Genomic DNA, 116,521 nt, shown 5'->3' on the forward strand with positions numbered 1-116,521 from the left:
TGGTTCAGTGCCCATCCAACAGAGCAAAGGAAATCCATCTCAACAGAGGGGCCAAGATCCCTGGAAAAGGAGGTAGAAGTAACCTAATATGGTCTGGGTTCGAGTCCCAGCTCTGCCACAGAGGGACCTCTTGCACACATAATCTCTTAGAGCCTAGATTTTGTCATCCAGAAATAAGCAACTTCTCCGTCAGGCTGTGAGATATTTAAAAGATGCACTCTGTCTTAATACTTCCCAGTGCCTTGCACAGAGTAGAGGCTCAACAAATGTTTGCTGAGTTAATGTTTATGATATTAGGAAACCACCTATACTATTTAAGAAATTATTTAAAAAATGGGGAGGTGATGGTATGATCCCTTGGAGGGGGGGGCAGGAGAGGGTGCCAATTGTCCTCTCGTGTGGGCCACGGCAAAGCTGCCTTGCCTAGGAACGGGGATTCAGAGTCTTGACTCCTCTCTGCTGGAGTTTGGCCTGGGTCTGCTGATGGCCATTCCCATACTTTAGGGAAGGAGCTGATGCCCCTGATTCTCCCAACACACACACACACACACACACACACACACACACACACACACCGCCAGGCCCTGCATTCCTGGGGGGAGCCACAGGAACACCAGAAATCAAGAGGATAAATCTAGAATCTCAGGGTTCCCAAGGCCAGGGCTGAGCAGCTTCTGACATTCCCACCCCAGCTCCCAGCTGCCCAGTAAGTCCCAACAGCCAGGCAAGCATGACCCGTTTTACATTTTCAATGCAAGAAAAACCTAAGTTCACAGACAGGAACCTCCTTACAGGTTGTGGTACATGTCTGGGGCTGGCTCTCCACTGGGTTTTCCCAGAGTCGAGAAGAGAACTCTACCTGCCAATCCTGGTCCCAACTCCCAAGACTTTTATCTCATCAGCAGCTGGGCCTACCTACTAGACAGGAATTCAGACATTTCCCTTAAATGTAGTGCCTGCTGGCTAAGAAGTCCACAGTCTCACCGCCCCCCAACCCTATGCTAACCTGATGGGATCCCAGGCACCAGACCTGCCTATAGAAGGGGCCCAAACAAAGTGAGAGAGCCCTGGTTCCAAAAGTCATCACAGAATCTAGATGAACTCAAATAAATGATAACAGCATGGTAGTATTTTGAGCCCCATAAATAGACCAAATGGCTTCTCAGACTCTGCAAAGAGCACACATCCACACACAGACTCACATCACACCCCTGCCTGCCAGTCTTGTGGGTTTCTGGTCCAGTCAATTTTAGGTGGTCTCCTGCCTTCTGAATTTAGAACCCCAAGTCAGGGGAAAGTTGGATTTCTGCTCCAGTGGCACAGAACTTCAGGTGAGGCCCAGCTCCCAAGTTGCCCATTTCAGCTTTCCCCTTACAGATGGGGAAACTGAGACCTGGAGATTTGCAAAAGGTAACAACCTGCTAATTAGAGGTGACACGATCAGAGAACACAAGCCTCTGAATCGACACCGACTTGTTCCAACATCCCTTGGGGCGAATCAAGAACTTCATTTAGAAAGACCTTGAGTGGAGGGGCCCCCGTGAGCCTGCCTGCGGTTGCTCCTCAAAACACAGATCCCAGATTCCCTGAACGAAGAGGGGAGGACGGTTTCGATTTCACCAGGGCTTCTGGCGAGCCAGGTGCTCCAGGCTGGGTTAAGTTAGGAACCGCCTGAAGATACTCCTTTAGAAGTTGCAGGAATCTTCGGGAAGCATAGAGCCCTTCAGTGCCTTGGAAGCCCTGGCACCTCTTGCAAACGGTCCACACTCTACTTCTCCCATCCCACGCATTCCAGAAGCATCCCAGTCCCTAAGCTAGCGCGAAATTTTGTTCCAGCAAAACCCTCCGCCATTGAGTTCGCAAGGCGTTTCCTAAAATAGTGAATCAACTCAAATTGATATAGTTTCTCACACAGCACAGAAGTCCAATTAGGATAAATTTGTAAAACAAACTACAGGGGCTCGGCACGATTTGTTCCATGCTAGTTCCTGAGGGGAATAGGTGTGCGGGCGCCAGAGAGGATGAGAAAACTATTGGCTGTGTCCCTGTGTGTACACCGACTGAAGTGGGCAAGTAAATTGTTCTTGTTCTAACTCCCATGCTTTGCAAAAATCTTTTCTCATCTGAGCCCCGAGTTTAACGACAAGAAGGAGGCAAGGCGCGCTGAAAGGAGGGCCTGTGCTTGGGCCCTACGGTAGGGAGGACCCGGTCCCACACAGCTTGGAATAGGATAAACAGAGTTCTCTTCCAGCCCTGGAGCCCTCATGGACGCCGCCTGAGCTGGACGCCAGGAGACATCCGCTTCTTATACTACCATAGGGACACGGTTCCAGGAAAGCCACTGTTTACTTGCTAGCGGGTTCCTTGCCTCGTTCTTTGCTCCGTGATACTTATCACACGTCTAATGTGTGCCATCACCGTATTAGGGGCTGGAGCGGCTCCTGACATTTTGGCTCAGGGTAGGAACACCGGCTGCACACCGCGTGCTGATCCCTCAATTTAAAAGCTAAAAAGGTCCAGTGCCTCCTAACAGTTTGGTGGTGCCTTGAATCACAAAACACCTTCCTGAGACAGCGCCAGACACCACACCCGTTCCCCCTTCCCACTCCCACAGAGACTCTAAGTCCCGGAATCTCCCGGGGTGCAAGGGGCTCCAGATGACCTCCGGGCTCTCGAGAACCAGTCCGGCTCCTGGTTCAGGAGGATGTCGGGGGCCTATGCCGGCACGTACTCCCTCTCCCTCTCCCGGGCCTCCTCTTCCTTAGCCGCTGCTTCCGCTATCCACACAGTCCTTGGGGAGGCAGCCGGGTAAGCGCTGGGGTCAGGGAAGGGGTAGGACAGGGGAGTGCCAGCGCGGGGCTGTAGCCCTGGCGCCACCACCCCGCGTATAGGGGGCGCTCCCCGGCCTGCTTACCCTGGTTGCGAATAGCCGGCTGGCTCTCGAGGCAGCTGGGCAGGTAGGGCGCATTGGGGAACATCCTGGCCTGGCTGGAGGACGCCTGGCTGGGCGGAGGAGGACCGAAGGGTCCGTAGCGACAGGCTCCAGCTGTGCCGGTGAACTGGCCGGAGAAATGCACGGTGAAGGCGCTCAAGCACTGCTCCTCATGCGGCTCCGCGCCGCCCCAGCTCGGCTCTTGTTTGATGAAGGAGTGAGGCGGCGGCGGCGGCGGGGGTGGCGGCGGCGCCGGCGGCGGCGCGGGTCCGCCCAAGGAACCGTAAGCCGAGGCGCCCGGGGGTGCAAAATCCAGCACTGGCGCCCACTGCGCGGCGCCGCTCACGGGCAGGGCGCAGCCACCCCCGCCACCCAGCGAGGGTACCGCTGGCAGCAGTGCATTCAGGTCCCGCACGTCAGAGCCCATTTGCTGCGGCTCAGCCCCGGACGCCCCGCCGCTCCTTCGGCCTTGCAGATGCTGGGCACTGGACTCGGCCGCTCCTAACTTGCCCCAGATGCCACCCGGGCCCCGGAGCCCCGGCTGTTCGGGCTGCGGAAAGCACCCTGGCCCGGAGCGGAGCGAGTGAGAAGACGCCGGCTCCGGGGCACACGTGGAAGCCGGTTCCTGCGGCAGAAGGAAGTCCAGGATCGCGGCAAGGAGGCAGCGGGGCCCCGGCTCCTGGGCTGCCGTCCCGGCTCTGGGTGGGTGGGTGACTGAATGAGTGGGAGGGAGGGCGGGAAAGGGGGAGCGGACTGGCGGTCGGGTTGCGGAGAGCCCCCGGGTGTGGGCGCTGCCTTGAACTCCTTACCCCAGCTGCCTGGCTGCCCCCAGCTTCCCAAAGCTCAAATAAGAGGGGCCGGCGGCGGGGGAGGAGGAGGAGCCAGGAGCCTCGGCAGTTCCATTCACACCGCAGCCCAAGCCTGGCCGGGCGGCGCGCGCGGCTCGGCGGGGGCGCCCTCGCGGCGGGGGTGGGGGCGGGCCTGAGGGAGCCTACCTCTAGGAAACACCCTCCTCTCCTACCCGCCACGCGCTCCCAGCTGGCCTGTGGGACACAGCCCTCCCCCCACCTCCCCTTCTCGGCCTTCTCAAGTGTGGGCGCCTCTGGGAGAGCCTCTCCAGGTGAGCAGTGAATGTCCCCACTACATCCATTTGTGATGGGGGGGGGGGGGCGGGATGGGGTTGTTAATGTGACAGGGCGGGCTCAAGGGAGGGGCAGGTGAGCTCCCAGACGGCGGGAACTTCAGGAAAGCACGGAATACTTTCCCGGGCTTCAGAGAGGCGAATTCCTTCGTTCTGCGCCCGCAAGCCCGGCTCTTGCTTCGTTTCTAGAGCCTCCGGGCAGGAGTGGTGGCCGTAATCTCAGGTTCACTGGGGGTGGGGGTGACACCTTGTGGGTTCCAGAGGCCAGACTCAAGGTGAACGTGGGTGACTTGGGGGGCGGGGTGCATCAGCTGTGATAAACGGCATGTTTCGATCGTTTGGTAGTTGGTTAACTTGGTGACATTTGCGCCCAGAGGAGGGCAGTTGCTGCCTGCCTAAAAATCGGTGCCAGCGGCACTTAATCTTCCTTTCCAGTGAACAGCGACTAGTCTGGGAAGGAAGAATACCCTTAGGGAAACACCCAGAGCCTGCACATATTCTGACTGGATAATCTCAGAGCCCGTTTTGGAGGGTGAGGGTTGGGAAGGATTCGAAGACAAGCACGCGGGGAGAGGTTGGAGCCTAGAGTTAATCCCACCTAGCTCGGCCTCTGCTCACGGTCAAGAGTACCATTCTGGATAAGCAGTAACTGATAAGAAGGCGCAAACAGGCTAGGAGGACCACGAAGGAAAGCACACAGTGGCCCACAGTCGGTGGCAGCGTTCGCGTAGTTTGGAGCTCTGAGATCCGGGCATCGCCGCAACAGACTCCTCCCTCCAACTAGTCACTCTTTGGGAGCCCCGCGCCTCAGGGCAGGTGTTTGGGGTTTGGTTTCGTTTTTTTTTTTTTTTTTTTTTTTGGTTCTTCCAGAACAGTCAGGATTTAAGGGGATGCAGACCCTACTCAAGGAGAAGCGCTGGGAACCCGGGTTGGAGTGCGTTTCGGGGCACGTGGAAAAGCCCGGGAGAGGCAGGGGGTAGCGGCGACGGCGCAACCTGGAACCGCCTGGAGCGCGGGCGGGCAGCGGCCGGTTGCCGCCAGGCCTCTTATTCCAGGCTGGCCGCGGATGGGGCCCGCAGCTCTAGCGAAGCGACAACCAAGGTAGCCGCAGTTTTACAAAGAAACAGAACGTTTTAAAAAGCTTTGACTTACTCTCCATTTCTTGCTCTTTGCTTTTAATCTGCACTGAGTCAAACGAAGGAAGTGGGAGTTGCGTTAGCACGCTCAGGGCCCACACGCCAAACAAAATTCCCTCCTCTTGGGGTCGCTAGTCCTAGAGGCACAGGAGACGGTGAGGGCAAAGGTCGGGCACAGGCGCTACCGGGTTGTTCCCCAGGCCACCTACGAGGTCCTGCACCCCTCTCTGCGGCTACTTTGGTGCTTGACTGTGCTTGTTTCCACTCAGAAGCTTTATATATTTTTAAAGAAATGGAAAGGCTCTGGAGACCATCTCTTCCTCCCCCTACACTCTGTGGATTGTCCACCAGGCTCCCACAAGTGCCATCTCTAAACCTGCAGCCGGGCTGAAGGCTAGGCAGAGGGCAAGGACGTTTGGTCCTTTTGGTGCAGAAAGGCCACGTGAGACGAAACTTCTCAGGCCATTTGCCCTTAGAATGCCCCAGACCCCTGTCTCACACTTCCCACTTTTATTTCTATTGGAAGGAATTTTTCTCAATTAGAACTCACTCGGGCGCCACGAGGGAAGGAAAGCCCTTTATGAAAAGTCAGGGATTTTCATTTGCAAACGAAAAGATCCAGGTTGTTTCTCTTTCACCCAACATTGCAAAGTTTTTTGGTGGGTATTTGGGGGGAGGTGGTTTGAACGGGAGATTTTGTGGTTTTGAATGCCAGATAGGGCAGAAGTGCTTAATTCCCTGCCTTTATGTTTTACAGAAGAAGTTCACCGGTGGGGTGGGGTGGAGGGGAAAGGGGGGGGCCGAGAAAATTTAGGACTCCTCTCTCCACCGCCATTTGTTGTCTGAGAATCCTAGAGGGAGAGAGGAACAGTAGTGCGATCCCCGCTTCAATCCTGGGGTGCCTCCTCACCCCGATTTAGTAGTCCGAAGGAGTGGGAGGAGTTCCCTGCAACCCGCGGGGTCAAGAAGTAAGTGCTGTGCGTCCGGAGCTGCTCGAAGTCGGAGGGCCTCACCCCAGAGGGCCTCACTCGAATGCCCCCTGCCCATCCCCACGCCCGGAAGCCCTGGAGCGCCTGAGCCACCTCGGGGGAACTAGCCAACTGAGGTCCCACTTCCTCCGTTGGGTAACGTTCTCTGCGGGAGCTCGGCGGTTAACCGGGCAGCCGCGCCCGCTACGCTGGCCTCTGCATCCTGAGCCTGCCGGAGGGAGAGACAGTCTAGCCGGGAGGAAGGTCCACTCTGTAGCCCGCCCCCGCATGTAGGCGCTGTCCTGCACCTCCGGAGCTTGAGGCCCAAGGAAATGAGGGCTGCGTAGACCTGGCCGCGCACTTCTCTCATCCACGTTCCCACTGAACGTCAGCGCTGAGACCTGTGGCACAGAGGAGCTGGTCTGAATCACCGTTTGGCAGAGATGGAAGTTCAACTCCCCGTCTACAGAGAAGTAAACTGAGGCCCAGGCAGCGGAGGAAAGGCAGCTGTGGAGCTCAGTGGTTAAGAGCAAGGAACTGGTGGTCGGAGAACGGAACCTCAGGTCCACCAGGTAACAGCTGTGTAACCCTGGATGAGTTCCATAGCCTCTCTGAGGCTTAGTTTTCTTATTGATCAAAGGGGATAGTGGAATCCTAGCGTCCACCTCATGGGGTCATAAGGATTAGACAGGAGGATAGTGTTGGTTTATGCGTCCAATAAACGTTACAATTTTGTCACTATTCTTGTTTAAGGATGCGTAGCAAGATAGTGGCAAAGCCGAGCTGAAACCCAGGTCTCTCAACGTCTAGCTCGGGGCTTTACCCCCACGACCCCTCTGCCTCCCTAGAGCAAATGGAATGAGGAGTAAAGAAAGGAGGGGGAGAGAGAAGCTGACAATCCATATGGCTTTGGTACGTTAGTAAAACGCATCCTGGCCTGGAAAGTGCTTAATTATTGCAAGATCAAAAAAATCGTTGCTGAGTGGGAGGGGGTACTGAGGACCTCTAAACCCCCCACTTTGACCTCGGCTCTGACCAAGAGCCGGGCCCGGTGGAGCAGCCGCGGCCCCAGGGGGCAGCGCATACTCCCAGGCTGCGCTCCGGGCGTCACCCCGCGGCCGCCGACAACTGAATAAACACACCGAAGCACTGCGATCTGTCAAGGGCTGGGGCCACAGACGCCGAAGAGGAGTGGCTCGACCGCCAGCCGCCCCGAGGAACTGGCGCTGGGTTAGCACCTCGCGCAGGAGCTAGAGCCGGGAGCTCCGAGCGCAGGACGGGCAGCCTACCGGCTGCTCCTCTCCACCCTGAAGACTCCAACTCTTCGGTATCTGCTTACCCCCGGCCTCCCGTCAGGCGCTTAAGCCCGTTTCCAGTCCGGTGCTGGCGGTAGAAACCCCAGCTTCATTTCTTTAAATTAAAAAAAAAAAAAAAAAGTCAAGGAGGGACTTCTGTCGGAGTCCACCTTCCCCTTGCCCTCCACCCTGGTTTCCTCTGCTCCTTTGAAAAAATAACCCGATGTTTTTGAACAACCACTCGTCTACAGTTCAGACTCCGTTCTTTGACCCAGTTTGGCGTTCAGGACCGGCGAGAACCACCACCTGGGCCTTGCAAAAATATCCCCTCTCCCCCAGCGTGCAGTTCTTGGAATCGCCAGAGTTACCCGTCTGTTCTGATGCCACCGCGAGATGATGGTCCCCAAGCTCCCAGAGTCCCCATTGGAAGGATTCCGCAGCGCTGCCTCTATTATTATACCGTAAATCTTTTTAAATTCTGGAACTAATTATATAGAGGATATGTCTCAATTTGTTCTGCATTAATGCCACAGTGGGGATGGAGGCCGAGCCGTGGCCAGAGCAGATACGTAGGCCCATGAAATTGATGAACTGAGAGTTGCTCGCAGTCCTCAGCGCACCATCTGGAATTCTAGTCTGAGGTTACAATTAGAACTCCTGACCCCAGATTCAACTTTGCAAACAACAAGGGGAAAAAATGGGGAAAAGAAAAAAAAAAAAAAAAAACCCAACTTATTCTGCACCTGTAAAAAAAAAAAATCTCCACACAATCTTAAAATCTTCCCAGCTTAGAAGATTCTTTCCAAGTATTCTTTTGTGTTTTTTTAACCTATAAAAGATAATGGAATATATTTTATAGACTGGATTTTATCTTATCCCTTTCCCTCTCCTGGCTGCACTCAGTTTAATAGTTGTCAGGGCTTTTTTTCCCCCCGTGTTTTTCCTAAGTGTTGGATTTAATTATATGGGACCAAAATATATACCTCAGTAAATTAGCTTGCTAAATATTCTGTCATTTTGTGATTCTGCCTTTGAGAAGCAGCTTAATTACAGAAATCTATCTGGATCTAGGAACTTGACTTGCTCCAGCTAAACTGTAATCAGAGATTTTATTTGTGTTTAATTTTATTTGTGTTCTAAATCGGTTAGGCCAATTTCTTCCTTCTTTCTTTAGTAACATGCTGCTTTATTTTCCTCTCGCTTTGACCCTCTGAAGAAAATGAAGGACCAGGCAGTACTGGGGAATCTGTTAAATTTATTAGCATAAATGCTTAGACAAAATGAGATATAAATCATTCAGATGTATTAAGCCATAAAGTATCCCAATGAAGTCAGTGCCTCACAAGGGTCCTGGTGTATAAATGTTCATATAAAACAAAGTATCAGTATTATCTTTCAAACTGAATATATGCCGTAAAAATATCCAAATGTTGAGTAAGGAATATGGGGGCAATGGCAGGGCAGGAAGGGTATGTTCTTCAGAGCAGCCTGTTAGCACTGTGGTAGCTCGAAAAGTGAGGCAGAAAGGAAAAAATCTCCACAGTCTGCATTAGGAATACTCAGTAGACAATTTTTGAAGAAAGGTATGCAGGATAGATTCGAAGAGAAGACAAGAAATAAGGAAAGAAGAGATGAATAGAGAGCAAAACATTGCTATCTGTAGAATGCTCCCCCCCCCCACAAAGGTCAATTTAGCTTTAAAAAAAAATCTACTCAGAAAAGGCACTGACTCTTCATACAGATAACGGATGAGCCATTAGTGAAGAGCCACCTGGGCCTTCGTCTGTGAACCCGGATATGTAGCTGGTCGGCAGGAGAAGGATGTGTATTCACTAGAGATGGACTGGGAGAAGAGGGGTGGAGGGGTGAGGAAGGGGAGTTGTCAGAATTCCTAGCAGACGTTTACCAAGACAAAAAAATCTGACAATGTTTAAGGAGCAATGGCTTGCAAAGCTCATAATCACAGCTCTCTGTAAATCTTGGCAAACCAAGGGTTTCTTTGCCTTTTAGAAATGATTGTTCCAAAGCTCTCTCTCTCTCTCTCTCTCTCTCTCTCTCTCTCTCTCTTTAATCAAGGAGTTTACCAGAGAAAGGGAATAGTCCCCCTTTTTTCAGCAGGGACATCTCAGCTTTTGCGTGCTATCAGTTCATTCACTATGGGGTAAACTATTTACTGACACTTCCGTTGTGCCAAGCATTGTGGCAGGGACCGGAAAGACAGGAGTAAGAGGACAGGCTCTACTCTGCTCACACAGAGGTTACATTCCAGTAGGGATGACAGAAAAATTACACGCAAACAAGGCAGATACTTTCAGATAGGGATAACTGCTACGAAGGAACGAGGAGATTTTCTAGACTAGAGGACTAAAAGTAAGACGGGGACGGGAACAAATATACTCCCGCTTCTTCCCATCTTTTACCTGCACTGCCCTATCTTAATGTGTTTGTTAGCATCCTACCTTACTGTCGAGGGGCAAGAAGGGCTTGAAGGATTTGGAATGTTTGCTCTGGACAGATCTCTGCCTATCAGGGGGCTGAATTTACGGAATCAGGAGGGTGGCAGTTTCTATAGGGCTGGATTAAAATCACCACCACCAGCTGAGTGTGAAAGTTACCTGTGCAACACTCCATTTTCTCCTCTTCAAGATAAAAACAACAGCACCTATTCAAGTTGAGAGAACTGGATGAGGAAAGTCATGTAAATTTCCTAGTTCATGGAGAGCACTCTATAAATGGTGACTGTTACCCTGTTACCTGTATTCATATAGACTCTGTTTTCCTTTGCTTCTAATTAGTTGATAAGTTCTACACTTAGTATCAATATTGGTGTGAGTTAAGAAAATCTGCACTGTTGTTGGATCAGGGAGAAGGGCAGGAAGAGAAGCCCTTTGCCAACAAGTCTGACCTTAAGCAAAGTGGTTGCCACCTTAAAGTGAACCGAAATCATTCTGTCCTACAGCCAGGCCTGAAACAGGAAATATATGGCTTCTGCTTCAAAATCAAGCTTAGATTCTTTCCTTTCAGTACATAAGGCTATATAGGTCAGCATCAGCTTGAAAAGTTTAGGATTGTACTGTTCCTTACAGCCACATTTCAGATATGCAGTGTGGTCCAGAATAAAGAATCCTGGGCTAGGTATAAAATTACCTTGGCTTGGGGTGCCTGGGTGGCTCCATTGGTTGAACATCTGACTCTTGATTTCCTCTCAGGTCATGATCCCAGGGTCGTGGGATTGAGCCCTATGTAGGGCTCCATGCTGAGTGTGGAACCTGCTTAGGATTCTCTTTCTTTCCTTCTGCCTCTCTCTCAAATTAAAAACAAACACCTGGGCTCAAATCCTGTTTCTGCCAATAACCCAATGGCCATGGCCTTGGGGAAATAGCTTAAGCTCTTGATTTTTTCAATATCCTTATCTGTAAAATGAGGATGATCGTAAGAATGAAATAAAGCAAACAGTGATTTAAAAACTGCAAAATGCTAAGCAACACACACACAGAAACATCGAGACCACTTGTAACATGGGAACTAACCAGGGCAAGAAATGCTACAGGGTGCTGGAGAGTATATCACTTTCTCTCCTGTTTCTCTGTTTGTAAAGTGGGCATAGTACCTTTCTCACAGGACTGTTGCAAGAATTAAATGAGACATATGTAACTACCTGGCATAGAGTGCTTGCTATCTAAATGCTGCTGTTACTATTATTGTTATCTTTCTCTGGCCATTCTCCTTGCTCCCAGAGCTGAGCTTTACATTTTCACACTGATAGTTTTTTTACCGTGGCAGTATGAAATAGTATAAAGAGCAGGGCTTAGAGATCAGATGGCTCTGATCATCTCTTTATTCTTTGTTGTCCCTGAGGCTTAAGGTTCATAACTGTAAAAATGGAGCTAATGATACATTCATTTCACAGAGCTGTTTTGAGAACAGATTAACACAACGCTTGTCAAGTGCCTGCATGGTGCTTGGCATGTAGTCAGAAATCAATAAATGGTAGTTCTTAAATTTTCAGTTTGTTTAATCAGAGAATATTAATTTACTTCAAAAAACAGATCAGCCGGGGCGCCTGGGTGGCGCAGTTGGTTAAGCGTCCGACTTCAGCCAGGTCACGATCTCGCGGTCCGTGAGTTCGAGCCCCGCGTCGGGCTCTGGGCTGATGGCTCGGAGCCTGGAGCCTGTTTCCGATTCTGTGTCTCCCTCTCTCTCTGCCCCTTCCCCGTTCATGCTCTGTCTCTCTCTGTCCCAAAAATAAATAAAAAAACGTTGAAAAAAAAAATTAAAAAAAAAAAAACAGATCAGCCACCAAGAACTTGAATTACAGCATGATTCTGAGCACACACAGAAAAAAAGTCCCATCTTCTTTTAAATTCACCTGTACCACATTGAAATCTCACTCCACATAGGAAAGACTTTGCAGTCAAGGCATTGGCAATGACTTTCCTTTTTGACTATGAGTCCTTTAGGTAATAAGTTAGAATCCCATTTATTTTCTCTGAGTTTCTTTGCAGAATATCCAGCATATATCAAGAACTTTAGTGATCTCATGTTTTTCAAAATAAGCAGAAAACTGTTTCCAGCCAATGAAGAGAAAAAAAAAATGGTTTGACTCTCTTCCTGGAGTTGCCACATAGCTTTTATTAATAGCTCTGTAAACAGGCTTGAACATAGTATCAGCTGGCCGCTTAAGATATTACAAAAGTTTATGAGAAGTTGCTTAGGAAAAACAAGATAGAGTCATTAGAAATCTGATACTGGTCAATAGTGCCTTTATTCCAAGTCTCCATAAATCACACACAAATGAAACTTCTATTGTGATCACTGTTCCAGATCTAAAGGATCTCCCTCTCCCTTTTAGTAGAAATTAAATACATTTAAGAAAGCCCAAGATTTTTTTCTCTCCCGATACAGTGGCTCATTACAAAATTTCCTAAGAGGTAATAAATATTCAACTCTAATCAACAGTTGTGACACACAATGAATGATAAACACATAACTTTGATTCTCTATTTAAGGCATATGTTTATCTTTAATTATCCCCAACCTGAGAATGGAATAACTGTTGTTCTCTGTTATGTTTATTATTTATTTCTAGAGTGACACCACATTTTTATCTTACCCCAAACAGTCTCAGGTTAAGCTGTTGTCCAGCTTAATCATTAATTGCTCTCTTTTTACTTCCCAAAGTGTCCTGGTTGGTAAGGACTCCACTTGCTTAAAATTTTATTTTATAAAAAAGATTCAAGAAAGCAATCAGAACAAAAGTGAAAGACAAGAGTTAATTGTGGCTAGTGAGAACAAAAAGTTGGATTAATATTAGAAATCAAAGGATGAAGATAATTACTGTAATTGAGCATAAAACTTAGTTCTGAGCTTCCCAACAGTCAAGTCAAAAAAGGAAAATAAAACTAGTTACACATCTCCCATTATGAAATAGTAAGAAGAAACCCAGTTTTTTCAGAAAAGATAAAATTTTCTAGTACTAAACTCTGACAGAAACTTAGCTTACTGGCCTTTCTCTAAGGGTCATCAGATAATGGTTAGTGACTTCAACAATAACGTTTCAAAAGATGCAGAGACGTTCTCTGGTGGCTTCTCATTTCAATCCAATGGTGCAGTAACAAAATTATAGTTCTTTAAAAAATCAAACAAAACAAAAAAACCCAAGCTTTTTCTAAAAAGAAAGAGGCAGTAATGTAATTCCTTTTTATAGTTTTCTGAGTCTGACCTGATTCAAACTAACCTAATGCATTAATTTTCAGAAACTGCCAACTGATAATTAAAGAAAAAAAAAACACCTTTGGTTCATTAATCATCAAATAAATTTCAATGTGAACCAAAACACTGCTAGGAACCTGACCCTTGTTCTCTTTGTGATCTGATTTGGGGAGAGCCCTAGGGCAGTAGTAGCTCTTAACTGGGGTGATTTCCTACCTCCCCCTGGGCGGGGCATCTGGCAAAGTCTGGAGACACTGTGATTGTCTCAACTTGGTGGAGGTAGGAAGGCGGGTGCTACTGGCATCTAGAGGCCAGGGGTGCTGCTAAACACTCTAAACAGTCCCCCCTACCACAAAGAATTATCGTGCCTAAAATGTCAGCAGTGCTGAGGTTGAGGAAGCCTGCTTGAGAAGAGACCATCATTTCTAGCTGGGGTAAAAAGAACCTTCATGGAGGAGGGGCCCTTGAGCTAGGTTCTCCCACCCCACTCCAGTGGAGCTGGAGGGTGCCTCTCCCCAGCCTCAATAAATGGTGGGAACAAAAACAGGCAGGTGAAAAAAGGCAAGGCATGTTGTAGGGATGCCTTCCACAAAGGCAACTGTGGGTTAACTAATTTAGCCAGAAAAGAGGGAGAATCTATGTGAAGCAATAAGAGAGGAAGCCAGATAGTACACGTGAATTTAGGGCAAAGAGTTTCTGTTCTGATGTTATGCTCCAAGATCCCTAAACATTGCTAGTGTTATTGTGGTTTTTTTTAAACCACACAAATCAAAAGCAGCATAAACTTTTATGTTCACAAAGATCATCTTTGGAATACCGACGTGTGCTGTGTATATATATGGATAAGTACATGTTTTTTTCTACTCCCCTACATCATTTTTCACCACTTACATAGTAGGGATTCCTTCGAACTCCGTTTTATATCACATTAAATTAAAAAAAAAATTAGTGCCTACTTAAAAATACAACCTACCAAGGCACAGAAAATTCTGAACCACTGCTGTAATTAATAGAACATTGTAGGAATCACCATCAAGAAATATTATTCTGACCTAGTTCTCCATGTCACGCTGCAGACTGCCCTTTTCTTGAATCATGGAATGCTTTGTGAGAAAGGACTGCAAAGCTGGGTCCCTCGGTATTAGCCATCTCACCGCTCAAAGTTCAGCCAGAAGTGGGACAAAACCCTCTTCACCACGTTGACATGTTTACTTCTGGGGGAGGAAAATATTACTGTTGCCCAATTCGGTTTTCCATTCCATTCACTTGCCTGGGAACATATGTTTTATTCTTTCCTTTGATGATTTACAAATAAATTAGCATGATCCACTAAGGTCTGCCGACATATATGCGTTACTGGAGAAATCTGAGATGTTGAAAAATGACTGTAATTTATTGTATCCCAATACTTTCTTCTTACAGACCAAATAAATAGCATCAGTTAGTTTATATACCTGACATATTTATTGCAGTAGTCCCGCGAGCACTTCCCATAGTCATGTGTTCTCACACATTGTTTTCACGAATTGTGTTTTGAAAGAAGTCTAGGGAAATTCAGGCCAGAGAAACAAGATGTTATCTTTTGGAAAGGATGAGCCCACTCTTGGAAGAGGATAATCCATTCAGAGCTTTCGAAAGCCGATGTCCTCCAGTGGGTGTGATAAATCCACAGGATCTGAATGCAGGATTTTGCACTAGGACCTTGAAATCAGCAGGAACAATTTAGTTGTGCTCCAGATAAACACAGTGTGTCGTCGTTGTTGTTGTTGTTATTATTATTATTATTATTAGATAAACACGAACATCTGTTAGGCCAATTTTGCCCTATTTCCTTAAGGCAATTGCATTCACTGAACACAGTTCTAGTTATGTCTATCTTAACTGGATCTGAGATGAATGCAAAATGCCAAAGCTGCTCCTTGATCATCTATCTCTGTGTTTGAAATACAGATATAAAAAATAGAAAAATTCACCTGTCATCTCAGATGGGTCACGTGCTTGGAGACCCCCATGGAGACTAGAGTTCCCTCCTGAATTCCATCAATAGAACCATTTTCAAAAGACAAGTATATTTGAGATAGCTGGGCTTCTTCACTTTTAAATAAATGTTGGACATACTTTAAGTAATTTGGGGGAGGTGCAGCAGCAAGAGGGTTCTAAATATTTTCTAAGAAATTCTCGATCATCTCCTTTTCCTAATTCAATATGCTACCTTCCCAGGTAACATTCACTTCACACAGGATATGTAAGGTAATTTTTCTCTGGGTTGAAACAGCAGGGGTGCCTGGCTGAGTGTCTGACTTCAGCCTCAGGTCATGATCTCATGGTTTGTGGGTTCGAGCCCCGCATCAGGCTGTGTGCTGACAGCTTGGAGCCTGGAGCCTGCTTCACATTTTGTGTGTCCCTCTCTCTCTGCCCCTCTCCCACTTGTGCTCTGTCTCTATCTCAAAAATAAATAAAAATTTTTTTGGTTAAAAAAAAAAAGAAACAGCAGTTTGCAGCAGGTTACAGCTGCAAGGCACTTTAAAGAGCATCTAGCCCTCATTTTTCAGATAAAACATTATATGACTTGCCCCAGATTGCCCTGCTAGTTAGTGGCAGAGCTCTCCCTAAGTCAGGCCCATGGGAGGCAAGATCCATCCTTCTGTCACAGCATTCATTGTTCACACTTATGGAGTACATATCGCAGTCCCAATAATCAAACAGGAGGCACCCAGTCCTTGCTCTCAACTTGTTCTGTCTGGCTGTGCTGTAGGACTTGGTCACTATTGAAGCAGGGTGTGGAAGCTCCACTGTAAGAAATAACCTTGTTACAACCCTCCCTCGTACCAGGTCCAAGAATTCTCTTCAGTTCTCCCCTGTGGTAATCAGGGAGACTAAAGGCCACTTCATTAAGTTTTAGAGAGAGGGCCTATGGTGGGCCTGTAAATAATTACCTAATCACAATATTGTTAAAATTAAGAAAGCGTCATTATAACTTATGGAGGACCTGACATCCAGGGATATCTCACAGACTGACAACCATCTTTTTTGTTTGAATTAGTAAATGATGCCTTGCAGACGTTTAGCAACAAGGATGCCCCAAGGGGGAGCTCTTCTGGTTTGGAACTGAATTGAAGCGAGTGGCTCATCAAACCCAAAGCACCACAAGCCTTTCCAAACTGCATTTAGTAGCATAATCAAAGGAAGATAACCAGAAAGCCACAAAGAAACCGTTAATCCTCTCCACCCTGTATTTTTTGTTGCCTGTTTAAGGCTGATGAAATCCTGACAGCATGGCGGGGTCGGGGGGGGGGGGGGGGGGAGTGTTACACAACGTGCAAGCATCACAGACATTTATCAAAGATCAAGTTCCAAGATGTAAAACAAAATAAAACAAAGATTTTCTCCTAATTTGACTCCCAAAGGACTCAAAAAGCATTTCAAACGTGTCCAGTAAGGCATTAAAAATAATTATCCCATAGAGTAATTTCTCCCTTGGTTGTTTTAATATATTTTTGTCTACAAACAAGTGAAGTTTTCTAAAATGCTCCCTTGGCTTACTTTGAAAGGTCTCTAGAACAAAAGTACTTTGGGTGACCCCAGGATACCTGGCAACAGTAACCAAGGATGTGGATGAGGCTGAGAAAGATAAAAACAGACGATGCACTTTTCGATGTCAGACCTAAAATATTGTATACTTAAAACAGAATAAAATGTTGGAAGCCTAGAAACAAAGAATAATCCCATCAGGAAAATTAGTGAGCTTATTTAAGAGAATGTTAAGTAAAATTTCTCAAAGTGTGCTATAAAATCACTCTTATGCTACCCAGATGGCCCTGTGGGGTGACTTCTTTATGTAATTAGAATTGGCTTTCCTCCCCTTTTCCTCCTTCTTGCCTCCTCCTTCTCCTTCTCTTCTTTTCGTAATAATAGTTATTATTATTATTGGCCATCATTTACTGAGTGGCTGGTCTCTCTCATACATTCTCTCTACTTCTCATAACAACCATTTTAATTAATGGTTATGATCCCCATTTCTGAGATGAGGAAATAGATGCTGAGAGGTTGGAACTGCCCGCTGTTAACCACTGAGGATGTAATGCAGCCAGAACAACAGTCAATGCTCTGTGTGGTGTAGCATCCGAATTCTGGAAGGAAGTGAAGTAGATAAACTTCGGGGATCCACTTCTGCAGAAGCCCTTGGCCTAGCTTATTCTCAGATTCATACTTAGGGTCCAGCCCAATTATGACAAGATCCACAGACCCAATTAAAATTAAATTGCTTTTGTCACAGAAACTGTTTCCAACCACACGGTGTCCACTAAAGTCTACCCACCCGCTTCCTGTTTGTATCAAATTCTGGCATGCCCTGCTTCATACAATGGCTGTGTCCCTGAAATTAAATTTTTTTTTTTTTGTTAAATAGTGAATAACAGTATCACTGCACTGTAGGGGAGTTATAGAAAGAACTTACTATTTCAAGGAATCCCAAGGCAATTTTTTTCCCTTTCTAAATGATTCCCCCCTCTCTTTCTCTGCCTCTCTTCAGACCTGAATTTTCATGTGCAGGATTGAATCGAGAGGAGCAATGGCATGTATGAGTACACCAAAATTGTGTTTAAATAAAGCAGGAGGAAACTCTATTGAAGGGTCCACTTAGGCTTCCAACAAGGTGGCTCACAAAAGATCTCAGGGCTAGCCCTTTTCTGATGGTCACAGGAAGAGGAAAATGCACCTTTGTAAACCCAGAGCTCACATGTACTATAGATGTTCACCTGTGCATGCACACACATGCACACACAACCGTTCCTGACATTTACTGAGCTGAGCCTTCTCAATTTTTCTTCTTACAAAGACAGCTTCTGTTTACATGTGTCTCCCCTCCTCACTCCCACTTGCACAAACAATCCTGAAGTTGTGAGCTAAAGGGATATTACCAATTTAAAAAGGAAAATGGCTTCATAGGGGCAAATTGGCACCTTCCGGTTATATGAAAAGACAAGACTCCATTACAGTTGACTTTCTGGAACTTCTCATACAGTTGGTAGGAGAGACGGGTTAAATATCCCAGGGAGGGAGTCCCAGACTCAAAAGTTGAGACAGCTCTGGCTGGTTGAGTGCCTTAGGAAGACAGCTGTGGGTCCTCAGTCAGGTATTTGGGACCACCACTCTTCTCAGAAATGCATCTTGGTTCCAGTTTCCCCTTTATCTCTGGCAGTGAGCACTGTGATAATGAACTGAAGACTGTGGGTAGAACTTGGAGCCAGCTGCTGAAGGATGCCCCACCCTGCTGGGGTCCAACCCAGAAAGCAAGAGCAGCTCTCTTGGCCTAAGCCATGCTTCAAAGGCTGGGCATGAAACTTCTTCATTTGGTTCAGTTTTTCGTTATTATTGTTTTGTTTTGTTTTGTTTTGTTTTGTTTTGTTTTGTTTGCAGCCTTTCAGGATTCACAAATGAAGCTTTAAAGCTTATGAGGGTGGCATTCCTGCCATTTGGGTCATTTGGCTTCCTTGAAGAGTGGACAGGTCTGGGCAGGCTAGCAGTGGCACAAGGATAGGAATAACAATAAATAATAATGGCTACCTTTTATTGGGTGTTTGTTGAATGACTGGCACTATGCTACATATTTTCTTAGATTATTTCATTTTATCCCTACAGAAACTCTGAGGAAAAGTCATATAAACATCCCCATTGTATATATGAGGCATAGAAAGCTTGTCATTTGTCCAAAGTCCCACAGATAGAAAATGCCAGACTCCCTCCAAACTCTGCCAGTATTTCCCATTAGCCAAATCCTACTGGAAGTGGAAGGCAAGAAAGCCCATCATGGCAATCTATACAGGTCAGCCTCTGGTGGCCCAGAGCAAGGTGAAGAAAGGTGGACATGGACTCAGAGGGGGCTTGTAGGCCTGAGAATGACCTTATCCCAACCTTCACTTGATTCCTATTTGGCCGACTATATAATGATAGATTAGAAATAATTCTCTCTTCAAATTTTGAAGACATTGCTCTTTGCCTTTCAGCTTCTAGCATTGCTTTTGGGAAATCCAAAGCCATTCTGGTTTCTGAGCCCATATATAAATTAGCTTTGTCTTCCTGAAAGTTTCTAGGATCTTCAGGAGTCCCCTAAAATGTCCAATTCAACTCCCAATTGATCTATTAAATAAATTATCCCAACAGCTATTTTGAAAAACAATTTACAGAGACAGGAAAAGGAATTACTTATCCATTTTTGGAGAAATCACTTTTCCCTTAAGCAACATTTAGAGGCCAGTCTAATAGAGGTATTGAATTTTGAATTTTGTTTAAAATACATCTTCCGGGGAAAATCATGTCAGAGATGGGGAGGAAAAAAATCACGATAGTGGGAGTATCCAAAATTATAGTATTTCTACTCAACATCTAAAAATGTCTGTTATCCTATCCTCACATGAAATCGCTTTTGAGTAAGATCAACCTAGGTTACCACTAAACAGCGTGTGTCTTTTCAATAGCCTGGGGCCGCAGACTCTTCAAAAAGCAGATTTAAAAAACATTTCTCTTAGAAAAATGGTAAGATTTGGTGCACGGTGCGCCTGGGTGGCTCAGTCAGTTGAGTGTCCAACTTCAGCTTAGGTCATGATCTCGCAGTTCGTGAATCTGAGCCCCTCATTGGGCTCACTGCTGTCAGCACAGACCCCATTTTGTCCCCCTTTCCCTCCACCCCTCGCCCCCCAAAAAATAAATTTGAAAGAAAAAGACAAATGATAAGCTTTATTTTTAATAAGCTTACTATTTTACATGAGATATCATAACTGGGAGATTACCCTGTTGTAGAAACCAGAATCCAATAAGTTACCCCAGCACAGAACAATGTAGGTGACAGAAATTCTTTTGTAGGTTGTCGTCTCCCAATGGAGCCAAAGTGGCTTGGCCCGAGATTATTTCCATGGTCTGTTGGACACCAAAGATGAGGCTGGCTCTTGGCCACGAGCTAGGCTGCCCAGTCAATAAGACCTGCTTTCAACAACCCAAGGCTGCACTGACTTCTGATTTTTTTTTTTTTAACAATAGAAATGAAACTGCCACAGGGAAGAGAGAGAACAATGGTGTTTTGACAAATGGAACAAAGATCTAGCTTGACTGACAATTCAGGTCAGAAAGAAAAAGAAGGCACAGGAAGACTGGTGTGGGTCCTCCTTCTTGCCAAGAAGCAAGCACTCTGTGGGAGGTTTCCACCGACATGACGAACTGGCTCAGCAGTGGCCATTTGGGTTGAGCAATTGTGTTGGATGTTTTCTGGCAAAAGCGTGCTTTTTCTAGGACTTCAAATATAATTAGAGTAAAAACTGCGCAATCAACACGTACAGCCAGAGTATCTTTGAAACCTAAGGAAGGAAGAACCAGTGAGAACTTGTGAGATTCCCTGAAAAATGTTATTGTCCTGTTTCTTTGGAGATCTGCTGGAATAGGTCAGATGGAGTTCTGGCCTGTGGATGGGGCTTGGCTAAGAAACCTCTAGCTGCCCTTTCGAGACTTGTAATCCTCTAAAAATGGAAATTAGGAAGCATTCATTCATGACCTTGAAAAAAATGTTTATGAAAGTATATTATAATGTATCAGTGAAACGAGCTGGGAAAAGGGTTTATGTGAAAGTTCATGTGAGAAATGCAGCTATTAGCACGCATGCCATTCCCCACCTTGACCCCAGCAGGAATGTGTAAATTGTAACATATGGAATGTAAGCGTCTGTTGAGATGTTTCATAAATCTGCCTGGCAATGAGCATCACGAGGCCCTGCGTGAGAACGGGCCCCAGAAAGGGAGAGACGGTGAATGTCACATCTAACTCTAGGCTGCTAATCAGCCCAGAATCTGACAATCAGAAATGTGCAGACAATGTTCTTTAATAATATCGGTTACTTTCTGACAAAGTGAGCTTTTTTTTTATGGGACCCGGCCTAGGAATAGGAAATACATTCATCCATTCACTCAAGAAATGTTTATCAAGAGCCTGTAACATGGCAGGCAATGTGCTGGGCACCACAAGTACAGTGGGAACCAGAGAGAGAGACTCTGCCTTGCTGCCTTACAACCTGAGGTATGTAGAAAAACAGATGTTAAACAAGTAATAACAAAAATAATTTTATAATTACAATTTGGATAACTGCTAGAAAGGAAAACAATAGCTTATGCCAATAGTACACCCCCTTGTCCAAACTTTCTATGTGGATTATCCCATTTAATCCTCATATATCCTCCTGTGGTAGATGCTTTTATTTGCCCCGTTTTATTTATGTTTATTTATTTTTGAGAGTGAGAGAGACAGAATGCGAGTGGGGGAGGCGCAGAGAGAGAGAGAGAGAGAGAGAGAGAGAGAGACAGAATCTGAAGCGGGCTCCAGGCTCTGAGCTGTCAGCACAGAGCCCAATGTGGGGCTCGAACTCATGGACAGTGAGATCATGACCTCAGCTGAAAGTTGGATACCCAACCGACTGAGCCACCCAGGTACCCCTAGCCCTATTTTAAAGATGAAGAAATAGGGGCACCTGGGTGGCTCAAACTGTTGGGCGTCTGACTTTTGGTTTCTGCTCAGGTCATGATCTCACGGTTTGTCAAATGGAGCCCTGCATCAGGCTCCCTTCTGATAGTGCGGAGCCTGCTTGAGATTCTCTCTCTCTCTCTCTCTCTCTCTCTCTCTCTCTGCTCCTCCACCACTTGTGTGCATGCACACGTGCATGCTCTCTCTCTCAAAATAAATAAACATCAAAAACATAAAGATAAAGAAATAAAGTCATGAAGGTCTGCACATCTTGCTCAAGGCCACACAGCTAATGAGTGGTGGGCTCAGAATATAGTGTCAGTCAGCGTGAGTCCAGACCCCCAGTTCCTGACTCTATGCCATTTTTTTTTTATGACCTTTTAATGAGGAAAGAGCACTGATTTAGATTTGCAGGTTAAAGAAAATGTCTCTCAGGATATGATTTTAGGCCAAGCCCAAAGTAAGTAGGAATTAATTGGTTAGAAGAAGTATTTCAAAATTGGTGAAATAGCACGTCAAAAGGTCCTGCAGCAGAAGGAGTTGGCTTTGGAGGCAGACGTAACTGGGGTGTGGGGGGGGGGGGGGGTGAAGGCAAGACTGGAAAGTAGGCAAGGGTCAGAGCAGGTGGGACCTTATAAATCCTGCTAAGAGTCTTGAGCTAAATCCTGGTTAGCGTGGAGCTCCTGAAAGACCACACTTTGTCTGGGCCTCAGTGGAGTTACTCCAGGCACAACTGCTACAGCTAGGAGAGGAGATGCGTTCTTCCCATGGAAGATAGAGGCTGCTGCTGAGCTAGGAACTCAACCCTCCTTCCCACTGTCTCCTACAGAAGAAAGAGGATTCTACATAGTTCTGTTCTTATCAGCTCTCTGTCCTCTGCTGTAGTTAGAAGATGGCGATGTTCAGAAGAGACTGATGCTATGTGCTGAATGTTTATGTCCCCCTCCCCGAATTCATATGTTGAAATCCTGATCCTCAATGTGATGGTATTAGGAGCTGGGGCCTTTGGGAGGTAACCAGGTCATGAGGGCAGAGTTCTCGCAGATGGGATTAGTGCCCTCATAAGAAGAGACAGAGGGGGCACCCAGGTGGCTCAGTCAGTTAAGCATCTGACTTCGGCTCAGGTCATGATCTCACAGCTTGTGAGTTCAAGCTCCACGTTGGGCTCTGTTCTGACAGCTCAGAGCCTGGAGCCTGCTTCAGATTCCGTGTCTCCCTCTTTTTGCCCCTCCCTGCTCACGCTCTGTCTCTCTCTCTAAAAAATAAAATATTTTTAAAAATTTAAAAAAAGAAAGGGAAGAGACAGAGAACTAGCTCCCTGTGAGAATACAACGAGGCGTTGGCCATTTGCAAGCAGGAAGAGGGCTCTCCCAGAATATGACCGTGCTGGCACCCTGATCTTACACTTCCATCCTCCAGAAATGTGAGAAATTTCTGTTGTTTATAAGCCACCCAGTGTATGGTAATCAGTGATAGCAGCCCAAACTGACTAAGACAACTGGAAAACGTGGGCACTTCAGTGGCTCAGTCTATCAAGCTAACCAAGAATCTGACCAAGCTGACCAAGAGTCTGTCAACCTAAACTCTTGGTTTAGGCTCAGGTCACGATCTCACGGTTCCGGAGTTTAAGCCCCGCGTTGGGTTCTGTGCTGGCAGCACAGAGCCTACTTAGGATTCTCTCTCTCTTCCTCTCTCTGTGCCTCTCCCCTGTTTGTACACTCTCCCTCCCTCAAAACAAATAAACATTAAAATTTTTTTTTAAAAAGACAACTGGCAAATCAAGAATTCATTCAGCACTACCTAATATTAACCTCAGGCACCACCATTAATTTTGGCATTGTCCAAACCACAGGAATTAAGATTAAGAAAACTATCCCCCCCGCTCCAAATTTCCAAGTTAAAAATGGCAGCATTTCCTTATACTCCTGAGACAGACACTCTATTATTCTGGGGTGTTTCTTGAAATCAATTCTTTCATTTATTCATTCATCAAAGGTTTGTGTACCTATTGTGTGGCAGACATGAAGGATAGGAAAGCAAGTAAGACTCAAGCCCCCGTGGGAGGCAGAATAATGCATCCTCAAAATGTTCTGGAACCTGTGAACATATTCCCTTATGTGGCTGAAGAGTGTTTTGCAGATGTGTATAAGTTGAGGACCTTGAGTGGGGAGATCATCCTGGATTAGGCAGGTGGCCCCATATAACCAGAAGAGTCCATTTAAGAGTGAAAGAGGGAGACAGGAGGGTCAGAGTCAGAGAAGCAGTTGTAAGGACTGAGGGAGAGTAAGCGATGCATTTCCTGGGTTGGGGCCACAAGCCAAGGAACAAGGGCAACCTCTGGAAGCTGGAAAAGGCGAGGATTGGATCCTCCACTGGAGCCACCAGAAAGGGATGGAGCCCTCCCAGCCTACCTTGGTTTTTAGCCCACTAAGACCCCCTTGGGATTTCTCATCTTCATAACCATAAGATAACAAGTTTGTATTGTTTCAGACCACTAAATTTGTGATCATTTTTATACCAACAGTAGGAAACAAATGCACTCCCCGTTCCAGCCAGAACCTGGACCAGGACAGACATTTTAATCCCTCAGTTTCCCACTAGTGCCCAGATGCAGCCTCGAAGTCTCCCAACTCAGCAGTCCAGGTGGGGGACTCACTTACATCCTGCGGGGTGGATGCAACTCACTTCCCATCCTGCGGGGTCTGTGCAACCACTTACCCCTGAGTGTGACCCCACCAGCATTGCTGTATACCCAAATATTAATTATGTGCGTATTTCTTAATAATTCTTCTAGATTGGGGTTTCTAAATTGGTTCTGCCCCCTGATTGCTGTGTCTCCTCGGGCAAATTACCTACATTCGTTCCCGGGCTTCAATTTCATTACCTTTAAGATAATAATATCTACGTCCAGGATTGTGAAGCCTAGGTGACTTTGGTATTAAAGCATTAAAAATCATAACCTGGCACACAGGATGTGCTCAACAAATTTTAACAGTGGTCATGATGACTTCTATGATTATTCCCTACAGTGCTTAACATGAGGCTTAAAAGTCCTTTGGGGGCATGCCGTCTACAGTGTGGGACACACACTGGACGGGCAAGAGTGGGTGTCAGTGAACAAGGGCTAATCGGGGGGAGATTGAATTAGGGTATGAGGGTCAAAATGGAATGAAGTGGGTGGGCTTGACAGATACGGCAGAAGTAAAACCACCAGACCGGTTGGTGAGTGGCATTTGGGGGTGGAGATGTGCCAGGAACGACAAAGTCAGAAGCCTTATGATGGTGTGCTAATACGGCATGAAATGAATCCTTATTTTGCTTTTGTGCTCTCCTGCTCCCTGGTTTTTTCCTACTGCGGTCCTCTTTCCTGTCTTCCCATAATAAAGAAACATCATACAAATTAAAAAAAAAAAAAAAAAAGAGCAAAAGGAGGCACCAGGTATAAAAATGCAAACTATTTGGCAACATGTAGCAAAATAAGAGACTTCTTGTACCTGAATTTGGGCTTTTTCTTGCCACTATGTGGAGGAGGCATCATAGTTGGGAGGAAAGAGGGAGTATAAGGCAAAAGAGGAAGAAAAAATAAATAGAATTAAAATGTAGGAATTGATTTTTAGAAAAATAATGAGTAGCATAAGAAAGTGTTTTTTTATTTTTAATGCCTGTAATGAGTTTGGGCTGGAGGTGTAGGCAGCAGGTAGCAGAGAAACCAAGCCCTCTGTGCCTGTGCAGGGTATGGATGGGGACAGGGACTGACCGATGGGGAAGAGGGAAATGTTTTGGAGACAGAGGAGAGCTGGTTTCCAGGTCCCACTTTGCCACCAATGAGCATTTGAGCACGGAGTTTACCCGCAAGGATTCCACGAGGTAACTCTTGTGTTCGTGGGATCTATAAAGTTCCAGGGAGCTGAAGGGAAGGGTACAGTCTTCAGAGGAGCCCATCTTGCTGGCATGTGAGTTGCCGCTAATATCTCATGGGCCTCACCAGCTGGAGGGTAGCTAAAGAGGACCACCTTCTCCCCAAAGGATGTACATGCCCTTCTGCCTCTGTCCTCCCAAAGTGACTCCTATGAAAGCTGGAATGTGTCTGAGCTGGCCCGCCAGGAATTGCTGAATGGTGGAGTTTATTTCTGCATGAAACAAAACACCTATTTTTTTCCCCCTTCTGCCTGGGTCCATGATTTGGCTGTATTTAGCAGAAGAAAGGCAGGGAAAAGGCACACGTTGAAATTGTAGCAAGCATTTGAGCAGATTGAATTTAATTTTGGATACAAATGTCCAGGAAAAGTCTCCCTTGGCTCCCGCTCGTGGTTCACTGAGGCGTAAGGTGATGCTCCATTGAAAGGCCTGCTGATCTCAGCCAGTGCCAGCTGATAATGACAAAGTGCAGGAGGAGGGGGAGGTAGGCAGAGCCCAAGGAGGGATGTTCTTCCCCAGGATGCTTCCAAAGACTCTGCCCAGCTCCACCGTGCATGGTGGGACAGAGGGCAAGAACCTGAGAGCTGCTCGAGTCCCAGCTTGGCGATAAACATGCTGCATAGCCTTTCCCCACAGCTTAGGTTTGATTTTCCTGGTCCATGAAATAAAGGGACTGGAATAGATGAGCTATAAGATCTTTTCTTCCTGATGTTTTAGGATTCTGACATTTGGAGCATCTATAGTTGCTGGAAAGGAATGCCAGCCAAGTGTGTAGGTTAAAATTTGGCACAACTATTTGGGAGGGCACTAGCTTCCAAATGTTTTAATGTACATGCCCTTGGCCGGGTGTCAATTCTTGGGGTGTATCCTGTGGAAATACTAGCATAAGTATGCAAGCATGGATGTTTATAACTGCAAAACATAAAAAACAACTTTTGTGTCCACTAGTAGGGAAGTGGCTAAATAAATCTACGATACAACCACAATAAAGAATGCACGTCCATATGTACTAAAAAAGAAAAATATCCCAAATATAACTTTAAATGAAAAAAATTAAATTGCTGAGTAAAAATTATATATAGTGTGATTACATTTTTCTGAAATGAAATCCAGGTATGTGTAATGTATATTATATTTAGTTATATATTTATATGCATATGCCTAGAGAAAAAGTTCCACACCAAAAGTAATGTGGCTTCCTGTGGGGCTGCACGGTTCAGTATAGTAGCCACGTGTAACTACTAAGTTCAAAATGTAGCTGGTGTAACTAGGAACTGGATTTTAAAATTTTATTTAATTTTGGGATGCCTGGGTGGCTCAGTCAGTTAAGCTTCCGACTCTTGATTTTGGCTCAGGTCACGATCTCACGGTTCATGAGTTCGAACCCTGCATTGGGCTCTGTGCTGGCAGCATGGAGCCTGCTTGGGATTCTCTCTCCTCTCTCTCTAACCCTCTCCCGCTCCCTCCCTCTCTCTCTCTCTCTCTCTCTCTCTCTCAAAAATACATAAATAAACTTTAAAAATAAAGTTTAATTTAATTTTAACTAATTCATATTTAATTTAAAAACGGGTACTTCAAATGTATGTTTTGTGAAATCTAAATACAGATCAAGTATTTTCAATGAAAACTTAGCATCCAAATTGAGATGTAAGTGAAAAGTACACACCAGATTTAGAAGACTTAGTACCAAAAGTAGTAAATATCTCCATAATAATTGTATATTTTATGAATAATTTGTTAATGTTGATTATATGTTGAAGTAGTAATATTTGGGATACATTATTTTAAATAAAGTATATCATTGAAATTAATTACACCTGTTCCTTTTTACTTTTTTAATGTGGCTACTAGAAAACTTTAAATTACATATATGGCTCACATTATATTTCTACTGATTACTGCTGCTTTGGGGAGTGGAATAGCAGAGAAGCTAGACTAACTTTTTAATTTATATACTTTCATATTGTTTCATATTGTTACAGTATTGTTACAGCTTTGCCATCACGTTATTATAAAGTGGAACTCTCATTGTGGTATCTCTGTGATTTTCCAGCATCTTCTGATTGCTTGACCCTTTTCTGGATGACTGCTATCCTCAGCAAGGATACCTCTGCCTGACAACCATCTCAGCTGTGTTGGAAAAGGGTTGTTTCTCAGAGAGTAGGAGTTAAGCCCAAGAGAGGGGAAAAAAAGAGAAATAATCCTTAAAGAAATCTCCCCTGTTCTCTCCTGCTCCCTCCTTCTCCTGTATCAAGATTCCCCAAAGCTTTAGGGGATCTTTAGTCCTAGGCTGAACTTCCTACCTCACTAAATGACAAGGCCAGGATGTTAATGTTCCCCACACAGACACGTCTGCATTATACATAAAGATGTCTGTGTTACACATAAACACATTATGGCTGTAACAATATCACTTTCAAAGGAGCACTAATCCGCTGAAGTCATCGAGTCAGAAAACATTTGTTTCTCCATGTCTTGTGTCTGAGCTGTGTGTGAGAGAGAATAGTAGGAAGGAGGGAAGGAGGAAGGATGGAGGGAAGGACAAAAAGAGACAGAGTGCACTTTATAAAACCCTTCTTTGCAGAGGCAGCTTTTCAAACTGTGCCTCTGGTTTCTTATTTGTTTGCTCTGGTGTCACTTCCCTTATACAATTTTCCTTTTCTTTTTTTTTTTTTAATCTTTATTTATTTTTGAGAGAGAGACAGAGCATGAGCAGGGGAGGAACAGAGAGAGGGAGACATAGAATCTGAAACAGGCTCCAGGCTCTGAGCTGTTAGCACAGAGCCCGACGCGAGGCTCAGACTCATGAACTGTGAGATCATGACCTGAGCTGAAGTTGGCCCCTTAACCAACTGAGCCACCCAGGCGCTCCTGATTATAATCTTTTCTACACATACTGATAGATACACAGATGACCCTAGTCATAATTTTGGGTATGACATTGTTGGGTTTGAATGGATGTCATAGGGTGATGGTGGAGAAAAACTCAGCTGTGGTTCTCAAGGTCCAGGAAATAGCTCCATGCTCCCCCAAAACCCCAATTACCCATATCTCCCTAGATCATGTCTCCCTAGATCATATTCACCTGTTTCTATTTGTCTTCCTTGCTAGGCACCTCTGTCCCCAGTACTTAGCACAGAGTCTTACAAAGAGTAGGCTTTTAATAAAAGTTTGTTGGTTGAATGAATGGAAGAATGAATGAAGAAATAAACAGCCCTACTCGTCAAGGGTCAGTCTTATCTAAAACATTAATGAAATTAGAGTTTCATCTCAAAAATGGACTTTTAAAATTGTCCATCTTGTTTACACTGTGTTTATTAAATACCTATTATGGGCTAAAAGCTTGCTAAACAAAGCCATATTTTACCCCCCCCCACACACATACACACAAGGTCCCTGCCCTTACGAAGTTTACAGTCTGGGGAGAGAGGGAAGGCAGAGGTCAGGCGTAAATACACAAAATTAAAAATTACAAATGGTAATAAGTGTTCCCAAAGATATGATCAGGGATGATGACAGAAAATAAGGGAAGGGGCTATGCCAATTCAGCCAAGCCAACTTTTCTCTTCTCTGAAAAAGTGACATTTAAGCCAAAGCACTGAGGATTGGGAGTCAACTATTGAATAAACAAGTGAGGGTTGGGAGGGGTACAGAAGACAGGAAGAGTCTTCCACACACCCAGGAGCAGCACTTGCTGCTTCTGTGACTTGCCATCCAAATGTGCTCTGTAATTCGAACGTGACTTGATTCATGTGGGTGTTAGGGCCCATACTAATTTGCATGCCTGGCTAGGTGTGGGAGTCTGTTGGGACCCACATGCTCAGAGTGTAAAGAGGCTGATTTCCCTTATTAGAAGGGCCATGTGATTGTAAGGGGGGGTATCCTGGCAGTGGGCTGAGGAGTGGTTGGCATTAGGCTGGTAATTTCATTCCCTTGTTTTCAAGGTTGTCTCATACTTCTTTAACGTTAGCTTCTGCTTTTCAGATCTCTCACTAATCAAGTTTTATTTTATTTATTAAAAAAATTTTTAATGTTTATTTATTTTTGAGAGAGAGAGAGAGACAGAGAGACAGAGCATGAGTGGGAGAGAGGGAGACACAGAATCTGAAGCAGGCTCCAGGCTCTGAGTTGTCAGCACAGAGCCTGATGCGGGGTTTGAACCCATGAGCTGTAAGATCATGACCTGAGCCGAAGTCAGACGCTTAACCAACTGAGCTTCCCAGGTGCTCCAAGTTTTATTTTAAATATGTATATTCCTGTTGTCAGTAGTTAAATTGGATTCATAAGAAAGAGAATTCTTACTTTTCACCTTATACTCTTTATCCCTTTTGACTACTTTAAGATATGAGTTTTTATAACTTATAAAACTAGTAATACATACAATTGTAAGCTGTATATACAGTTCTGTTTAACATGTAGCCCTATGACTATGGATGGGAACTAGTTTTCTTCTGATTACTAATGCAATATAAGCTCGATGAATTTAGATTTGGAAAACTCAGAAAAAAATAAAAAATAAAGTAAAATTCTCCATAACTTCATCATGTAAAGATTACCACTGATAATGTCTTGTTATATTCTTTCCCAATGCCTTTTTAGAAATAGGATCAAATTCTACTTGTTAATTTCTAAAGCTGGCTTTTAAAAACTCAATATATGTAGAAACCTTTCCATGACAATAAATGCTGAGCTTTTGTATGGATATATTGTAATTTAAGTTAATGGACATTTAGGTTGCAATTTTTACCACACAATTAACTTTTAATCTAAATTTTTATGAAATTTTATGTGTCTGTCACCATCCAGAGGTTTTGCCTGATTCCTCACTATTCAGCAAACAAAAGTGATTCTTACTTGGCAATCAAAAAATAGGATTTTCTTTGCAAGTACATAATTAAGTACTTCAGGTAAGTTCCAATGAGTGCAAACTAGATGTTTGAAAATCTAGATCAAATTCAGGACTGTTTCCTAACCAAATCAAATTCAGGACTGTTTCCTAACATCGCTAAGCAATTTAAACTGCAAGTTTCACCCTTTCAAAATTCCCTTCAAGTTTCCCTAAAAATGTCCTTTCTTAAAATATCAACTTATCAGAAGGTTGGTGGTGAGGGGTAGGGAGCCATGCCCCTGAAGTATCTAATGCTTTAAGACTAGCTCATGTCTGTTGCTTGGAGGTGGTGGGGTGAGGCAGGGGGATGAGTACTCCCCCAGAGTCCATTGCTCTCATCACAGCTATTACCCTGTGACCAACATGTCAGGCAGGTGAGGAGGGCAGGACAAGAGGCAAAGTTCCACATGCCTAGGAATCAGAAGTGTGTAGGTTGGAAGGATTCTAGTCGTTGGAAGCCCCCACATGGCAGGACTTGAAAAAGAGAACCTCAACCAGTCTCTCCAGCAAAACAGAACATCAGCCAGGGCTGGGATCTTGCAAGATCTTCATGCAAGATCAGCCTGTCTCAAGCCAGGGAATACACAACGATCCGCCCCACCTTCAAACCTGATGTTCCCCTTAGTTACAATCCTGTGATTTCCAAAAGACTATTTTCTGTTTCTTTTCAGCTATAGCAACCTGCTCTCTTAAATAGCTTCTTTATCTAGTGGGGCAATTACAGTCTGTGACTAACAGCTGTGGTTCATAAACATGAGTTTCACTGTTTGGGTCAGTAGTTCTTAGCCTTTTCCGAACGGCAACTCCCCCAGCCGATCTTGGCATTAAGAGAAGCACCTCTCCCTCAGCACTCTGATGGGTACTCAATAGTGCAGTTTACTGGTGGAGGGTTCTGTTTTCCCATTATAAAGGAGGTGACATTTTTATTAAGTTGCAAGTCCTGGCATCTAATACCAAACATATTTCTGGATGTTGGTTTTATTAGTGGTTTTAACTTTCCCCATTGAGTTTTTCTTTGTATTCCAAATAGCCATGTCTTTCTTTTAGAAAAAAAGGTCCTTTCAAAAAGTAGTTCTTCACTGTAAAACTTGAAGGAGAAAATCTGCAAGATCTAAGGCTTGATGGTGAGTTCTTAGACCTGACACCAAAAGCACATTCCATAAAAGAAAATAAAAAGATAAATCATACTTCTAAAGAATTAAAAGCTTTTGCTGTGTGAAAGACTATGTAAAGAGGAGGAGAAGACAAGCTTCAGACTAGGAGAAAATATTATTTGCAAACCACACATCTGACTAAGGATTTGTATCAAGAATATATAAAGAACTCTCAAATTTCAACAGGAAAAACAAACAACCTAATTAGAAAATGGACAACAGAAGAGCCATAGCATCAAAGAGGGTATACAGGCAGCAAATGAGCACATGAAAAGTTGTTCACCATCACTAGCCATTAACGAAATTCATTTGACCATGATGAGATACTACTACACATCTATTAAGGTAGCTAAAGTAAAAAAAATAACGACAATGCCAATGCCAAATGCTGACAGGGAATCAGAGAAATTGGGTCTCTCATACATGCCTGGTGGGAATGTAAAATGGTACATTGACTCTGGAGAATAGGTTGGCAGTTTCTTAAAAAAACTAAACATAGGGGCGCCTGGCTGGCTGAGTCAGTGGAGCATGTGACTCTTGATCTCGGGGTCATGAGTTTGAGCCCCACATTGGGTGTAGAGATTACTTATATAAATAAAAACTTAAAAAACCTAAACATAGACTTTCCATATGACCCAGCAAATTATCCCTGGGCAGTTATCAGAGAGAAATGAAAAAAACCTGAACACAAATATTCATGGCAGCTTTATTGGCGATAGCCAAAATGTGCAAAATGCTAAAACATCCATCAATAAATAAACTATGGTCCGCCATACCATGGAATCAAACTCAACAACAACAAAAAAGCCAACTATTGATATATGCAACAACCTGGAAGGACCTCGAGGGCATTATGCTGAGTGAAAAAAGCAAATCTCCAAAGGTCACAAATTGTATGATTCCATTTATATCACATTTGTGAAATTATAGATATGGAATTCTAGAGATGAGCAGGAGGTGGGAAGGAGGAAGCTTAGTGTGGCTATAAAGGGTAGTATGAGGGTGATCTTTGTAGTGGTGGAATGGTTCTGTATCTATATTGCAGTGGTGCTCACACAAAACAACACATGCAATAAAATCACACACACACACACACACACACACACACACATACTGTACCAATGTCGATTTCCTGGCTTTCATATTGTACTATAGTTAAATAAGATGTAACTACAGAGGGAAATGGGTAAGGGTATCCAGGACCATTCTGTGCTATCTTTGCAACTTTCTGACTCTGGAATTGTTTCAAAATAAAAATTTTTCTTTAAAGAAATTCATGCTTATTGTAGAAAATTTAGAAGGTGTAGGAAAAAATATGAAGAATACGGTTTTAAAATTCATACCCTTTTGATATATGTATTTGTTTTAGAATGTTTATTGCTTAATTTTTGATTTGAGATAAAAGTCACTTAACATAAAATGTCATTTTAACTTTTTTAAGTGTACGATTCAATGGTGGTTTTGGTTTATTCACCATATTGTGCAACCATCACCATTGCACAATGCCAAACATTTCCATGAGCCAAAAGGAAACTCCATATCCATCAGGCCCTTTTCCCTCCCCTGCAATAACTAATCTACTTTTCACATCCTGTATGATTTTACATTTACAAAGTGTGCCTATATGTGGAATCATACAACATATGGTCCTTTGTGACTGGCTTCTTTCACTTAGCATAATATTTTCAAGGTTCATCCATGTAGTAGCCTGTAGAAGTACTCCATTGCCTTCTGTGGTTGAATGATATTCCACTGTATGGATATATTTAATTTTTATTTTTGATAAAATTTTTCTTTGTTCCTTTACTTCAGGATCTGTTTTAGATAGTTTAGTGAACTCTCTCCAGCCTGGACTGCTGACCTGTGACCTCCCATTATTCAAACCAAGGCTGACACATGTGGGCATCTGGAGCTTCGTTCCCTCACTTCTCAGCCTCACCTCCTAAAATAAAGATGCTCTATCAGGTAAGTTGTTAACTGGGACTCACAAGGTCTATGCAGGGGAGGATGTCCTTGTGGCCCATCAGAGATGATAAGCCAAGTCAAATGAATGGTGTCAGGGCGGGAGGGATGGGAGACAGCCAGCCTGTCTATGAACAGCAGAACAACTTTAGTAGCTCCTGGTCACAGGCTCCACCCACCTCTCTAGAACAAGGAGCAGTAAGTATTTTTCCCAAAGCAATATTTTTCTAGCCTGTTTTGGAAAAACAAACGTGTTGCCAGAGTGTCCCAGCTCTTCACATTGTGCTCCTGAGTCTAGAGCTGCCTGTCCTACAGTGTTGCGGTCACCTGCTCGCTATTAAGCATTCTTTCCTTCTGCCACTGGTGTCAGAACTGGGCTGAGTTGACTGTGCCCATAGTACATTGGTGTCTTAATGAATGTGAAGCCTATTTACTGAGCCCTTTCAATGCGTAGGCCCTGGACTGAGCCCCTTTTTAAAATTTTTTCAATGTTTATTATTTTTGAAAGACCGAGCGTGAGTGGGGGAGGGGCAGAGAGAGAGGGAGACACAAAATCCGAAGCAGGCTCCAGGCTCTGAGCTGTCAGCACAGAGCCCAACATGGGGCTCGAACTCACAAACCATGACATCATGACCTGAGCCAAAGTTGGATGCTTCACCAACTGAGCCACCCAGATGCCCCTGAACTGAGCCGTTTACATTTATCATCTTGGTTTAGTCTCACAGCAATTCCATCAGCCAGGAGCTGTTCTTATTCCCATGGTAAGATTCAGACAGGGGCTTAAAGAGTTTTAGGGTCCAGTCCAAGATCATCTCACCACTGAGTGGCTTGGCTAGGATGCAACAGTGACCTATTAATCATCCAAGTGTGCTGAGAGCATAGATCCTGGAGCCAGTTCAAATCCTTGCTCCTTGTTCATTAGCTATTTGGATTTGCCTCCATTTCCCTATCTGTAAAATGGGACTAATAATACCTACCTCATAGTGTTGTAAAAATTAACTACATGAATCTGTGTACAGTCTGAGAGCTATGTGCCATGTGAGTGATCACTGTTGTCATAGTCGTTGTTAACATTACAGTGACTCTTAAAAATAGGAGAGTGAGGCAGGAAACAAACAGATGACCCAAATAGACACCATTTCGTGTTGCTTCATGAGATTTCTCCTGGCCAAGTAACACAAGATGTGCTGCCTCCAGACTGCTGCTCCCAAACCCAGGGGCTTTCAGCAACCAGCAAAGTGAAGCCAGCCATTTGCAAAGCCAAATTCTTTAGGTCAGCGATGAGTCTATTAACAGGAAAGGGGACTAAGTGGGGATAACTCTTTCTTATGAAAGCCAGCAATGGATTTCCTTTGAAAAAGTATATTATATGGCCACCGAGAACCTTGCCTTTTGTATATATTTGCTTAGGAGCATCCAGTGCTTGAATTTTGTGTATCTCTATTATCACAACACACCATGGATTATCAGTGCTACAGGAAATACAGCCATTAGTGCCTTTAAATCTAACCAGATTAGAGAACCAATTCCAGAAACTCTACAACCGATACAGAAAACTCATCTTTGAGATTTGGTTCTTCTAGAGGCACCTGGGTGGCTTAGTTGGTTAAGCATCTGACTCTTAATTTCAGCTCGGGTCATGATCTCACAGTTCGTGAGTTCGAGCCTCACATTGGGCTGTGTGCTGACAATGCAGAGGCTGCTTGGGATTCTCTCTCCCTCTCTCCTTCTCTCTGCCCCTCCCCGACTTGTGTGCTCTCTCTTCTCTCTCTGTCTCTGTCTCTGTCTCTCTGTCTCTCTCCCTCTCTCTCCCAAAACAAATAAGTAAATACTTTTTTAAAAGATTTTTAAATATAGATAGAGCAGCTCTAGATGTCTATAGGTTCAAAAGGATAACATGAGACATTACCTGCCTCACAGTGGGTTAGTTGCAAAGATTAAGAGCCCTGGTGTTGGTTGAGCCTTTCCTAACTCCTCTAAATTGGCGGTTATCAAGCAAATGATGGTTTCAGTCAGGGTCCAAATTGGGTTCAATCTGAAATGCCAGTCAACGGCCCTGTGAAGGACTTCTTTTTGAGAGGCCCTAACTTGGCTGAAGGAAGATAGGCCAGGCTTAGCTGAATCAGATGGGCCTCACTGAACTCAGGGAGCTACAAAGAAAGGGCTTTTCGGGCAAGCTTCAGACGAGGGTCTTACATACAGTAAGAATGTCCTGCTGACATAGGGCCATGTGCCATCTTTATAGCACTGAGTCCCTCCCTGCACAAACTCCAGGCTCCCATGGCCTTCAGGAAGCACAGGGTTTACAGCTGATCTCCTTTAGGAAAGAGAGGCTCTTACAAACAATGCCTGGTTTTTGTGGGAGTGGGGAGGCAAATATACACTAAGGACTGGTGTCCAAGAGAAGTGCTCTTAGAATTCTCAGGATCTTTTTTTTTTTTTTTTCATCTCTATTAAGAACGATATGTCTTTAAGATTTTGGAAACTTGTCTTTATGTGGTTTTTATCCGTATTCCCATTCCATGTACTAGTAGAAGATACTAATTGAACTCTTTTATCTTATGATGAGGAAGCTGAGGCCCAGTGTCAGACAGCCATACAGTAATGAAGGCCCAGAACCCAAGACTGCTGACCTCAGTCCAGTTTTCAACCCTCAGAGCCACACTGCTGAAAGATGATTCTAAAAAGTCCTTCTACGTAGTTTGTTCCTCCTCTCTGCCAAGGCTGGTGGGTGCCCTCCTGGCAGATAATTTTATCCACACACTGTTCAGAGTGCTCTGTAGCATGTTCCACCACAAACTAGAGCTTCTGCCCAGATGGGGAGGGAGTAACTCAAGGTCGGTATGAGAACCGAAGTGATTAAAAGCCTCAACAGAGCAATCCTGCTGATTCAGAATGACTAGAGAATGGTCTTTCTGATTATCTAATGTTTCCACTCATGTTTGTTCAATGAATGAATATATGGGATGTTGAAATATAAAACCAGCAATGCTACTGAATTTAATTCGATCTTTCTTCCCTTCGTGTGTCAAGGTCATCATGATGCGTATGGGTTTACTGTTCTGGAGAATTCAACCAATAGAGAACAGGGTTGGCCATTTTAGGTAATTTTAGGTAACTTGCTGACCCTGTTGTACAAGGTGAGGGTGACCAAGCTGGTTCTTCTCTCTCTCTTTTAAAAAGTGAATCCTCGGGGGGTGCCTGGGTGGCTCAGTTGGTTAAGCCTCCGACTTCGACTCGGGTCATAATCTCACGGTTTGTGAGTTCGAGCCCCGCATCCGGCTCTGTGCTGACAGCTCAGAGCCTGGAGGCTGCTTCGGATTCTGTGTCTCCTCTCTGCCCCTCCCCCACTTGTGCTCTGTCTCCCTCTGTCTCTCAGTAATAAATAAACGTTAAAAAAAAATTTTTTTTTAAAAGTGAATCCTCAGACTAACTTGGATGTAAATTAAAAATAAAACAAACAAAAAAGACATAGAGGTCTCAAAAGAAAAATATGTAAATAAAATAAAATATCCCCAAAGATTTAAAAAAAAGTGAATCCTTGGAGCACCAGGGTGGCTCAGTTGGTTAAGTGCCCAACTCTTGATTTCAACTCAGGTCATGCTCTCATGGTTCATGGGATTGAGCCTCAAGTTGGGCACTGTGCTGACAGTGAGAATCCTGCTTAGGATTCTCTCTCTCCCTTTCTCTCTGCCCCTCCCTTGATCACACTCTCGTGCTCTCTCTCTCTCTCTTAAAAAAGTGAATCCTCATATCAGTCCACTTATCTTGAACTTATCCTTTTCTTCATAATAACATCTTAAGGAATGTACACACACACACACACACACACACACACACACACACGCCTAGTATCTGAGCCTTTAGTTGATTGGACCATAGTTAGCCAGTTGTTAGGACCATCACACAGAGGATTACGTCTTAAACTTTCCCCCTGAATTCTCTATTAACAAGACGGGAGACATGCCATGGGTCATGCGATTCTTTTTACTCCGTTTAGGAACATGAACCTTGAAGCCAAGAGGCAGAAACCAGCCCACTGACACAACTGGTGACTACACATAGAGCCACTTGGTGATGGCTTCAAGAAAATGATGTCAGTTTTTAAAAATAATTTTTTAAAATTCCAATGACCAGTTAGTTACAGCTTAAATTTTTACATGTTTTTTGAGCAAGCAATGAATTAAGCACAAGGAAGAGTAAGCAAAGAGATATGTTCAGTAAATTAAATAATAGAGGCTTTTACTGACACCATTCTTTTAACTTACTGCTTTTCAAGTTAAGCTAAATGTTTTAAACTTTTTAAAATAATTTTTACACAAATCGAGATTTTATCTACATTCAGGTAGATTCTCCTGGCTTATGTCCAAAAGACTTGGTCCTTTTGAAAGTAGGGTTCTTTGCTTTTCTTCAAGTACTTATTAGCACCTTTTGCTTGTCAGGAATTATGGCAAGTATTGAGGCTGCAAAGGAGTAAGACACAGCCCCTGTCCTATGGGGACTGACATGGAAACTAAATGCTTAAACTAGGGGTGCCTGGGTGGCTCCGTTGGTTAAGCGTCCGACTTTGGCTCAGGTCATGATCTTAAGGTTTGTGGGTTTGAGCCTCACGTTGGGCTCTGTGTTGACAGCAAGGAGACTGCTTAGGATTCTCTCTCTCTCTCTCTCTCTCTCTCTCTCTCTCTCTCTCTCTCTCCCTCCCTGTCCCTCCCCTGTTCACACACTTGTTCTCTCTCTCAAAATAAATAAACAAACTTAAAAAAAAACAATGACAGGAGAAAGTAGCATCATTCTCTACATGAACGTTGGGCTCTGTGCTGACAGCCTGGAGCCTGCTTCAGATTCTGTGTCTCCCTCTTTCTCGGCCCCTCCTCCACTCACACTCTGCCTGTCTCTCTCTCTCTCTCAAAAATAGATAAACATTAAAAAAAATTAAATGCTGAAACATTTTCTCACTGTCACATCATTTTCCTTCTTCTTCTTCAATCTACGCTTTATAATCTTCCTTACACGTCCTACGGTTTCTCTACAGGGTTTATACATACTTTCTCTACTTGGTTCTCTTTGGGATGTACATGTCATTCAATTTGACCAACTTTGGTTAACCAATTTAACCAAAAATGCTGCTGTGCATTTTTTCTTTCTTTAACTTTTTTTTTCCTCCTGGAGTCTTTCTTTGGCCCTAGCTAGCAATCTGAAATATTGAGGAGCTAAACTGAGAAGGGTCTGCTTGTCTCAGGTGTCCCACACAGGTCTCACTGGTAAGGGTTTTATTATATCTTTCTTTCCCAAGTTTGTTCTAGGCTACTTATCCCTAAATTGTCTTCTTTCATATTAATGAACCATCATTCTTATCCACAAAGCATTATTCATAATAGTTAAGAAAAAAAAACCCAGAAGTAACCTGTATCTTTATCTGTAGGGAGGTAGTTAAATAAACTATGGCATATCCATGCAATAGAGCCCACTTCATGCTTTAAAAAGAATGAGAGGTCCCTAAAACTGTGGAACACATAAAAAGCAGAGGTTAAAATGGTGGTTGTTGGAGGCTGGGGCTTGGAGGAAAGGGGGAGATGTTGGTCAAAGTGTACATAAGTTTATGTGGGATGAGTGAGTTCTGGAGATCTAATGGACAGCATGGTGACTATAGTTAATACTGTATTGCATCTTGAAATTGGTAAGAGTGGATGTCACCACATGCAAAAAATGGTAACCATATGAGATGATTGATATGTTAATCATGTTTGATTGTGGTCATCATTTCACAATGTACACATAAACCAAAACAACATGTTGAACACCTCACATATATGCAATTTTTATTTGTCAAGCATAGCTCAATAAAACTGGGTGGAGGGGGAAATGAGAGGTCTGTATGACCAGGTATCTGTGATACATTGTAACATTTTTAAAAAGCAAGTTATAGAACAATATGGGTTGTATGACCCATTTAAAAATACATATGTGAAACTGTATAAAGTGTATCTGAATGCCCGCATATGTACACACACATACACACACACACACACACACACACACACACACACAGTATTTGAATGAGAAAATTCTAGGAGATAAACAGATGTAACAGTGGGGAGTCTAGCAAGCGAAGTAGGTGAGGAACAGATGAAGGAGGGATGCACTTTTTAATAATGCACTTTTGTATTCATTCTTTTAACAATGAATAGATATAGTTGTTATAAGTAAATAAATAAAAAGAAGAATATAGCATTTTCCTAGGTATTTCAAAACTATGTATTCTTCTAGGCTTGCACAGCTGGTTTAGTTTTCATTTACTTTGATCATACACTTACCTCCTCTCTTATAGCTGGAGGGCATTAAGTCTCCCAGACTGACAAGTGTGTCCCCACCTTCCCCTCTGCTGCCTCTCCAGATTCCTCATCCCTCGGGATAATGCAAAGTATGTTTATTTCAGACTCATTGTCTGAACTGTACATTGTTCCTGGAAATCTTGGTCACGTGATAGATGAACTTGTCCTGGAAAATCTATCCTCCGGTCCCTGAAAGGAAGCCAGAGTGGTATTGTTCTCATCTCACAGATCAAGAAACTGAGGCACGGAAAGTTGATGGGGGCTACGGGCTACCTAGGCCACATGAGAAGTTAAAAGTAATGGGATGTTGTGGAAAAGGTGTTGGGTTCAAAGCCTGGAGTCCCAAGTTAAAGTTCTTGACATATTACATTTTATTTAAGCAAAATTTTGACTCCCTAAGCCCCAGTTTTCTTGTCGGTGAAATGATTATAATACCTGCCTCCCAGAGTAGTATTATTACATGAGAGTATTTAATTTTTTTTTTTTTGCATATTGTAAAGCACCATATGTATCATAGAAAGACCAACCACAGGAAATTAGTTATGAGTAAGTCAGACCACTGTGGTTGCATATACAACTAGGCTTTTGTTTGTTTGATTTTCTTACATTCGAAACACAAATTTAAAAATGTCTTTCAAGAATCTTAGAAATCTCGTTCCTTTAAACTCAAGCTTTATTTTTTCCCCACCCCAAATATTTCTCCTCATGCCTTTTAAAAGAGGCACAAAAGTATCAGTTCCACAAGGAAGGCAACAATGCTCTGCTAGAATGCCATACCAAATTGGATAGAAGTCTAAAAGCAGATTAAAGTTGTTTCAAATGCTTCAAAGAGGAGGAAAAACCTAATCCCCCAAGCCTTCTTTAAATCCATATTCCTTAATATCAGAAAATTTCCCAAGTCTTTTAAAAGGCCCAAATATCATTTTACAGTTTGGAGTAGTAATGGAAAACACTTCCCCATTTTTAAGAACATTCTTCCTTCCCTAAAAAAGGGCTCAGTAAAGCTGGGTCCCCCTTGTGAAGGAACTGGGCCCAAGCAGATGACGAGTTACCTCCCTTAGCAGGGAGTGGGGCAGCCATCCCCAGGGCCCTGAGCCTGGAGCTGAGGGCTAATTACTACCTGGAGAATTCCTTCAAGAAGCAGTGTCAGGCATTTCCCTGTTATTTCTGGGCGAGATCTGCGTGTCTGTCATTGTGTGGAAGAACGCCCAGTCCCTCCACTATGTAACACTGAAGGAAAGAAAGTTTCCAAATGAGAAGAAAAACAAGGCTTGTTATGACAGAAGCAAGTAGGACCATTCTCACTGCTTTAGAAAGCTTCTTCTTGGGGCGCCTGGGTGGCTCAGTCGGTTAAGTGTCTGACTTCGGCTCAGGTCGTGATCTTGCGGTCCGTGAGTTCAAGCCCCGCGTCAGGCTCTGTGCTGACTGCTCAGAGCCTGGAGCCTGTTTTGGATTCTGTGTCTCCCTCTCTCTCTGACCCTCCCCCATTCATGCTCTGTCTCTCTCTGTCTCAAAAATAAATAAACGTTAAAAAAAAGAAAAAGAAAACTTCTTCTTAAGCTGTCTTCACCTGCCCAGAGAGGCCAGCTCTTTTCCTGAAACACTTTTCCACCAGGAAAAGAATCATCTTCACTTGCTGACCTATGGAAACAATTCTAAGAGCCCCAATTATAACAATGAATATTGATTGAGATTAACTAGGCATCAAACACTTTGCCAAAGGTTTTACATGCTGTATCTCATTCAATCCACTCAATAGCCTTGAGACAGGTAACGATTATTAGCCCCATTCTACAGATGACAAAGTTGAGGTCTAAAAGGCTAATGCAGCAGCCAAGTGACAAATAGCTACTTAAGTGATTGAGCAGGTGCACAAGCCTAGATCTTTCTGACTCTGAAGTCTATGCTAAAACAACAATGCACTGCCTAAATACAGCTCCCAGGCAAGTATGGAGAGGGCCCATATTGAACACTTCTATTCTACGTTCTAGCTGAAATTTTACTACAATTAACAATAGCAGCCTGTGTCCCTGGTAAGCGTGCTGAGTGATTTACATGCCTGGTCTCATTTAATGCTTTCCAGCAGGTTTAAGTGGAATAAATAGGCTACCCTGACGCTAGAAATACTTTCTGCCTCTTCTTCAGAATTTTCTTTTCTCCTTTTCTCCTTTTTCCCTCTCTTTCTCTCTCTCTCTTCATCTCTGAGATGTCGAGTGCATTCTGGTTGCATTTTGACCTTGCCTCCATCCTGGCCTAAATTGCAGACCTTGTCATGAAGAAGATAGTGAAGGGAAACATCTTTTCAGGTATCTTCTACTTTAGTGTGTGTGTGTGTGGGGGGGGGGGGTGCGGGGGTGGGGGGGTGGGTTACAAGCGTCCCTCTCTGCTCTCCGTCTTCAGGACACCTCCCTGTGGACGGTGCCAGAACGGTGACCTCAGACCACAGCCTGAACACTGATTACAAGTAATCCAGCTCCCGAGGTGATAGAGTGTCCTTTCTTAAAAAAGGAGATAAAAATAGCTAAGAAACAACACTTTCCTTAGTTCTCTGAAAGGTTGGCATCCTTCCAGGATAGACTTATGTACTTTTTGTACTTGGAGGAAAAAAAGAGATGGGATTTGATCCAAGAATGGTCCTACAAACGAGAGAAATATGGAGCGAGCAGCTGGAACTGGGCAGCCAAGTGGTACCACCAGCTGCAGGCCCATTAATTAACATTCCCTGGTATGTAGCATCTCCAGTGACCTTGATCCTTGTTGAATTCACAGAGATAATTTTTACAGAGCCTCTACTTTTCTCGCTGCAGTGTATTTATCCAAGGAGTACCTTGCATATTTCCCCCCATATCTCCCAGCAGTAAATTTATTCTAATTGCAAAGAGATATAGCAAAAGCCTTATTGAACACTTGGCAGTTTATAGAGATTTATTTCTGAGGCTTAAGGGGGGGGTTTTAGAGTGTGTGACTAGAGCAGGATTGAGGGGAGCTAGGGAAAGGAGCCCAAGAGAAAATGTAGATTTAATGGATCTATAAAATGACCCCTCTAGATAAATGCTTCTTCCAAAGATGCTTAAACAGCCTGACCCAAACCGGGGTCTGTGACAGCCAGTCTGACATGAGGTGTCTGAAGCATCGCATATTTCTCTATGGGTTTTCAGGTTTCCTTATGAAATTTGTTATTCCCCAGGCAGAGGTGGGAGAGGGGTGAATCTGTTTTCCAGAGGGAAGAAGTATATTTAACTAAAAATTTCCAAGTACTAGAGACTATGAAAAGAGGTAAAAATAAACTTCCAGCACCTGCCCTTAAAACCGCTCTGCTTGTGTCTGTCTAAGCTGCATTCCGAATTTTAAACATAGGATCCTAGAAGGCAAATCACGAGAGCCTAGCAGGGGTTCTGTACTAGAAAGGACAGCCTTCGGAAACTTCCGGCCCGTAATGAGACGGGCGGACACTCTATCCTCTAATGGGGCCTTATGCTCACAACAGACTTTGCATGCACACACGACTGAACTTTTCCACGAAACCCTTCTAGGCTTTTGATCCCACGAGTGGCATTCATCTTTTTTTGCAGCTGTTTTGCAAGTTTTGCTGAGGATGAATTTTAGGACTTTCAACTGTTAGATTTGTTATATTATAAATCTACTCACTGTACTAAAATGAAGACATTTGTTCTGGAGGAAGAGGCAAGACAGGAAAGGGTACAAAGTAGACACTAGTGAGGAAGAGGGCTGGAAAGTCAGTGACTGGACACTTTAGCCAGAGTCTAAATGAGGAGTGGGTCAGAGGTTTATGATGTCCCCTGCATGTTTGCTTTTTTTTCTTTTTTTCCTTCAGGAATTGGCATAAGGAGACCTTAGGAACATCTTTTTTAAGTTTCTGGTTGTCAAGTTTAACACACAGGGGAAAAAAGCCATTTAACAAGTTGTTTTAAAGTTAATACCCAGAAGCACCTGGGTGGCTCAGTCAGTTAAGGATCCAACTTTGACTCAGGTCATGATCTCGTGGTTCATGGATTCAAGCCCTGATTCGGGCTCTGTGCTGACAGCTCAGAGCCTAGAGCCTGCTTCGGATTCTGTGTCTCCCTCTCTATCTGCCCCTCCCCCGCTCACACTCTGTCTCTCTCTCTCTCTCTCTCTCAAAAATAAATAAACATTAAAAATTTTAAAAAATAAAGTTAACACCCAAGTCAAGATGTATATACTATTGCTAATTTTCCCCCATAACCCCTCTCATGCTCTTAGAGATAACCACTATTGTGGCACTCATGGGGACCACTTCTTTGCTTTTTTAAGCAAAACACCAAGTGTGCATCTATATAGAATATAGTTTACTTTTATATCTTGGAAATTTATATAAATGGAATTAATGTATTGTTCTTTTGTATCTGGCTTCTTTTGCTCCATTATGTTTGTAAGAGCACCTTGTGTTGTATGGAGCTCTAGTGCATATTCATCATGGCATGATCATTGTGACAGAATATTTTTTATTTACTGAACTGTTACATGTATTGCTGATGGACAATGGGGTTATTTCCACTCTGGGGACATTGCTAACAAAGCTGCTGGGAGGGTTCATGTGCGTGTTTTCAGGCACACTTGAGAATTTGCTCGGCCTGCCTGGCTAATGTCAAAACAATCCAAGCTTGAATCGAGATTAGTCCTAGGTTTAATGGCAAAATGGACAGAATTTGTCATTTGTTCATTCATTCCATAAGCATGAACTAAAAACTTCTATTGACGGAATAGCAATAGATAGCAATAGCAATAGATGACACAGGCTACCTCTCCTCCCTTCTCTGCTCAGAGCAGACGTTACTGGTTCACCGGGGTGTTCTTTCCTATTGAGTCTGAAGTGGCTTCAGAATCATTTGCAACGTGGTCCTCAAGGCAGCCACTGTTAAGGATCAGAGATGGGGGTGTGATGGTTAATTTTTTTGTCTCAACCCAGCTATGTGGTCAAACATTATTCCAGATGTTTCTGTGAAGGTTTTTTTTTTTTTTTTGGTTGAGATTATCTTTTTAGTTGAGATTTACTCAGTCAGTAGACTTTGTTTAGTCTTTTTATTCAGCAGACTTTGAGTGAAGTAGATTACCCTCCATAATGTAGGTGGGCCTCATCCAATCAGTTGAAGGCCTTATAGAAAGAAGACTGATTTCTCCTGAGGAAGAAGGAATTCTGCCAGAAGGCTGCCTTTGGATTCAAACTGCTCCTCTTCCCTGGGTCTCCCACCAATGGGTTACCCCTGCAGGTTTTGGACTTGTTATTCTCTGCAATCAAGTGAGCCAATTCCTTAAAAATATAAAAATCTCTCTACGTCTCCCTCTCCCTCTGTCTCTCCCTCCCTCCCTCCCTCCTATTGGTTCTGTTTCTCTGAAGAACCCTGACTAATACAGGTGGCATGGTATTGACATAGGATGGTCTGATGGGAAAGGAACAGAAAGCCTTTCAAACTAATTTAAGTAAAAGGGATTTACTGTTGATAGAATAGAACCCCTTAGAATTAAGCATCAGGGAATACTTTTATTTTATTTATTTATTTATTTATTATTTATTTATTTATTTTTTTTAATATATGAAATTTATTGTCAAATTGGTTTCCATACAACACCCAGTGCTCATCCTAAAAGGTGCCCTCCTCAGTACCCATCACCCACCCTCCCCTCCCTCCCACCCCCCATCAACCCTCAGTTTGTTCTCAGTTTTTAACAGTCTCTTATGCTTTGGCTCTCTCCCACTCTAACCTCTTTTTTTTTTTTTTTTCCTTCCCCTCCCCCATGGGTTTCTGTTACGTTTCTCAGGATCCACATAAGAGTGAAACCATATGGTATCTGTCTTTCTCTGTATGGCTTATTTCACTTAGCATCACACTCTCCAGTTCCATCCACGTTGCTACAAAAGGCCATATTTCATTCTTTCTCATTGCCACGTAGTATTCCATTGTGTATATAAACCACAATTTCTTTATCCATTCATCAGTTGATGGACATTTAGGCTCTTTCCATAATTTGGCTATTGTTGAGAGTGCTGCTATAACCATTGGGGTACAAGTGCCCCTATGCATCAGTACTCCTGTATCCCTTGGGTAAATTCCTAGCAGTGCTATTGCTGGGTCATAGGGTAGGTCTATTTTTAATTTTCTGAGGAACCTCCACACTGCTCTCCAGAGCGGCTGCACCAATTTGCATTCCCACCAACAGTGCAAGAGGGTTCCCGTTTCTCCACATCCTCTCCAGCATCTATAGTCTCCTGATTTGTTCATTTTGGCCACTCTGACTGGCGTGAGGTGATATCTGAGTGTGGTTTTGATTTGTATTTCAGGGAATACTTTTAATATTTAGGATTATCCTCCTCAATATCAAATAATTATTGCACTATTTTTATCTGAGATATTTTCCAAAATAAAAATGTGAGTGTAGGGGCACCTGACTGGCTCAGTCAGTAAAACATGTAACTCTTGATCTCAGGGTCATGAGATCAGGCCCCACATTGGGTGCAGAGATTACTTAAATAAATAAAACTTAAAAAAAAAAAAAACATGGTGAGTGTATATACAGTTTCTCCCCAGTCTCTGAGTGTCATCAGATGCTCTCAGCCAATGAGATCTAGAGTAAAGAAACCATTCTGACTTTTCTCAGCCAGTGAGCATTAATTAGTACTGTGGCTGCTTCCAGCCAATAAGCTGAACTCTTTACTACACTACCAGAGTTAGATGTGTCCTGTGATGTATACTGTTTTTTCTGCCCTGGCCTCCCTTTGTGCCATCACTTTTGTATTCTGGCAAACAAATTTGACCCAGGATGGCTGACCCAAAGAGTCTAGGTAATAATACGGGACCTACTGCAAAGGAATAAAAAGGAGAGTGTTGTGTTAGATGTTAGAATACAGGTTTTCCAGAGGCTGTAGACCCCCAAGTCATTGGATAAAGAAGCAGAGAGTTTAGCTCAGCACATAAATAGGGATATAGATAGGAGTCCTTTGACTCATGACAGGTCAGTGAAGCTCGGAAGGATGGACCAACAAATACACGAATAGGAGCGGGGAGAAATTATGGAAGAGAGGATGATGGAAGACTGATGGCCAGCTGCAAAGCCTGTGTCATATCTCTATGGGGACTGTGCCACATGGGCCTCTTCAGGCTGCTGCTAAACAGAAAGGGTGACGGCCAGACCTCGGCTCTGTGTCTGTGACTGTGCTGTCTGTGCTCTCTGCTTCTCCTCCTTCTCTGCCAGCTTCCCTACCATTCTCCTCTCTGGGGATCAGCCCCCTCTGTAAGGCTCTCGGCTCCCACTGCTCCATCACTTACGCTTGGTTTGGCTTTGGGTGACTGTAGCAGGTGTTGTTGATGTACTGCCCAGGTTCTCTGGCCCATCCTGGCCCTGTTCACGGGCAGTAGTGGTAGACCATCTTTCATGATCTGGCAGCTCCCCGCCTCAAGCATCCACATCTCTATGCTCCTCAAAGAGTTGTTTTCTTGTACCAGGAAGCTTGCTGGGCTGCAGGAATGTGCAACCCCAAACAGTAGACATCAGGAGTCACTGCAGAAATGCCCCAGCCTTCTGGTTCTCCAGTGGGGCAGTTCTGAGGTGTGTCCCTCACAGTTTCTCAGGGCATCTCAAGCAGGATTAAACCACAATTTCCCATGGTCACAACCTGCTTGTTAATACACCTTATATGGGCTTTTCTCCCTTCTCTGCCTCACTTTCCCCACCCTCATTTGTACTTCCTTGAATAACCTCCCAGATAAACTTCCTGCACCAAAGTTTTTGTGTCAAGGTTGAATTTTGGAGGTCAGAGTTTTATGAGACCTTCCAGTGCCAAACTTTCTGACTCCTAGCCCTAACTCTTATTTTGTTGTTGTTGTTGTTTGTTTTTTTAAAGCAAGCTTCATGCCCAGCATGGAGCCAAACACAGGACTTGATTAATTACCTTGAGGGCAAGACCTGAACTGCGATCAAGAGTTGGACACTTAGGGGTGTCTGGGGAGCTCAGTCAGTTGCGGGTCCAACTCTTGATTTTGGCTCAGGTCATGGTATCTCAGTTCTTGGAATCTAGCCCCTCGTCAGGCTCTGCACTGACAGTATGGAGCCTGCTGGAGATTCTCTCTCTCCCTCTCTCTCTGCCCTTCCCCCACTCTCTCCCTTTCTCAAAATAATAAATAAACTTAAAAGAAAAGTCAGATGCTTAGCTAACTGAGCCACCCAGGCACCCCTCTTATACTCTTTAGTTCAAAATTTTGTAAGCAAATCTGACTTGTCCAGATCAAGGGCGACACATGTGTTCCTGGTTCGCTTAGCTATGGGGTAGGTGGGGAGGCAGTGAGCTTAGTGTTATTTAGGACATGAATGACATTTCTTGCACATTGACTTATCCATGCCGCGTGTTGTGCTGGACAATGGGACACAGAGAACAAAACCCAATCTCTGTCCTTAAAGAGTTCTAGTTGGGAAGTAGACTTATAAATAATACTTATATCACCAAATGGTAAGTTCTATAACAGTGGTGGGGGGGGGGAAGAGTAACAAGTGTTATGGAAGTAAAATAATTACGGGTTGGGGCATTGAAGGATGGGTTGAAGGTCATCAGGAGAAAGGGTTTAGAGAGGATGTCCTGGGTAGAGGGCAGGGTATGGAGCAATGAGAACACAGACTGCTCCCTGGCTGCTAGACAGTGTCTTACCTTAGCAGCTTCTCTTTGTGTTTTGTTTTCTTCCTGAGAGGAATGATGAGGCTTCATGGGACAACCCCAGATGCTCTGAGTTTAAGCCTTCTTTTATTTTCCACATCAACGGGGAAGGTTGAAGTTTTGAAATCAGGGAACATATCACTTTACAGTAGAGGGAGAAAAGTATTAGAGGATGGTGGAAAATGGAAAATTGGAGCACAGAGCCAGTGATAAGCAGTTCGTTTTATATGGTTCATGGTAACTGTTCCTGGAGTCATCAGGAGTAATATTTATAATCAGATAAGTTGATGCTTTCTTAAAAATTTTTTATGTTTATTTATGTTTGATAGAGACAGAATGTGAGTTGGGGAGGGGCAGAAAGAGAGGGAGACAGAATCTGAAGCAGGCTCCAGGCTCTGAGCTGTCAGCACGGAGCCTGACGCGAGGCTCAAACCCATAAACTGTGAAATTGTGACCTAAGCCGAAGTTGGACACTTAACCAACTGAGCCACCCAGGCGCCCCTATAATCAGATAAGTTGATGCTTTGGATGAGTGTCTATGTCTCTCCTGCTTCTGGAAAGCCAAATTACCTGTCTTCTGCAGACCTGTAAGAGACTGTCTTCACATGGAAGAGACCTGACAGTGAGGATGACATTGAAAATATTTAACCACCATATTGTAGATGCTAAACCAGTCACAAGACACAGTTCCATAGACATCGGGATGGTTGGACAAAGTGTGTGCAGGCTGAACCCCAGCTCTATCTTGGGGACCATCAAACCTGACATTTGTTTGGCAGAAGAGGTTAAAGGGCTTACCCTAAACCATGTGCTGACAGGGCTAGGAGTGGGACCCAGATCTCCTGCATTTACCCTCCAACCCTCTCCACTGCAGCCCCTGACCTCAAGGCCTAGGGGAGACAGGTGGAGGCCCTACTGGTTTATCCTAGACTTGACTCATACCCATGGCTGTCCATGGGCAGGATGTCTGATTCTCTAGAGATCCCAAGTGGAAAAAGCTTTTGTACCTCCACTCTGAGAATTACAGCTCTTACACTGTTTATGCTAGTGTTGAAAATTCTTTATCCACTGGTAAATGAACATCTACCATTTATGTAATTGAAAGCATAATTTATTTGCAAATAAAATATGTTACATAACATATGGCAAAGGATGCAGGGAAATAGCTTTTTTTAAAAATATTTATTTGTTTTTGAGAGAGAGAGAGAGCACAAGCAGGGGAGAGGCAGAAAGAGAAGGGGACAGACAGAGGATCCGAAGCGGGTTTTGTGCTGATAGCAGAGAACCCAATGCAGGGCTCAAACCCATGAACGACGAGATCATGACTTGAGCTGAAGTCAGACACGACTGACTGAGCCACCCAGGCACCCCTGGGAAATAGTATTTTTTAAAATTGCCTATCAGACTTGTTATGATGAGCACCAGGCGCTGTATGTAAGCGGTGAATCATGGGAATCTACCCCCAAAACCAAGAGCACGCTGTACACACTGTATGATAGCCAACTTGACAATAAATTATATTAAAAATAAATAAATAATAAATAAACATTGCCTATCAGATGTGCAATATGTCACTATTATTTTCCTTAAATCCACCTAATTCTGACTCCAAGTCCCCATCCTGCCAGACTTGTGAGAAAGGTAACTATCCACCTGCCTCTTTCCAATCCATGGACTTGTACAGAAGTCCAGGGGTCTTATGCAACACCAGGGCTCGGCCTTATCATTATTATTCATTTGTTAAACAAATATTTATTGAACACATACCATGTGCCAAGCCTGACTTGGGGCTGATAAAGTAGTGATGTACAAAAGAGATTAAATCCTTGCCCTCTCTGTTCCAGGCTGAGTAGTACTCTGTTGCTCACCTGGGGCCCAGGAGGCACTCATTGGCCATGCTGGGATTGGGCCTTGCTCATGTAGCCTCTCCCCACTGGATGCTGCCTATCTAGACACTGCCAGGAAGCAGGGAGAAGACACCCATCTTAGATGATTCTGCACTTTTTCCTGAAGGGGACCTCTTCTCCTAGACTCATCACTTCTCAAAGGCATCCTCCCTGAGCCCTCCCTCTCCAGACCACCCTTCATGGTGCTTCAAGGCACAAACATTTTTTTTTAAGATAATAAATGTTACATTTATTTCTTGTTATAATACACATGTATCAGAATACTCAGAACAAAATTTACCATTTTAACCATTTTTTGTGTTCTATGGCTCTCCTGCTTAGTACCAAGGTGCATTTTACCCGAAGAGGCTGCATCCAATTTTGAGCTCGGCTCAAATTTTCCAGGCAAAGCATTGCAAAGCCTGGAAGTCAGTTTGAATGAAGGGAAAGGGAACCAATGTAATATTTCAGGCAACCAACCTGACATATAAACATCCCAACTGTCAAACCAAGCTACGGTGCTGACTTGTCCATGCTGAACTTTATACCACATTCTCACTATGTACATTTGGCCAACAACATGTGTGTGTGTGTGTGTGTGTGTGTGTGTGTGTGTGTGTGTGTGACTGTGTGTGCACATGCATGTGTCCCACAGCTGGGTCTCGAAAGACTCTTGAAGGACTCAGTGGTTTGGTCTAATACCAGATCACTTTCCATTCAGATTCCTGCTGCCTCTTCCTGATCTCCTGAGTAGGAGATCAACCTCCACAGCACTTCAAACTAATGCCCACTGTCAGCTGAGAAAGTCCATGATAAACCCATGCTGGGTAAAGTATTTTCTGATCAACTCCTAAGGATCATTTGGGGATATCGACATTGTAACTGGGGACACTGAAAACTAAAAGGCTCCCAAGACACAGAAGAATGGATCCATAAGGATGGAATTTCATTCATTGTGACAGGACAAGATTTTTGGATGGAAGAATAGTTTTGTGTTTCACTCTCTTATAAGGATAACCTTGTGATTTTCATATGTTTATCCAGCATTAAAAAGGGAGGGGTGTTTTGCAGTGCTCTTCCTTGGCAATTTCATCTTCTGCAAATGGTATAAGCCATGGACTCTGATTTCCAATTTCTCCCTGAGTTCTGTTTTCATAAATCCAACTTCCATCAGGATATACTCATGGAATCTCAAATTCAATATGTATACTACCAAAATGCCTCTTCCTGGTGTTTCTAGTTCTATTAATGGGGTTTTTCCTCCCTGTCCTTTGTGTTTACAATCTTCAAATGATCTCTGGGTCTTTCCTTTCCTTGCTTCCCATATCTAGGTAATTAGAATATTATACAGATGTGATCTCCATAAGATCTCTCAATGTATTCTTTTCCATCTCCTCCTCTATCAGCCTCCTCATCCTGGATCTCCTGAGGTTTTACCTGGACTATTGCAGTAACTTTGAAGTTGGTTTCTTCACATTGGTGTCTGGTCACTCCTGTGATGGTCTAGATTAATCTTCCTAGTTATGTTTTCAATCATATTACTAGATGGTGAGGACTGCATTTTATTCCTTTTTATATCCCAGTACCTTTACATAGTAGGTGCCCAATTAAGGCTGGATTGAATTTATGTTGTTTCCAGTGGCTTTCAATTCCCTCTATTTAACCGAAGGGATTATCATTTAACTAAGCTAACTGCTTCTCTGCAAATATTCACTATACTCTAATACCCACACTTTTGGTACTTTCTTTTCCATTTGGAATGTACATCTATTAAAATTCTGGTCATTCTTCTTTATCTTTTAAAAAAAATTTTTTAATGTGTATTTATTTTTGAGAGAGACAGAGACAGAATGCAAGTGGGTTAGGAGCAGAGAGAGAGACACAGAATCCGAAGCAAGGTCTAGGCTCTGAGCTTTCCGCACAGAGCCCGATGTGGGGCTTGAACTCACAAGCTGTGAGATCATGACCTGAGCCGAAGTCGGACGCTCAACTGACTGAACCACCCAGGCACCCTTCTTCATCTTTTTTATATCAAAAAAATTTTAATGAGAAGCATATATTACTTTTTAATATAAAAAGCCCTCAACATTTTAAATTTAGTATGTTTGAAATATTTCATAATAAAATGTATTTGAATCCTCCCCATCTAGACTATTATTTAGGCATTTAAAATTGTAGTTATGGGGTTTATTATTGTTTTCTTTTTTAAGTTTATTTATTTATTTTTAATTGTTTTGATGTTTATTTTTGAGAGAGAGAGAGAGAGAGCATGTGGGGGGTGGGGGGGAGGCAGAGAGAGAGGGAGACACAGAATCTGAAGCAGGCTCCAGGCTCTGAGCTGTCAGCACAGAGCCTGAAGCAGAGCTCAAACCCATGAACTGTGAGATCATGACCTGAGCTGAAGTTGGACACTCAACCGACTGAGACACCCAGCACCCCAGTTTATTTATTTATTTTGAGAGAAAGCAAGCATGAATGGGAGACGGACAGAGAGAGAATCAAAAGCAGGCTCCACGCACTGTCAGTGTGGAGCCTGATGTGGGGCTTGATCTCATGAGCTGAAATCAAGAGTCTACACTTAATTGACTAAACCACTCTGGTACCCCTATATGCTACTATTTTTTACATTTTTCTTGCATTTGAGATTTTCATAATAAAAATTTTAAAGATATTTACCAAGTATGTATAAGAAAATAATAATATTTATAATTTCAGGTGGAAAAAAGAAGCATGTAGTAATTGTTAGTGATGGTCACTGATAGTTCCCATTCTCCTTCCTAAGCACTTCCTTGGAGTTATGTGTGGTCCTTTGTGCTTCACTCTCTTATAAGGATAATCTTGTGATTTTCACATGTTTATCCAGCATTAAAAAGGGAGGGGTGTTTTGCAGCGCTTGCTGCAAGCAAGCGTGACTTGCTTTGGTCAAGTAAGTATGATGGGAATAATGTGTATAACTTCTAGATGGAAGCCCTGAACAGCCACAGTATGACTCATCATATTTATTTTCCCCTGTTACAGGTTCTGACAATGTGCCAGATGGTCAAAACTCCATTAGCCTGAGTAAGTATGACATGGAGCAGAGGCTCTGCTGACCTAAGATGGATGTGTAACATAAGTGGGAAAGAAACTTTTGTTCCTCTAAGCCACTGATGTTTGGGGGTTGTTTATTGCTGCAGCATAAGCTAGCCAATTCTGACTGATACAAAGCAGGAGGTAGCTTCAGGCATTGTAGATAACCAGGTACTCTGAAGGCCTTATAACCACAAAAGAACTGAATCATTTTTTTTAATGTCTATTTATTTTTGAGAGAAAGGAACAGAGTGCGAGCGGGGGAGGGGCAGAGAGAGAGAGAGACACAGAATCTGAAGCAGGGTCCAGGCCCTGAGCTGTCAGCACAGAGCCGGACATGGGGCTCAAACCCACGAACTGTGAGATCATGACCTGAGTTGAAGTTGATCACTCAACTGCCTGAGCTACCCAAGCACCCCAGAATTGAATCATTTTTTAAATGCATTGCTGGGCATGTCGGTAGTGAGGGAATTGTCTAAGGACAGCTCTTCTCCCAAAAAATGCTTTGAAACCAGAACTCGGAGTCAGAGTGCTAGGAAAATAAGAAATTTGGGTTGCTCTGAGAGCCAGTGCAAATTAGTAGCAGTGTTAGAAGCTCTAAAGCATCACAAGATGGGGAAGCCAAGAATCTGAGACTTCTCCATTAGGCCAGGACACCCCAAAAGGGGCAGAAGGTCTCAGGTTGGTATTTTCCCACTACCCACCCCAAAAAAGCAGAAACAAATCCTCACAATAGGAAGGCCATTAAGATGCATGTTTGAGTTCAAATCTGAGATCACCAAGCCCAGAAGGAGGTAGTCCACTGAGAGAGAGAGAGTTGGCAGAAAAACAAACATCCAGTCTGACCCCAAGAACTTCAACTACTGGAATTCTCAGATATAGGATATATTTTTTAATTTACAAAAATGGCCAAAGCAATGATTTAAGTGTTAAGCACCACTGCAAAAATGTTTTTAATTTTAACTTATTTACTTGTCATAACAGTTCTATTAAGCAAGTATTACTATTATCATCCCCATTTTACTTTATTTTTTTAAAGAATAATACTTATTTTGTTAGGTTTATTTATTTATCTATTTATTTATTTATGTATTTATGTATTTATTTTTGAGAGAGACACAAAGAGAGCACAGGGGAGGGGCAGAGAGAGAGGGTGACAGAGGATGCGAAATGGGCTCTGTGCTGACAGCAGAGGGCCCTATATGGGGCTCAAACTCCCGAGCTGTGAGATCATAACCTGAGCCAAAGTCAGGTGCTTAAGGAACTGAGCCACCCAGGCACCCTAGTCACCCCCATTTTATAAATGAAAAAGCTGAGGCACAGAGAGATTAAGTAAATTGTCCCAGGTCAACATTTCTTAAGTGGTAATGCTACGATTTGAATTTAGGTAGTTTGATTCTAGAGTCTGCAGTCTTCACCACTACGTTTTGCTGCCTTTCTAAAGTAGAATTGGAGCATACGAAGAATTTAAAGAAATAAGGGGTAGGGGGAGGGGAATACCAAAGATAAGCAAGCAACAAAGGACCCTCAGGGATGACCAGGTAGATTTGAAGAAGAATAAAAGAACCCGTAGAAATGAAAATAAAATGGTTGAAAGTAAACATTTGATGAACATGTTAAATGTCTGAAGAGGTAATTAGTGAATTGAAGAACTGTCTGCAGAAAATATCCAGAAGGTGGCATGGGAAAGAAGGGAATGGAAAGTATGAACGGGAAGGTTAAAGATATGGAAGATAAAATGGGAATGTCTAATACATGTTTAATTGGAGTTTTGGAAGAAGAGGATAGAGAAAATGGAAGGCCTAATATGTGAAGTAATAGTAGCTGAGAATTTTTCAGAACTGATGAAAAGACCTAAATCCACAGATATAGGAAATAGCATATCCCTAGCATGATAAATTAAGAAGAAGTTTATGTCTTAAACATGTTTGTAGGGAAACTGGAGAACACCAAAGACAATGAGAAAATCTCCAAAGCGGCTTGGGAGAAAAGAAACAATCACCTACAAAGGACTGACCCAGACTGTTAGTGGACTTACCAATAACAACAGTAAATGCAAGGAGACAGTGGAATAATATATTTAAAGTGTTGAACGGAAATAACTGTCCACTGTATATCCAGAAAAGCTAAGGTTCATGAATGAGAATAAAATGAAGACATTTTCAGATGAACAAAATCTAGCAGAACTTTACTAAAAGAACTCACCTCATACCCATCCTTTAAGATTCATCTCAAATGTTATTTGTTGCCTTGGTGGTATAGCAGTGAGCACAGCAGCTGCCTTTCAAATGTTATTTCTTCCATGGAGCTCTGGCCTAATTCCCCTCTTTTGAATTTTAGTAGCATTTTATTTGATCCTTTCTCATGACGCTTATCAAATTCACAGATGGAGATTATACGTGCCTTTTCTTAAGAGCTCCCCCCACTGCCCCCACCACTGCTCTTACCCTCTCTCGTTAAAGGCCCCTGGAACACTTTGGTGTCTAACTCACCTTAACTTTTTGCATAGTTCCTATCATAATACATGCATGTAATAGGTGTTTAATAAGTATTTGTTGAGGCCTACTGGTCAGTCTTTTCCAGTGTTTCATAAACTACCAGTTTACAAAGGTGTTCCCTTCCAAGGGGGTGTTATGGCCAAACCCTCTTCAAAAATGCTGCATAGAGGACCATATCTCCCTCCTGGAGATCCATGGTTTAATTTGTTTTACTCACCAGTTCCTCAAATCATTTGATTATAGAACAATTTCTTCTACTCTTTACTCCATGAATATTGTGAGAGACTGGTGTTTTTAAGAATACATTTATGGGGGGCGCCTGGGTGGCTCAGTCGGTTAAGCGGCCGACTTCAGCTCAGGTCATGATCTCGCGGTCTGTGAGTTCGAGCCCCACGTCGGGCTCTGTGCTGACAGCTCAGAGCCTGGAGCCTGTTTCAGATTCTGTGTCTCCCTCTCTCTGTGACCCTCCCCCGTTCATGCTCTGTCTCTCTCTGTCTCAAAAATAAATAAACGTTAAAAAAAAAAATTTTTTTAAAAAAAAGAATACATTTATGGGGCGCCTGGGTGGCTCAGTCGGTTAGGCGTCCGACTTCAGCTCAGGTCACGATCTCGCAGTCCGTGAGTTCGAGCCCCGCGTCGGGCTCTGGGCTGATGGCTCAGAGCCTGGAGCCTGCTTCCGATTCTGTGTCTCCCTCTCTCTCTGCCCCTCCCCCGTTCATGCTCTGTCTCTCTCTGTCTCAAAAATAAATAAAACGTTAAAAACAAAATTAAAAAAAAAAAAAAAAGAGCACATTTACTACAGAAGACAATGACTTATTTGAGTGTCCAAGCCAGAGAGTCAACATTTTGGATCCTAGCTCTATTAACAACTAACCACCTAATTAGGTTTTTAAAAAATATTTTATTTATTTTTGAGAGCTCAAGTGGGGAAGGGACAGTGAGAGGGGAACAGAGGATCTGAAGGGGGCTCTGTGTTGACAGCAGCAAGCCCAATGTGGGGCTCAGACTCACAAATCATGAGACTCACAAATCATCTGACTTGAGCCAGAGTTAGATGATCAACTGACTAAGCCACCCAGGTGCCCACCACATAATTAGTTTTAAGTCATGTGTCCCCTGGCTCCTTATTTGTGACACATCATAAGCAGGTGGCCCCTTCAAACTCTCAAGTTCCATGAATTAAAGGGCATTGTGTCTTCCAGTCAATCAGTCAGTCATTCTACACATATTAAATTCCTCCTGAGTGGCAGTGTGCAAAATACTGTGCATATAATGGTGAGTAGATTGGCATGCTTTCTTTTGCTACCAGTGGAGAATGATTTCCTAGAGCAATTGGAACATTGTTCTTTGACTTCCAGAGTCAAATTTCTTCTTGTTAAAAATTGAGCATTTACCATCTCATTTATTATGTGTATCAGGTTGTGGAATGAATGTTTATTTTTTTTTTTTTTTTATTTTTTATTTTTTTATTTATTTATTTATTTTTTTTTTTTTATTTTTTTATTTTTTTTATTATTTTTTTTTTATTTATTTATTTATTTTTTTTTATTTTTTTATTTTTTTATTTTTTAATATATGAAATTTACTGTCAAATTGGTTTCCATACAACACCCAGTGCTCATCCCAAAAGGTGCCCTCCTCAATACCCATCACCCACCCTGCCCTCCCTCCCACCCCCCATCAACCCTCAGTTTGTTCTCAGTTTTTAACAGTCTCTTATGCTTTGGCTCTCTCCCACTCTAACCTCTTTTTTTTTTTTTTTTCCCTTCCCCTCCCCCATGGGTTTCTGTTAAGTTTCTCAGGATCCACATAAGAGTGAAACCATATGGTATCTGTCTTTCTCTGTATGGCTTATTTCACTTAGCATCACACTCTCCAGTTCCATCCACGTTGCTACAAAAGGCCATATTTCATTTTTTCTCATTGCCATGTAGTATTCCATTGTGTATATAAACCACAATTTCTTTATCCATTCATCAGTTGATGGACATTTAGGCTCTTTCCATAATTTGGCTATTGTTGAGAGTGCTGCTATAAACATTGGGGTACAAGTGCCTCTATGCATCAGTACTCCTGTATCCCTTGGATAAATTCCTAGCAGTGCTATTGCTGGGTCATAGGGTAGGTCTATTTTTAATTTTCTGAGGAACCTCCACACTGCTTTCCAGAGCGGCTGCACCAATTTGCATTCCCACCAACAGTGCAAGAGGGTTCCCGTCTCTCCACATCCTCTCCAGCATCTATAGTCTCCTGATTTCTTCATTTTGGCCACTCTGACTGGCGTGAGGTGGTATCTGAGTGTGGTTTTGATTTGTATTTCCCTGATGAGGAGCGACGTTGAACATCTTTTCATGTGCCTGTTGGCCATCCGGATGTCTTCTTTAGAGAAGTGTCTATTCATGTTTTCTGCCCATTTCATCACTGGGTTATTTGTTTTTCGGGTGTGGAGTTTGATGAGCTCTTTATAGATTTTGGATACTAGCCCTTTGTCCGATGTGTCATTTGCAAATATCTTTTCCCATTCCGTTGGTTGCCTTTTAGTTTTGTTGGTTGTTTCCTTTGCTGTGCAGAAGCTTTTTATCTTCATAAGGTCCCAGTAATTCACTTTTGCTTTTAATTCCCTTGCCTTTGGGGATGTGCCGAGTAAGAGATTGCTACGGCTGAGGTCAGAGAGGTCTTTTCCTGCTTTCTCCTCTAAGGTTTTGATGGTTTCCTGTCTCACATTCAGGTCCTTTATCCATTTTGAGTTTATTTTTGTGAATGGTGTGAGAAAGTGGTCTAGTTTCAACCTTCTGCATGTTGCTGTCCAGTTCTCCCAGCACCATTTGTTAAAGAGACTGTCTTTTTTCCATTGGATGTTCTTTCCTGCTTTGTCAAAAATGAGTTGGCCATACGTTTGTGGGTCTAGTTCTGGGGTTTCTATTCGATTCCATTGGTCTATGTGTCTGTTTTTATGCCAATACCATGCTGTCTTGATGATGACAGCTTTGTAGTAGAGGCTAAAGTCTGGGATTGTGATGCCTCCTGCTTTGGTCTTCTTCTTCAAAATTACTTTGGCTATTCGGGGCCTTTTGTGGTTCCATATGAATTTTAGGATTGCTTGTTCTAGTTTCAAGAAGAATGCTGGTGCAATTTTGATTGGGATTGCATTGAATGTGTAGATAGCTTTGGGTAGTATTGACATTTTGACAATATTTATTCTTCCAATCCATGAGCAGGGAATGTCTTTCCATTTCTTTATATCTTCTTCAATTACCTGCATAAGCTTTCTATAGTTTTCAGCATACAGATCTTTTACATCTTTGGTTAGATTTATTCCTAGGTATTTTATGCTTCTTCTTGCAATTGTGAATGGGATCAGTTTCTTTATTTGTCTTTCTGTTGCTTCATTGTTAGTGTATAAGAATGCAACTGATTTCTGTACATTGATTTTGTATCCTGCAACTTTGCTGAATTCATGTATCAGTTCTAGCAGACTTTTGGTGGAGTCTATCGGATTTTCCATGTATAATATCATGTCATCTGCAAAAAGCGAAAGCTTGACTTCATCTTTGCCAATTTTGATGCCTTTGATTTCCTTTTGTTGTCTGATTGCTGATGCTAGAACTTCCAGCACTATATTAAACAACAGCGGTGAGAGTGGGCATCCCTGTCGTGTTCCTGATCTCAGGGAAAAAGCTCTCAGTTTTTCCCCATTGAGGATGATGTTAGCTGTGGGCTTTTCATAAATGGCTTTTATGATCTTTAAGTATGTTCCTTCTATCCCGACTTTCTCAAGGGTTTTTATTAGGAAAGGGTGCTGGATTTTGTCAAAGGCCTTTTCTGCATCGATTGACAGGATCATATGGTTCTTCTCTTTTTTTTTTGTTAATGTGATGTATCACGTTGATCGATTTGCGAATGTTGAACCAGCCCTGCATCCCAGGAATGAATCCCACTTGATCATGGTGAATAATTCTTTTTATATGCTGTTGAATTCGATTTGCTAGTATCTTATTGAGAATTTTTGCATCCATATTCATCAGGGATATTGGCCTGTAGTTCTCTTTTTTTACTGGGTCTCTGTCTGGTTTAGGAATCAAAGTAATACTGGCTTCATAGAATGAGTCTGGAAGTTTTCCTTCCCTTTCTATTTCTTGGAATAGCTTGAGAAGGATAGGTATTATCTCTGCTTTAAACGTCTGGTAGAACTCCCCTGGGAAGCCATCTGGTCCTGGACTCTTATTTGTTGGGAGATTTTTGATAACCGATTCAATTTCTTCACTGGTTATGGGTCTGTTCAAGCTTTCTATTTCCTCCTGATTGAGTTTTGGAAGAGTGTGGGTGTTTAGGAATTTGTCCATTTCTTCAAGGTTGTCCAATTTGTTGGCATATAATTTTTCATAGTATTCCCTGATAATTGTTTGTATCTCTGAGGGATTGGTTGTAATAATTCCATTTTCATTCATGATTTTATCTATTTGGGTCATCTCCCTTTTCTTTTTGAGAAGCCTTGCTAGAGGTTTGTCAATTTTGTTTATTTTTTCAAAAAACCAACTCTTGGTTTCGTTGATCTGCTCTACCGTTTTTTTAGATTCTATATTGTTTATTTCTGCTCTGATCTTTATGATTTCTCTTCTTCTGCTGGGTTTAGGCTGCCTTTGCTGTTCTGCTTCTATTTCCTTTAGGTGTGCTGTTAGATTTTGTATTTGGGATTTTTCTTGTTTCTTGAGATAGGCCTGGATTGCAATGTATTTTCCTCTCAGGACTGCCTTCGCTGCGTCCCAAAGAGTTTGGATTGTTGTATTTTCATTTTCGTTTGTTTCCATATATTTTTTAATTTCTTCTCTAATTGCCTGGTTGACCCACTCATTCGTTAGTAGGGTGTTCTTTAACCTCCATGCTTTTGGAGGTTTTCCAGACTTTTTCCTGTGGTTGATTTCAAGCTTCATAGCATTGTGGTCTGAAAGTATGCATGGTATAATTTCAATTCTTGTAAACTTATGAAGGGCTGTTTTGTGACCCAGTATATGATCTATCTTGGAGAATGTTCCATGTGCACTCGAGAAGAAAGTATATTCTGTTGCTTTGGGATGCAGAGTTCTAAATATATCTGTCAAGTCCATCTGATCCAATGTATCATTCAGGGCCCTTGTTTCTTTATTGACTGTGTGTCTAGATGATCTATCCATTTCTGTAAGTGGGGTGTTAAAGTCCCCTGCAATGACCACATTCTTATCAATAAGGTTGCTTATGTTTATGAGTAACTGATTTATATATCTGGGGGCTCCGGTATTTGGCGCATAGACGTTTATAATTGTTAGCTCTTCCTGATGGATAGACCCTGTAATTATTATATAATGCCCTTCTTCATCTCTTGTTACAGCCTTTAATTTAAAGTCTAGTTTGTCTGATATAAGTATGGCTACTCCAGCTTTCTTTTGGCTTCCAGTAGCATGATAAATAGTTCTCCATCCCCTCACTCTCAATCTAAAGGTGTCCTCAGATCTCAAATGAGTCTCTTGTAGACAGCAAATAGATGGGTCTTGTTTTTTTATCCATTCTGATACCCTATGTCTTTTGGTTGGCGCATTTAATCCATTTACATTCAGTGTTATTATAGAAAGATACGGGTTTAGAGTCATTGTGATGTCTGTATGTTTTATGCTTGTAGTGATGCCTCTGGTACTTTGTCTCACAGGATCCCCCTTAGGATCTCTTGTAGGGCTGGTTTCGTGGTGACAAATTCCTTCAGTTTTTGTTTGTTTGGGAAGACCTTTATCTCTCCTTCTATTCTAAATGACAGACTTGCTGGATAAAGGATTCTCGGCTGCATATTTTTTCTGTTTAGCACACTGAAGATATCGTGCCAAGCCTTTCTGGCCTGCCAAGTTTCAAAGGAGAGATCAGTCACGAGTCTTATAGGTCTCCCTTTATATGTGAGGGCACGTTTATCCCTTGCTGCTTTCAGAATTTTCTCTTTATCCTTGTATTTTGCCAGTTTCACTATGATATGTCGTGCAGAAGATCGATTCAAGTTACGTCTGAAGGGAGTTCTCTGTGCCTCTTGGATTTCAATGCCTTTTTCCTTCCCCAGTTCAGGGAAGTTCTCAGCTATAATTTCTTCAAGTACCCCTTCAGCACCTTTCCCTCTCTCTTCCTCCTCTGGGATACCAATTATGCGTATATTATTTCTTTTTAGTGTATCACTTAGTTCTCTAATTTTCCCCTCATACTCCTGGATTTTTTTATCTCTCTTTCTTTCAGCTTCCTCTTTCTCCATAACTTTATCTTCTAGTTCACCTATTCTCTCCTCTGCCTCTTCAATCCGAGCCGTGGTGGTTTCCATTTTGTTTTGCATTTCGTTTAAAGCGTTTTTCAGCTCCTCGTGACTGTTCCTTAGTCCCTTGATCTCTGTAGCAAGAGATTCTCTGCTGTCCTGTATACTGTTTTCAAGCCCAGCGATTAATTTTATGACTATTATTCTAAATTCACTTTCTGTTATATTATTTAAATCCTTTTTGATCAGTTCATTAGCTGTTGTTATTTCCTGGAGATTCTTCTGAGGGGAATTCTTCCGTTTGGTCATTTTGGATAGTCCCTGGAGCGGTGAGGACCTGCAGGGCACTTCCCCTGTGCTGTGGTGTACAACTGGAGTTGGTGGGCAGGGCCGCAGTCCGACCTGATGTCTGCCCCCAGCCCACCGCTGGGGCCACAGTCAGACTGGTGAGTGCCTTCTCTTCCCCTCTCCTAGGGGCGGGATTCACTGTGGGGTGGCGTGGCCTGTCTGGGCTACTTGCACACTGCCAGGCTTGTGGTGCTGGGGATCTGGTGTATTAGCTGGGGTGGGTAGGCAAGGTGCACGGGGGCAGGAGGGGCAGGCTTAGCTCGCTTCTCCTTAGGTGATCCACTTCAGGAGGGGCCCTGTGGCAGCGGGAGGGAGTCAGATCCGCTGCCGGAGGTTTGGCTCCGCAGAAGCACAGAGTTGGGTGTTTGCGCGGAGCGAGCAAGTTCCCTGGCAGGAACTGGTTCTCTTTGGGATTTTGGCTGGGGGATGGGCGGGGGAGATGGCGCTGGCGAGCGCCTTTGTTCCCCGCCAAGCTGAGCTCTGCCGTCCGTCCGGGGGCTCAGCAGCTCTCCCTCCCTTTGTCCTCCAGCCTTCCCGCTTTCTGAGCAGAGCTGTTAACTTCTGACCTCCCAGACGCTAAGTCGCGCTTGCTGTCAGAACACAGTCCGTCCGGCCCCTCCGCTTTTGCCAGCCCGACTCAGGGGCTCCGCTTGGCCGGCGAGCCGCCCCTCCGCCCCGGCTCCCTCCCGCCAGTCCGTGGAGCGCGCACCGCCTCGCCGCCCTTCCTACCCTCTTCCGTGGGCCTCTCGTCTGCGCTTGGCTCCGGAGACTCCGTTCTGCTAATCCTCTGGCGGTTTTCTGGGTTCTTTAGGCAGGTGTAGGTGGAATCTAAGTGATTAGCAGGACGCGCGGTGAGCCCAGCGTCCTCCTACGCCGCCATCTTCCGGAACTCCAAGAAGGGCACTTGTTATGATGAGCATTGGGTATTGTATGTAAGCGATGAATCACTAAATTCTTCTCCTGAAATTCTACTATACGTTAACACTATGTTAACTTTCAATCTTGCTCTTGCCAATATGAATCACCCAGGGTTGGCCTGGAAAATTGCTAGACCACAGCCAGCCACAAAGACCTTTTAGAGAGCAGCTTCTCACGCTGTGTATGCAGGACTCCCAGCCGGGGTTTGCAGGCGGCCCCAGGGCCCTGTGTGTGGGAGGGGAGGCGCGCAGCTGTGGACGCAGTGCTGGGAGAGTTCTTGAAAGCGGCTGGTAGGAACCCACCTGACACACAGGAGTTTCCACGGGGCTGGACTAGGAGGGCCTGATCAATGAGGTGCCTGACCAAAGGTGGGAAACTGAAGGTTGTTGTGGGCCCCCGCAGGGGGGCGGCAGGCCTGGAGGCTCCTGACCTCCGACAGCCCTGTAAAGCCTTGGATGGTGTAACCTTTGCTCGGAATGAATGTTTAGAATCTAGGGGCGCCTGGGTGGCTTGGTCGGTTAAGCGTCCGACTTCAGCTCAGGTCATGATCTCACGGTCTGTGAGTTCGAGCCCCGCGTCGGGCTCTGTGTTGACAGCCCAGAGCCTGGAGCCTGTTTCAGATTCTGTGTCTCCCTCTCTCTCTGCTCCTCCCCTGTTCATGCTCTGTCTCTCTCTGTCTCAAAAATAAATGTTAAAAAAAATTTTTTTTAGAATCTAAATTTATGGTCTATCTAGACTTATGATTCTATTTTGCCCAAGAGCTACATTGTAAGAATCAAAAATTTAACATCATCGGGGTGCTTGGGTGGGTCAGTCAGTTGAACATCGCTCAGGTCATGATCTCATGGTTCGTGGGTTTGAGCCCCGCATCGGGCTCACTGCTGTCAGCGTGTAGCCCGCTTTGGATCCTCTGCCCCGGCCCCTCCCCGGTTATCTCTGCCCCTCCCTTGAGCACTCTCTCTCTTTCTCTCTCTCTCAAAAATAAATAAACTTAAAAAAAATTCAACATGATCACTTAAGTGATCTTTACATTTTCATCTGTAACTCTAAGTTTGCATCTTTAACTGTCTTTGTAAAAGTACAATCCTCTGTAGTTTAAAAGGGAAATTCTAGGGGCACCTGGGTGGCTCCGACTTCAGCTCAGGTCATGATCTCACGGTCCGTGAGTTCGAGCCCCGCATCAGGCTCTGTGCTGACAGCTCGGAGCCTGGAGCCTGCTTCGGATTCTGTGTCTCCCTCTCTCTCTGCACCTCCCCTGCTCATGCTCTGTCTCTCTCTGTCTCAAAACTAAATAAAAACATTTAAAAAATAAATAAATAAAAATAAAAGGGAAATTCTAGTGATATGGCAGCTACTGAACACTATTTTGTTCTAAGCATTCACATGTATTATCTCATTTAATCCTTACAACAACCACAAGACCCAAGTGCTAGTACTATTCCCATCTTACAGAGGTTCAATAACTTGCTCATAGTCATACAGCTGGTGAAGGTGGATTTTGACCCAATGCAATATGGATCTTGAGTCTGTGCTCTGAACTCTAATATTAAACTACCACTGTTCTTCAGATATTGTCCAGAAGGTTTTCTGCTGGAAATTTAAGGGTTAGCATCTCTGAAAGGCTGAACAATCATGTGAGATTTTTAAATGTCTAACTCCAGCCAGGTAGTATCGTGAAGAGGTAATGAAAAATTAAAAGCTTTTTCTTTCTTGGCTAGGCACTAATCTTTGTGGTTATGAATATATCCATGTGCCAGAGAATTGCACTTTAGATAATAAGTTAACATAAAATTGTTGGTACAGTTCAAACCTGACAGCTCTGTGTGTCTGATGTGTTCTCTGAAAGTAACTTTAAAGATAAGACTTTACTCTCAAATCTGAAATAGGTTCTTTAAACATTTCCAACACCATATGGTATTTATGGAATTGTTTCAATTATATGGAGAAAAACTATAGTGCTAGGAGTAGAGGAATACTTTAATCATAAAATATTGTATTGTCAGAAAAGAAGCAAAATATAATCAAAGAAATGTGAACCAAGCACTGTCAGTGAGAATTCTTGGCATTTAATTTTAGAAGCCATCTTGCATGGAAATGAATAAAATATAAACACAGTACTTTATCTAGGATATGGCAAGAAACTTCAAGATTGTAATGTGCATTAAGATAACATTCCAAACGTATCCTTTCAAGTTTTCAGCCAAGAATTTGTTTTTACAATTTCTTTGCAGTTGGTAAATGGCTAGACTCTACTTGAGATATCAGTTTTCATGCTTATGGTCTCAATCCCATTGTGTGTAACTATTAACTTACTGTATGACCTTGACAAACTCACTCTCTCTCCTCCACCCCAACCCAGATGAAGGAGGTGGATCTCTTAGGCCCCTTCTGATTTTAAAATTCTGTGGCTCTAGCCTATGGATTATGACATAAACAACATAAAAAGTGCTTGCTAAAGGGATTGGATTTTAAAAATTTGGGCTCCTTAAGCATCTTTAAGTGATCAACCTTAGAGCCAGTTATAAAGAGAATATAAACCATGGCAGCCAGTGCCTATCAGTGATTTACTTGGTTCTTGTGCTGGTTAGCAGCTACTGTGCTCGTTTCAAAACACCATGCACCTTCTGTGGTTCATAGAGACAGTCTGTTCATGTGCTTCCTTGGCTCCTCAACATGAATGGGGTCTGAGAGAGTCTGGGCAAAAGAAGAAATGATCACAACTGCCATGGTCCATGAGATGACCTTTAACACTCTCCTAGGCTGCAGGAAGGTGTGGACCCTGTGGTACACTGCCAAGATTCTCCCTCGAGACTGAGCTGCTTACCCCCCTAGCTACTTTGAGTGTTGACAAAGCTGCTGACAGTTCTTTAGCTCAGACCCTCTCAGGAGATAGCCTTTGGATGAAGAGAGCTGCTTTGCCCAAAGCCACCCCACTTCGGGCCAACCTACATCTAAAGACTGCAGATTCCATGAAGAGGCTGGTTAATGGCGAACCCTCTGCCCCAGTGAGGTCCAACTCTTAAGGAGCCATGTCAGAGCCTGAGCTCCCACAGTGTGGGCTGAGGTCTTTATTGCAACATCGGGGGCACGATAGTGCAGCTTCTCCTGTGGCCCACAGATGTCGCCCCTGAGCACTCTTCAGTTAACTTCCTGCCCCAGATATCTCTTTCTCAGAGTCCACTTCTGGGGATCCAGACCTGCCACAGAAACTTATGGACCTGAGTTCAAACTGGGGCTCTGCTTATTTAAACGCTGTGTCCTGGGGTAAATTTCCTTTTTAGTAAAATGGACATAATAATAACTATTTCACAGCATTGCTTATTCTAAGGAAATGAGGAAATGCACAAATGAGTCTAAAGCACATAGGAAATGATTAGTACCAATAATTAAACATTTATTGAGCCCTTATATGTCATGGTATGTACTTCACCACCACAAACTCCATGAGAATAATATCCCTATTTTACAAATGAGAAAACTGAGGTACAAAAATGTTAAACAATGTCTCCAACATCACACAGCTAATAAAACAGTCAAGAATTCAAGTCCAGGCAGCTGGACTGTAGAACCAGCACTCATAGATAAAACCCTACAGCTTCCCATTGCTAAACGAAAAATTTTAAAGTATTTGGGTGATGACAAATAAAAACCCAATAATGTCACCTGATTCCAGAGGAACTTTAAAGCAAAGCAAATGTAAAAGAAAAATTTTACAAATAATTTTGGTATCCCTATTGTTTATATTTTTGTGTTGCTATAGATTATGCTTATTTATGCTTCAGATCAGCCCTTTTTCATCAGGAGAGTAAATGAAACAGTTGGAAGGTAGGGGCTCCTACCCTGTGATGTGATGGTAGTTGATCTGTGAGATCATTTATTTTTGTTGTTTGTTTCTATTTTAATGAAATGTGAACTGAATTTCTGTTTTACTGAAAATATACTAAATACAAGGTGAAAAAATAAATAAAGCAATGACATGTTTCACTATTAGGTAGTAATTTTGTATACTAATAGGGTTTTGGTTATATCATATTACCTAGGATTTTAATTATCTCCCTCCCTCTGTCATTGGGAAGTACATTGTAATGGGGGAGGGGGCACTCTGGCAAAGGCCTCTGCCATGCCCTTCCTGACCCCTCATTTACAGTCTACCCTTGTGTTCACTTCAGACTAGTCTGTTATTATCCAATGGAAGGCCTTTGTTTCACATTTCACTTCTAACTTAAACACATTTATGCCATAATTTTTATCTTAGGGGATAATGTGTTAACAATGCTTGTTTGGACCCCTGTTATACTTTTAAGGTCAGGGATGTCTGTTTTACTCTTTAAGGCACAATCTGTTAAAGATTTTATGATTTGCAAACAAAGTGGTTTTTCATCTTCTGCTTTTAGATAACTAAGGTATAAGAGAGATCCTTCTACACCAGATACATTAAACATCTAAATAATTTATAGCTCCAGGTATGTTTGCCAGACTAGCATAACTGAATAAAGTCAACAGATTAAATGTTCCCTTGGCAATCAGTAAGGGTATGAGATACAGCACCTGGGCTGCACCATTGGGTCTCGTTATTAAATCACAAGCAAGAGCTCAGAATCCCAGGGTCCCAGGTGACAGGTAGGAGCTGACTTTGGAGGATGGAGTCATCGCAGTCATTAACCATGACTTAGGAAGAGGGACTCTCTTAGAACAATTGAGATAGAGAAAGAGAAGGAGGGAGGGAGGGAGGAGGAGGAAAGACAGACAAAGAGAGGGGTGTTGGGGAGAGACTATATGTTTCAGTGAGGAATATTCTAGTTATTTATATGTCACTAAATTGGGAATTCATCAACATAATAGTGTGTATTTGTGCAATCTCAGAGAAAAAGTTAAAAAGAGTTAGGGAATATTTTGTATATGTAACCACTATCACTATCAAGGTCAGAACAAGAACTTGCTAGAAAAATAGACAATATTTCCCTCTTTCTAATTTTTTAGAAAGGTTTTGACCAGCACCTGGTCAAACGTCTCTTTGCCTAGAGAAGGGACGTTTGGTCTACAGAGCTGATGGCAGCAAGAGAAACATCAGAGCACAGGATCCGGGGAGTTACATGTAATCTCCAGTCTAATTCTTGAGGGTTTTAAGTGTCAGAGACCAGTCATCTCATCTTTAACAAAGGGAATTTATTAACCAAAATATATTTTTAAATTTGCACATCTAAGGATGGGAGAGTTCAGATGATCTGTGAAAAGTTGGGGTGAGGGAGTAGCAAGCTACATTTAGTCAGTAGAAATCCTATTTTTATTTTTATTTTATTTTATTTTTTTTTTAATTTTTCTTTTTTTAACGTTTATTTTATTTTTGAGACAGAGAGAGACAGAGCATGAACGGGGAAGGGGCAGAGAGAGAGGGAGACACAGAATCGGAAGCAGGCTCCAGGCTCCGAGCCATCAGCCCAGAGCCCGACGCGGGGCTCGAACTCACGGACCATGAGATCATGACCTGAGCCGAAGTCGGACGCTTAACCGACTGAGCCACCCAGGCGCCCCTAGAAATCCTATTTTTAGATCATATTCATTGCACCCAGTGGACAAAAAGGGTCCCATTCAAAAATAAATATATAAATACCTCTCTCCTCTCTAAATGTCTCATGGGAATTGTATGTGCTATAAGGAAAATATGAAAGGCAGAACTGTGCTTATACTTTTTTTTTAATGTTTATTTACTTTTGAGAGATAGCATGAGAGTGAGGTAGGGGCAGAGGGAGAGGAAAGAGAGGATCCAAAGTGGGCTCTGTGCTGACAGCAGCAAGCCGATGCAGGGCTGGAACCCACAAACCGTGAGATTGTGACCTGAGTTGAAGTCAGACACTTAACTGACTGAGGGACCCAGGTGCCCCTATGCTTATACTTCTTAACTATTGTCAGCACAGCTTATCTGGAGATGAATGGGATAAGAAAAAGAAAAAAACAAACATTCCAGGTGTATTATATACTGTTGGCTTTAGTAATCACTAGACCTCTGGTTCTATGATAGCTCCTTTGGGGTGGTGTAAGAATTGGAAGGAGAGGGGAGAAGGGTGTGTGTGTGTGTGTGTGTGTGTGTGTGTGTGTATGATGATTTAGAGCTCCTAACCTACAAAATATCTGAATTTAAGGTAAAACCATTAAATCAGGTTCATTGCTGAATCCTCACAGGGCACACTAACCTTTTCATTTTCATTTAGGAAGAAAGGGTGGAAGAGAAGCTTCCCATGCCTGGTATATAAATATGGCCTTGAAAATGTCCACAGACGTGTTATTGTCTTGTTGAGTCTGCAGCCAGGAAGGCAGAAATCTCTGCAGCAAAGCAGGTGTGAACGTCCCCCTATTTCAGAGGCAGCTCTCTTTGAAGCTGGAAAATCAAGGACGCTGGTACCTTCAAGGAAACAAGGATATAATTATCACAACCCCCAACTGGCCGGTGACCTTCCATTCCTCAGGCCACCCTACTCCCTTCACTGGCCCCGGCCCAGGTCCTCACAGACTCAGAGCTCTGTGTCCCAGACCGCTAAGACCGAGGAACAACCCCCTCACGCACCCTTTGAAAGCATTCTTAATCTCTCTCTACTGCACTGCTCTTTCAGACATAAATCCGCCAGCCCAGGGGGCCTCTGAACCCCCCACGGAGGGAGGCCCATTCAGGCCCAGTGGAGTCTGAACAGCTTAGGGGTAGAATTTATGCTTCCTCTCACCTGTGCCATCTGTCTGTGGCCCCTACTCTAGTCTGCTTTTGAAGGTTTGAACATGACCCCCCAGCTTTTTGCCAAGTCTGCCATCATCACCTCAGTCACAGAAGCAGACTTCTCAAGGCCACTGGAAGCTAATAACAGTGACTCTCAACTTCATTATTATACTTGAAATGTTGAAAGCAGAAGCCTAATAAAATGAGCTCAGAAAAAACAAACCAAGCTATAAATTATCATGTGAAAAGAGTGGCTGAAGAACTCATCTCCTCGGAATACCTAAGGACTGTTTCTCAGCTACAGCAACAATCTGGTATTTGGTTTCCTTCCCTTCACTGTGCAAAAGCCTTGGCTGTGTTCTCTTAGCACAGATTCTTTTCTGCTTCTATGAGTCGACTGTCCAGAATCAGGAGTTACACAACACTCCCCACCCAACTCCTTCACACACACACACACACACACACACACACACACACTCCCTACCCAGCCTTGGCCCACTGAATTGTAATAATTCTTTTTGACCATAAGGAATTTATCCTACATAATCACCAATCAGTACTCATTGCAATTATTTATTTTAAGATAAGAGTAAAAGTTCACTTCCTTAACTTCATAAAGACTATTTATGCTAAATTGATGTATTTAATGAAAAAACACCAGAAGCATTATTCCCTGTAAAATTAGAAGCAACTTAGGGATGCCCCTATCACTGTTACTATTATACAATGTTTTGGAAATTCTAGGCCTTTTCAGGGGATATTTAGCAATATCTGGAACCATTTTGTCATCACAACTTTGGGAACTGGAGTGCTATTGGCATCTGGTGGGTAGAGGGGAGGAATGCTGCTAAATATTCTGCAAGGCCCAGGAAAGCCCCCACAACAGAGAATTCTCCAGCCCAAAGTGTCAATAGTGCTGAGGGTAAAGGACCTTGCTCTATACAATGCAACAAAACGTGAAACATAAATCAGAGAAAAAAGTTTAAAAAAATAACTAATTTTTATTATCATTAATTGCAAAGAACATGTATCACCTAGAAAAGCAAACCAAAAATACTGAACTATGCATGATTAAAGTTCATAAAATAGTAAATAATGCAGCTGGCTAAAAATTTTTTCAATTCTGTGAAAGACTTAAGAGTCTTTCATTTTCCTACAGGTTTATTTATCTATTCTACAAAAATTTCCTGAGAACAAAAGTGTTGGTTTTATAAAAGAACACTTAAGAGATATAAGATGACTTTTACACTTTAAAACATGGAAGAGACTAAGAAATTTCAAAAACCAAGTCTATTAACGCTGTAAGACAATATTATAGGAAACCCAAGTAGACATATCTTCCCAAACTATAAGCTAGACTGGAGACTTTTTAAAAAAGATTTATTTAAAGTATGAAAACATTATTTGGGGGTAGTAAACACACACACACACACACACACACACACACACACACACAAATACTCCTTTTAGCAGATAAAAACTTCCTCAGTATTTTTTAATGAGGGTAGTACTCTAATGCATCATTGGAAATCTAAATAGTCCATCACAATACATAATTACGGTCCAGTAGATGAAGCTTCTTGAGGGGACAGCCCATATCTTATTCATCTTTCTATCTCCATAATTGACACATACCAAGAACCCAATGTTTATGAATTAATGAAATAAATAAAAACATTAACAGTGAGAGATGGTCTTTGAACTCACTATTCAAAAAGTTAACATAGAGCTACTGCAATTGTAATTAAGGATCTAAGAACCCACATCTGAAAGGCTGAATGAATGCTCAAGATTTTAATAGGAACTTTTTGCCCATGTTGCAATTATAAAAAAATACAGGCTAAAAATAGGATGAGTGAAGTGGAATCAACCAGCAATGTTTTACTAAGAACAGTAAACTCCATTTTTAAATGTTGAAGACTTGAAAGAACCTATTAATATCTATATGCACATAACCTAAGTCTCAGTGATTTCCTTGATCTTTTGTTCATTTTCATGACAAGCCTTCAGAACTTGAGAGGAAGGGAGGGAGGAGAGAAATAAAGGAAGGCCAGGTGGAAAGTCACAATCAGGAAATAATCAAAAGCTTTTGCTTTATCCCTTCCATCCAATCTCACAGGCTCTCCTGAGAACCTTTCCTCCTGAATGTTTAATAACATTAATTCCACAGTTTCAAAGGATTGAAAACCCAACAATCCAGTTTAATATAAGGTCATCCAAAATGCTCTATTGAGATAGATTCAGGGTCCAGGAAGCCTCAGACAAGTTCACCAGAGAACATATTCCAGTATGTTCTCTTGTTCTGTTTGATATAAACTTCAAAGGTTAGGGATGAGAAAAATCACAGTTACTATTCAGTGAGCACTTGCTATGTGCCAGACATCTTCCTAAAGAACTTTTCATACATCTTCCTGGCCAACCCTCACTACAGCCCTCCAGATGAGAAGACTGATGTAGTGGAGGTAAGACAAGAGGGCCAGGCCACCCATAAACTGGCAAAGTCAGCTGCACCTGCCAGCCCCCAAATCTAGACTTATAAGTACCACACTGCAGGTATCTCCAGAACATGATATTTCTCTCAATTGCCCATTTTTCATGGATTAGTCATAAAATTTTCAGGTAAGCAAGCATTAGTGGGAAAGTATTAGCACACAAAGGGAGACAGGGAACAGTCTTTGTCTAGCACACAAAGGGAGTACATGAAACAGTCTTTGTCTAGAGGACATGCTATCTTCTTGGAGAGACATGATAGGGAGCAGGCAGTGAATAATACTAACTGTAGAGAATGCTAACGGACAGTTCAAACACGGGTCAGAGTGGATGGTATAGCCAATAAACATGCGGATGACCGAGAAGCGGAAAAAGAAAACACCAGATGGCATTGTTAGGGAAAGTCTTATTGAAGCCCTGAGGATGTGATAGGACTCTCCCAGGATTTGGACAGGTTGCTCAGGTCACTTTCTGCCCTGATAATAATAATAGTGTCTACCTTCTAGGGTCATTGTGAGGACTGAACAGGTTCATATATGTCACCTGTACAGCACGGGGCCTGGCATGTGCAAGTGTAATGTGAGGGATTGCTGTCTATCATTCCTTCCCCATATTCACCATTGTAGATTGAGGACTCACAATAGAGGGGGGCATAGAGGGAATGGGGGGAGGGTATCTCACAGTCATATCTTCTCTTAATCACATGAATTATAAATGCATCTTTTGGAAAGTGCTCAGCTCCTGAATATCTTCCCTGTGTCCAGAATAGTACAGAGAAAGCCATCATGTTTGCTATAAAGACTGTACCTTGAGGGGCACTTGGGTGGCTCAGTTGGTTGAGTGTCTGACTCTTGATTTTTGCTCAGGTCATGATCCCAGGGTTGTAGGATTGAGCCCTGAATCAGGCTCTCCGATGAGGTTGGAGCCTGCTTGGGAGTCTCTCTCTCTCTGTCTCTTTCTCTCTGCCCCTCCCCCTGCTCTCTCTCTCTCTCTTAAAAAAAAAAAAAAAAAAAAGACTGTACCTTTATAACAGCTTTGGATTTCAGTATCCCTGCCTGGCCTTCCCCCTCACCGTCAGTGGAATTCTGGGCTGATGTCTAAGTGAGCAAGTTCCTTTCTGAAATTCTAACAATTATAAGTGCTGGCTCAGGGCCTCCACCATGCTTTCCATGTGATGCACATATTTCAGTGTTATTTGTGCATTATTGTAAGAACAATGAAGACAAGGAATAAAAAGAAGATGAAAGAGAAGGAAAGAAATAAAGCAAGAGAAATTATTTCCTTGTACTTGACTGTCCTTTTCTAGCATCTCAAGGCTTTCTGCCATTACTCAAATTAGAAAAAGGCCAAGGGAAGAAACATTTATTGAAATCAGCTGCAAGCCCAGCACAGTCCTGTGTATTTCACAGACTCCAAAAGGTTAAGCCTCTTGCTTGTACTCACTCAACTATGAAGTGGGAGATTCTGGCTCTAGATCAGGTCCACATTTAATTCATGGAGCAGCTGTATAGGCAGACTCTGTCCTAGGAACTAGGTATACTACAGTGAAGAAAATGGACAAAAATCCCTGCTCTTGTGGATCTTAAAGTCTGGTGGGGAGACGTGATAAACCAGGTAAGTAAGTAAAATATAAAGTGTTTTAGAGGCGCCTTGGTGGCTCAATCGGTTAAGCGTCTGACTTCGGCTCAGGCCATAATCTCACGGTTCATGAGTTCGAGCCCCGTGTCAGGCTCTGCGCTGACAATTCAGAGCCTGGAGCCTGCTTTGGATTCTGGGTCTCCCTCCCCTGCTCATCTCTCTCTCTCTCTCTCAAAAATAAATAAACATTAACAAAATTATTTAAAAATGTATAAAGTGTTTTAGACAGTAATAAGCATTAAGGAGGAAAAAATAAAATGGGAGAGGGGGTAGGTTGGGACGGGGAGAGGGCAATTTCAGAAATGATGGTGAGGGAAGGTCACAACTGAGCAAAGATAGGAAGAAAGTAATAACGCCACCAGATACACTTGTGTGTATCTGGGGCAAGAATCTTCCTGACACAGGGAAGAGCCAGAGCAGAGGCTTTGAGGCGGGTGTGTGCTTGTCATGGTATTGGAAGAACAGCCAGGAGCCCAGTGTGACAGAAGTGGGGTGAATGAGGAGGAGAGCAGGAGGGAAAGCTGGCAAGTAAGGGGGCTGGAGCACCTATGTCTCAGAACCCTTAGTAAGGACTCTTTTTAGGGGGATGGGCTGCAGCTGGCAGGTGTGGACATGATTTGACTTATACACCTGAATAGCTTTGTCTTCCTGCTGTGTTGAAAATAGCCTGAAGGGACAAGGATAGAACAATGAAGAGGATATTGTAATAATCAGGTAGGAGGTAAAGGTTAAGACCAAGGGATAGCAACAAGGGTAGTTAAAAAGGGTCAAATTGACTTGGATATATTTGGAAGGTACAGCCAATAGGATTTCTTAGCAAATTGGGCAGGCATGAGAAGAAAAACGAGGCAAAACAAACAAAAAACCAGGAGACAAGAGGGACCCCAATGTCTTTGGCTCCAGTAAGTGAAAATGGAATTATCTCTACCTGAGATGGGCATGTTCAAGATGCCTGTTCAACATCCAGGAGTGAAGAAATCTAGGCTGCAGGTAGAAATCGGTCTCAAAAATAGGTCTCAAAGCCCATGCTCTAGCTAATATCTTATGAACATGGCATTTGGGAACTTGTATCTATTTTGTATGGGGGTGGGAGGAATAGATTTCCAGAAGTAACAAGAATGAAAAACCAAATTAGACAATCTCAAAACCTAGTTTAAGGTATAGCTTTCAAACTCCTGATCCTCCCAAACTTTATCTGATTATCTGGGGCCTTCTCCTACCCTAACTTCTCCCCACTCCCACCTCAAACAAAACCTATCTATGCCCAGGTTGGTTCTGGCATGATAACAACAGGGCCACCACTCCCAATGGAAATGAATGTACCTTTTCACAGCAAACTTTACAGAGACAGTTGTTCTCTGCTTGTTGACACTTTCTTACGGCCACCGTGAACTCGTGTACCATTTCACTCATCAGTTCTTTGGGCTACTAGCTGCCTGGACCTCTTGGCCATTTCAGAATTTTTCTAGGTTGGCAAAGGAGGAAGATTGCAGGTCAACCTAATCATTCAAACAACTCTGCAAGGCATCAGGAGATTCATCAGGGCCCTTGTCACTTGAGTTTTCTTATCCAGGTTATAAATTAGGGTCACTGTGATTTTTTAAGACAGCACATAAAAGGGAGAGGTAATTGATCATTGTAGGAATAAAAGACTGAGCTAGACCTAAGAGCAGATGTCTTTTGTCATGGATGTATGTGCTCATATCCGTACTATTCATTGCTTAGGAGGTGGATATGAGATTTGGATTTAACAAATTTATTGATCTACACAGCACAGGTTAAGTGCTCTTGCTTATGTTAATCTCATTTACTCCTCACATCAGCCCTGAGAAGTGGTATTGTATTATTTTGCAGTGGGAGAAAATGAGGCTCAGAGAGCATGAGCCACCTGCCCAAGCCCATGCCACCTGTGAGTGGCCAGAGCCAGTTTTGCAACCCAGGTCTTTATGGCTCTTACTCCCACGCCATATTTTTGCCTCATAATCTGAACAAATAATGAAAGATTTAAGACAAAACAGATAATCTCTAAGCCTAATGTTAGCCAAAGATGACGTATCTTCTCTTTAGAAAGGAAATATCCATGTGGGAGAAATTTCACCTTCGAATGTAGAGATTACACGCTTAGTTGCCAGGAGAAAGTGGGTAAACACTTTATTCAATGCCTCAAAGATGTGATAACAGAGGCGAGAATTTTCCTTTTCTCATTTGCTTAAGAGACTGTCAAAATTCACAACCATAAGATGCACACACACAAAATGTGTGTGTGTGACTGTGTGTGTGCATGAGACAGAAGGGGAGGGGAGAACACCAATCATTACTGTGGTACAGACTGTCCCCAACTATGATCGTTGGATTTATGATTTCTCAAATTTACGATGGTGGGAAAACCATATGCATTCAGTAGAAACTATACTATACTTCAGATTCTTAATTTGGATCTTTTCCTGGGCTAGTGATGTGCATCCGATCCTGTCTTGTGATGCTGAGCAGGGCAGTGAACCACAGCTCCCAGTCAGCCACACAATCATGAGGGGTCAACAACAGATACGCTCACAACCATTCAGTACCCACACAGCCATTCTGTTTTTCACTTTCAGTATAGTATTTAATAAATTACATGATATTCAACAATTCATTATAGAATAGGCTTTGTGCTAGATGATTTTCCCCAGCAGTAGGCTAAGGTAAGTGTTTTGAGCACATTTAAGGTGAGCTAGGCTAAGCTATGATGTTCCATAGGTTAGGTGTATTAAATGCATTTCCAACTTACCATATTCTTGACTTAGGGTGGGTTTATCGGGACATAATGCTATCAGAAGTCAAGGAAGGTCTATATTCTGTTAAGTGCTTTCTATATGTGATTGCTCTTAATCCGTGCCTCAGTCCTTTGAGGCATTATCTCCTTATGTTACAGAAGAACAAACTGAGAATCTTTCAGGTTAAGGTTTGTGTACTTACCTAAAGTCGCCAAAGCTATGAGAAGCAAAATTCCAACCCCAGTGGGTGTGAGTCACTCCCATTTCCCCTATAGCCCAAAGTACACCATTGGAAAACAGTACCCCTCTTGAAATGGCTACTCTCAAACTTCACCTATGGGCGTGTCAACTGATAGCTTTCAGACTGACATCATGGTACTTTTGATCCAGTCATAAAAGTAAACATATTCTTTTGGCCCACTAATTTCATGTCTGGGAATTTCCCCTAAAGAAATATTCAGGTATACATGTGCAAAAATTAACGTGCAAGTAAGTTCTATACGTTGTTTGTTATTTATCATTAAATTATTAATATTATGGGGTGCCTGGGTGGCACAGTTGGTTAAGCATTCAACTCTTGATTTTGGCTTAGGTCATGATCTCATGATGGTGAAATGGAGCCCCATGTCCAGCTCGGTGTTGAGGTGGAGCCTGCCTAAGATTCTGTCTCCCTCTCTCTCTGCCCCTTCCCTACTTGTTTTCTCTCGCTCTAAAATATATACATATATACAAAGATATATATATATACATATATATGTATATATATATATGTACATATATATATATGTATATATACATATATATGTATATATATGTTAATAGTGTTACTAACTTATTAGATTCAAATGTCTAATAGGAGCTAGGCTAGATCCATTATGGTCCTTCATGTACCATATTGTACTGGAAATGTTAGGAAGTCATTAAAAATCACATTGTAGAAGAACATTTGATAACATGTGGACCCTGCTATAATACATTCAGTGAACATGAGCAGATGCTATCCCGATTGTATTGTACAACTGTATAACTACAGGGTATATAGTATGCATTGAAAAAATACTGAAAGAGATACACCAAGCTTTCTGAAAAGGTATGACCTCATTTAATTTGGTTCGAGGCTGGCAAGAAGCCTTCCCAAACCAGAGGTTCAGTGCTGTGTCTTTGTGAGGTTCTATAAGGATCAGCATGTCTTCCCACCTGATGGAACAAAATCCAGATTTCTTAACTTAGGCTGCAAAGTCCTAAATGACCCTGGTCTTCTGAACATCTATCCACACTCTCTCTGTGTTGCTCACTATGCTTCAGCCATGCAGGTCCTTTTTAGCTCCTAGGCTGCACCTGCTCAACCCTCCTGCTGTGCAGGGACTTTGCACATGCTGTCCCTTCTGCCAAGAATGTTTTCTCCCATTCTAATGGCTGGTTTCTTTCTTCAGCTCTCAGGTTAAATGTCATATCTTCAGCGGAGTCCTTCCTCGACTACCTCACATAATGTAAGCATCCCATTTTATTCTCCCCCCCCCCACAGCATCCTGTTCTTTTTCTTTTTTCACACACACATGATAATTTGTAATGACCTATTTATGTGTTTTACTTATTCACTGTCTGCCCTCTTATAGAAGCTAAGCCGTATGAGAATAAGACCCACATATGTTTTACTCACTGTTGTGCATGAAATGCCTACTTAGAGGCTGTTCAGGATAGGCGCTCAAGAAAGATTTGTTGAATGAACGAATATGTGAACAAAGATAATACAAAGCTCTTAGGCACTGACTCTGCACCTAGCAAAGTGCCGTGGATGGTTTAGAAGAAGAAGGCAGGAACTAGAGAGTAGGTGGCTGGTAATCAATGTAAATCAGTGCAACACACAGGCTACAAGAATTCATGCAAGGAAATGTTTCACTTTTTTCTAAAGCCATTTTCTAAGAATGGCTCATTGGATACGAACAATGTCCTACATCCTAGAAGTGATATGAAATAGAGAGAAATATCACTGAGCACAGGTCTCCCATGTTTCTAAAGGCATCTAGTGCCAGACACATACGTTGAAGTGGAACCTGTATCACTTTGCATGTGATCAATTTTGTTCCACACAGTCCCTCAAAATCTGACCTCCTTCCTTAAACAAGGTAAGAGAAATGGGGTACCCGGGTGGCTCAGTTAAGCTTCCAACTCTTGATTTCGGCTCAGGTCATGATCTCCCAGTTTGTGAGTTTGAGCCCCACATGGGGCTGTGCACTGACAGTGCAGATCCTGCTTAGGATTCTCTTTCTCTCCCTCTCTCTCTGCCCCTCCCCTGCTTGGTCTCTCTATATATATCAAAAACAAAAAATAAATAAATAAATAAAAATATTTTTAAAACAGGGGAGAGAAGCTACTGCACTATAATCAGAGAGCTTATCCCAAATCCCTAGGGCTGTGGTTCAGAAGCAGAAGTTATCTTGTCTTCTGAAGAACCACACAAAATACTAAAATGGTGGCAAAAAAAAGAACAAATCACTCTTGTGTTAAAAATTTTGCACATAAAATCTTGCAGAAGGCTTAAGAACAATTATAGGGAAAAATAAAACAGATTATTCTACACATTAACTTTTTATTTTTCCCCCTGCAGACTAGAAGACAGCAACCTTTATCAGACTCTAAAAACAAACACGTAGGGCTAGCCTAGGGCCCATCAGTGCTCCCAGGGAATGTTGCCTGTGGACATGAAATTGGGTGTTTGCAGCGGGGGCTGGAGTGGCATGAATATTTTCCAAGCCTTATTCAAACAGTAACTTCTATCTGTTACCATGCTATCAATTTTTCCAACAGTGGATTGCAAATTCACCTCATAAATCAATCTGTACAAGAGGTCAGAAGCCAACCACAGCCAATTAAAACCTCTCAGCAATAATTCATCCAAGATCTGAGTAAGGATTTTTTTTTTTTTACAAGTCCTAGGAGGCTCTTGTTTATTCTAATCAGATCAGTAGAGGAAGAACTAAATTGGGTAGAACCTGCATTTTTCTCTTATCCCAGAACACAAACTCAGATGTATTTATAGGGAAAGGAAGAGGAAAAGGAGAAAGATATGAGGAAAGAGTGGGCTGAAGAATGAGCACACTTTCTTCACATAAAGTAGTATTACCCAGGCTCTCCCAACACCAGACCTGCTTCTAACTGACTCATCCTGGAGAGCTTCGATTCCAACCTGTTTGGGGTCTGATTCCTTTCAGTGTGGCAGCCACCAAAGAAATACAACGAAACTATTACTTAGTGAGTGTCTGTGACACATCAGGCCCTGTGGAAGCTTGAAGTAATCCTCTGTGTTTGTTGCTTTTGAGGAGACTATAGACTACAGATTATCCAGGTGTGAGAAAGTGCTGGAAAAATTAGGAGGCTATAAAGCATGTACATTCTATAAGTGTACACAAACATATTAATATACTACAACTATACAGCCGTAATTATATTTTCACTGTAGGCCTGTGTTGAAAGCCGAGTGAATTTGGACAAATTGACTCAGCTTTCTGAGCTTCTGTGTTTCATCTGTAAGATGGGTAATAGTAACAGAACCAATTCATAGGAATGTGGTAGGTTAAGCATTATGTTGGCAAAGCGTCGGCTTGCTCTCTGGCCCCCAGAGCGGCCGCTCCGTGCTGGCTGGAGCCAAAACAGTGGGAGATTCTAAGCCCCATGACAGTGCTCCCGGGTTATCAGCTCACTGGTTTCAAGATTCTCCCTCCAGGCGCAAGTCTAGCCTGATTCTTGATTGATCACCTGCAACTACACGTCCTTGAGGTTGGGACTGAGGAAGCACAGGCTCCCGGAGGCGAGTTGCCCACAGCCTCAGCCTCCTCCTGGTGGCAGAACAGCCCACTGGGCAGCCTCTGCCTGGCTGGGTGGGGGGGGGGGGGGGGGCGGGGGGGGGCTCAACGTGGCCCAACACGCTCCCTCTTGATTCGCAAGACTGGTTTGATCCTTCTCTCAGACAGCTTCAGGCACGCAAGCAAACCTTCCAGCTACCTTTTACAACAAAATGCTTTATAGGGCACCTGGGTGGCTCAGTCCATTAGTCCGACTCTTGATTTCAGCTCAGGTCTTGATCTCATGGTTCTGAGTGTTCGTGGGTTCGAACCCTGCATAGGGCTCTGCACTGATGGCATGCAGCCTGCTTGGGATTCTCTCTCCTGCTATCTCTCTGTCCTTCTCCTGCTAATGTTCTCTCTCTGTCTCTCAAAATAAATAAACTTTAACAAAAGTAAAACAAAATGCTTTATTTCCTAATTATAAACATAAAAGTAAATGCTTATCATAACAGTTGGAACAGATTTGAAGTGTATAAAGGAACACAATTAATAGTCTGGCTGTCTCCACCCTCTCTACCCCCCAATCCACTACCCCCATACTGAGGGTAACCAACAGCAATTGTTCTGTAAATATCCTCCCATGACCTGTAAATACTTAAAAAATACAAGGCCAATATTTTTAAAATACACATGCCATCCTATAGACATATGATAACTATTACTCTGCAAATTGCTTTCTTTTCTCCCAGAGTCCAAAGGATTACTGACATCTTTCCCAGTTATTATTTAGAAACTTTAGACAAAACTGTGAGGCCTTTACCCAAGTTCTGCAGGACATTCAACAAAGTAAATAGAAATATTAGCGCTGTCTTCCTGGTTACTATCTTTTAGATTTCATCCAAGGAGTTCCAAAGAGTTAGGTTTGGGATGAGGAAGTATGTCAGAGAATTCCTAACTGTTTTATTTCTCTATAAAAGCAGAGTCGTTTAGCTTCCTTTTCCTGGGAAATTCTCTTTGGCTTCAGCTCTTTCTAGATTTTGAGACGTGTCAAAGGAAAGCTGGCAACAAGAGATGCTGTCTTCCTCGCCAGAGGTCTCTCTCCACCCACCAACACCACATGGTCTTATCTGAGGGTGGGGAAATGGTGTGTGTGCTTGGGCAGACAAATTTTGTCCACTCTGTGGTTACCCTGTGCAGGGTTACTTTCAGCCACACCAGCCAGGCGTGCAGAGCCCATCAGAAAACACATCCCAATAAACAGGGTACACTTAAGTCTCTTAGCTCTTAGAACAGTTGGCATTTCAATTGAAACTGCCCAGGGTGAGCCTCAGAGTAGAGGTAGAAGTCACTTTTCTCGGGGTGCATGGGTGGCTCAGTCGGTTGATCGTCAGACTCTTGATTTCAGCTCAGGTCTTGATCTCACAGTTTGTGGGATTGAGCCCCACGCTTGGGCTCAGAACTGACAGCATGGAGCCTGCTTAGGATTCTCTCTTTCCCTCTTTCTCTCAGCCCCTCTCCCACTTGTGTGTGTGTGCTTGCACACGTGTACTCTCTCTCTCTCTCTCTCTCAGAATAAATAAACTTTAAAAAAAAGTCACTTTTCTCATCAAGTTCTGTGCAATTCCTGAGAAAATAGAGCCAAATCCTGTCCCACACCCAGGACTCCAGAGAGGCGGGAAGAGAGTGGAAGTTCACAGTGGATGTGGTCAGCCCCATTGCCCTCTTCTCTTGTTCTGTCTTCATCACCAGCAGGGAAAACAAATCCAGAGAGAGGGGGACGTTCTTGGGATGATGTACTCAGGTATCTCTCTCAACTTTGCTGGGAAGACAAGAGCCAACACTCCCTCACTCTCACCCTGTGTTGGGGCAAGAGTATAAATAGACACCACCAAGTGAATCAAGGTAAGAGCTAGGAAAACGTAATGTATCCTGAGAGAGAAAAGGTACTGTGACACCAAGCTTAAACCCCTAAATCCGGTCAGGCACTAACAAGGATAAGGAGGCTTCTTCCAGCTGGAAACAGAACAGCCCTCATAGAGTTATTTATCACTTGCCCACCATGTTTATTATTGTTTGAGAGCCAGAGAAAGTGGCTGTGTTTACAGCGGGTTAAAGGGATATCAGAACACTCCACACGGGATTCGTGAGGCTCCTTAGCCTGACGGAGATTAGAAAGCACGGAATCACCCCTCCTAGACACACACACATATTCTCTAATCACACTCCGTGTGTGTTTATCCGTGGACTGTGAGCTTCTTGAAGATAGGAGTGATGCTTTAGTCCCTGTACATCCTCTCCTAATCATCCTTTACAGGAAATGAGACTTATGAAGCAGGAGCTCAATAAATATTTGTGAAATGAACTCAGAGAACAGAATCTGTTCTGATTGTCAGTAAAAACAACTTAATCTTCAGCTAATACTATTCAGAATCTAGTATACGAGGAACTCGATTGGCCAGGGCAGAATGAAGAGTGGAGCAGCAGAGACGCTGCTCCCACCCCTCCCAGTGGGGTGAGGACAGCAACATCAGCCTTCCCAAAACGGGTGACTCCACCTGTAAAAATATTTTTTTTTAAGTTTCTCGCTAAAATTTTTGGAACATGGCAGTCAAATCCCCACCATTCCTCATGTTAGACATAAGGCTTAAAATATATTTTTTTAAAGGAGTGTATGTAGATCCTCTCACACAGTGCCTGGAATATTCCCCCAGATGCTGGTTTCGTTCTCATCTTCCCTGTCCTGTGGGCTTTAATTCACGGAAGTTGGAGTAACCTGATGCAGATTCTTTCCTGAAAGCACAATTTGGCAGGAAAAAGGAGGACGAGGGCCAAGCAAACGTGTCAGTGAGGAACTCAGGGAAAGGTGCTGTCTTGGTGAACACTACAGTTTGCTAGTAAAAAAGTATGTGTGGGATTATCTGCGACATCAAGGCCGCTGGATGCTTAACAGCCAGGCTGAACACATGCGGGAGAAACCCAGCTGGCAGGAATCTTACTCAGACTGCTCAGAAAACACGTTCTATATTCTAGGCTGTTCTTGCTATAATGTATCTTGTTCCTCATCTCTCCACTTTAATAAAGAAAATATGTGGGGCACCTGGGTGGCTCAGTCGGTTAAGTGTCCAACTTCAGCTCAGGTCATGATCTCAAGGTTTGTGGGTTCGGGCCCCACGCTGGGCTCTGTGCTGACAGCTCAGAGCCTGGAGCCTGCTTCAGATTCTGTATCTCCCTATTCTCTGCCCCTCCCCTGCTCACGCTCTGTCTCTCTGTCTCTCAAAAAATAAGTACAAAAACCTTAAAAAAAAAAAGAAAAAAGAAAATATGTTTACATACTTTATGAAGAACCTTGTGTTTACTTTCTTTTGAACATGACCCAGAAAAACAAAAATGACAGTGGAAGGTAGTGATGTATCCTGAGAGAGAAAAGGTGTACAAGGAGGTGAAAACTTCCCCCAGTCTTCTAACCTCATCCCCCTGAAATTTAAATTATTTGGGAATTTAAATTTGTTGTGGCCTGTTATGGCATTTACTTAGAGGAAACATTTAGGTTTATAATATGAAAATGATTAACTGTGTCCTTTTGTTTGAAAGTTCTTTAAATTCCTTGTGAGACACAGGAGGTGGAAAGAAGACACCAGGTTCTATAGAAAAAACATATTTATATGAAGATATGAAAATAACATTATGGGTACCTCTGCTTTCTAGCTAACTTAAACTCTGATATGGGCATAACCCAATTTTTGAGAAAAATTTGAAAAACTCCATATTTCTTAAATTTGTGTGAAACTCCTTATAAGTCCTGATTGAAAAGTTATAGAATTCAGTCAAAAAAGTCAAAGTGAGACTCTGAGGCTATTTTTCTCTCTGATTTTGATAGTTTCTTTTCTAAATTTTTTTCTTTCCCAGCTATGTTTTTCTAATGCCATAATTTTAGCTTCAAATACTATTTTCTAGTTCATCATAATTTGTATTTACATATAAGCAAAATCTTTTAATCAATAAATACTGATTGAATTGCCAACATTGGGGGTGCCTGGGCAGCTCAGTCGGTTAAGCGTCTGACTTCATCCTGGGTCATGATCTCACGGTTTGTGAGTTCCAGCCCTGCGTAGGGCTCTGTACTGACAGCTCAGAGCCTGGAGCCTGCTTCGGACTCTGTGTCCCCCTCTCTTTCTGCCCCTCCCCCACTCACACTCTGTCTCTCAAAAACAAATAAATGTTAAAAAATAATTTAAAAAAAAGAATTGCCAACATTGTGCCAAGAACTGAGTTTAAAAAGACTAATAACATCTCTGAGTCTATATTTTCATTAGCCCTTCTTATTAAAAACATACTAATATTTCAATATACCTTTCATATGCCCTAAAAACTAAACAAACAAAACCAACCAGAATATAGAGGGAACTTATAAACACTAACATTAACAAACACCAACAAATGACTAACATAACTACACTAAAAAGGGGGTATGAAAAGAATCGACTTAAGTAACTGTGGGAAACAGTTATCTTGACTAGATATTGTCAGGCAAAAGACAAAGAGAACCACCCATAAATGCTGTCTTCTATTTAGAAATGCATTTCTCATTAAATGTTTACTAGAACATTTAATAGTAAGTAAATAAGTTGTAGATAATCACAGCCTGGTTTCTCACTGTCAGAGAAAGAAGTTACACATAAGGAAAGGGGAAAGGTTAAAATGAACACTGTGGATTAGAATTCAAGGTATCAATATAAGCTCATTATTATATACATACACACACATATATACACATGAATATATGTATGTTCATATATATGTATACATGCAAGCACACAGATATATATGCATAGAAAGATACATACAGATGTATAGATGGGTATAGTTGGTACTGATAGGTACATATGCATAGTTTATAGATATGCAATTTTCTAGCTCTGCTAAAATAGCCTAGAAGCAATGGTCCTCAGTTGCAGTGGGCACAACCAGTGCCCTGATCTTGGTTTCTAAGCACTGTTCTCTGATAAAAGGAACCAGGGCTTCTTGGAGAAATGGCAGGGCAGGGGCAAGGGCAGGGAAAATGTTAGGATGAATCTGGAGAGTGTTGTGGAGCCAGAAAGGAGGGAAGTGCTGTAAATAAGACGAGGGCATGCCAAAAGAAAACAAAAGTCTACCTACGGATGTTCCTAGTGAACAAGTTGGGACACTTGGAGCAACACAATAAGTAATGAAACCATTGGATTTTGCCCATAGAACAAAATGAATATTCATGAGTCCAGATTGAAAAAAGTATATAATTGAGTAGATAAATAAATAGCTAAAAAGAGACAGCTTTTTCCTACAGTAGAATTCCAATGAATAGGTATAGAAGGAAAGAAGGAGGTAGAAAATCACCATTAGGTAAATATTACAGTAATTCTTGTTGTAGACAACATCTACAGATGGATGTTAAAAAAAATCAGTGGGAAAAATATTGAAGACTTGCAAAGTCTCAAAGTATCTCCTTCAAGATATTTGTTAACTACAAAGGGAACAATAGTAACTTTATAATGGATAAAGTTGCAGATGCCACCTTCACCAAGGGACCAAAGTTAAAACCACCAATAATAAAACATCTTGACATCATAAAACTTGATTTGAGAAGGACACAACATCATTTCTGTTGTGTTCCTGCCAAAAGTTTATAACCTTACTTCAATTGTGAGAAAACATCAAAAATCCAAATTGAGGGAAAATCTACAAAGTGAGAAGTAAGCTTCAAAACTGTCAAGAGACATGAAAAGCCTAGGAAACTGTTACAGATGAAAGGAGACAGAATTAACAAGTAGATGTAATGGGGAAGCTGCATAGGATCCCGGGACAGACAAAGAACATTAGTGGAGAAAGTGTTGAAATTCAAACTGTATCAGTGTTAATTTCCTGGGTTTGATAATTATGCTAGGGTTATGTAAGATGTTAACACTCAGGGAAGCGGGGTGACGGGTATCCAGGAACCCTCTGCACTATTTTTGCCGCTTGTTTTTATAAGTTTAAAATTAGCTCAAAATAACAGTTAAAAAAAGATTTAAAAATATTTTAGTCCTCAAAGAGAATTTAATAGGAAAAACTAGTAGAGGAAATTGAAGACTAGGATGCCCCACCTACATAGTAGTGCATTACCATTTCTGACTTCTCCCTACTCTGCTTTCCTGTAGCACTTACCACCTTCTAACATCGTATTTAATTTACTTACTTATTATAGTTAGTGTGTATAGCATCTTCCCCTGCAGAAGATGGGAGGGAGGGTCTTTGTTATGGGCAAAAATTTGCAAAAGAATAAATGCAAGACAGCATATATTAAGTACATGCTACAAACTCAGATGCCTACAAGGGTTGGCCAGGTAACTTAAATATATGAAGGGGTGTCTGTTTTGTTCACTAATGTATAATGTTGTGTGACACAAATGGGGCCTGGTACACTTAATCAACGTTTTCTAGAAAAATTAATATAAGATTTTTAAATTGGGCGCAAATTATTCATCTGGAATTTTAGTAGTGTTTTGATTGTATAATAACTATGACTATCTTGACTTACACAACACAAAAGAAGGAATAAACTAAATTTACTGGTCAAAGATATTCTGGATAATACTTTTATCTGCTCCATACTAAACATTTTACTTTCTTTTTGATTCAAAACCTAAATTTGTTAGAGAGAAAAGGTATTTCTTAAAAATGCTGTACTAAGAGGGGCGCCTGGGTGGCGCAGTCGGTTAAGCGTCCGACTTCAGCCAGGTCACGATCTCGCGGTCCGTGAGTTCGAGCCCCGCGTCAGGCTCTGGGCTGATGGCTCAGAGCCTGGAGCCTGTTTCCGATTCTGTGTCCCCCTCTCTCTCTGCCCCTCCCCCGTTCATGCTCTGTCTCTCTCTGTCCCAAAAAAAAAAAAAAGTTGAGAAAAAAAAAATGCTGTACTAAGAGTGATGGTGTTACATATTGCTGGGTGCAATATTAGTTGCTGCCTAATTTCTAGATTTCTAGAAAGAAATTAGGCATTATGTATCAAGATTCTAAAAAAATAAATGTGCTTAGGTTTTCACAAAGCAATTCCTTTTCTGGAATCTATCTTGCAGATTGAACTGTATAGATATAGTCATCACAGAGTTAGTTATGAATTAAGAGATAGTTAAGAAATGAAAAGCTGACCAAAAAAGCATATCAATAATGCAAAAATGAGTAAGTACATAACAATATATTCAAATTATGGATTACTTTGCAGGCATTAAAATGCATGTTTATGAATTGCTTTTAGTACCATGGAAAAGTGTTTGTCCTAGAATGTTAACTGAAAAAGAAGAGTATACAAAATTGTACAGACAGTATTATCACAATAATATACAATATAATTTTAAAAAGTGGAAATACGCACATGTGTAAACACTTTGGAATTTCTACCTCCCCCCTCTGCTTCTCTGTACATTACTTTTCATTAACATGTACTACTTTTAAAATCAGAGATGTTAATGATAAAATTTTAAAATATTTGATTGATCTCAAAAGTACTGTGAAATAAGGAAAAAGTCAAATGGCAAAATAAAATTTATTTAAAACCTTACAGTATTACCAGAATAATTGCTGAATGGACCCAAGATCTAAATGTAAAAAATAAAGCCAGAGAATTACTAAAAGGAAACCTAATACCACCCTGAATGCTCCCGATCTCATCTGATCTAAAAGGAAATGTGGACAAATTTCTTTATAATCTGCAGTGAGAAAAGCTTTTCTAACTATGTCTCAAATCCTAGAAGCAATAAAAAGAAAAAAAACCCCATAAATTTGAATGCATGAAAACTTTTTAAGGAGAAACAACAAAAAAAAAAAAACAAGCAAACAATAACAACAAAAGACAAATGGTGGGGGTATTTGCAATTCTTTTTTTTTTTTTTTTTTTTTTTAAATTGTTTTTTCAACATTTTTTATTTATTTTTGGGACAGAGAGAGACAGAGCATGAACGGGGGAGGGGCAGAGAGAGAGGGAGACACAGAATCGGAAACAGGCTCCAGGCTCCGAGCCATCGGCCCAGAGCCTGACGCGGGGCTCGAACTCACGGACCGCGAGATCGTGACCTGGCTGAAGTCGGACGCTTAACCGACTGCGCCACCCAGGCGCCCCTGCAATTCTTAATATAAAGGGCTAATTTCCCTATTGTATAAAGGAATCTTAAAATTGAGAAGAAAAACAGCAAAACCTGATAGAAAAATGGGCATAAAACGTGACCATGCAGTTTACAGAAAAAAAGACACAAATGACTGTGTTGATGCTCAACATAAGTTGATGCTCAACTTGTTTCATAATAAGAGGACTGCAAATTAAAACCACACGGAGATACCATTTCTTACCTATTAGCTGGCAGAAACCCACAAGCTTGATAACACTGAGGCTGTGGGGGAACAGACCTCTCAGACATTACAGGTAGAATATAAGGGTACATTCTTATGGAGGAGAGTTTGGCCATAGCTATCAAAATTACACGTGCATTTACCCTTTGACCCAGCAATCTTACTCTATGAGAGTGCCCTTCTATTTTACTTTTCATTTTCCTTGCTCCCTAACCATGTGTGCAGTTTATGGCTAGTGTGCTCTAAAGACATTCTAAGGAGACTGAGTCTTACTCTTGCCACTTTCTACAAAAAGATCTTTCTGGGAAAGATCAGATGGGTCTGTTTAGAAGTCAGGGCTGTTTTTTCCATCACCAAGGGGATTGCTGCGGAACGCCGCCCCCAAAGTTCATTATCTCAGCATTTAATGTTTTGTTTTTGTTTTTTCAAAATACAGAAAAGTAATTAGAAGACATGATGGGCAATAACCTCTGTGCCAAATTACCTTGTTTTAATTTGATGATGCTTTTGAATTGTTCAAGCTCAAATAATTAATTTAAAAACTGCCAGTCTCTTGATAGGATTTTTTTTTTTGGAATGTGCATGCCAAGTATTATAAAGAATGTTTTTCACGGTAAAATCTTAACCCCCTAAGACACACAATGACCATCAGACCACTGATCTGCTTCAAATATTCGAAAGATAATAAGCCACAAGTTCACAGGAGGAAATTATTGCCTGGCCAGCCTCTAGCAGTCTAGGTCTGACTATTTCTTTAGTGACATTTATAAAACCCCATTGCTTTAATCAGATCATAAGAAGACTGAATCAGGTTTCAGATTCACTCAGGGTTGATAATTGAGCTCATTCCTGAAGGGCCTGAAGAGCACAAAAGCACTGAAGTGAAACCATGGAAATTAGTGATTTGAATAGGAGAATCGTGAACTTTGGTAAAGAAAACATTCCCCATCGGGGCTCTCACGGAACGTGCTTTGCAAAACTCTAATAAGATTAATGAAGGTAAAATTAAGGAAAACACTGTGAATCTTGTTTTCAATGGAAGGAAAGAAGAGAGAGGGAGAAAAAAGATCAACCTCATTTATACTCTTAACTATGTAATTATGAGCCTACGTGGAGGGTCCAGCAGCACGTTGCTTCTTGCTGAGGGAATGCAGTGTCTAGTTCTCTCTCGAGTTGTGGGGTTTGTCTTTGGAATAGTTGGCTTCTCCAAATGAAACTGGACCAAAATTCTGAGCCATCTTTTGTAAATGTTTGTTCTTCACAAGGGCAGGGTGACTTCCTAAGTGTGTAAGCTGGCTGGAGATCTGAGCAAGTTTAGAAAAGAAAGCCAGGCCTGCCCTTGAACTTCATGGGCGCTGCGCACAACAGCGCACACCCCCTCCACCCTGGCTTGGGGCCCTGACATGCAGCCCCAAGGAGCCTCCTTTCCATTCACTCGCATCCCCTAACCACACTGGCCTTGGGGGAAGTCTGCAAACCTGGTAGGCACGCCCTGCCTTAGGAACAGTCTTCCTTCAGCTATCTGCATGGATTCCTCCCTGTCCTGCTCAAATGCACTCAATGAGGCCTTCCCTCAGGCCTCCACTTCCCCCAACTTCCCTGCCCATCTCCATGTTTCCTCTTAGCCATGGTTATTGTCTTCTAACTTAGTACACAATTAACTTATTTATTGTGTTTACTATATGACTCCCCTGATACAACATAAACTCCCTGAGAGTAGGCTTTTGTGTTTTCTGCTGTGCTATCACTAATATAGGAACAGTGCCTGGTGCTCAGTAGGTTTTTAATAGTTTTTGGGTGAATAAATGAATGAATTATCCTGCACGTGCTTTATCATGACCCTAAACTTCTTCACTGCAATTGTTTATGTAATTACATTTTCCTTCATGGATTTAAAGCTCCGTGCAAGCAGAAATGGTATTTATTTCACCCAGTAAATACTCCCAACACCTGGCATAATCCTAGGTACACAAATAGGCCATCAACAATCACTTACTGAATGAAAGAATTAAGCCATTCTGATCATCTTTCTGAGGATACTGAAATGGGAACAAAGAGCCACAGATTCTCAGTAACTTTGGGAAAATTTTTTGACTTGCTGGCCTCGGCTTCTCCATATAAACAATGATGGGATTGGGCCAGAGCAACAGTAAGGTCCTGTCTAGTCTTTGGAGTCCATTGGACCTATGCCCTCATTCCTCTCTTCTTATCCAGTTTATTTATTTATTTTTTATTTGAGTATAGTTGACACACAATGTTACATTAGTTTCAGGGGTCCAACTTAATGATTTGACAAGTTTATACATAATGCTATCCTCACCACAAGTATAGCTACCACGCTTTTACAACATCATTGACTACATTCCTTATGCTGTGTCTTTCATTCCCATGACTTACTCCATAACTGGAGGCCTGTATCTCTCACACCACTTCACCCATTTCTTTTTATTCACTTTTAAAAGTCCAATCAAGTATGGTTACTAAGATGTGTGCTCTTGAAAATTGTTTGCTGTGATAGTGTTCCCAATAGACATTTTAGACAGTCTTAGGGGGTTGAGACATGTAAATGGGATAGAAGAAACTGACTCATCTCTTGATACTGGTAAAGCCCATGTGATCTACCAATACCTCTTGAAATCATGAACTAAACTATTATAAGTTTTCATGGCAGCTGTAAGAAATGGCATAATTAATACAGCATGTAACAAGATGCCTTCATATATTTCTATCCTTAGTCTGTATTGTAATGTTCTCACTGCTTTAAAAACTCATTACAAACATTTGTCTTTGATTATTCTGTACTCCCAAACCTACCAGTTTTTTTTGTGGGCTAGGAATACCCATGCTTTTATTGATCCTATGTTCTCAATAGATAAAGCAGCATTAAAATATTCTGAAGCTGACTGCATTTTGTTTTCTATGTTTAAATTCATTCTAGGGGCGCCTGGGTGGCGCAGTCGGTTAAGCGTCCGACTTCAGCCAGGTCACGATCTCGCGGTCCGTGAGTTCGAGCCCCGCGTCAGGCTCTGGGCTGATGGCTCGGAGCCTGGAGCCTGTTTCCGATTCTGTGTCTCCCTCTCTCTCTGCCCCTCCCCCGTTCATGCTCTGTCTCTCTCTGTCCCAAAAATAAATAAAAAATGTTGAAAAAAAAAAATTTAAAAAAAAAAAAATAAATTCATTCTAATACAGAAAAGGCTAGGTGTGAATGGTCCTTGCTTAAGAGTGACCAGCGTACCCTGGCTCCTCCAAATCATCAAGTCTGTCCCATGAAATGCCACCAAATATAGCAGCTTCCTCAGGATATGGGCAAGTTCCCTCACACAGGGTGACCCATCATAAATTGAATCCACCCCAGTGAGGTCTTCAGTAGAGACTCAGCTTTGCTGGAAATTGATAGGAACCAATGTTGGATGGTTGAGGAGATGACATTTGAAGACTCAAGGCAAAGGAATTCTCTGGAGAGGGAATAACATGTGCAAAGTTCTTGAGGTACAAATATGCTTCGCATGTACAAAAAAATAAGAAAATACTGGTGAGACTGATATAGGGTAACTGAGCAGTCACATGGAACAAACCAATCTAAGTAAGTTTTATTCTTAATTCCCAAGTTTCTCCTTCAAAGTTTGGTCTAAATGGCAGCCCTGGAAAGGCTGGTAAGACTGAAATTTTGCACTCAGGTTGGGGCTCCCCAAGACAGAGATTGGATCAAAATCCTACTTCTGCACTTCTTAGACTGACTAATCTTTAACTGGTGGTTGTTTACATAAAGTTTCTCTACCTCTGATCTAACTACTTTGATTCCAACCCCTCCTCTTCTGTTTCCACCCTTGACCACCTTGACTTCCAACACAGCTACATAATGTTCATAGTCCAGGATCACCTGGGCCCATTCACACCTCTCTTCCTGACCTGTCAGAGCTTCTCGACTTGTCACCTAGCAAGTCAGCTTCCTGATTGTTGTCTCTCCCTTCCCTGATACCTGCTAGTGTTCACCCTTTGTCTAGCTTCCACTTCTGCCTTCTCTGTGTCTGGTTCACACCTCTGGCAGCCCGACATCAATACTCTGTCAGGTCCAGACTGCTTCTTGCTACTCTACACTTTGATGGAGGCTTTGTGCCAGGAGCTCACTTCCCCAGTCAGATGGCAACATTTAAAGAACCAGTGTTGGGGGCACCTGGGTGGCTCAGTTGGTTGAGCATCTGACTTTGGCTCCGGTCATGATGTCAGGGCTCATGAGTTCGAGCCCTGCATTGTGCTCTGTGCTGAAAGCTCAGAGCCTGGAGCCTGCTTCGGATTCTGTGTCTTCCTCTCCCTCTGCCCCTCCCCAACTTGGTCTCTCTCTCTCTCTCTTTCTCTCTCTCTCTCTCCCTCTCGCAAAATGAATAAACATTAAAAAAAATTAAAGAACCAATGTTGGCTTATAAACACTGCTGGCATCACATAAGGAGTTTGGGCTGCAACATCTCAGAAACAACCTACACAGAATTTGCTGGCAAACACTCACCACCTCAATGGCAAAAGTTTCTGTAACTTTCTTCTCTGAACTCAATACCTCCTCATTTTCCAAGCCATACAACTTGATATTTTGTGATAGTTCTGTGTTATTTTTTGTTTTGTGAATATTTGAATATTGAATCCCAACAAACTATGCAGTTCTTGAAAAGCAAGAACCATGCCCTGTATTTCATCTGAAAATTTTGTATGCCTTAGTAGTGTTGTTCATCCATACAGTGAGTGCCTAGTAAATACTGGCTGATTGATACTTCATTGTCTTAATTCAGCTAGGAGTTTTGGGCACTGGAACAGAGGTGATGGAAAGTGTAGTCCCTCCTGGTAGATCTGTGTTATTGGAGCTAAATGCTACCTGTAAATGCTGGCTAAAGTTAGAGCCTGCGAGGCTGCGCAATACGACACTCCCACATCCCCGGAAGGTCCACAGTGTCACAAATCAGGACAAAAGGGCAGCCCTTCCTGCTTCATGTGATAATTAGATTGTTCACGCATTTGTTAATTCAGTGAATATTATTATTCTTAGAGTTATGCTCATGTACTATGTGTGGGTTATGCTATGTACAATATGCAGTACAATCATGGAGGACGCATAAAAAAAATTCTGAACCATGATGTCTGAGGTGCCCTAGCTCAGCCTGAATTACAATCAGATAAAATCTTGGCTCTTCCTCACAGAGGAACATTGGGGGCAGAAATCTGCAAACAATGTGTATCACACGTCAGTATCTAGGCTGCTGGCTGGACTCCTGTCTCTGCTGGAACGTGCTGTCCGGGTGGAAAGCAAAACCATGGATCAAGACCTTTTGAATCCGGACCTCCACACTTCAGAACTTCCCTCTTCTTTTTGTAGCAGGATGTCAGATGCATTCACCACAAGATATTCTGATGTGAGCAAAAAAGAAAGATTTTAACTGCTTCCTGTGCACAGACCTTATACTAAAATGGACTTGTAAATTTTATCAATGACCACAAATGTAATGGGAAAAAAAGGACTTAAAAATCTCTTTCACTACGCCATGCCTACTGATGCTGTTATGCTTAGTATCTGTACTAAACAGAGGTTTCATTAATTCATTAATTCATTCATTCATTGGGTTGTTTCTTTCCTTTACACATTCATTTATTTAACAAATGTTTACTCAGTGCATACTGTGTGCCAGGCACTGTGCTAGGATCTACAAGTGATATAAAGATGAATAAGATACTACCTTTTGGCCTTAAAGCACTCAGAGGAAAAAGGAGGAGATAAAACATACACTTAAACTATGGATAAAAAATGTGATAAATCACCCAAGAGAATTAAAGTGCTAGGGGAACAGAGATCCGGCTTGGGAAAAGGGCTTCATAGAGGAGGTAGCTGGGGCCTAGGAGAAAGGTGGGAGACAAGTATGTAGAAATGGGAATGAGGTTGAGGATGGGGAATTATCGCCACCAACACAATTAAGCTATAGAATATTTCTATCACATCACGAAGTTCCTTCGCACCTCCTGTAGTAAGTGCCACTGCCCCATGCACCTTCGTCCCACAGAGCCAGTGATTTCCTTTCTCTTCGTGTAAGTAACTTTTGCCTGTCCTAGAGTTTTACCAGGTGGAATCATACAGTATGCAGTCTTATGGATCTGACTTTTTTCACCCACCATAACGTTTTGAGATGCTTTCATGAAGGTGTTCATTACAGTAGTTTGTTCTAATTGCAGAGTTGTATTCTACTGTATGGATATGCCACAATTTCTTTATCTATTCACCTGTTTTCCAGTTTTAAAAGACTATTGGGGGCACCTGGCTGGCTCAGTTGGTTAGTTATCCAACTCCTGACTTATGCTCAGGTCATCATCTCATGATTTGTGGGTTTGAGCCCCTTGGTGAGTATTGTGGGTCAGGCTTTGCACTGACAGTGTGGAGCATGCTTGGGATTTTCTCCCTCTCTCCCTCTCTCTGCCCCTCCCCAGCTCACTTGTGCTCACACTCTATCAAAATAAACTTAGTAAATAAATAAATAAACAAATAAATGAAAATAAGATTATGGGAGCACCTGGGTGGCTCATTTGTTAAGGGTCCAACTCTTGATTTTGGCTCAGGTTATGATCCTACAGTGTGTGGCATGGAGCCCCGTGTCAAGCTCTGTACTGACAGCACGGAGCCTGCTTGGGATTCTCTCTGTCTCTCCCTCTCTGTCTCCCCCTTCCTTCCTCTCTCTCTCTCAAAATAAAAATAAATAAATAAATAAATAAATAAATAAATAAATATTTTAAAAAGATTATGCATAAAGCTGCTATGAACATTCATGTACAAGTCTGTGTGGACATATGCTTTCATTTCTCGTGGATAATACATAGGAGCAGAATTTCTGGATTATGTAAACAGTGAATGCTTAACTGTATATAAGCAACTGCCAGACTGGCTTCCGAAGTAGCTGTACCATTTTACACTCCCACCAGCAGTGTATGAGAGTTCCAACTACTCCACATTCACTCATACTTGGTGCTGTGATTCTTTCTAATTTTAGCCATTTTAATAGGTGTGTAGTGCAATCTCACTGTGGTTTTAATTTGCTTTTCCCTGATGACTAAAGGTGTTAAGCATTTTTTCATATGCTTGTTAGCCTTTATATTTGCTTTAGTGAAGTGTCTGTTTAATCTCCTGCCTATTTTTAATTGGGTTTTTGTCTTATTATTGAGTTGTAAGTGCTCATTATATATTTTAGGTACAAGTCCCTTATCAGGTTTATGTATTGTAAATATTGCCTCCTAGTCAGTGGTTTACTTTTTCTTACTGTAGTGGTACTTTAGAAGAGCAGAAGTTTTAAATTTTGATGAAATTCAATTTATCAGTTTTTTCATTTATGGTTTGTATTTTGTGTCCTAAGAAATCTTTGCTTTCCCAAAGTCATAAAGAGTTTCTTGTTATGTTTTCTTCTAGAATATTAATTGTTTAGCTTTGACATTTCAGCATATGATTTGTTTTCATTGTGATTATGATTAATTTTTATACAAAGTTTGAGGTAAGGGACAAGGTTTATTATTATTTTTTTTCTGTATGAATATCCAGTTGGAACACTTCCACTTACTGGGGGAAAGAAAACTTTTTCACTATTGGATTACTGTGACGCCTTTGTCAAAATCTCCTGACATTATATATGTTGGTCTGTTCCTCGGTCACATATTCTATTCCATTCATCTATGTATCCATTCTTATACCAAATCTACACTGTCCAATTTATGTAGCTTCACGGCAAGTCTTTAAATCAGATAAAGTAATTTCTCCAACTTTTTCATCTTTTACAAATGAAGAAAGCCAATTTGATTTGATTTCAGAACAACCTGTTGGCCAACAACAACCTCACAGATAGATACAATTCTGAATGATAGGCACACTACCACCAATTTCAAATACTTTTCTACCCCAAATTAAGTTTCTTCATTCAGTGTAAGCATTACTTCTACTTCAATACGGTGCTCTGCCAAAATTTATATTTGTATTATCACCAGAAACATGAATTATTTTACCTATAGTGATCAACTTTTTAACTAAATCTATGATAACATTCACAATAATGGAAGAAATGGCAGATGTTTCACCTTTGACCGAATGAACTTTCAAATAGTTTGCTCTTTTATTTTATGAATTGAATGTAAAAGTGGAACCACTATTGAAATGAATTGAATTGAGTTTCTATTTGAAATATCTGATATAATGCATATAAATCAGGCATCATTTAACTATTTGCAAACTTCTGCTGCTGCTAATGGAGACAATACATTAACAGCTTCGGCTTTATTTCTTGTAAATGCACAAGAAAAAAATATATATTGGGTATCTGTTGTGTACCACTTCAGATTATCTCAGCCTCCCTGGTTCCACTTGGTTTTCCCACTGGTGCATCCTAAAAGTCTTTCACCTCAGCTCTGTATCTTCAGTTTGGATTTCTTTGTGTTCCAGAGCTTCATTGCAAGACACCTTGCAGAATATTTCACATACATATACAACATAGAAGTAAGGTAATGGCTCCTGGAAGGAACGTGTAACCAATGGGTCGGCTGTTGAATGCTACCCCTTTCTTCATCTAAGGGACTGTCTTGGAATGTGTTTAATATGGCTCTTCAGGTAGCTGGATGGATCGAACAGTAAGTCACATGGAGTAATGGCCAACTTTGATAGCACTTCTTTATGTTGACTGTGCCTCCTTCCCTGCTTTGCTCTTCCTGACCCTCATTCCTGCTACCCAAATCTCATTCACCAATAAAATACTTGAATATAAAGATTTATCTTAGGTGCTACTTTCTGGGGAACCCAGGAAAAGATATCTCAAATTAAAATAGCCAAATTAGGGGCGCCTGGGTGGCTCAGGCGGTTGGTCTTCCAGACGTCAGCTCAGGTTGAATGATCTTGCGGTTCACGGGTTTGAGCCCCACATTGGGCTCTGTGCTGACAGGTCAGAGCCTGGAGCCTGCTTCGGATTCTGTGTCTCCCTCTCTCTCTGTCCTTCCCCCACTTGCATTCTGTCTCTCTCTCAAAAATGAATAACTGTGAAAAAAATTTTTTTAAATAGCCAAATTAATTTGTAAAAAGGAGAAATCACACTTGAATGAGTGACACCTAAATATAACTTCAGAAGCTGCATGTGTTATTTTTTTTTTGCATGTGTTATCTTCTTAAAAAAAACTGCTAATCTAATACTTCTTCAGAATATTTATGTCTTCTGATTTTCATCGGTCAATGATATCACTATGGATCCTGTAATAGATGACAGATGTGTGCAAATATTATGTGCAAGTTCATCAACTTTCTTGGAACATAGAAATTCAGTATTTAATTTTTATAAAACAAACCTACTACCTAACTCCCTGCCTTGTTTCCTTCCTTCCTTCCTTCCTTCCTTCCTTCCTTCCCTCCTTCCTCTTCTCAACCCCTCTTCATTGCTGCTGTAGTGAATACTGTGGTGTGCTGCCCAGATTCCCCCTGCAAGACTGTGACAAGGTTCCCCCAGCTGCTGGGAATGCTGGCTGTTGACAGCTCACAGTTAATTCCATATCCAAGAATTGCTCTTGCTGAAATATGCTGCTTTATTCAATGTCGTGTTATCTCCCTGGGGGTGGGCAGGGGAAGTTCCCACCCCATAAAATTGGTAAATGGCAGGGGGATGGGAGGTGGTGGTGAAGTATAAATACTTGGCCCACTTGCCTCATTTCAGGACACCCCCAAGAGATCACCCAGTTCCAGAACTCCCATGGGATCAGTTGAGGCTTCTGCTGCACCTGCATCACAATTCAATTTTCCTACTGCCCAATCCTGCTTCCCTTGCTCCCTCACAGGTGCTGTTCCCAATAACCCCCTGGAGGCAAACCTACATTTCAGAGTCTATTCTTCAAAAATCCAGCCTAAGCTGCCAAAAGGGTTTTTTTTTTTTTGCAACATTTTAAAAAAGCATTACCAAACAATGAAATACATGCTATTTTCATCATGCAATAAATAATAAAACCTCTGTACTGAGAGTGTTCAGTCTATTCTGTATTCACTTTTTGGTATGACTGCTCAGCCTGTATTTCCTGCACATGTTTCATGTATGCCTAACCCATAATCTCCCCATTTCTCTCTGACTCAGCCCACTGATGGTCTGGCAGGTGTACCAAGAGGCCAGCAGGAGCAGTATCATTGACTGTCTCTCCCATAGTCACGGGAGATAGAAGGAACTAGCTGTCATTACTGATCCTATCTGAGGACCACTTTGGTTTTTATCGGCAAGCACTCTGCACACTTTCCTTGAAAGGAAGGTGAGGAAAAAAAAAAAGAAAGGAAGGAAGGTGGCAATTGCTTTGCACCTTGAAAGGGTCCAATAAAGAGAGGAGGATTAGTCTCCAGATGAAACCACGTGTTAAAGTGAGAATCCCATCCATTACACATCCATTTCACATACAGTGGAGATCATGACAGAATCTGGATGTCCAGAGTGGAGGTCTGTCAAAACCATCCATCTTTTCATTCCACCATTAATAAAACTATCCCATCAAAAAATGAAACACCTGGTGCAAATGCTGGATGGGAGTTAGGAAAACAGGCATAAACTCAGAGTGTCTGGGGTAAACCAACCTACGTGCTCATCTTAATTTATAGGTATGTTACCTAATTCATAGGTAACAGAATGCTGCTGAATCTGTGTGCTCAAGAATATTATTTCACACCCTATAACCTTGAATGGATGCAGGACTGTCCTCTGGCAATACCAATAGAACCAAAAAAGCTCAGAAGAAAACTAAAATTCTTTACTCTGTAATATACCCTTGGGAGATGTCACAGAAGTTAGTGATAACCCATTAGCATGGTCTTGATAAATATTTTGTGGGTAGAGATTTCTATCGATACAGGATGTAAGATAACCAAAGGCTTAATGACGAATATCAACAAATGCAAACTGCCAAGACTCACCAGCCAATTTCCAGAGTTTCCACAACTTGTACATGTGAAAATTTCTTCCAGTGCAGGTTGAGGGTGATGGCATCCGTGGCTGATGTGAGCAGAATCAGAGGGTTAGAGATGTAAAACAGCCATTTTAGACAAGGTAGATTTCATTGAACAGTTTAAGTGTGCCTAGTTGAATTCTATTTGGATTAGGCAAAAAGGAAATATTTCAAAGGGCCAAAAAATCAAGCAGAGTTTGCTTTATCAACACAGGTTCTGGGCCTCTCCACTAGGCTTCGAATTGGTTATTTAAAAGTAGAGGCCTCTGTAGTAACTGTAGAAATATCTAACTTCTACTCTTGAAAGATTGGAGTGTAGAGTCATTTTCCAGTTAAGTTTAATTTAGAAAGATGTCAACTAAATCTTTTAACTTAATATCAGATACAGATTTCTATACTTGTGTAAGAACTTTATACACTTTAAATCTTTATAGCAACCCCATGACATTGTGGTAATTAAATTAATTTACATGCAAAACATTTAGAACAGTGCCTGACACCTGGTAGAGACAATAAATGTAAGATGCTGGTATTAATTTTCTTTGGGGGAGAATTAGAAACGGGAAAAATTTCAGAAGTAGACAGTCTACTGAAAAATTTTCAAGCAACTTTTGAGACATCTGTTTAGGATTTTCTCATTCATTATTCATTTATTCAGCAAAGCATTTGTTCGGCACCTGGTCATTGTAACTATTCTGATTTTTTGAGGCTGCCTGTCATATAACCAATATAATTTAATCATGCCAACATATGATTAATACCATTCTATTGTTGCATCTAATTCTTTAACCAATCTTAACTGAATCAGATAAACCATATAGCAAAAATTTATGAAGAAAATAGCCTTTAAAATAGTTTGTAGATTAAATGAATTCATTCTGATATTCAATTTTCAGACAATAATCGCCCTTCAGAAATGCCAGCAAGACACAAGAAGCTGTAAAGGCAGAGAAATGTGACCATTAACCAAACAGCCGGGTCAGTTATGATGTCATTAAATAAAACACACACTCACATAAGCAGAAGCCAAATAGACCATAAAACAGCTGATTCCTTTCCACACAGAAAGACCAAATGCATCTATCTCAAGAATGAGGACTGTATATGCCAATTGAGTTGTATATTAGATATTTTCCACAAATTGAATGAGTATAATCAGAAGCTCCCAGGATTTGATAAAACATACACTTAAAGCATGTGGCAATATAAAATAACTTTAGCCAAAAAAAAAAAAGCATCCACAAAGCATCAATTTAAAAAGCGTGATATTCCCAAATCTTTTTTAATATAATGGGCTAAATAAGATAAATAAATAAGATACATCTAAGTGAAAGAGGAACAGATACAATTAATAGTCATTTGATAATTTCTGGTTAAAGCTTTAAGGTTTATGTCCTTGTGATTTATTTAGAACACAAATTATTCTGACAGCTGAACAAATCCTTTTACAACATTAAAGGAGGGTATAATATAGCTGGCAACCAAGAGAAAATTAAAAATAATTTTTATGCTAGAGATATAATTTAGGGGCACCTGGGTGACTCTGTTGGTTAAGTATCTGACTCTTGATTTTAGCTCAGGTCATGATTTCTCAGGTATGGAATCAAGACCCTTGGGGCGCCTGGGTGGCGCAGTCGGTTAAGCCTCCGACTTCAGCCAGGTCACGATCTCGCGGTCCGTGAGTTGGAGCCCCGCGTCAGGCTCTGGGCTGATGGCTCGGAGCCTGGAGCCTGTTTCCGATTCTGTGTCTCCCTCTCTCTCTGCCCCTCCCCCGTTCATGCTTTGTCTCTCTCTGTCCCAAAAATAAATAAAAAACGTTGAAAAAAAAAATTTAAAAAAAAAAAAAAAAGACCCTAGTCGGGCTCTGCAAAGGGAGTGGAGCCTGCTTGGGATTCTCTCTCTCCCTCCCTCTGATCCTCTCTCTCGCCTGGGCATGCTCCCTCTCTCACACTCTTGCTGTCTCTCTCTCTCTCTCAAAAAAAAAAAAAAAGGTAAAAAGGTTTGCTGATGAATGTTTTAGTTATGAGTCTCTGGGTAGCAAGCCTGAGAAAGTAGTTTAAGCAAGAAAAGTGATGGTGTGAAAAGTCCAAGGAAGAGGTGAACACCCAAGCAGGAATCAAGGAAGCTGAAGGAACTTGCCCTGGAGCACTGGCTGGACTCTTCAGGGGGAAGCCACTCAACACTTCAGCTCCAGTCATTCCCTATCTCTAGATTTTTTATATATTTTTAAATGTTTATTCATTTATTTTGAGAAAGAGTTCATACGAGCAGGGGAAGGGGCAGAGAGAGAATCCCAAGCAGGCTCTGTGCTGTCAGAACCCACGAACCATGAGATCATGACTAATGAGCTGAAATCAAGAGTCCAACACTTAACCAACTGAGCCACCCAGGCGCACTCCTCCTACCCCATAGCTAGATTTCTATTCAAGTTTCAAACTTCTGTGAGACTGGCCTAGCTAGGGTCAGTTTTCTCCTCTTAAATAATCAGCCACTGCCATGGTATATGATAACATAGCACAGAAATGGCTGGTGGGACTGAGTTAGAGAAGCAGGAACCACTGTGAGCAGGAAGCCACTCCAGCTGGGGGCTGCCACACATTGCCTCCACCAGAGAAGTGGTGAGAACATCAGTCAGACTGCAGGGCTCAAGGAGTGAATGGGAAATAAGAAAGTAGGCTTTTAAGAACTTGGCCATGATGGGACAGAGTATGAGAGATGGTAACCAGGTTGAGTGATTGGATTAAGAGAAGGTATCACCAATGGAACATTCTATATATGTCCAGAGTTTCTCCTCTCTCCCATACACATAAGATTCTTAAAGTCCATCTATAATAGGTTCCCAATGTTCCTGAACATTGTTGAACAATAGTCAATGAAGGGAAAGAGCATGGAGTTTAAATATGGAAGAATTGGGCCCTGGGCTCTGCTCCTGAGTTGATGTATGACTTTTGGGCAAGTCCTTAATATCTTCAAGCCTCATGTTTCTTATATGTAAAATGGGGATAATAACAATTGTCGGGGGGGGGGGAGGGAAGAACTGTTGAATAATCAAGTCACAAAATGTATGTAACTATTTTATAAACTTTAAAGAGCCAAAAAAATAATATTATGTAACATCCATAACAAACATGCAAATTTGAACTGACTCACATACATAAATTCCACTCTTGAAAATTCTATGCACTTGTTAGTCCAATAATATTTTTGTTTTGGAGAGCTTAGAATTTTGAAGCTGGAAAGGTCTATCATGATTATCTGATCAAACTCTGATTTTGTTGGTAAGAAACATGCTCGGAGAAGTTTAATAACTCATCCAAGGTCACACAGCTGGTAAGAGACAGGATGAGAATTTGACTCAAGCTTTCCTCAGTATGTGACTTCTTGCATTCGATTTATGTGTTGAAGTGTAACATACTTTTTCTGCTATATCATATGTGTTTTTTCAAATTATTTCCACTATAATGAAATCTATTTCTGTGGAAGTAAGAGAGAGATCTATATTGCATAGTCTCAAATGGGAAGAGAAATGTCTGTCAGATCACAGAGTCCTTGCCTTCCAGTTGTGGAAGAAATCACACTGGTATAGCTGAAGGAATGGCTAGTAAGGGCCAACGGCAGCCTGAAAATATGTAACCAGCTTGGGGGCACAGGTTTGAATCTTGGCAGGGTCAACATGTGAGCTTAACCTTTTAAGACAGATAAATTGAGTTCTTGGAATGTCCCTGTTTAGTGGGCTTGCAGGGGTCTTTGGATGAGCCCCTTGCTAAGTGAGGCTCCGTCTGCTTTGCATCAACTTTGCACAGTCTCAAGATAATCTCAGACTAGATCTCCATGAAGCCAAAGGCAGCAATAGGAAATTCAGTCTATCAGCTCTTTATTTGGCAGGGGAGAAACTGCTATATTGTCTATTGTAACATTATTTATCATAGTGAGGGTTGGAAACCGCCTGCATGCTCAAAAATTAGGAAATGTTTAAATGAATTATGGTCTATTTGTATGAAGGCATATTGTGCAGCCAATGAAATTATGCTTTCTTAGAATCTAAGCATCTTATACAGATAATTATAAAAGTGGTTTAATTTATATTTTTGACTCATGTTGGCACAGTATTGACTCAGCCTGGGTGAAATTTTATATAAATCCCTCTATAATGTTTTATAATTATTGCATCATCTACTCTGTCCTGTAGCCTCTTAACTATAACCACAACAGAAAACTTCTAGGTTCCAATGGGATTCCAATGGGTGTAGTTGTGTAACTCCAGAAGTGGGGTTTTAATTCTTTATAGTATACTGAAAGATGCCAAAACTCTTGAAAAGTGAAAAGTGCTACATAAATTTTAGGATTATATCTCTGTTAAATACTTTTTCCAGACTAATTAAATAATTAAGTACTTTTTCTACTAAGTACATACTTTTCTAGCCGAATACTTTTTCAGTGTCTTGTTCTGGCACTGTAACAACAGTACAGATAAATGCAGACAGGCTATGATCAAAAACGCTGTAATAACCAGTTTTAGAAAGTATATGGAGACATTGAAACCCTCAAACATTGCTTGGGGCAATGCAAAGTGGTGGGCCATTTTGGAAAACGGTTTGGCAGTTCGTCAAAATGTTAAACATAGAGTTACAATGTGACCCAGAAATTCTACTCCTAAGTATATACCTACAAAAATTAAAACGTATGTCCAGACAAAAAACTTGTGCATGAATGTTAATAGCAGCATTAATTCATCATAGCTCAAATAGGGAACAGTCCAAATTTCCATCTGAATAAAAACTGGTGAATGGATAGACAAAATGTAGTATATCCATACAATGGCATATTATTCACCTATAGAAAGGAATGAAGTACCAATGCATGCTACAACATAGATGAACCTTGAAAACGTTATGCTGAAAGAAGGAAGCTAGTCACAAAAGACAACATAGTATACGATTCCATTTATATGAAACATCCATGATAGGCAAATTTATAGAGACAGAAAGTGGAGTAGTGGTTGCCTAAGGATGCGGGGGGGGGGGGGTGTTTGGTGGTGGGGAATAGGGATTGACCACTAATGGGGACAGTTTCCTTTCAGAGGGGTAAAATGTTCTGATATAGATTATGGTGATGGTTACACAACTCTGTGAATATCCTAAAAACCCTTGAATTGCCTACTATAAATGGACAAATTGTAAGGTGTGTGAATTATAGCTCAATAAAGCTGTTAAAAAAAATAAACTCAGATACTAAAGGGCTCTGTCTGATTAGATGCAAGGTCCCACACATTGGGAAGTAGGGTATTGAAAGATCTGAGATACCTGAAAGTTAAGATTTCAAGCAAACAGGAAAAAGCATATCTGAAGCCACCAACAAATTGGGGAAATACCCAATCTAAAAATTAGATCAGAAGTGCAATACATGTAGACTAATTTTTAAGACACCATCAAATGGTGGATCACAAAGTTGATGCAATTAAACAAGCTAAATATAAACAAAAGCATTCTGTTTTATACCTCTCCCATAAAAATAATTTAAGTTATCACAAAAGTCAGTGGAAAACCATGATTTGCATGGTATTTAGTGATACTAGCTCTGTGATTTCCTTAGCCAATTGATCCTAATCTGCCTATCAGAAGCAGAGACAATTTTGATCTATCTTTTGCTTTAGCCAGAGGGAGGAAGACATTCCCACATAATAATCACATCCTCATAGAAATTGAAAACGTATGTTCCAGCCATGGTGGTCCTACAAAAATATAAACCCATAAAGGGGTTCTTGATTCATTGTTGTCATTCATTTTGTTCACTGGAATAAGCAGAGTTTTGCCAGGCCATACAATGACTGATAGCTTTTTCATAAAAGGATATTTTATGAAATATTGAAATGTAGCCCATTTCTACCTGATAAATGCCTGGACCTGTAAACTTTGAACCCTCATTGGCCTTTGTTGCTTCTGACCTTGTTTAAATGATTAATGTTCTTTTAACAACTGCAGGCTGCAGGAGGCAGCATGCACTTACTGTGTGCAGATCCTTCATTCGAGGCAAAATCAAGTTGTTCAAACCTAAAAGTGCTCACAGTGTGCACTCTAGATGCAGTTGCATCATTTTTTACTTCAGTTGCCCTACTAGTATGCATTCTTCTGATACATATTTTTTATTTTAAAAAGTTGCAGAAGTCCCCTCAGTTTTTAAATTTCCCCGCCAAAATATGAACACGATGTTGACATAATTTATTCATCATTCCCAAACTAAAAGTGAATAGACAGTTAAGATTATTTTATCATGCATTTAAAAATATCATTGTGTTATCAATGCTTAGTAGAATTTTGTGCCATCTTACCATTATCCTCAAAGTTGGTGAGTTATATCATTACTGAGCTATCTGAAGTCTCAAACTCCTCAACTCCATCCACTGTTAATATTCATCACTTAAATATCAAAGATCTGCATTTGCCAGATATCAATAGAGTTCACTTTCAGAGACTCGATAAAAAATGGACTGGGTCTTTCTTAATTAACATCATTCTGGAAACGGTGAAGACATAACAAATTTTTCTCACTGACTTTATACCAAAATTGAAAACAAAAGCAAAAAAAAAAAAAAAAGTTCTTCTGGCTTACAAAATGTTTTATGAGCCCAATGTTCCCTGAAAAGATTCTTAGGGAATAAATAAAATTAGAAGTCTTTAGCAGTTTGCTTGGCATACATCATTACTTCCAGTGGGTAAAAAATATTTGCAATTCTAAAATACATTTTCTTATGACTATAGTAATAAAGATCCTCCTTGTTTAGGGATAAAGGAGAATGAGAAGGTTACCCTGTTAAGGGGAGCAGCTATGTTTTAAAGAATTCATCTACCATGAAATCAATAGAATATTACATCAGCACTACAAACATGACATTTCTTTTTTCAAGTTTTTATTTAAATTCCAGTTAGCTAACATACAGTGTAATATTAGTTTCAGATGTAGAATTTAGTGCTTATCACTTATATATGACACCCGGTGCTCATCACAAGAGGTGCCCTCTTTAATCACCATCACCCATCCCCCCCCCACCTCCCCTCTGGTAACCATCAGTTTGTTCTCTATAGTTAGGAGTTTCAAACAAGACATTTCTTACCTTATTCAGGATCCACATCACTATCAGTAGGGGTTAGGGTTAGCAATTTACATAAAATATTACTAGAGGTAAGTTTTTTTTTTCTTAATGGCTTCAAGGTTAAAGTTGAAAATACCAACTTGAGGTTGTACAGAGATGTGGCCATGTTGAATGTCATTTCCACGTTTTCCAGTAAATCATTTCATTATCCATAATAATAATCTTCACCAGCTTTACAAAAAATTGCTTTGCTAAACTTAAAGGAAGTCTGATTTTAATTTGCTATCTACATCTACATTCTCATATTCTTTTTATAGATTTTTAACAAGTTATCAGTAGAATCTTCCTTCACTCAAACATAAGTGAAAGTTTTATCTATCTTGAGATATCACTAAAATAATTTATTGCAGGGGAAACAAAACCTTTTGTCTCAAAATATATTTCTTCCCGACAGCTGTGGTATTTCAGGGAAAGCACCAAAGCTATGATGGTCTGGACTGCAATCAACCATTCTTAATAGGAAATTTTACAGACTTTTAATAAGATATCCTCAAATAATTTATGGGGAGAGGTTTTGAAGTGAAGAGGCATTGTTTGGCAATATGTTCTTCCTCTAATCTCAGGAAATTTAAATAAAAGAGTGCTCATTTCCTCTGAACTCAGCAGTTCTCCTTAAAAAAAAAAAAAGATTAAGAAAAACACCTGCTACAATAGTCCTAAAAGCGTGGTTTACTTGCTTCAAACAAAATTGTGCTAAAACAAACAAATAAACAAATACTTCAGTACTACTGGAGACTTCTCTTGTAGACTTCCTGCTCTATTACAGGTTAGGAATTTCCACAAGCAAATCCACAAGGCCAGGGTTGTTTGAAAATCATCAGAGAAGTGTCCCTTGTTTACTAAATGTCTAGAGTAATCCCTAGGTCAGCCTGCTCTCTTGGACCAATGGTTCCAATCTGTCCCAAATCATGGCCCCCACTGCCCAGTTGGTTTTGTTGCTGTTGTTTTTGTTTATTTGGTTGGTTTTGGTGTTACCTTGATGCTACTCTTAATTCTTCCCATTAAAGTCATACATTACATTTATCTTCTTTGATTTCCCACCATTTTGTTGGTTTTGTTTGGTTGATTTTGGCTTAAAATTTTGTTGTTTTCCCACTTAAAAATGGAAATTTGAAGTCTCTTTACCTGTCATTATAATGATAATTTCACCATCTTAGGATTTGCCAACATTCACTCCATTTGGTTCCTGCATGGGTTAGGAGATGGACTAGATCCATGTCCCTCATGCTTTAGTGTACACACAAGTCACTTAAGTATTCTGTTAGAAAGGTAGTTCTGCAAACTGGTGGTTACCAGAGGGGAGATGGGTAGGGGAATGGATGAAATAGGTAGAGGGGATTAAGGGTGCATTTATTCTAATAGGTGTATGGAATTGTTGAATCACTATATTGTATGCCTGAAACTAATATAACACTGTATGTTAATTATATTGGAATTTAAAAAATAAATGAAAATTTATTAATTACTTTCTTTAAAAAGGTAGTTCTCACTTAGTAGATCTAAAGCGGGGCATCTCTGACAAGTCCCCCCAGATGATGCTAATGCTATTGGCCCTTGATCCACACTTTGAGTAGCAAAGATGATATTAAAGGTCTCTTCCAACTTTAATGCTATATCCTGGGAGTTCCAGTAGGGTTCCTGGAAGGTCACTGAAGAGTCTATGAAATGACTCAAAATCCTGATCAGAAAATTTTTGAAAATTTGAAAGCCACATATATTGCCCTTCTTCAAGAAATCCAACCAAGAGAATAAAAATAAACCTACATTAGCAGATTAGCAGCAAGTGTGATGTTGAACTTATCTTTGTCTTGGGTCAAGAGAAAATTACTTTATTCGTTCTCTTGCTATCTCTGTCTCCTCTCCTCTCTCTTTTCTTCCAATAACCTTGACCTCCCTCCCACACATGCATTCAGTTGGGTAGCTCCTGTACTTACATAAAATTTGCTTTCATTCATCAACCATCCTCCGGAAACTCACAACTATACTGTTAAAAGAAAAGAAGAAAAGATACCAAGATATGCCTCTGATAAGATATACACAAATTTACTCAAAGCATAGTTGTGTTCTCAAGGAAGGATGGGAGGAAATGTGGATTCATCATATATGCTCTTAAGATATCCTGAGGCTTTAGCCACTAATCCAAGAGACTTCTTTCTCCAAGACCAGCTCATTTTTATATCATTCATACTGTATATGTAGCTAGAGTTGGATGATTCTTAAACTTTCAGCCAAGATATAAATCAAAATTCACCCCAAGCTTAAAAAGTCATTGACTAGCTTAGAATCTATTGTTGTGGACTGGATTTCGTGGATTTTTCTTCTTTACTCTTTAGAGTAAGAGATATCTAATTTAGAAAAATGAAAGTGTCTCGGTTTTCTTTGTTTCTGTTTTCTGTATTTTTTAAAATTGTAGATCAAGGGTGATAACTTCAATTTTTCACTTAACTTTGTACATAAGTACCCAACTAAATGAAAGGAAAAACTTTAGGAACATTCATGCTGTATTGGATAAATGTTAAGCGGAAAGAATTGTTAAATCTTTCAAGAAATTACCTTTTATAAAATTTCCAAATGTATTTGTGTATGATAAACCTTAGAGGTCAGTTGTTTGAGCTATTCAGAGACCAAAACAACTAAGATCTGACATAAATTCAAAGGCTTTCATCAAAAGAGCAAAGCAAACAAACAAAACGTTGGAGGATGGGGCAAGGGACAAGGAAGGGAAGAGCAGGCAAGAACTGAAATGGCTGTCTCTCCTTGGGAAGATTTCTCTTTGGAGAACATTTAGATCTATGAGGGAGGAAGGAAATATCAGCTTAGCCAGTATAATCAACCCAAGGGATCAACAGTATAGCAGATTATGCAGACAGATGATCTTCAGTTTCAGTTATTTATTGCTGTGTAACAAGCGATCCTGATATTTAGTGGCTTAAAACAATAGCTCTTCTTAATGTATCTTGTAATTTTGTGCTCAGGTTTTTGAGAAAGGTTTGACTGTTCCATGTGGTGTCAACAGAAGTCACTTAGGGGTATTTATCTGGTGGGTGGGCTCATCTGTAGGATCCAAGATGGCTTCTCTCCCACATCTGGCGACTGATAGGAATGGCTGTAAGGCTAGGCTCAGCTGGCACTGTTAACCAGAATGACTTCATGAGGTTTCTCCAGCATGGCAGTTTGAGGGGTCAGACTTCTTACAAGAGCCAGTGTCCAAGTGAACAAGGTGGAATCTGCATGGTCTTTTATGACCCAGTTTTGGAAGTGTACTTTTTTTGTCAAGACAGTCATAAGCCTGCCTACTTTCAGAGAAAGGGAACATAAGCCCTAACTCTTGAAGGGAGAAGTGCCAAAGAATTTGTGACCATCTTTAAAAACTGCTACACCCTCAAATCCATGAAATACTTCTAGAAATGGTAGAGGTCAGTATTTAACTACTGGTTACCATAGTGAATGCAAACTCAAACAAATGTGCCTTTTTCTCAGTGTATGTATAAAAGGATGCATTTGAAATGAAAGCTGTATTTCCTTATTCACATTATATTCAGGTGTATGAAGTCAATCTTCTGAAACTTTACTACTCATTTTGGCAATAACTCAGTTACTATTTTTTAAAATATTTTACTTTTAAGTTTCCTCTACACCCATTCAGGGGCTTGAACTCCACAATCCTGAGATCAATAGTCACATGCTCTACCAAGTGAGCCAGCCAAGAACCTCACCAGTTACTATTTTTTACATTACCCATTACTGGTATTGTATTCTATTGCTGCCTACTGTGTAAAAAGCATGCAGATATTGGTATCCATTGTCAACTACAAGAAAATTAAATTGTAGGTCTTAATAATAATAATACACTATCAGTATATTATAAGGTATTTTTCACATTAGGGTTTTACTCAATTCTGAAAAACAGATAATCAATGGTTTGCAAAGTCTTCTTTTTTCTAATTGAAGTATAGTTGACATACAGTGTTACATTAGATTCAGGTACACAATATAGTGTCAATAAGTCTATACATTGTGATAAAATATTTTGATATCTATGAATTAAATATTATATGAGGACATAAATAATTATTGGTAGTAATGTGAAAATTAATAAAAGAAAATCTTGTTTGGACTGGGAGGCTGACAGGGGGAGCTCTCAGCCTCTGAATTGCAGACCCCACAAGAAGCGAGGGACCTTGCCTTGAATACTGCTTCACTACCCCAGCAGGAAGAAGAAAAGTCTTTTCCTCCTTGCCCTGGCAACAGCCCAGCCAATAAGAGACAGTCACAACTCAGCCAATGAAAAGCCATTATACTTTGAACTGCCAGTTTACTCCAATGGACCTTTTGTTTATAATAGTCCCTCCCCCTTTCCTCTATAAAAGGAGAGTTCTCGCCTTTGTTTTGCAGTCTTGCCTATGATTTTGTCCTGGCTTGCTTATGAGGAAATGTGTTTCTGTGCTATTCCCAAAGAAACCAATTTTTGCTAGTAAAATAATTAGCGGTTTTATTTTTTAAAGTTAATGGTAACAGTAGTCATAGTTTATTTAGTGGCTCTGTGCCAGATAATGTTTTAGATCATTTACCTACAATTTCCAAATTGCTGCCCACAAATTTGTAAGTAGATTATTACAGTTTTATTAGTAGTAGTAACTAATAAGATAAATAAAATCCAGGGAAATATTTTTAAGGGAGTGATATAAAATGATATATAAAACTTTTTTCAAGCTGCTCGTTATCTCACACTTTTAATTCTTCACTGTACACTTTCTCTGTATTGGCAACAGCTGAGATTTGCATGCAGTTAAAAAAAAATTAAATTGGCAAGAATCTGAAAAACCAAGGGCCTGGCACAAGCTAACTTATCAGAGAAAGTGGCACCCTCACAGGATTTAATTTTTTTTTTTTTTAACATTTATTCATTTTTGAGAGACAGAGCTGGAGCAGGGGAGGGGCAGAGAGAGAGGGAGACACAGAATCTGAAGAAGGATCCAGGCTATCAGCACAGAGCCCACGCAGGGCTCGAACCCACGAACCATGAGAGCATGACCTGAGCCAAGGTCAGATGCTTAACCGACTGAGCCACCCAGGCACCCCACCCTCACACCCTTTTAAAGGTATGTCTTAAGCACCTGATTCTAATAGATAATGTATTCCTGAACAACCTCTCTTATTTGTAAGTTAATTAAATATAACTACACTTGGGGAATTACTGCTAATGGGTAGTGGTGATGGTTGCACAAACTTTTGGGGGGGAAAACCCCCCACTGAACTGTACATTTTAAAACGGTGAATTTTACAGCATGTGCATTGTGTTTCAACAAAAATATAAATATACTACTAACAATATATGATCCTTATAGAAAAATTAGGGAAAGGAATATTGTTAACAACTGAAAACCTTAAAAAAAACCTTAATTAGCAAGTGAAGTTATTGTATACAAGATATTGTAGAGCCTAATCTAATTTATATTTCCTATCATTGTGTTGACAGCCCCAGTGGTGTATTAAATTCTGCAGGCAGGCAAAATGAATAGTGAGTTAATCTTTGCCACTTGTCCCCACTTACTATTACCATACCAGCCACACTCCCTAAACTGCTCATTAAAATGTCATGGAAAGAATGTGACCCATCCTTTTCAGCCTGGCTCTAAGAAGACTATTAGGGCTACCAAATCAATATGTAAACTCACTCCATTTGATCAGCTATCCAAAGTAATGTTTACTTTGTAATTCATTTGAAGCCAACACACCAAAAAAACCCCACCAAACTGAAAATTGCTACTCATGGTTATGAGGGTTTGTTTGTTTATTTAATATGGACATCTTCTCCACTTAATTGGTTTTATCCCTTTTTCAGGCTCACACTATGTGAAAAATGCAGTTTTCATTTGATCCTTTATTCTAAGAAAAGGACCCAAAATACTTGCCAATAACTAGTACTTAGTGAGCATGACAGTGGTACTAAAGTACTAAGATACTACACACAAAATGTCTTTTAAATTTCAGGTATAAATTGGTAAAGAAAAATTCTTGCATGAAGTCACCAAATACTAGGGTTGCAGGTACAATTCAACAGCCCCCACCATATTCTCCTGCAATAAAAATATTGTCCTGGATTTTTGCTCCTGGAGATCAGTATGATGGATTTGGCTCTGAAAATAGCCACTGTGCTGATTGGGCACAGAGAGAGTAGATCAAAGTCCTAGCAGAGCAGAAAAGAGAGCGTCAGCAAACACCTCCCTCTGAGTTGCGGGGTGCAAGACACTCAAGCAGTGAAGTCATCTGGAGCATGTTGTCCTTGGCAGTGTCTCCTCTCCTGGGCTTCGCAGGCCCCTGTTGGCCCTGAGGGCCCTTGTGATGCCTGCAGCTCTCTGGTGCATCTTTCCACTCCAGCTGTCACCTCTGACCATGCCCTCTGCTCCCAAATTAGTTCTCCCATATCTCTCCATCAGAGCTCCTATTTCCTCCCTGATCTTTCCTCATAGATGTTAGAAAAATTATATGGAATATCACAAGATGATGCTTTGAAAACTGCAGAGCACTATAGAAAGGACTTTGTTATTATAACTCAGTATGGTGTATTTGTATATTAACAGAGGCTGCTTGTGGTGATACTTTGGCCCAAGGTAATGGTAGAATGGTAAATGGGAGGAATGTTTTGGGAGATAGGTTTCTCATCCATCCATCCATCCATCCATTACATTGTATAGCTGTTATCTACTCTGTGATATTACTAAACATATAGGGTTTCTGAATTTCTCAATAGAAACTGAACTTTACATCTTTAATGCTAAATTTCTTCTTGTATGTTTACAATCCATACGGCTGAGAAAATGTGAATCACTCACTTCACTGAGTTTCTATGTTTATCAAAAGCTTATCATTACACCAGGAGGTTCATTGTCCCAGGGGGTGCCTTCTACTCTGGCCATTTAAGTTGCCTAACCCCCCAGGCACCACACCTTAGTTCTTCCTGAAAAGAAGATACAAACAGCCTGCTGGACCCCCATGAGGACCTTTTCCCAGTTTCTTTCATCACTATGTTGTTTCTCTACAGTCTCAGATCCCTGGCTCTACACCCTTACTTCAGAATGTGCTACTCCCCTTTCTTGAAGACCCACCATGCTCTTTTCTGGCTTTTTGAACTTTGAATTTTCACTACATTCTAGACTCTGCTCCCTCTCCCAGTTTTGGTATCCCACTTAATTTCAGATGAGAACCTTCACCTGCACAGAATCTGACAGGGACCAGTTCAGTCTCCCAGCAAAGCGGTGGTTGAAATCATACCTTCAACACTAGTAATTGCTATGTAAGATAATAATTTTTTGTAGAATGGCTTACTTAGATTCAGTTTTGTTGGGACAAGCTGAGAAAATGATTCTTTTATTTTGTAAGACTACAAACCCCATTTAACCAACTTTAGATAATGCTAGAAACATGACATATTCTTGCATGTCTTAAATAGAATGTTTCTTCCATGGCATGGTATTCTATGCCTCACACTTAACTTCAGAAGCCATATTGTCATGTGCCATCAAAGGTTGCTGTGCATACAACAGTAGAAATGAAAATTACCCAAGTTTTTGTTTTGCTTTGTTTTGTTTCTGTTTTTACAAAAATAAGATACCTTCTGATGCTTCATAAATCAAGATAAATTTGGCCAGTTTAGACTTGGCCCAAAAATTTTTAAACAGGCAACATTTTTTTAAATTAAATTAAATTTTATTTATTTATTTTTTTAGAAATATTCGATTTCTTAAAATTTTTTTTTTAACATTTATTCATTGTTGAGAGACAGAGAGAGACAGAGCAAGAGCAGGGAAGGGGCAGAGAGAGAGGGAGACACAGAATCTTACACAGGATCCAGGCTCTGAGCTGTCAGCAAAGAGCCCAATGCGGGGCTTGAACCCACAGATTGCGAGATCATGACCTGAGCCAAAGTCAGACGCTTAACCAACTTGAGCCACCCAGGTGCCCCACAACATTTTTTTTTGAAAGGGAGGACATTGCTCTTGGCATTGTACTTTATGTGTGTTTAGTTGGTATGGATTTATTTAAAGACATATACATGAAGGCTGGATCTGTAGACGTATTTTTGGGGTTTTTTTGGGTTTTTTAAATTTACAAATATTGATTTATTTATTCCACACGCGAAGCATAAGATGAACTTACTCTTATTATCCACTCTAAAAATAAGGAAACCAGGGGCACTTGGGTGGCTCAGTTGGTTAAACATCTGACTCTTGATCTCAGTTCAGATCTTGATCTCAGGGTCATGGGTTTGGGCCCTGCGTTGGGCTCCATGCTGACTTCTAAATGTAAATAAACTGATTTGAATTTAGGTATCACCAAACAGACATGCTCAGAAGAAATCTTTGTTCTATGGTGATCCATGTAATTTCTATTTCCAAGGGGTAAACATGGTAGTTAGCCCTCGGCATCCATCCACCCTCCTTCTGGTAGTGTTCTTATATGGCAGAGGCTGGAAAGCTGAGGAGAAGGACACTTCTTAGAGTCACTTGAAGCTAGGCATATTATTTCCTAGGGTTGCCATAACAAATTACCACAAATTAGATGGCTTAAAATAACAGAAATGTATTTCTCACAGTTCTGGAGGCCAGAAGTCCAAACTCAAGGAGTTGGCAAAGCTGTGCTTCCTTGAGGCTTAGGGGAGAACCCCTCTTCCAGATTCTGATGGCTCCAGGCCTTCCTTGGTTTGTGGTGGCATCACTCACTCCCATCTCTGCCTTCATCTTCATGTGGCCATCTCTTCTCTCTGTGTCTTCTCCTCTCTGTCTCTTATAAGGACTTGTCGTTGACTTCAGGGCCCATCCAGGATAATCTCAAGATTCTTAACATAATCATTTCTGCAAAAACCCTTTTTCCAAATAATGTAACATCCTCAAGTTCTGGGTGGACATATCTCTGGGGGAGCCCCCAGTCAATCCATTATGCCAGAGTTTCTGGATGTGAACTAGGTTAGATGCACTTTGTGGAAGTTGGAATGCAGAAGTGAGGAAGGGGCCATCTTTCCACTTCCTTGGCTGACGCTGTTGGTAATCACAGTTATGAACGTCTTAGGAT

The 116,521-nt window shown here is 41.7% G+C and overlaps 3 long non-coding RNA genes across 4 annotated transcripts; all 3 read left to right on the plus strand.

Moving 5' to 3' along the window:
• The first annotated feature begins 3,912 nt into the window (after positions 1-3,912).
• Positions 3,913-53,789, plus strand: LOC131487660 (uncharacterized). The gene is made up of 3 exons (XR_009249872.1): positions 3,913-4,052; positions 33,459-33,611; positions 53,528-53,789. It is a non-coding gene; the product is annotated as an uncharacterized LOC131487660 (long non-coding RNA).
• On the plus strand, positions 4,171-11,474 carry LOC131487661 (uncharacterized). Its single transcript, XR_009249873.1, has 2 exons — positions 4,171-6,749; positions 6,931-11,474. It is a non-coding gene; the product is annotated as an uncharacterized LOC131487661 (long non-coding RNA).
• A 24,317-nt stretch (positions 53,790-78,106) lies between the features above and the next one.
• LOC131487662 (uncharacterized) lies at positions 78,107-99,334 on the plus strand. Of its 2 annotated transcripts, XR_009249875.1 has the most exons (3): positions 78,107-78,681; positions 97,784-97,968; positions 99,036-99,334. It is a non-coding gene; the product is annotated as an uncharacterized LOC131487662 (long non-coding RNA). The 2 variants fall into 2 exon arrangements; XR_009249874.1 differs by lacking the exon at positions 78,107-78,681 and having other exon boundaries at positions 96,878-97,968.
• The last annotated feature ends 17,187 nt before the right edge of the window (positions 99,335-116,521 follow it).

The sequence above is a fragment of the Neofelis nebulosa genome, chromosome 10, assembly GCF_028018385.1.
Source record: "Neofelis nebulosa isolate mNeoNeb1 chromosome 10, mNeoNeb1.pri, whole genome shotgun sequence".
Taxonomy (NCBI): domain Eukaryota; kingdom Metazoa; phylum Chordata; class Mammalia; order Carnivora; family Felidae; genus Neofelis; species Neofelis nebulosa.